The sequence below is a fragment of the Stegostoma tigrinum genome, chromosome 16, assembly GCF_030684315.1.
Source record: "Stegostoma tigrinum isolate sSteTig4 chromosome 16, sSteTig4.hap1, whole genome shotgun sequence".
Classification (NCBI taxonomy): domain Eukaryota; kingdom Metazoa; phylum Chordata; class Chondrichthyes; order Orectolobiformes; family Stegostomatidae; genus Stegostoma; species Stegostoma tigrinum.
In genome coordinates, this window is record NC_081369.1 from 35,516,075 (window position 1) to 35,654,757 (window position 138,683).

The following is a 138,683-nucleotide window of genomic DNA, read 5'->3' on the forward strand; positions in this document are numbered from 1 at the left end:
GGTAGAGGTGTGGAATGCATTGCTGGAGAGGGTAGTGGAGTCTGCCTCATTAGGGGCATTTAAGCAGCTATTAGATAGGCATATGGATGATAGTATAAGGTAGGGGTGGGGGTTAGATAGACCTTAGGTTTAGGGTAAAAGTTTGGTACAACATCATGGACTGAAGGGCCTGTACTGTTCTATAATTAGCAAAAGTGTGTGTGATTTGATCAGCTTATGATAACAGTTGAGGGAGTAATCTTAGCCTATGACCTGCTATTCAGAACATTTGACATCCTCCAGTACAAAATAAAAGGTTTTACACTATTGCATGAGGTTTGAGAAAACACATAAATTTTTATTTGAGCTGGTAAATTGTATGCTTTGAGAACTTGACTATAATTTATTTTCAAACCAATAGTAAAGTTGTATCTTGTTCAAATGTGCAGTACCCACTTACAGCAGACAGATCATTGAGACTCTGCTTTACTAAGTGTTGTATTTTATGTATTTGGGATCTTGTGTTGTAAAGTCTACAAAGAAAATGAAGCCTAAAGATATCATGGAGCCTGAGGACCAAACGTCAAACTTTTTCTTGGTGCCAACAATCAAGATGATAAACAGTGTTACTGCAGGTGGCAGTAGAGTATAGCTGTAAGCCAACTTCCAAATTCCAGTATGTGCGAATTCAAATCCAGGTGAATTTTTGACTTAATCTGGAAATATTTAATGTAGTTAATCACTAACATTAAAATATCCTTAAATTTAGATAATTATTGTTGAAATAAGTGAGTGTACAAAATGTGGAATTTAAAAATACAATTATACAAACTTAACATACAATAGAATATACACCTTTGAAAATCTGAATATGGGTTATTTTAGAAGCTTGTACAGAAAGCCAGTTAATGAGTCCTATCACCTGAAAATAGAGACTCCCCATGAGTATTAAACATTCTTGCTTCTTGACACTTGCACAAGATGTTTTATTCAAATTTGCACCATGAGCATTGCCTGATTCCTATTAAGATGTTTACTTGTTGAAGCTTCACAAAAATCAAAGTAATGAATACTGCCTCTTAACTTTCACAATTTATTTTTCTTTTAAAACTCTTCGTCTTTGCAGTCATTCACCTTTTTTTCTAACTGCCAGTTGAATCCCACATTTCCATTATCAAAGTTCCTTTAAAAAAAACTTAATTTTTCCTCTTTTTGTGGTAAATGAATGCTGGGGTGGATGTGGGAATCTTTTCACTTTGCTCTAAAGTGTAAGATGCTCTGATTCTTACCTCCAAAACCTGTCTCTTGCAAACTTTATGAATACAAATGCCAATAATTTTTCATCTTTTAAATATGTAATTGGTATTATGACTTACCACAACTTTGAATTTGAGACATGGTGACCCTCAGGTTAAACTCAGCGCAGGCAACCTATGGTCTTCTCTTTTTATTGCACACATTTCCCCCTGGATTTGTGTTGAAAATGTAATGGACTTGTCAAGTCACTAATTCATTTAAATATGTAGTTAAGGGACTGCTAATCTTGGTCTCCTTTGTATATTAAATCCTGGATAACCAGATTTATATTTTAGATTTTAACAGCCATTTAATGATGTGAATTTTTAAATTATTTACCAGGTGAAAATACTACTTACTTACTTACTTACTCACTCATCTCCCACCTCCCACAAACTGTTAGTTGCGCTAGAGATGAAGGGTGATTTACTACTTCTCAGGAAATGCTTGATCTTGATTTGGTGCATTGCTTTTCCACTGTAGCGCAGATCAGAATCATAGATCTGACTGTATCAATTCATACTGGCACACTAAAGAATGACGATCCTTCAATATAAATTTCAATTAATAAGTACACTAAACATGCATCAGTGAGTTTTTTTAACAGCACATTCAAAGTGTCATAATATTAACACAATGGTAAATATTTCTGATAATTGCAAGCAGTAGCTTTTACTTTGAAATATTATAAAAAGTGCAGAAATTTTTTTCAATATGACAGGAAATAATACAGCCATTAGTGCCTGATATCCATCTTCAGTTGTTAAATATTAAAAGTGAAGTAGTAGATGATTTTTACATTTCGGTCTCTGCTGGTGCCACTTCCATCAACAGCTGCAGATATTTGGTAATCGGCCCTGGGGACACAATTAAGACTATTTTGATGACAGGTCACTGGCAATCATGAACAAAAGATAGAAACTATAATGGGACCGTTCCTGGTCTGAAAATGATAGCAATAACCTGCTGATTCCAGCTCATCACTTGGTCTCCTCGCCTTCCATCTTAGATGTCAGCCACCAGTATTTCAGGACACATTCCATAAGTTATGACTGCATGTGCGCCACCCATCCTCCAGGTCCCATCAGTAAAGTGGAGTTCCAGTTGCTTCTGTGTTCTATGTCTGGGGCCATTGGCAAGAATTGTGCAATGCAACTATGGACTGACGGTACTTGTCTGAGTGCATGAATGGACTTGAAAGACAGCATTGGTACCAGGGTTCCCAAGATAATCCAACGGTGACTTAGTTCTTACATTTGTGGTGATTGGGAAAATACAAAGCGTGGTGGACCATAGGGGCATGAAGCTTGTTACTACAACAACAAATTTCAATAACTTTGTCAAGCATAATTTCTCCTTCATGAAACCATGTTGACTGCTTGATTTTATTATGTGTAATTTCTAAGTCCCCTACATGTACATCCTTTTATAATAGATTCAGTAACATTTTACTAATGACAGATGTTAGCCAGCCAATAATTACTTGCATGTTTCCTGTCTCCCTTTTTGAATAAGGATATTATACTGGCAATTGAGTTTTCTGGAACTTTTCCAGCATCTTAGCACTCTATCTCAAGCTACTTCTAGTAACCTAGGATGTAACCCATCAAGTGACATATTGGTTTCAGACCTATTAGTTTCCCTTGTGCCGTTTTCTAGTAATAGTTATTGTATTTAGTTCCTCCTCCTGTGTTGTCCTTTAATGGCATTCCAAAGAATCCAAAATCTGTCCTCTCCAGTGAAGACTGATGTAGAGTATTTCAGCTCTTCTACAAAGCATTTAAATGAGCACTTGAAATGCCACAGCATTTGAGGCAATGGGCCAAGAATGGAAAGTTGGATTCGTGTGGTTAGATTGGTAGACTTGAACGGCTGCTTCTGTGCTGTATAATGCTGACATAATGTAATCTTTTCCTGATATAATTCCACAGCCTGATTGTCTAAAAGGCTGTGTTGATTTTGGCCTCTCTCTCTATTTAATGTTACTTGCTCGTTTGCCCTCCTGGTTTATTTTCTACCCCATTACTTATTGGCTTGTACAGCAAAGAGTTTCTTAATCATTATTATTCAGTTAACTGCTTGGAGATTTTTCATTCACGTAATTATGGGCATTACTGGCTTAATAAACCAAAGAGGTTTTACAACAATCAATCAGTGATAGTTTTATGGTCACTATTAGACTGACTCTTAATTCTAGATTTTACCATGCTCATATTCAACCCCATGTTTCCTCAGTTATCAGTCCAATGCCATTGCCACTGCATAACCGTCTCCCGTTGTGGGATTTGAATTCATGACTCCAGGTCTTTAGTCTGGGCATTTGGATTACTAATGCAGTATTGTTACTACTATGCTCTGATATGAATCCAAAAGTACAGTGACCATAGCACAGATCTTTGGGGAACATTATTTTCTGCTATGGTCCTGCCAGGAAAGACCATTATCCCTGACACTTTTATTATTGGGCAGAGTATTTTCTGCAAGCCCACTCTAACCCCTATTTCGTGAACTTTGTTAACCAGAACTTTAATTTTTGCCAAAATCTATTGAGCTTTACATACAAGATCCATTGCTTTACCTTCAACGTATATTAGCTTTGGCTCTTCTTGCTTCAATCAATTCTGTCTAAGTGGGAAGTGCTGGTACAGATGGGATCCCCAATATCATAACTGATTGCAGAAGCAGCAATGCAAAGGTTAGAATGGACATCTCTCTCACTATCTCACCTCCCCAATACAACCCAAACTTTGGGTCTGATAATGTAGATACACCTTTGAAATTGTGATTTTGAAATGCACTAAACTGGAAGAAACCCATTGACACAAACAATGTGCTGACCAATATAAAATTCATGAAGGAAGAAGAGAACAATAATCAACTACCCTTCCTGGACGTAATAGTAGAACTTAAAAACAACTGGGAACACCAGGCTACCGTATACACACGTATAGACCAAATACTCAATTACATGAGCAACCACCCCACTGCCCACAAACAGAGCTGCGTCTGGACACTATCTAAACAAGTCACAACACATTGCAGCAACCTGGAACTACACAAAGCAGAACAAGACAGAGCCTTCAAAACAGTTGGATACCCAAAAAGCACAATCTGCTGTTGTGGTCTGGCTCGGACATAACACGACCATACATCAAGGACATTTCAGAGATGACCACAAGAATACTCAGACTCCAAGGTATCAGAGTAGCCCACAAACCAACAACCGCTCTATGATGACTACTGACGAACCTAAAGGATCCTGTACCCAAAACCAGCAAAACTGGGGTAACATACAAAATATCATGCAAGGACCGTGAGGAAACACTACATTGGCCAAACTGGAAGGAAATTGACTGTACAGATGCACAAACACCAACTAGCCACCAAGAGACATGACCAATTCTCACATATCTAACTACACATGTAATAACAAGGAACATGAATTTGACTGGGACAACACATCGATAATCATGCAAGCCAAACAGAGACAATGCCAGGGAATTCCTGGTGGCCTGGTATTCCAACCACAACTTCAAGAAACACATTGAATTAGACCCTGTGTACGAACAACTGAGAAACAAAACCTGAAATAATATGAATCTCCCCAGCAAACTAAGACACACAAATAACAAGCAGGACAGAACACCAATGCTTCACCAGAGGTGCACTGACAATGTTATCAAGCAGGGTGATGAAACATTTGCAACCAAACCCAGCAGCTCGGTGAGCATGACTACAACTTCAGTGTTTATATCTGTGACCCATTTGATATTCCTTGTGTAATAGCTGCTACTTCCACCTGCCTGCTGGGATAAATAGCGTAAGGATAAGCATTCTTGTCTTGTGTTTGATAGTAATGTTCTTACAAACTCCAGAGTTTAAAAACATCAAATTTACTAGTTATATTTTGTAAATTGAGATGATGGTATTTTAACTAGACCAGTGATCCAAAGGTCTAGTCTAAATTAATTTTTTTACAGGTTTAAAATACATTAGTTAATATCTTGTCCTCTCAGTCCCATCATAAGCTAGATTCTTAGGGTTTCAATTTGAGATATATTTAAGGACTGTTACCACTCAAACAAATCCTCACTGACTATTCTGGTTCTTCCCTCAAGTTGCACTTTTTCTTGATTCTAATCTCTGCTTGAGGAATTGATTGGACCTTGATCAAAGGAATATAGCTCAGATATGGAATTCAACATTGAAATTTAACCACTTCCCACACTGTGCTGTGTTGCTCCATCACTCAAAAAAATGACTGGGCTCATTCGGTTTAATCATCAAAGGTTACATTCTGCACTGTTTTTAGGATAAACATACTTGAATTAGTTTATAAGTTGAATCACTTCATTATCTGTTTGGTTTGGTATTGCTTGTTGTCAAATGAACTGATAATTATATTAAACAAAAATAGTGACTACTTACTAATCACTTTTCGTGTCCAGTTGAAGTGCAAGTAAATGAACAGGACATAAAATATCAATCCTCCAACAATAAATAGTGAACAATATAGATATGCCAACTCTGGAGAGTCAATGATTGGAGCAAGAACCAAGTAGATAGAGACGATAGTCACTACAATTGGCAAAACCATTGGGATCTGAAACAAAAAACGGGTTAACAATATGAATATAGGAATGGTTTGAGTTTTTTTTAAAAATGCAAGTCAGTTTTCTGACATCCAGAAGCACCTCAACAAGTACAAGAACTCTAATTCAATGTAAGAATGAAGATCAGGAGTAGGCAGTTCAGTCCCTCAAGTCTGCTGTGTCAAGTGATGCAAACGTGGCTGACCTCATCTCAGCCTCGACTCTACTCTCCTGCTCACTCTCTATGACCCTTCAATCCATTAATAATTAAAAATCTGCCTATCTCTTCATTAAATTTACTCATTGTCCCAGCATGCACTGTAATCTGGGATAGTGAATTGTGCAGATTCTTTTAGAGAAGTAAATCCTCATCTGTTTTAAATCTGCCATTGTTTATCCTAAAACTATAACTTCTTGTTCAAGATTGCCTACAAAAGGAAACATCCTCTCTATCTACTTTTTCATTCCCCTTTAGCACCTTCTATGCTTCAAGTAGATAGCCTCTTACTGTTATCAATCCCAAGGGCTAAGATGTTCAATCTTTTCAAAAGACAAACCTCTTACCTCTGGAATTAATCTAGTGAATTTCCTGTGAATTGCCTCCATTACAACTGCATCACCTCCTCAAAGAAATAGATCAAAACTGTACTCTAGGTACAGAGATAAAGGGAACTGCAGATGCTGGAGAATCCGAGATAACAAAGCGTGGAGCTGGATGAACACAGCAGGCCAAGCAGCAGCGTAGGAGCACAAAAGCTGACGTTTCAGGCCTAGACCCTTCTTCAGAAAAGGGGGATGGGGAGAGGGTTCTGAAATAAATAGGGAGAGAGGGGGAGGCGGATCAAAGGTGGAAAGAGGAGATGATAGGCGGCGAGGAGACAGACAAGTTAAAGGCGGTGAGGATGGAGCCTGTAGAGGTGAGTATAGGTAGGGAGGGGATAGATCAAAGGAGCAGGATGAGGTTAGGAGGTAGGGAATGGAGGTGCGGCTTGAGGTGGGAGGAGGGGATAGGTGAGAGGAAGAACAGGTTAGGCAGGCGGGGACGAGCTGGGCTGGTTTTGAGATGCAGTGGGGGTGGTGGGGGCGAGGGAAGATTTTGAAGCTTGTGAAATCCACATTGATCCCATTGAGCTGCAGGGTGCCTGAGTGGAATATGAGTTGCTGGTCCTGCAACCTTCGGTGGCATCATTGTGGCACTATAGGAGGCCCAGGATGGACATGTCATCTAAGGAATGCGAGGGGGAGTTGAAATGGTTCACGACTGGGAGGTGCAGTTGTTTGTTGCGAACCGAGCGTAGGTGTTCTGCAAAGCGGTCTGGCCTACGCTCTGCGCACCTATGCTAACCTCATCCCGCACTGACCTATCCCCTCCCCACGTATACTCACCTCTACAGGCTCCATCCCCGCCCCTTTAAGTTGTCTCCTCTCCACCTATCTTCTCTATCCATCTTCGATCCGCCTCCCTCTCTCCCTATTTATTTCAGAACTGTCTCCCCATCCCCCTTTTCTGATGAAGATCTAGGCCTGAAACATCAGCTTTTGTGCTCCTAAGATCCTGATTGGCCTGCTGTGTTCATCCAGCTCCACACTTTGTTATCCCTGTACTCTAGGTACAGTCTTACTAATACTAAAACCTCTGATCTGTTTTTTCATCTCGAAGTGCTCATGCACACAACTAAATTTCTTCCCCCCAGTCACTAAATCACCATCACTTTTTTTAAACTTATTAACCACCACCAATAAATTACTCATGTTTTCCAATTGACTAATATATTTACAAAGCCAATTAAGGGCAATGCAACCTACCAATAATGCTCAAGAGAGGGAGAAGATCTGATCTGTTTTCTCTATCTACATGTTTAACTTTGTAAACACTAACTCAACAACCAATCTGCTGGGTACTTAAGACACATGCTTTCTTGGAAGTTTATAGTGCACTGTTCCAAATGATTTTCTGACTTCTTTAAATAAAACCTCAGAAGTGAAACCACACATCTATTTATTATCCAGACTATATTATAGAAATGTTGTTTATATTCTTATCATCTTTAATATCTGATACGTCATTTACTTAAAGACCATATATTAATCTGATTTTTGGAGCAGGGCTTGCTCCATTCACTCTGCGCATCAACCTGGTATTGCAGTGTTTCCAGGAATGGAGGGGAGTGGGGCGGCACGGCGATTCCATCCTCGGGCAACTGTCTGTGTGGAATTTGCACATTCTCCCCATGTCTGCATGGGTTTCTTCCAGGTGCTCCGGTTTCCTCCCGCAGTCCAAAGATGTGCAGGCTAGGTGGATTCGCCATGCTAAATTGTCAGTTCAGGGATGTGTAGATTAGGTGGGTTTGTAGAGGGTCTCAGTCTGGGTGGGATGTTCTGAGGTTCAGTGTGGACTTGTTGGGCCGAAGGACCTGTTTCCACACGTTAGGGATTCTATGATATACTAATATATTCATATGGGAAAGAAAGACCACATAACTCTAACCTTTACTGGTCTATTCAGACTTTTTCTTGTAAATCTCATAACAATCAGAGAGAATGTAGTCAGTCCATAAAAAATCCAGGAAGCAAAGCTGAAGTAATTTATAAGGGTGTTAATATCCGCTGGAATTATGTAGAGAATAGCCAGAAAGCCCTGAAAAATAGAGTGCAGTATAACAGTTAGGTAACTGAAGAGTAGTTACAATTGAAATTACATTTAATACCAGAACATTTATCAGCTGATTTCAATTCCAAAAAAGAACACAAAAAAATCATCAGCAAATCAGAAATCATCTTAAAATATCTATTCCAAATGTCTCTTCCATTGAATAAAAGTACTGTTTAGTTTTTTTTGTTCTGTATATGCTAAAAAGACCTCTTTTCAATTGGATCAGAATTTTCCAGCAAACCTGTTTCAAAACACAAATTAGAACTGTTGAAGAATGTACTACCTTATTGTACTAACTCAACCATCAAGAAAGAAAGTGCCCATTCTACCCCCTTATCATGCAACAATACATTCAGGGAGCAATTTCTTTGGTTTCACAAGCGTTGTTGTTTTATTTAGCAGCATTAAGGCAAGCACTTTTATTATTCAATCCTGGATACGGAAGCCCGACTAATCTTCTCTTAAGAAGAATTTTGATATAATAAAGAGGTCTACAGAATGAGTCTAACCTGTTAAAGTATCTACTAAAGTTTTAAATTTCTACATTTGTTAATTTTCAATGGCAAAACTTGTCTTCAGCTATCTTTCTGATCTGTTGTAACATAGAGGTTTGTGAAAGGTTATATTGTTGACTTTTGTTTTGTGATAGGGTGGTATAGAGTCATAGACTCAGCACAGAAATAAAAAAGTTCTTCAGCTTTTTGAGTGTGCTCCAGTCAAAATGAAGCATTCAACAATGCTAATCTCATTTTCCAGCACTTGGTCCATAACCTTGTATGCATTGGAATCATAAGTGCACATATAAATACTTCTTAAATGTTATGAATGTTTCCAACTCAAACACTGAGTTCCAGATTCCCACCACCCTTTGAGGGAAAACAATTTTCCCTCACATCTCCCATAAATCTCTGCCCCAAACCATAAATCTATGTCTCTTAGTGATTGAGCTGTTTACCAAAGGGAAAAGTTCTTTCCTGTCAATGCTCCTCATAATTTTATACATCTCAGTCATGTTCCCCCCTCAAACCTCTTTGCTGCAAGGAGAATAACCACAGTCTATCCAATCTCTCTTCATTCCTGAAACTCTCCAGTCAGGCAACATCCTAGTAAATCTCAGATTGTGTAATGATGGTGGTGTAAAATACTTGGCTGATTTTCACTCTTTATTCATTCTTACATAAATTTTGAACTGAATTCAGGATTTAGACTTATGTTTGCACTCGGTGATATCATATCTACAAGTTACTGGTTTCTTGACCATAAATAACTAACTCTAATCACAGCTATTGCTAATGAAATGGCACCAGATAATCTCATAATACAAGAAAGGGAATTCTGTTTAAGTTGCTTTTTAAATGGCTTGCATTCCAAAGCACTATCCTAAAATACAGACCCATCGTAGTTATTGTTAGTTATCTATGGCAAAGCTTCAATTAAGTTAGGTGTGTTGGACTAGAATAGTAAGTAAGTCTCACACAATCACAACATTTTCAACATTTTCTTATACTTATTTGGACAATGTATAAAATTTTTATTGATGTTGACTTTCCATTATTTCTACTGCTGTGCGAACACCAACACAATCTTACTACCATTTTATTATCATTTTACAGCATAGCACCAGGCTTTTTGAATTTTTTATAGTTGTAATTGAAAACACAGATCACTTACATTAAACAGGAGAGCTGGTGAAGGTGTTAAATATCTGACATTGATGTACGACAAAATCTTAACCATGTGACCCTCACGGGCTGTGACAAATGTAAGTCTGTTGAGAAAAGATGAAATCAGAATAACTGCTCAGATGCACAAAAACATTTTGACTATTAGTTAATTTTCACAAACCATAGAGAGCTTGAAAAAGACTATTGTGTACAGACTGATAGGAGCATACTACATTTTTGTGATCAGTGTTTAGGAGTCCCGAAAGAACGTAAATCAGGAACAAAAACAGAAGTTGCTGGAAAAGTTCAGCAGGTCTGACAGCATCTGTGAAGAGAAATCAGAGTTAATGTTTCAGGTCCACTGATCCTTCCTCAGACCCCAGAACGGTCAGCAGACCTGAAATGTTAACTCTGATTTCTCTTCACAGATGCTACCAAACCTGGTGAGCTTCTCCAGCAACTTCACTGTTTAGGAGAAAGTGAGTTTGTGCCCATTTCCCTCTTCAATATTAGCAGAGAAAAAATGTTTCTTTTTTTTTAAATGTGCATGTCAATCTATTTCATTTATTTGCCATTTAATAATGTTCCCTGAGCCAGAAGCAGATTATATGACTGAGCCAGGCACTAAAAAGGAAGTAGAAATAAGTTGAAAGGAGCTTGCACCTGTTAACATATGTGATCTTTGCTCACGGGGTAGAACTGCTGTGCAGTCTGTCCCATTGTTATTCGGATTAGTGTAAACAGAAAGGCACCTATCTCAGTGATCCTCATCTCGTCACTGCCTCCATCCAGAGTTTGAAGCTGATTTCTATCAGCTACATCTGTGGAACATTTGCCCATTGCTTTGAGTCAGTTGGGCTCACTTAATGTAGAACAGGGTGATTTCCTGCTCTCTGACCAATATGATGGAAATCAGAATTATACACAAGATGGCACAACGTAGAAGGAGCCCATTTTTCAACCGGCTGACTGCAAGAGCAAATCTGTAGCTCTAATGCTTCTGCAATTTTTTTTCTCTCTCTGCATAAAAATGATCTAATTCTCTCTGAAGCCAGAATTGAGTCTGCCTCCACTAAACACTCAGGCAGTGTATGTGGGATGTTAGCCATTTATTACATTAAAAAGCTTTCCTCTTCTTGCCATTGGTTCCTATGCCATTCAACCTAATGACAGTGTCCTTTTGATTTTGAATTTTTACCAATGGGAAAAATTTCTTCTTACCTATTCTGTCAAGACCTCTCACGGTTTTGAAAACCTTTATTAAGATTTCTCCCAAACATCTCTCCAAGGAGAAGGGCTCAACTTCTCTAGTACAACTCCAGTATTTTGGGACTACGTGTTATTTTCCACATTGGCATTACAGACTTACCTCTCAACAGTGAATTACTTGAACTCTGCCAAAAATGAAAGCAGTTTCATTCTTTGAATGAGAGATAATGGGAACTGCAGATGCTGGAGAATCCAAGATAACAAAGTGTGAAGCTGGATGCACACAGCAGGCCAAGCAGCATCTCAGGAGCACAAAAGCTGACGTTCCGGGCCGAACCCAGAGCTCTGATGAAGGGTCTAGGCCAGAAACGTCAGCTTTTGTGCTCCTGAGATGCTACTTGGCCTGCTGTGTTCATCCAGCTTCACACTTTATTATCAATCTTTGAATGAGTTGGTTTCCACAATTGTGTTCATTAAAGCTCCCCTCTTGTGCATCATGATGATGTGAAAATTTCACAGCTTTCACCCCCTCGACTATATTCAAAAGTATACTTTTGAAAACAACAGTGTATTTTAGATTATTGTCTTGCCATATTGAGAGATGAGCTTACGAATAACATTTGCAGTGGTTTGTAAGTAGATTCCTGTTCATACACTTAGCCAAAGAAAATGTGATACATTGGAAACAAATTAGGAAAATGCGTATTTGTTTACGGTTTTGATGAAAAGCTTTTTTTTTACCTGCCAGCTGTGAAACAAGAACCATTTGCAGCTCCAAAGGTAGAAAATACGACAAAAAGTGGAACTAGCCAAGAAGCTGGTGTGAGGACCCGATCACCAAAAGTCTGTTGCAATAAATGAATGATGGACAAGGTCACAAATTTTCCTATTACAATGGCAAAGAATTTCAAAAGAAATTTAATTTCATACATAACTCTAGTTGGTGGAATGCACAGTAAAGTTAGAAGACTGTAAGAAATAGGAACAGAAGTAGGGCCGTTTGATCCCTTAGCTTGTTTTACCATTCAGTAGGATCATAGCTGATCCAACGTTTCTCACATCTGGATTAAAGTACAATACTAAAGTTTTGGCACTTAAAAATCATGCAGTTAATTTATATTTATTGTAATATTTGAATTATTTCTCTTTAAGTCATTGACTATTCTTGTGCACGATGAGTTAAAACTTAATCAAACATAATTATGTATCAATTATCAAACTGAAAATCTTTGTAATGAAAAGGTGGTAATCTATGTTTTCCTGGGGTAGAGGTAGGTGCTACGAGGGGGCATAGTTTTAAAGTGAGTGAAGGTAGATATAGCAGAGATGTCAGAGGTCAGTTCTTTACTCAGAGAGTGGTAAGGGTGTGGGGCATTTAAGCAGCTATTAGATAGGCATATGGATGATAGTATAAGGTAGGGGTGGAGGTTAGATAGACCTTAGGTTTAGGGTAAAGGTTTGGCACAACATTGTGGGCGGAAGGGCCTGTACTGTTATATGTTCTATGTTCTATGTTCCATGTACAGTGAGGCTTTTATGCTGCCTACTTGCAAATGACTAAGATAGAGTCAATTGACACCTGACTGAAACTTTCCATATGTTGGAGGTTTCAGCCCAGGTAGCACATGATAATGGTGGAGATACACGAAGAGAAACTGACTCTCTTTCAACATATTTTGGGCACATTCTCAAATCACTTTTAATCGGAAGACTTATAAATAGATCAAGGTCACTACCGGATAATATATATTTAGATTCTAATTACCATCTGCACAGATTCTCTGGAGAAGCTATTTGACCTGCTTAAGAGAGTGTATTTTATTGGTCTTCCTTATGTTCAAAGGTCTTGATATGCAGAATCTTTACTGTGTAAGTGGATACATGTTTCCTGATCCTGATCCTGATCCTGATATGAACCACGAGTTCCTATGCTCAATTCAGTTGAAAACTTCTATGACATTTAGTAGTGAAAAAATGATTTCAAAACAAAAATCAGGAAAACTGGACTATAGTTTGAAGTGGAGTATTATAAACCCAGTTGTGGCAAACTGGTTATGATCTGTGCACCTCTACATGTCTACTATGAGAGAAAGCTTTGAAATTTTAAGGTTGCACTTCATAAATTGAACATTTTATTTTACAAGGCTAACATTTTCTTCGTTAGAAAATGTCCAAATATATGTCTTGTTCAGCTCTTCCAATGTATATTTTAATTCTTATCCAAATTTGTATCAAATTCTAGCATTTTTCTGAATTGGTACATCTAATTGTACAATTTTACTTCTAGCTGTGAACTTATATACTCTATATATAATTAAGCCAATTTCAGCTCAAAATATTTCAATAAACTTTGACAATGATATGAAGCGTTACTCCATATTATCAGTAACTTACGAAATCTTGATGTAGAAACATGTGCAAAATGATACATCATTATTTCCTATTTAATTTAATTCTGTTCTATCAAACTTGTATTAAATATGTACACGACCTTTTTAGCATAAATTGTTATTAGGCTGAATAGGGGACTACAGATTTGTATACAAGTAGAAGAGAATATATACAAGAATAAATGTAATATTCTACCTATCAGCTTTAAGTAAATAAAGATGTTTTAAAAGCAAATATTTCCTGAATCTACAATCGTTTACAATTTACTTCCTAGACCATAAATGACAATGGGTTGAATAACACTAATCAATTATGATTAATCAGATATCTTGAATCACTTTTCTCATTGAGTTTCTGTGAAAGTAGCTGCCTTTCAGTTTCTTTCTGACTTGCGTTTTGGACAGGAGGAAGAATTTGAGCAGTAGGTGGGTTCTCAAACTCTCAATTCAGATTTCCTCTTTCAAACAAATAACACATACAGAATTTGTCTTCAATCATCACTAGATATGCAATTGTGTCTGGTTTATTTCCAACTTTGTACCAGCTCAATTTGATATCTCTATTTACTTTTGGATACCAAATGATACTGCTTCCATACAAACTATTCCCGTGTGCTACCAATGAAATTCCTTGAATAATCACTGTCTAAACTTTTTTCTATTCATTATGGGACATTGGATTCAGTGACGGGCCAGCATTTATTGGCTGCCCTTGAATGGAGTGCCTTGCTAGGTTCTTTCAGAGGGCTATTTCAGACAATCACATTGCTGTGGTTCTGAAATCACATGTAGACCAGGCCAGGTGAGGATGGCAGATTTCATCCTCAAGTGTGGGAATGGTGACTGACGACTAGAAAATTGCAAACGTTGCGCTCTTTTCAGAATAAGGAGGAGGGATAAGCTCAGCAACTAGAGGGCAGTCAATTTAATATTGGTGTGAAACTATTAGAAATAATACTGGAGAAGAAAATTAATTGGCATTTCAAAGTAATACAGGAGAATAATGAAAGTCAGCATGAATTTGTTCAAGGCCAATTGTATTTGATTAACTTGATCATACTGTTGAGGTAGTTTAGAGGATTGATGAGAGTTGATGTAGACTTTATAATGAAACTGTTCAAATATGTTACGACAGATATCTGGAGCAGATGGGACTTCAACCCAGACTTTCTGGACCAGAGGAAGGAACACTACCACTGCAACTTGTTAGCAAAATTAAAGCTCTTTGGATTAAAGGGACAAAGGCAGCATGGATACAAAATTGGATAAGGGAAAGAAAGCAGTGAAAATACTGAATCTTATTTACAGGCTGGGGAAAGTGGTGTTTTGTGAAGATTTGAATTAGGACCACTGCTCTTATTATTTACATTATATATGTGTGCACACAAGGCATAATTTCAATGTTTGCAGATAAACTCAATTGTAGTAAACAAAGATAATGGGAACTGCAGATGCTGGAGAATCCAAGATAATAAAATGTGAGGCTGGATGAACACAGCAGGCCAAGCAGCATCTCAGGAGCACAAAAGCCGTAAACAAAGACTTTGGGAGGATTTGTATTGGTGAAACGGGCAAATACATGGCAGGTGCAATTTAATAGAAGTCAGGAATCCTTCATTCAAAAACCTCAGAACCAACTGGTTTTCAGATGATAGGCATTTTTGTTTCTTGGATCTAGTTACTTGGCCTTTTCAGGTTTATTTTCCCAAATGGCCTGAACAGACCCATAGACGTGCTGAGTTTGGCACTTTGAAGAAAAACTTCATCTTTAAGTTTGTTCAGGTTCGTTCGATTCAAAGGAAGTACTTTTTCCCCCCAAAAAGGGGAGAAAACAGATTCAGTGTGTCAACAGGTTCGTTAGGGTCCACTTTCAAAAGGACTTCTGTTATTTTTAGGTCTTTTCAGATTTCAGATGTTCGGATGATGGATACCTGACCTGTAAAGTGAAATGACACATTTCAGAAGGAAGAAAGCAGTGAGGCAATAGAAACCAAGTGTAGGAACACTGAGGGCTTAATTCTTTAAAGTTGGCAATGGAAAAAGCTATATTTTAGAAAAGCTTATGGAATCCTGCATAATAATAATGATATTTAATAATAGAGCAATAACAGTAATCAAGCAACAGAGTGCAAACACAAGGTTATTTTTATATGTCACTGATTAGGCCTCAGTTGGTATAATGTGTACAAATCTAGATACTACACTTTGGAAGGATGTCAAAGCCTTTAAGAGAATGTAGAAGAGATTTACTGAGAGTTATCAGGGATAAAGAACTTCAATTACATGTAGAGAATGAAATGTCTGGAGTTGGTCTCCTTAAAGTATAAAAGGTTAAGAGATGTTTAAAATCATTAATTGCTTTGATACAGAAATAAAGAGAAATTATTTCAGAGTCAGTATGCAGAAGGCATGGATTAAAGCTGATTGGCAAATGAGCTGAAGATAATATGAGCAAAATATTTATTTTCTGCAATCCATTATGTCCTAGAATGCATTGTCAGAAATGGTGATGCAAGCAGATTCATTAATAATATTCAAAAGATAGTTTAAAAAGTGGCTTAAATGAGAGACTTTAGATGGCTGTAGGGAAATTGAAGGCATTTGGAATTATTTAGATAGCAAAGAAACAACACAATTCTTGCTTCTAATGAATTGCTGTTTCATTTTTCAATATTGTTTCACCAAATATCGCTAATCCCAGGACCTTTTACTTAATCCAAGTTATTGCATCTGTGTATATAGGCATATTGGTAAATTATTTCAAGTAACTTTCCAATAGGTGGTTTACTTTTTGCACATTTGCACCATTGCCTTATTCAATGATGCAGCAATACCATATGTAAACAAATATCCTCCGCCTTATTTGCTGAAGTCTAGATCTTTTTGTTTTATACCCTAGAAGAGTGTAAGATCTAGGGACTGATAATTATTCTATTTGTAGTACTGCTATTGGATTCAACACTGCCTCATCTGGGCTATCATGTTCACATCTGCCAGCAATTACTGCATAGACCAGTGACTTAGCTGGACAAAACAGCCAGCCAATATTGAATTACCAAGTCAGATAAGGTTATTAGGAAAAAAAGAATCATTATATAGCGAAATTTTATAAAAAAATAGACAGACATGCAACTCAACAGCCGTTAAAGTCCGAATAATAAATATTGATAATATTCAGAATGTATGCTTTGATAACAGCATATTAATTCTAGATATATTTCAGCAATGTTATGCAAAATATTTAAACCAAAGTCTAACAGTATTTTGATTAGGTCAGTTTCCAAAACGATGAAACTACATTCAAGAACAAAATGAAACTGGAACAGGCCCAGTTTTATTTAATTAATTCCGGCTTGAAGTAGGAAAACAGATAGCTTCAAAACATTATCAAAGGTAGAATAGGATCACATTTTATAAATTTAGAGCAATTGATGGCTTTTTTTTCCTCCTAGACAACCAATTATTTTGCAATAACCAGTAGATTATGATGTCAAGGCAAAGTTTGCATGCACTAATTCCCAAACAAACCTATTCATCACTCGAACATGACACCATATCATGCTTTTCATTGTAATGGAGAAACAACAACGATGGTAAATAGAATGAGAAACCTAGATTTGTTGAAGTAAACTGTACAATCAAATTACTGCAACAAACAAAACAAGCACAGTGTATGTTTCTCAATTAGCCCTTGGTGGGTCACTATGCTCTTTCCTCCTTATAAATGTGATGTTGCAGGAATTATGATTTGATTCTCCCATACAAGATTTGGAAGTGAACTATTAATCTATTGTAACTACTCTGGTTTATAAGCAGAGAACTGGACAGAGTCAGCCGTGGCTCAGCATGCAGCATTTTTGTCTCTGAGTTAAATAAATGTTTCCCCACATTTACATCTTTTGCATTTACCTTTATTCTGTCTCTTCTGGATACTTATTCAACTGCTATTAGAATTTTTTTTCTTACTTCTCTATCACCTTCTCAGTTTAAGGCCTAATTCATGACTTGAACTTAAAAATCAATGTTGACATTGCAGTGCAGTACTGGTACGCCACCATCTTCCAGATAAGCAGTTAAACCAAGGCCCAGTCTTGTCCTGTCATTTCAATGTCAAAGATACCACATCAATATTTTGAAGATGACTGGGGGGTGGGGTTTAAAACTCAGCTAATGTTTATCCTGCAAACAGTTTCACAGAAACAGATTATCTGGGTACTATCTTGTTGCTGTTTTTGAATGTTTATTCTGTGCAAACTGGATGGCAATTTTCCACAATTAAATAGTGGCAAGTATGACATTAGCTGTGGAGAATTCAAGATATCCAGTGATTCCGAAAGACACTATATAATTGTGAGTTTGCTTTTAACTGAATTTAGTGAAATCAAGGTGAGATTTTTTTATAACTGTTACTCTGTACGTAAAGTCAATAAATGTATAAAAGCAGACACAGATTTTGTAACAGTGGACAGGAGCAAAGTCACAATCGGACAGCAAATTAAATCCTACTGCCATAGAAAATACGTTGCTTACCTTTTTGATTGAGCACCTCACAAACCTTCTGGACTTAAAACTGAGTTCAATAGTTTCAGACCAAAATCCCTGCCCTCTGTTTTGTTTCCTTTTCTGTACAAATATCGTCTTAGAGTAGTTAAGAACACAAATTGCCCATTTGACCTTTCAAGCTACCTCTGCCATTTTATAACAGCTGACCTGATTGTGGACTCATCCCCAGCACCCACTCCCCTTCTCTTACCTACTTGCCTTGATTCTTTCAATCTGTCTATTCCAGGCTTGATAAATTCAGTAACCGTCTCCACTGCTTTTTGGGTGAGAAAACTAACAAATGTCAGAGAGAAAAATAAAATTTCTCAGTTCCGTCTCCAAAATAAGGTCTTGTTCCTAAGATATGCCCCCCAGTTACAGTGTCCCCCACTAAAGCAAATTCCTCGCTGTATTTGTCCTGTCAAGACCCCTCAGAATCTTATAGGCTTTAATAAGGTTGTTTCTTATTCTTCTAAGCTCCAGTGAGTATAAGTTTAAAAGCTCTTCAATCTTGCTTCATAAGACAAACCCTTATCCCAGGGATGAGTTAGGTGAACCATCCCTGATCTACTTCTCAGGATCACAGAATTGTTACAGTTGCAAAGTAGGCCATTCCACCATATATGTTTGCACCAGCTTTCTGAATGAACAATTCCTCCAGAGTCATTCTCTCACTGTGTCTTTGTAACCCTGCACACTGTCTGTTGTTGATACAGAACAAATTCCCTTTTGGATGGGTCAGTTGAACCTGCCTCCTCCATACTCAGACAGTACTTTAATTACCTGCTTTTTGGTAAAGTTTCTGTTCATATTGCTTCTGATTTGGTAATTACTTTATTTTGTGCCCTCTTGTTCTCAATCCTTAAACAACTGGGAACAGCTTTTTCCTATCTACCCAGTCCAGACCTCTCATGTTTCCATCAAATCTTCAGCCATATCATTAGTGAAAGCTTGTAAATAGTCTTTTTTTAATTTCATTTACAGGCTGAGGGTGTCAGTGGATTAACAGTCCAGCAATAATACCACTATGCCATCGCCTCCCTGTTGAGACCCCAGTTCTGATTTCTGCGATGGGGGTTAGTTTACTTGGTTGGCTAGACAGCAGAGAGATGCCAACAGTATAGGATTAATTCCTGTCCTGGCTGAGGGTACCATAAAGGACTTTCCTTCTTAATCTCTCTCATCTCGCTTGAGGCATGGTGACCCTCCAGTTAAACCATCACCAGTTGTCTGTCTCTCTCTAATGAGCTACCAGCCATCTGGGCTGGTAAAACTAGGGTGATTTTACTTTTACTGATTCCTGTAGCACTCCACTGGTAAAAATTTGTCAATTGAAAGAAAAAACCATTGTCCATTCCCTCTGCTTTTAATCAGTTAACCAATCATTTATCCATACTAATCGAATAGCCTACACCACATGCTGTTATCAGTAACTTTGAAGTGACATTTATCAAATGCCTTTGAATTGCAAATATATCACATCTACAGGTTCTCTTTCATCCACTTTTCTTGTTGCATCTTCAAAACATTGCGAATGAATTAATTAAACATGATTTTCCTTTCACAAACTCAGATTTACTCTGCTTGAGCCCATCATAAATATTTTTTTAAGTGAAATTCACCACAATCCCAGAGGACCACAGGCTGCTTTCTCATTAGAGAAAAGTAACTGGTGGTGAGTTTAACTCGAGGATCAGCACTCCTCATGAGACAAGATGAGGTCAATAAGGCAGAGCCCTATATGGTGACCTGAGCAGGTAATAAATGTGCACTATTGGCATCGCACTGCCGTCCAACTAATGAGCTTCCTTAGTGTCCTGTTGTAACTTTCTTAATAATGGATTCTGCTAGTTTCCCTGTGACAGATGTTAGGTTAGCTATGTACAGTTTCTATTTTATGTTTCCCTCCTTCCTTGAATAAAGAATTACATTTATTATTTTCCAAACTTCCAGAATCCTACCAGAATGTGAAGAATTTCAGAAAGTTATAACCAATTCTCTTCCAAAGGCACAATCACTTCTTTTAAGACCCAAGAATGCTGGTTCTGGGGGCTTTCAATCCTGAGGCTTTATATTTTTTATTTAATTTCTTTGCCAGTGATGGAAGTTGTTTTAAATTCCTCTCTGATTTTAACCTCTTGATTTTCAACTATCTTCAGGAAGTTTTCTAAGTCTTCTACAGGGAAAACAGACCAAAATCTCTCTCCAATGCCTCTTTCATGATTTTGTTTCCACCTATCAATTCCCTAAATTCTCTCTCTAGAGGACTTACACCAGCTTTAGTTACACCTTTCCTATTTAACTACTTCTAAAATGGTCCAAGGGGCAGTGTGGACTTGTTGGGCCGAAGACCCTGTTTCCACACTGTAGGGAATCTAATCTAATCTAAAAAAAAGCTGCTGTATCAGCTTCTATATTATTGTGCTAGCGAGCTTTCTCTTTCTCTGCTTTCAACATTTTTAGAGGTTTTTTTGCCAATATTTGAAATGGGTTCAATGTTCTGACCTGTCAGTAGTCTTTGCAAATGAGTATAATATTTCTTTCAGTTTAATAGTGTCTTTAATTTCCATATTTAAGCATGAATGGTGCATCATTTTCAGAGTCTTTAGTTCTCATTGGGATAAATCTTTGTTGAGAGTTATTAAATATCACCTTACAAGTTTATCACTGTCCAACCATCTAACCCAGTTCCCAGTACATTCTACCCAACTTTATTTTCATGCCTTTTTAATTTTCTTTATTTAACTTGTGGAACATCAGTGCTAAGCTCACATTTCTCCTCTTTATCCTGAACATCTATGATCACAATCACCTAGAAACTCTCTTACCAGGAGGTTATTTAATCCCGCTTCCTTGCTCATTATTGGGTCTAAAATAATCAGCTTCTTCATTGGACCTAGAATAAATTGCCCCAAGAAGACATCCTGAACATACGCAATCAGCCTATTTTCGAGGCTACCTTTGTGATTTTGATCTATGTAATCTACATGTAGAATTAAGTCAACTATGATTATTACTAACAAATGGGTGGAATGCTGATGAGACTCCAATGCCTCACACCATCTAGGGAGAGAGAGAGAGAGTTAATATTTACAAACTACACATGCACAATTGAAAGCATACTGTCTGGGTGCATAATGGTTTGGTAATAGCACCTGTTCTGCCCAGGACTGTAAGAAACTACAGAAGGTGGTGTGTGAAGCCCAGACCATCATGGAAGCCAACCTTCCATTCAAGAACTCTAATTACCACAGAAAGGTGGCCAATATCACCGAAGACCCATTGCATCCTGGTAATGATCTCCTACAATATCTTCCATCAGGCAGAAGCTTGAACACGCACACAAGCAGGTACAGGAGAAAGATAGTAAGAACTGTCAATGTTGGAGTCTGAGATAACACAGTGCGGAGCTAGAAGAACACAGCAGAACAGGCAGCATTAGAGGAGCAGGAAAGCTGATGTTTTGGATTGGGACCCAAAGAAGGGTCCTGACCCGAAATGTCAGCTTTCCTGCTCCTCTGATGCTAAGATTATTCTTCTTTAGAACTGAATGATGTTGAAAAATGACTCTGGATTACTTAACCAGTGACATTATCACTAATGCACCACTTTTTGATTTAACTTATCCAATTTTTCATCCTCCATTTTACTCTCTCATTTGCCTTTAAAACCTATTGCCCTGTCTGTTACTCATTAACCTTAAACATTCATCCTATTTTTCTTTCCAGGGGTGATACTCGGCTAGCTGTGTATTTACAGCATTTGCAAACGTTTATATGGGGTTTGAACTTTTGACTAAGTTTTAGCTAAGAATATATGAACATACAAATCAGGAGCAGGAGCAAGTCCTTCAGGCTAATCCACTATTCAATAAGATGACTGATCTGATTGTAAACTCAAATCCACATTCCTACCTACACCCGATAACCTTTCACCCTCTTGGCTAAAATAATCTGTTTACCCATGCCTTAAAAAAAACTATTCAAGGACTATGTCTCCACCATTTTTTTCAGAAAGAGAGCCCCAAAGTACCATAACTTTTGGAGGGGGAGAAAGGATCTTCTTATCTCTGCTCTAAATGGAAGACCGCTGACTTTTAAACAGAGAGCTTTATGTTTCAAAGGACCTATCAGCTCACCTGCCATTCATTCCCATCAGCCCCTCACAAACTCCATGACAAGCTAGGCACCCAACCCATTCCACACGCACTACTCATCTATCCCCATTGTTCCTTACAGCCTGAATCCCAAATTAATACTAATTCACGCTAGCCCATGCCCCCATCCCACCTTCTTTACCCTTACACACGCCATGCAAACTTACATAACAGGCAGATCATATTCTGATATGAAATAAATATCTGTTACACAGATCACTGTATTTAAAAAAAAGCCCCACTCATGAACGAGATAACCAAGTTTGGAGCTGAAGGAACACAGCGGGCCAGGCAGCATCAGAGGAGCAGGAAATCTGATGTTTCAGGTCAGGACCCTTCAGTCCTGACTTGAAACATCAGCTTCCCTGCTCTTCTGATGCTGCCTGGCTCGCTGTGTTCCTCCAGCCCCACACTTCATTATCTCTGACACCAGTATCTGCAGTTCTTGCTATTTTGCCCATTCATGAAAATCTATTTAATACATTTAAATCCCTTCAAACACTTAACCCCTTAAAAAAAACAAAAAATTGTATGCATAATCCCGCATCACAAAGATAGTCTCTCTTAATAATTTCTTAAATAATTGCTGTAAACAACTGTGAATTTACAAACCACACCCCACTCACCAACCCTGCTCCATTGTGACAAAGATAGTTTGTGGAAAGCAACCAATGTTTAATATTGTAATAACTACATCACTTGGGCTCATGTCAACAAACAGCTATTGACATTGCTGGAATTTTTATTTTAAGTTTCACATAGACTGGCTCTCTTTCTTTTACTATTTTAAGTAGCTGATAATTTAAATAACTTGACAGCTTGATAGTTCTACAGTCATTATGCACCCTATAAGATTATTCACAACATTCTAAAGATTTGTAAATTGCATTCTGCAAAGCACATGGTCCAGTGAAAATAGGGTCTGTGTGAACTCAGCATTGCGTTTGAACAAGCCTGTTGTGTTTGGGTTACTACGTGGTTGTAATGGCCCACCCTACTTCCCTGATCAGCGTTAATGAGATCTAAGAAACAGTAGGGTACTGGAGTGAGACTTCTACATGCAGGCCCTGCCCATCGGCTTCAAACATCTGCAGCTTCATGAAAAGCCAGCCCAATATGTTTAAATATCCTTGAACAGCTACTGTTTTCTTTTGATGCTATATTAGAAAATTATTAAAGTAATGTGTCTGGAAAGAATTTACCAATAACATTCTGCAATTTGTTTATTTCTTTAACTTGAAGACTGACTAACAGCTGGAGAAATACTTACCACAGCAACAGCAGAAGACTGTAGAAGTTCTGCGGGAGTCATCACAGTAAAGTATGCAATATTAACCAGGATGTAACAAACTGTGACTAAAGGAATACCAATGATGATGGATAGTGGTAAATTTCTGTCAAATAAAGATTGCCAGCTCCAATTAGAGTGTTTAAAACTTGTAATCACAGCTTAATACAATACTACTAAAAGATAATCGTTCGTATATAAATCAACACTAAAATACTTTCATTGTTCTGGATGTGAGTTTGCTCACTGAGCTGGAAGGTTAGTTTTCAGACGTTTCTTCACCATTCTAGGTAACATCATCAGTGAGCCTCTGATGAAGCGCTGGTGTTATGTCCCACTTTCTATTTATCTGGTTAGGTTTCCTTGGGTTGGTGATGTCATTTCCTGTTCTTTTTCTCAGGGGATGGTAGATTGGCTCCAAGTCAATGTGTTTGTTGATGGAGTTCTGGTTGGAATGCCATGCTTCTAGGAATTCTCGTGCGTGTCTCTGTTTGGCTTGTCCTAGGATGGATGTGTTGTCCCAATCAAAGTGGTGTCCTTCCTTATCTGTATGTAATGATACGAGTGATAGTGGGTCATGTCGTTTTTGTGGCTAGTTGATGTTCATGTATCCTGGTGGCTAGCTTCCTGCCAGTTTGCTCCAATGTAGTGTTTGTCACAGTTCTTGCAAGGTATTTTGTAGATGACGTTTGTTTTGTTTGTTGTCTGTATAGGGTCTTTTAAGTTCATTAGCTGCTGTTTTAGTGTGTTGGTGGGTTTGTGGGCTACCCTGATGCCAAGGGGTCCGAGTAGTCTGGCAGTCATTTCAGAAATGTCTTCGATGTAGGGGAGAGTGGTTATGGTTTCTGAGCCTGTTTTGTCTGTTTGTTTGGGTTTATTGCTGAGGAATTGGTGGACTGTGTTCATAGGGTACCCATTCTTTTTGAATACGCTCTATAGGTGATTTTCCTCTGCTCTGCGTAGTTCCTTTGTGCTGCAGTGTGTGGTGGCTCGTTGGAATAATGTTCTAATGCAGCTTCGTTTGTGGACGTTGGGATGGTTGCTCCTGTAGTTCAGTATTTGGTCCGTATGTGTTGTTTTCCTGTAGACTACTCGGACCTCTTGGCATCAGGGTAGCCCACAAACCCACCAACACACTAAAACAGCAGCTAATGAACTTAAAAGACCCTATACAGACAACAAATAAAACGAACGTCATCTACAAAATACCTTGCAAGAACTGTGACAAACACTACATTGGAGCAAACTGGCAGGAAGCTAGCCACCAGGATACATGAACATCAACTAGCCACAAAACGACATGACCCACTATCACTTGTATCCTTACATACAGATGAGGAAGGACACCACTTTGATTGGGACAACACATCCATCCTAGGACAAGCCAAACAGAGACATGCACGAGAATTCCTAGAAGCATGGCATTCCAACCGGAACTCCATCAATAAACACATTGACTTGGAGCCAATCTACCATCCTCTGAGAAAAAGAACAGGAAATGACATCACCAACCCAAGGAAACCTAACCAGATAAATAGAAAGCGGGACATAACACCAGCGCTTTGTCGGAGGCTCACTGATGATGTTACCTAGCATGGTGAAGAAACGTCTGAAAACTAACCTTCCAGCTCAGCGAGCAAACTCACATCCAGAACCTCAACCTGAGCTACAAATCTTCTCAAAACTCGCTAATACTTTCATTGTTTTTAATGGTATTATATTTGCAAATTTTCAGTCTTTCTTAGACTCCCAGGCAAATTTACATCCTTGTACAAAACTCTGTAAGGATTAGCCAAGCCAGGACAGACCAGTCTGTTTAACTTCACTGGTTGGAAACTTCTAGGAAAAATGGCCCTGATATTATGATGATCACAGGGATGTGGGAACAGTATTGACATCAGTATTGACTGTGTGGAATCCGTGACATCACTGAGTCTATGGGAATTGACGAGAAGTTGTATTTTCCAATGGGCAATTCCCCTGCATCTAGAACCTGCTGGAAAATGTTCTTCAAGTTCAGAAAATCCGTAGGTTTCCCACTCAGTCAAGCTTATCCAGGAAGAATTAGAACATTTAAAACCTACTGTAACTTTTAGGTAACTATTAAGCTGAGCCCCAATTCCAAAATTACAACTGAATCTGCCAGTTGCAACTTACCCAATCTCTGTGAACCAGCCCCAAATAGACCCAGTTGCACATATTCTGCCACCTAATGCTGACCATCAATGCTTGACCTGAGACGACTCCAGACAGCCTGACCTCCCCACACCAAAGCCAACACGCCCCCAATCTCCAACTAGATTCTGGATTGACACTGTTTCCATAACCCCTTCCCAGTCCCCACAATCCCTTTGCGGTCCACTCCATGGCCAAACCTGACCTGAACTGATATTTCGCCATACTGTCCTGATACCACCCAGAAGCAAACATCCCACACTAATGGGTTTATGGACCTCAGACCTGAGAACCTCTAGCCTGCTGTGCTGACAACCCTGGACCTGACCGCTCTCCCAAATGTCAGACCTTATAACCCATCTGCAACACCTCACACCACTGGACCCAATATTCTGTTACCCTTAGCATTCATTCACATATCTGGCATGCTAACCCCACACTTAATGTCAAAGTGTCTGGCCTAGTCCTGGACACAGAACATGCAGACTTGCTGCTATGAAAGGAGTTGTAGTTTCTGCAGTTACTGTCTCACTGCTAGGTACATTAACTCCTGGAGAGGTTTGTAATGTGAGGTCCCTATCTAGGAATCTCCAGTGCAAAATATATGCAAAGGTCAATGGTTAATTTTTAACCCCAGTTGAGGTCAGAAATAGGATTTTCAACTCTGATTGCAACATGTGGGGCAATAATTTGAGAGAAAATTAAAAGTCATATGGACGAACAAGGACTTTGATCTTTTAAGGGACAATCATATTTAACTAACTAGTTTGGGTTTTTTTTAACTGAGGTAACAAACGTGGTGGCCAGGGCAGTACTAGTGATATACTATGTACATGTGTTTCTACGAAGTACTTGATAAAGTGCCACACAACAGCCTTACATGCAAAGCTAGAGCTAATGGAATAAAAGAGACAGTCACAACATAGTTACAAAATTGGCTGAATGGCAGAAAACAGAGTGTAATTCTTAATGGATGATTGTCAGGCTGGCGTAGGTTTGTCCTGAAGCTCCATCAAAGTGATTGCCTCTCTGCAGATATTATTCCGCAAAATCATGCTCACAGTGACAAACAGATGAGCCAGTAAGGAACTGATATATTCGGGCATTGGCTAAACCTGAAGCACTACATGTATGGTGTCTCCTACCCATCCTCCTCCTCCAACCAAAAAGAAAGACTGTGTGGAGGGCCAGTAAGGTAAGGCATTTTTTTATTCTTCTGGAAACCTAGAGTAGAGGGAATGGAAGCTAGGGCAGTTGCATGCTCCTCTTGCAGGATATGGGAGGTAAGGGTCACTGCTGGTGTCTTCTCTGACTTTACCTGCGAGAAGTGCGCCCAACTCCAGCTCCTCAAAAACCGTGTTAGGGAACTGGAGCTGGAGCTGGAGCCGGATGAAGTCAGGATCATTCGGGAGGCTGAGGGGGTGATAGAGAGAAGTGATAGGGAGGTGGTCACAGCCAAGGTACAGGAAAAAGGCAGCTGGGTGACTGTCAGGGTGGGGAAAGGGAATAGGCATACAGTGCAGGGATCCCCTGTGGCTGTTCCCCTCAATAATAAGTATACCATTTTGTATGTTGTTGGGGGTAATGATCTACCAGGGGAAGGCCTTAGGAGACAGGTCTCTGGTACTGAGCCTAGCCCTCTGGCACAAAAGGGAAGCGGGGAGAATAGGAGAGCAAATGCAGTGGGGGATTCAGTAGTAAGAAGCACAGACAGACAGTTCTGTGGATGCAAACAAGATGAACGGATGGTATGTTGCCTCCCGGGTGCCAGGGTCTGTGATGTCTCAGATCGTGTCTTCAAGATGCTTAATGGGGAGGGTGAGCAGCTAGCAGTCATGGTACACATCAGTACATATAACAAAAGTAAAAAAAAGGACTGAGAATGTATAAAACAAGTACAGGGAGTTAGGTTGGAAGCTGAAGTCCAGTACAAACAGGGTAGTTATCTCTGGATTACGACCACTGCCACGTGATAACAAGTTAAGAACTAGGAAGAGAGTGCAGCTAAACACACGCCTACAAGGCTGGTGTAGGAGGGACGGCTTCCATTATGTAGATAATTGGAGCACATCCTGGGGGAAGGTGGGACCTTTACATTAGGACAGGTTGCACCTGAACGAGAAGGGCACAAGTATCCTGGGAGGGATAATAAAATGTGAGGCTGGATGAACACAGCAGGCCCAGCAGCATCTCAGGAGCACAAAAGCTGAAGTTTCGGGCCTAGACCCTTCATCAGAGAGGGGGATGGGGTGAGGGTTCTGGAATAAATAGGGAGAGAGGGGAAAGCGGACCGAAGATGGAGAGAAAAGAGGATAGGTGGGGAGGTAGGGAGGGGATAGGTCAGTCCAGGGAAGATGGACAGGTCAAGGAGGCGGGATGAGGTTAGTAGGTAGGAGATGGAGGTGCGGCTTGGGGAGGGAGGAAGGGATGGGTGAGAGGAAGAACAGGTTAGGGAGGCAGAGTCAGGTTGGATTGGTTTTGGGATGCAGTGGGTGGAGGGGAAGAGCTGGGCTGGTTGTGTGGTGCAGTGGGGGGAGGGGATGAACTGGGCTGGTTTTGGGATGCGGTGGGGGAACGGGAGATTTTGAAGCTGGTGAAATCTACATTGATACCATTGGGCTGCAGGGTTCCCAAGCGGAATATGAGTTGCTGTTCCTGCAACCTTCAGGTGGCATCCTTGTGGCACTGCAGGAGGCCCATGATGGACATGTCGTCTGAAGAATGGGAGGGGGAGTGGAAATGGTTTGCGACTGGGAGGTGCAGTTGTTTATTGCGAACTGAGCGGAGGTGTTCTCTCTGGAAAGCAGACAAGGGTGGGGATGGAAAAATGTCTTGGGGGGTGGGGTCGGATTGTAGATGATCGAAGTGTCGGAGACCACTCTCTCCGTGACTCCCTTGTTCGTTCCACACTGCTCTCCAACCCCACCACACCCGGCACCTTCCCCTGCAACCGCAGGAAATGCTACACTTGCCTCCACACCTCCTCCCTCACCCCTATCCCAGGCCCAAAGATGACTTTCCATATTAAGCAGAGGTTCACCTGCACATATGCCAATGTGGTATATTGTATCCATTGTATCCGGTGTGGCCTCCTCTACATTGAGGAAACCAAGCGGAGGCTTGGGGACCGCTTTGCAGAACACCTCCGCTCGGTTCGCAATAAACAACTGCACCTCCCAGTCGCAAACCATTTCCACTCCCCCTCCCATTCTTTAGATGACATGTCCATCATGGGCCTCCTGCAGTGCCACATTGATGCCACCCGAAGGCTGCAGGAACAGCAACTTATATTCCGCTTGGGAACCCTGCAGCCCAATGGTATCAATGTGGACTTCGCCAGCTTCAAAATCTCCCCTTCCCCCACCGCATCCCAAAACCAGCCCAGTTCGCCCCCTCCCCCCACTGCACCACACAACCAGCCCAGCTCTTCCCCTCCACCCACTGCATCCCAAAACCAGTCCAACCTGTCTCTGCCTCCCTAACCTGTTCTTCCTCTCACCCATCCCTTCCTCCCTCCCCAAGCCACACCTCCGTCTCCTACCTACTAACCTCATCCCACCACCTTAACCTGTCCGTCTTCCCTGGACTGACCTATCCCCTCCCTACTTCTCCACCTATACTCCCCTCTCCACCTATCCTCTTTTCTCTCCATCTTCGGTCCGCTTTCCCCTCTCTCCCTATTTATTCCAGAACCCTCACCCCATCCCCCTCTCTGATGAAGGGTCTAGGCCCGAAACGTCAGCTTTTGTGCTCCTGAGATGCTGCTGGGCCTGCTGTATTCATCCAGCCTCACATTTTATTATCTTGGATTCTCCAGCATCTGCAGTTCCCATTATCCTGGGAGGGAGTTTTGCTCGAGCTGTACGGGATGGTTTAAACTAGTTTGGCAGGGGGTGCGGAACCAGGTTTGTAATTCAGAGGATGAGGTATTCAGCCTTCCAATGGACACAACAGGGAGTGAGGTTGTTAATAAAGAAATGCGGTCGATGAAGTGTGATTGAGGACACAGATGGTTTGAGGTATGTATACTTCAGTGCTAGAAGTATCAGAAATAAGACGGATGAACTCAGAGCATGGGTCGGTATTTGGAACTATGATGTTGTGGCCATTACAGAAGTTTGCGTGACTCAGGGAGAGGAATGGTTTTTGGAAGTTCTGGGACTTAGATGCTTTAAAAGAAAAAGGGAGAGTGGAAAAAGAGGTGGGGGAGTGGCATTGCTAGTCAGGGATGGTATAGCAGCTACTGAAAGGCAGTTTGAGAATGATACGTCTAGAGAGTCAGTTTGGGTTGAGGTCCAGAGCAAGAAAGGAGTGATCACTTTGTTGGAGGTTTTTTTTTTAAAACAGACCCCCTAATAGTTCCAGAGAAGTAGAGGAGCAGATTGGGAGGCAGATACTGGAAGGGTACAGAAGTCACAGGGTTGTAGTCATGGGTGACTTCAACTTTCCAAATATTGATTGGAAACATTTTAGTTGTAACAGGTTAGATGGAGCGAATTTTGTCCAGTACATTCAGGAAGGATTCCTGACACAGTATATAGATAGACTAACACGAGGAGAGGCCACTTTGGATTTGGTGCTTGGCCAATAAGAGCATTTTGGTGGTAGTGATCATAACTCTGTTACTTCTGCAATAGTCATGGAAAAGGATAGGTACATACAGCAGAGTAAGGTTTATAATTGGGGGAAGGGTAATTACAATTCAGTTAGGCAAGAGTGGGTAACATAAATTGGGAACAGATGCTGTCAGGGAAGAGCACTATAGAAATGTGGAGATTGTTTAATGAATCCATACTGCGTGTGCTCGATATGTTTGTCCCTAGCAGGCAGGGAAAATGCCATGGTTCTCAAGAGAGGTCGAACATAAGAGGAAGAAGGAGGCTTATATAAGGTTTAGGAAACAAGGAACGGAAAAGGCTCTAGGGGGATACAAGTTATCCAGGAAGGAGCTGAAGGAAAAGCTTAGGAGGGCTATAATGGGGCATGAGAAAACCTCGGCAGATAGGATCAAGAAAATCTCCAAGGCTTTTTACACGTACGTGTGGAATAAGAGAATGACCAGAGAAAGGGTACGTCCAATCCTTGTAAAGGGAATTTGTGCACGGAACCTAAAGAGATAGGACAGGTCCTTAATGAATACTTTTCTTCGGTATTCACAACTGAGAGGGGCCTAGTTGTAGAGGAGGACAGTGTGAAACAGGCAGGTAGGCTAGAGGAGCTCGGCGTTAGTAAGGTAGATGTGTTAGGAAGTCTGAAGAAGTTGAAAATAGATAAACCCCCTGGGGCCTGACGGGATTTACCCAAGGATTCTATGGCAAGCTAGGGAAAAGATGGCAGGGCCTTTGGCAATGATCTTTTCATCCTCGCTGTCCACAGGTATAGTGCTGGAAGTTTGGGGAGAGGTAAACATCATTCCCTTGTTCAAAAAAGGGAATAGGGATAACCCCCAAAATTACAGACCAGTTAGTCTTACTTCAATGGTGGGCAAATTATTGGAAAGGTCTCTGAGAGACAGGATTAATGATCACTTGGATAGGCACAGTTTGATTCATGATAGTCAGCATGGATTTGTGAGGGGTAGATCATGCCTCACAAACCTTACTGAATTCTTTGAAGAAGTGGCCAAACCCATGGATGAAGGTAGAGCAGTGGATGTGGTATACATGGATTTAAGTAAGGCGTTTGATTAGGTTCCCCATGGTAGGCTCATGCAGAAGGTAAGGAGGCATGGGATAGGGAGAAATATGCCAGATTGGATTTAGAATTGGCTGACCCTTTGAAGACAAAGGGTGGCAGTAGACAGAAAATATTCAACATGGTGCTCAGTTACGAGTGATGTACCATAAGGATCAGTTCTGGGTCCTCTTCTATTTGTGATTTTTGTAAATGATTTGGATGAAGGCGTGGAAGGATGGATTAACAAGTTTGTGGATAATACGAAGGTGGGTTGCATTGTGGACAGTGTGAAGGGCTGTTTTAGGTTACAGAGGGACATTGATAGAATGCAGAGCTGGGCTGAGAAGTGGCAGATGGAGATTAACCCTGAAAAGTGTGAGATGATTCATTTTGGGAGGACAAACTTGAAAGCAGTTTACAGGGTTAACAGAAAGATTTTTGGCAGTGTAGAGGAGCAGAGGGATCTTGGGATTCATGTTCACAGTTCTCTGAAAGCTGCCACCCAGGTGGATAGAGTTCTTAAGAAGGCCTATGGTGTGTTAGCTTTCATTATTGGAGGGATAGAGTTCAAGATCTGTGAAGTTATGCTCCAGACATACAAAAGCCTGGTTTGGCCACATCTGGAGAATTGTGTCCAGTTCTGGTCGCCTCATTACAGGAAAGATGTGGAAGCATTGGAAAAGGTGCAGAGGAGATTCACCAGGATGTTACTTGGAATTGAGGGAAGGTCTTATGAGGAAAGGTTGAGAGCGTTAGGGCTTTTCTCTTTAGAACGATGAAGGATGAGAGGTGACTTGATAGAGGTACACAAAATGATCAGAGGTATAAATAGAGTGGACAGCCAGGGTGGAGGTAGCCATTACGAGGGGGCATAGTTTTAAAGTGAGTAGAGGTAGATACAGGGGAGACGTCAGAGGTAGATTCTTTACTCAGAGCATGGTAGGAGCGTGGAATGTATTGCTGGAGAGGGTAGTAGAGTCAGCCTCATTAGGGGCACTTAAGGGGCTATTAGATAGGCATATGGATGATAGTATATTGTAGGGGTGGAGGTTAGATAGACCTTAGGTTTAGGGTAAAAGTTTGGCACAACATCATGGGTTGAAGGGCTTGTACCATGCTGTGCTGTTCTATGTTCTATGTTCTATTCCTCTCATTTCTAACTCCTATGTAATAACTTATTTTTTCCAAGTTGGAAGCTGATTAAATTGTACTTGTGTGGCATATCTGTGCATAAAGCCAGTGTAAAAAAAGTCTCTCCTTTAACTTCTGCATTATAACTTATGTATTTTGTGTAAGTCTGAAGTGTTCTCTTTGACAGAGTGATGCTGTCATTTTGTTACTTTTAATATTGTACCCCAGAAAGTGATTGTAATTAAATTTACCAAATGACCCTCAACTGAAGAAATTATAAACACGTTACCATTATTTGTGATTTTTACTTTAACGTTAATCAAAACCAAAGCAAATTAAAAATGAATTGACAGGCAAATGATACTTCAGAGATAAAGATAAAAATAACTTTAAATGTACATAAAACAAAGATACATCTTGCAGTACCGGGGTGCGATTCTCTCTCTGCTCATACACATGTCCCTAAAGAATCCTAGGGCAGGGTACCTCATTGTCAGGTACTCAGCCTGGTTGAGGAAGTGTGGGAGCCTCCAAAATCCATTCTTCCTGCCACAATCCCTCCTCCTCTTCAATGACCATGACTTTGTACCGCCCATCCCACCCTCACCCCCACTCAGATATGGCATGTCCCTCACTGCTCCAGATGGTTAAGAAGGTGAATTCCCAACATCTGCCTGCTGTGCATTAATGGAGTCACGTGAGAGAATGCACCTTAGAATGAACATCTTTAAGAAAGTGGTTTCCAACAGCCCGCTTGTGTCAAACATTATGGTCCCCTGACAATGAAGATCCAAGGTATGCCACTAAATATGAATCATCAATTCTCATACTTTGGGAGTCTCTTTTTATCAAGGCATACATAAGGAATTCAACATCCTTACCACTGTGCCAGTGCATGAAACTCAGCACCAAGCCGATGGTCCACTCACCAGTAATGTCGCTTTCCAAATATGTTGGACACATGGTCAATATATAGCAGACATCTCAAATCTATACAGAAGTTATCACCCATGATGCCTCTACAAAATCCAATGACAGAGTAGCTGCTTTAATATCATGTTCTTTCTCTGGTCAAACGTTGAGGCACTGGTTACTGTTAGTCAGCTGCGTTGGGCTGGCTACAAACATTTAATTAATTGTTTAACATTTTGCTGAATCTATAAACACTCCTTTAGTACTGCCAAGATAATAAAATGTGAGGCTGGATGAACACAGCAGGCCCAGCAGCATCTCAGGAGCACAAAAGCTGACGTTTCGGGCCTAGACCCTTCATCAGAGAGGGGGATGGGGAGAGGGAACTGGAATAAATAGGGAGAGAGGGGGAGGCGGACCGAAGATGGAGAGTAAAGAAGATAGGTGGAGAGAGTGTAGGTGGGGAGGTAGGGAGGGGATAGGTCAGTCCAGGGAAGACGGACAGGTCAAGGAGGTGGGATGAGGTTAGTAGGTAGCTGGGGGTGCGGCTTGGGGTGGGAGGAAGGGATGGGTGAGAGGAAGAACCGGTTAGGGAGGCAGAGACAGGTTGGACTGGTTTTGGGATGCAGTGGGTGGGGGGGAAGAGCTGGGCTGGTTGTGTGGTGCAGTGGGGGGAGGGGACGAACTGGGCTGGTTTAGGGATGCAGTAGGGGAAGGGGAGATTTTGAAACTGGTGAAGTCCACATTGATACCATTAGGCTGCAGGGTTCCCAGATGGAATATGAGTTGCTGTTCCTACCTACCTACCTCCCCACCTACACTCTCTCCACCTATCTTCTTTTCTCTCCATCTTCAGTCCGCCTCCCCCTCTCTCCCTATTTATTCCAGTTCCCACTCCCCATCCCCCTCTCTGATGAAGGGTCTAGGCCCGAAACGTCAGCTTTTGTGCTCCTGAGATGCTGCTTGGCCTGCTGTGTTCATCCAGCTTCACATTTTAATATCTTGGATTCTCCAGCATCTGCAGTTCCATTATCTCTTTAGTACTGCCAACCCTGATTATATGCTGAAAATGCAAAACATTTCATGTTATTAATATTGATTGGTGGTGACGGACCCAAATATATTTGTGTTTTGAATGCAAAACCATAGGATTTTCCTACCTGTAGGGATTCTTCAATTCCTCTGTGATAAAGTTGAGCTGATTCCTAGAAAGGCCAGATGTAAGCACAGTGTACATATTAGTACCAACATCAAATGAAATTGATTTACTGTGCCAGATTCCTTTAAGTATTTTGTGTGCTTCCAAAAATAATTACAAACTTTCGAGCATCTACATTTGATAGCAAGGATTCCATATATTTTAGTTAAACTTTTAATATATAGGCATTATCCATTGAATCATATAACAAGATAGAAAACCAAAAGCAATTAGACAGTCTCTTACCATCCATCATAAGACCAAAGTCCATTATAAAATGCCAAACTAATAGAACCAAAGGAGGTTTGAGCTCCATCAAAGGAATTTTTAAAGTTCTCTGTATTTCCTGCAGAGGAGAATGTGCATTACATAATTGTTACTTTATATGTTTGACTGATGAGGTCATGGTATTTCTTAGTCAGTCACAAATAACGTCACTTTAAGGTATTTGAAAAGTGATCATAACTACAAGGCCCAGCACCACCACCTTCACAGGGGAACAGAGGATGGGCAATCAAGCAACTTTGCCTGTATTACCTACAACCAGAGAATACATTTTAAAATGCCTCTGTTTGTTTAAGAAGTAAGTTTTTAAAACAGCATACCAGTCACTACTTGAAGCAGAGTAAGAACGATATCCTGGCCAACATATTTCATTTATCCAATACTGCATTAAAAACCTGGTCTCTCTTGTTGCAGAATGATTACGACTTTGGCCTTTATGACCATGGTCACTGCATTCCAAAAGGTATCTGTTTTAAGATTTTAATGTTATGGTACTATGTACATTCAAGTATTTATTTAATTGTCCAATAATAGCCTACATCTGTTAATCACAGCCTGAATACTATCCATATTTAAAGGACTAATTGGCAAATTATTTACAGGCACCCTTTGATATTACTTTATTACATTATACATTATTTTAGGAAGCTTTCTTCTCAGTCACCCAATTATCCAGCCAAATTATGTTTGTTAAAAATGGAATGCAATGCACTTGCAATTGGTGTTGCTGTAATAATGACATGCAGATACAACTTTAACTTTGAAAAATTAGCCAAATAATAACCAAAATGAGGAATAAATAATCAGATGTTTCATTATTTAAAGTGACCATTGTTAAAGTACTGATTGGCAAATTATTTACTGGCAACCTTTGATATTGAAAAATTTTATTCTGAGTAGAACCTAAACCTTTCATAGTTTGAGACTTTAATCCATATATGTAGCCAATACTCCGTCCTTGAGTTAAACACTGAAATATTTTATATCAAGTTATTCCAATAAAATTTTCATAAATGATGTGAAAAGTTAGATATTTCTCTAAAGTCCAGAGAAAGCTCTAATTGAGTAATTTTAAATGCAAACCTCTCTGTTATAATGATCACAAGTAACATTGAATAAACCAGGACAGCAAAATTAAAGTCTTGAAACTTAAGACCCAGAGATGAAGAGACATTTTAAAAAAAAAGTTACAGGTAAATCTGATAAGAACAATATTAAATTTAATCTAAGATTGGGCATTTAATGCAACTTCCTATTGATATTCATTGTCAGACATCAGTAACATCCCACCTTGTGCGAGTAGAACAATCCCAGCCACAATGATGACAGCAATAATGATCAATTTGGCAGCAGTTAAAAAGTTCTGAACGTAGCTAGCCAGTTTGACACTAATCGAGTTCAACAATGTGATTAACACTGAAAAAGATCATTGAAAAAATCAATAATCACCAAAAAAGACTGACAATTCCGCATTTAGCAATCTCAAAGAATTAACTAAAGTATGAAATGTTTCATCCTAGAATATATCTAAACCCATAGATGGAAGACAGCAAAATTAAAGTCTGTCTTGAATGTTTGCTGACTCAGTGGTTAGCACTGCTGTCTCACAGCACCAGGGGCCTGGGCTCAGTTCCAACTTCGGGCGCCTGTCTGTGTGGAGTTTGCAGATTCTCCCTGTGTCTGCGTGGGTTTCCTCTGTGTGCTCCAGTTTCCTCCCACAGTCCAAGGAAGTGCAGGCTAGGTGGATTGGCCATGCTAAATTGCCGTAGTGTTCAGGGAGGAACATTAAGTCGGTTAACTGGGGGATGAGTCTGTGTGGGATGCTCTGGGGAATCAGGATGGACTTGTTGGGCCAGAGGGCTGGTTTCTACACTGTAGGGTTTGTATGATCCAATCACATAATTCTACTTTACTCAGTGATATAAGTATGGCCAAGCTATCATCCCCAGTCATGACTCACACCAACTGAAAGGAGGGGGAAGAAGATTGAGGTATGCAGTCAGGTCAGATGGAGCAGCTCCATCATGTTCAAGTGGACCCTGGCGATGTTAGCAGCCAGTAGAAACCACCCAACTTGTGCTTAAAAAAGGTGCTCTCAGGCAGTAGTTATGACAAGACAAAGAGTAAGCAATGGCTCAAGCAGGCAGTGAGGAACCTGAAGAGTGCTGCAAAGAGTCCCTAGTGCAGACTTTAATCATCAGTGTCTCAGCCTCTAACTTCACAGGGTTGGCCATGAGGTGAGGCTGCAAGTTGGAAAGTCAAGAATGTGGAGCGGTCAGAAGGCTGAGCACTAGGAGTGGTTATCTGTTGAAAGGCTAGGGCACAGAGAGCCTTCTTCATTCAGAGCACAGGAGAGGCCAAGCCAAAATGGCACCACTGGGTTAGATAAATTACTTTAAAATTAATCTCATGTCATTCAACAAGGTTACCAGCCCAAATAAGTCATTGATATTAAAGCAAAATAATATTAAACTAAGCAGTATTAAATGAAGACATAATTGTTTTTCAGTATCAACTACAGTCATTCCTGACCACAGCTTCACTCTCCTGGGCTGTATATCTTTCCTCTGCCACTTTCAGATTTTACTGTGATCCGTATGTGGCTATCATCTTGCTGCCTCACAGCTAATCATCATTCCCCGATCTACATTCCCAAGAAACACCTCTATCAATATGACCTAAAATATTCTACCAGGACATCATTCGTCTGCCACAGCCAAGTCTTCCTTTAGAATACCCTTTTTAACATACCTCTTTGACCATTTTGATCTTTAATGGTACTTGCTTATTAAGTGTCTTAGTGTTAAATTTTGGCTCAATGTTCCACCAGGATCTTTAGTCATAAAATTAGAAGCAATTATATATGTTTGAGGAATATGAATAATAATAATACTTACTAATTGCAACTGCGGCAAGGCATTTGATGACAATCTGTGGGGGCTTACAGCCAGGATAGAAGGGTGTGGCTGCATAGTCTGCAAAACTCAGACAGATTATAGCAAATGAAGAAGGTTTTACAACAACAATACACATCCATGAATACAGGAATGCAGGAATTGGGCCAAAAGCTTCCAGGAGATATGAATATTCCCCTCCTGATTTTGTGATCATTGTTCCCAAGTCGACATAACACAGTGCACCTAGCAAAACAAGAAAAGTACCATCAGAGCATTTTGCATCACTGTATCTACAAGATGAGTCTCCAAGGATATATTTGAGATTAATTCAAATTCTTCAAGTTGTGAACACAAGAGTGTAAGAAATAGAAACATCCCATTGATCTGTGGCTCAATATGAACATTGCTGACCTTGGTCTTCACTCTCCCACATACTCCGCTTGATTTCTTGAGAGACCAAACATAAAGTCATAGAATCCCCACAGTGCAGATAGATGCTATTCAGCCCATCAAATCTGTTCCGCTCATCTGAAGACCATCCCATCCACACTTTGTAAACCCACATTTAATATGGCCAATCCACCTAACCTGCACATCTTTGGACTGTATGAAGAAACCAGATCACCAGGTAGAAACCCACTCAGACAGGGTGGGAGAATATGCAAACTCTACACATTCACCCAAGGATGGGCTCAAACCCATGTTCCTGGCACTGTGAGGCTGCAGTGCTAACCACTATGCCACTGTGCTGCCTTTCAGTTTTCATTTTTTAATCTTTCCACCTTAGCTCTAAAACAGTCGATGAGGAAGCACTCACAACCCTCTAATGTAGGGAATTCAAAAGTTTAAAAGCCCCCTGAATGAAGAAGCCTTCTCATCTCAGACTTAAATGATTGACTCCTAGTTCCCTTTGTTCTAAATTGCCCAGTCAGTGCAAAGAGCGTTTCTGTACCTACCCTGTCACGCCCCTTCATTACCTGGCATGTTTCAGTGAGACCAGCTCTCATTCTTCCAAACTCTAGGAGAATAGGGCTAATTTACTCAGCCATGACAGGACAATCTTCTCATCCCAGAGACTAATCTATTGGAATTTTGCTTTAGTGTCTCTAATGCAAATACATTGTTTCTCAAATATGAAGACCAGTTATATGCAATATTCTCAGTGTGGTCTCATCAAAACCCTATGTAATTATAGTAAGACTTCTTTACTCCTATACACCAAACATTTTACTTCAACTGGAAATGCATCATTTGCCTTTCCAATTTCTTTACTGAACTTGCACACTATTTTTCTGTGTTCCATGTACAAGTGCACCCAAGTGTCTCCAAACGTCAACACTTATAAGTTTCACTTGCTATTATAAATCATAATCTGCACTTCTATGCTTGCAACCCACCTCCTGGCTCGTTTCCTTCTCACTGAATCTAGCTGTGTCAGGAGCCTTTCTGTGTCTTCTTCCAAGTTTGCATCCACACCTAACTACGTCTTCAGGAAACTTAGATGCATGACTGTATGTCTCTGTTTATGCCATCGACATTGACTGTAAATAGCTATGGTCGCAACACTGATAACATTCAACTATTCACAGTCTGCCAACTTGAAGTTTTCCCATTTATCGTATTCTCCGTTTTTTATCCATTACACAAACCTCTATTCATGCTACTATATGACCCCAACTCCATGAGCCATTGTATTACCTATTTGTGGCATCTCATCTAATGACTTGAAATCCAGATATGTACTGTTATGATCCCAGTTGATGGTAATGCTGGTCAAGTTCGCTGCCAGAGTGAAATGTGGCATGATTGATCATAAGTCTAAGTTTTGCAGTTGGAAGTCACACATTATTCACACAAGTTTTTCAATGTTCTTTAATTTAAAAGAAACGCAGCCTTATTTCACAACAAAAGAACAAGTCACATATACGACAGTTTAAAATTTTTCTTTACATAAACAGCAAAGCAGTTTCACATTTTTTTTTCCCGATTTTTGAACCAATCTGTCAAATGTTAAAGTTGATCTCTCTCTCTCTCTGCACCTTCTCTGTGGCTGTGTGTTCTGCTACCCTGATGCACTTTGTATGGTACCATCTGCCTGTACAGCATGTAAAACAACACTTACTACTGTATCTCAATACATATGATAACAATAAATCAAACATAAGCTCATTACCTTACTTTTGATGACCTAGAAACCCATTTCTAGTTCTTGGAGACAGTAAGAACTGCAGGTGCTGAAGTAAGAGTAATAAAAATGTGGAACGAGAAAAGCATAGCAGGTCAGATAGCATCCGAGGAGCAGGAAAGTAAGCGTTTCAGGTTCGAGGCCCCATTGCAACCCCCTGGTTATCTCCTCTGGCCTGAAAATCTTCAGCCAGCCCGAAAGAAAGGTTCTGATTCAAAACTGACTTTCCTGCTCCTCGGATACTGTCTGACCTGCTGTGCTTTTCTAGTTCCACATTTTTTGACTCTATTTCCAGTTCTGATTGACTGAACCTCGTTTCAGTTCTGACAGCTTCAAAACTTCCACCTTAACTCTCACAGCTTGGAGATTTCACAAACTAAATTGCTTTTCTGCTTGAATCTGTATTTTTATTTCCCCTTTGGATCTCAAACTACTTGTAGCCTCTGATCTGTTTCTCTGGGTCAACTTCTTAAACATTTCAAGCATTTGACTTAAATCACATGTACTCTTGGAGAAGATATAGTTGGTTCTTTGTCAGTTCTAAATATCTTCCTGAACTTATCTAAAAAATTACTTTCACAGAACTGAAGCCACAAATCTACTATATCTCTACAATCCAAATTCCTAACGCTAATGACACAATGTAGATTTTTATCACACTACATCCACCACTTCCCTTTTACCTACCCTATTAATCATATTCTGAAAAAACTAAAATATAAAAGAAATCTGACAAACAGATTTCCCTTAATCAAAACGTTATTGTTCTATTCAGACTATGATTTTCTATGTGTGTTTTTAATATTTATGTATTAATAGACTGTAGCACTTTCTAAATGATTGATATCAGTGCAATTGCCCAATACTACCCTATTTTCTCTCTCCTTCTTTTTCCTTGGCTTGTATTGTTACATTTGCAAACTTGCAACTCTGCTACAACTGTTTCAGAATCTATGGCATTTTTATAAAAATCATTGCCACCACATCTATCTGGTAACTACCTCTTTTTGAACTCTCAGATATGGGCCATAAGATCCTGGTGTTCTATTGGATTTTAGTCATGTGAATGTCTCTAGAACATTCTCTTACTTCCCTCTTATTAGCCCCTTGATTACCTTTCATTTCTGGTATATACCTTGTGTCTTCTGCTGTGAAAATAGACATCCTTGCTGTTATCACATTCTCCATGAAAATTTCCTCTAACTCTTGCTTCCAAGAGACTAATGTATTTAGCTGCACTCTTCCTTTTTCTAGATATTTTTAATCAGCCTGTACAAACATGCAGCGACCACCTCTGTAGCTGATGGGACTTGGATCCAGACCATCTGGCCCAGAGGTAGGGACACTAGCACTGCACCACAAAGTCCTCTTCTTCCTTCATTGTACTTGTAAAAGTTTTTACAATCTGTTCTAAACTTCTTGGCTAGATACATTAAATGCTTTTTAAAAAATGTTTTATCAACTTTGTGATGGTCCATTGCTGGTTGACAAAATGTTCAATATCCTTAAACTTAATACATTCTTTACAACATTTTTAAAAATGTAATACTACCCTTAACCACTTAGGTAAGTCATTGATCTCTCATGCTAAGTTTTTGTTTCTAAGTGAATTATGCTTTGTTAAACATTTTGAATTGCATCTTTAAATGTTGCAACTTTTTATTTCCCGATTAATCATGTCCAGCTCTTCCCTTGTTCTGCTGTATTTGGTTTTGCTTAAGTTTCAAATTCTTGTTTCCGATTAGAATAGTAGAGTAAAGATTTCCCCTCCCTGGAAGTGGTGTGGAAAGTGGCAGGAATGATAAGTATTTCATCCAGGACAAAGACTTATTCCTTTCCACCATGTTATCATGTGAGTTTTGGGTCAGAAGGCCCATGTGCCACCTTCTCATCCTCCACCAGTTAAGACCCTTATGTGATCAATTAATAGCCACTCAAGCCTTAGCCAATGCCCATCCCACCATTCAGCCCCTATTGTCTGCTGTTCTGATAGGCAGGAAAGTTGGCTGCCCTCCTGATAGGAAAACCAAGCATCCTTCATTTGCCTCAATGTAAAGGCAACAGGGCAGAGGGTGTCTGGTAAAAACCCACCCCAATAGCTTTATGTTATTGATATTGACATCCTGACACTCCCTACCCATGGCCTTCATCTACAAGCTAGGTAGCCTGGCATCAATCATTTGGAAAGTGCAACAGTCTATTAATAAACAAGTATTAACAATGCACTTAGAAAGTCATAGTCTTATTAGAATAAACCAATGTGTTTTTAGTGAAAGAAGACTTTTCTGCTCACTAGTGCAACTCTTTTTGTAGAAATTACTGCACAGCCTGGGCCTGTAGTGACATTCTCAGTTCCCTGAGGCTGGCAGCCTCATGTAGGAAGGCGTTTCAGTGGCAAGGCTCCTGGTTGAATGAAAAGTTTGCCAGAAAGGGCTTAAGCCCCTAACTGTTGCTTGATGTGATAAGTTTTCTCACCGTCAGGAGAGGGTTGTATTGCCGCCAAATTTATCTTCCCCAAAGCCTACTGCACAGAGCACAACATCTTGGCCTTAATGTGGAATTTAACTGTATTATAATCATTAGTTCCCAGCTGATCTTTTACTATCAGATTGCTAAATAACTTTTGCTCATTAGATAGTACTAAATGTAATACAGCTTTATCCCAACATAATATATTGCACCAGGAAACTCATTTCTAGAAAAACATTTTACAAACTCAACTTTCAGTCCACTTTTAGCAAATTTGATCGTTCCAGTCAATATGCAAATCAAAGACCTCCACAATCATTACATTGTCTTTGTTACAAGACCCAATACTTCCTTATATAATATTCTGTCCAAAAGTATAAATACTTTTAGAGAGGCTATAAACTACTTCCACTAGTGTGTTCTGACCCTTGCTATTTTTAACCTCGACCTTTACAGATTAAACTTTCCAAATTTCCAAGCTAATACATCCTGATATCATTTTGTCTTACAGGACAGTATTTGCAAAGTATTGTGTGCCTTTGGAATATTTATTTCTCAACCTTAGTCAATCTGCAATCTTGTATCTGTAATGATAATTACATCTAAAACTATCTATCTCTGTTATTGCTCCTTTCACCTTTAGCCATGAGTGAAATTCCGGAAGACTGGAGGGTGGCTAATGTTGTTCCATTGTTTAAGAAAGGGAGCAAAGACAAGCTGGGGAACTATAGGCCAGTGAACCTAACATCAGTGGTAGCAAGTTATTGAAGAGGATACTGAGGGACAGGATCAACCAACATTTCGATAGTCAAGGTCTGATTTTGGATAGTCAGTATAGATGTGTGCGTGGGAAGTCATGTCTGACAAATCCTTTAGAGATTTTCAAAAAGGTAACCAAGAGGATACATGAGGGTAGGGCAGTAGATGTTGTCTATATGGACTTTAGTAAGGCCTTTGACAAAGTCCCTCACAGTAGACTAGTCACGGACATTAAATTGCATGGGATCCAGGGAGAATGGGGCGGCACGGTGGCTCAGTGGTTAGCACTGCAGCCTCACAGCGCCAGGGACCCAGGTTCGATTCCAGCCTCGGGCAACTGTCTGTATGGAGTTTGCACATTCTCCCCGTGTCTGCGTGGATTTCCTCCGGGTGCTCCGGTTTCCTCCCACAGTCCAAAAATGTGCAGGCTAGGTGGATCGGCCATGCTGAATTGCCCGTAGTGTTCAGAGGTGGTGCGGGTTATAGGGGGATGGGTCTGGGTGGGGTGCTCCAAGGGGCAGTGTGGACTTGTTGGGCCGAAGGCAGGAAATCTAATAAATAAAAAAAACTAGCTAATTGGATTCAAAATTGGCTCAATGGTCAGAAGCAGAAGGTGATGGCTGAAGTTGTTCCTCAGATTGATGGCCTGTGACTAGTGGTGTGCCACAGGGTTCAGTGCTGGGACCTTTGTTATTTGTCATTTACATAAATGACCTGGATGTGAATGTACAAGGTGTGACTAGTCAGTTTGTGGATGATACAAAATTAGGAGGTATTGTTAATAGCGAAGATTGTTGTCAAAAATTACAGAGGGCTCTTGATCAGATAGGGAAGTTTGGCTGAGGATTGGCAAATGCAGTTCAATACAGATAAGTGTGAGGTTTTGCATTTTGGAAAGTCAAATCAAAGTGGAACTCATACAGTAAATGGTAAGGTCCTGAGGAGTTTTGTGGAAGAGGGACCTAGGAGTATAAGTACATAGTTTGTTGAAAGTGGCATCACAGGTAGACAGGGTGGTGAAGAAGGCATTTTACATGCTGGCCATCAGTCGAGGCAATGAGCATGGGAGTTAGGACATTATGTTAAGTCATTGGTGAGGCCGCATTTGGAGTATTGTATAATGAGGGGTAATCTTACTGAGGTGTATAAAATCATGATGGGCATAGATAGGATGAATGCATATCATCTTTTTCCCAGAGGTTGGGAATTGAAAACTAAAGGGAGTAGGTTTAAGGTGAAAGGAGATAGATTTAAGGAGGACCTGAGGGGCAACTTCTTCACACAGAGAGTGGTGCGTATATGGAGTGGGTTGCCAGAGAAAGCGGTTGAGACAGGTACAATAGCAAAATTTTTAAAAATTGGATAGGTATATGGATGAGAAGGGTTGAGAGAGATATGGAACAAATGCGGGCTATTGGAACGAGCTGACTGGACACCATGGTCAGCATGGACCAGTTTGGGCCAAAGGACCTGTTTCCATGCTGCATTATCTTATGACTGTATGACTTAATTTATATTTTGCAGATACTCCAAACATTCATATAAAGATACTTCATTTGTTTACTGCTATATCCTCCTTGAACCTTGCTCTCTGGCGCACTAAGACTGTCTTTATTTCTGTTCCTTCCTGTTCCACGAAACCACATTGATATACCTTTCTATTGCCTCAACTTTTATCTTCAGATTTCTAAATCGCCCTTCGCCAGAACCCTCCTCCCTCTCTGGAAGCCTAAAGGTAATTTCCATAATTTGACCATATATGCTAGTGCACTATTCTATTTGTGTGCCCTATTCCTTCCTGTCTCACTCTGGTTACCATTGCATTTATCACCAACCTGTACTATCACCTTGTCTTTTCTCTTTAACTTGCCAAATCTCCCCCCATTTGAACAATTCCTACTCCCCTCCCCATTGCACAACATTATTTAGGTTAAAGTCCTCAGTAGATCCCTAGCTATATGACTCATTGCTCAAGATGGATTACTTTTCATCAGCACTGAAACTTCCACTCCATTCTCACTTTTACAATGCCGTTTGAGGGGCTAAGTATTTCTAGCATTTTCTGGTTTTATTTCAGATTTCCACTTCTGAAGTATTTTGCTTTTGTTTAAGTTTGGAACATCTGGCATTTATCTTCTTACCAAGTCTATATAATAGGCATATTGTTTTAAGGAAATATGTATGTTGTGGTCAACAGTTTGAAAGCGGGATAGATATGTGGGGTGGCACAATGGTTAGCACTGCTGCCTCATAGCACCAGGGACATGGTTTCAATTCCAGCCTTGGGTGACTGCCTGTGTGGAATTTGCACATTCTGTCCATGTCTGCATGGGTTTCCTCTGGGTGCTGTGGCTTCCTCCCACAGTCGGGTGGATTGGCTATGCTAAATTGCCCATAGTGTCTAAAGTAGAAAATGCAGAGATAGGGTAGGGGTGGGTCTGGATGGGATGCTCTTTGGAGGGTCCGTGTAGACTTGATGGGCTGAATGGCCTGCTTCCACACTATAGAGATTCTTTGGTATGTATGGCCAAATCATCCAGTGTTTGGTAGTAGGATGACACATATTGGTATGGACTTGGGTATAGGCAACATAACTTCAAAGGTACAAAAAACAGAAGTTGCTGGAAAAGATCAGCAGGCCTGGCAACATATGTGAAGAGAAATCAAAGTTAATGTTTCAGGTCTGGTGCTTCTTCCACAGAACTGCACTTTTCCAGCAACTTTTGTTTTTCTTTCTGATTTACAGTATCTCTGTGGTTCTTTTGGTTTTTATAACTTTAAAAGGTTGATGATTACACTAAATTTATGAATGTGTAGTCAACAGAGAGGATGAGAATAATGAATCTCAGAAGGGTATGGACAAACAGGTAAAATGGACACGGAACATGCAGATCAAATTAATGCAGACCTGTTGAAAGTGGTATATTTGGAAAGAAATGCCAACAGGAGCAATATAAACAAAATTATCTCAACAATATACAAGAGGAAATAATGCTGTTTGTTGGCTAGTCACCTCTGATTGACTGAAAGGTAGCCATGGAGAAAATAATGCGGAAGTTTATTCTCGCCAAACTTCGAAGTAATTCAGAAAAGGTGCAAGGCTTCACCATATTCCTTTTGTTCACAGAGAACAAATCCCTGACTATGAATCTATGTCATATCTATCAAAAATTAATGACACTATGGCCTAACAGTTTATATTAAATTGGTCTTAATGCAGCTTTAGCATTCTTGGAATTATTTGACAAGTGCTGCACAATCACAGAATTATATCAAGCATTAGACACTTCGGTTTAAAATTTGTAAGCACTGGTTTATTGACTATGGTCTATACTCTGACTATCAGTAAAGACTACGTGCTTAAAATTTGCAGAAAACAAGGTTGAAATTCGGCCAAGCTGATTTCACTTAAGATTTTATTAGCTATCAAACCTTCTCTTCTAAGTGCACACTGAAATCACTGTTATCCTGTGTGCTTCAGTGCTGCATTAAAAAGTTTATTGCTGAAGTAACAATGATTATCTACTTAATAATGTAGGAATTCTCTTAAGCAATAATTAATTTTTGAATGTTACGTGGTGCATGAAACAGTTTCAAGCAGAGTCAGGATATGATGAGTAACTAAATTGTACATCACACATAGTGCAAAGTTACTAAGTAACAACATGTTTAAAAAATAACCTCTTTGTCACTTGGGAAGAATGGTTGTTAAAAGTTGCTTATGTGTCAACTGGAACTATTTTTCCCTTGTAAATTATCTGCCAAAATTCTTCAGTATCAAAATTAAAATAAAATTCAATCTGATGCTAGTTATAGAGTCATACAGCGTGGAAACAGACCCTTCAGTTCCATCAATCCAGGCTGATCATATTCCCAAACTAGACTAGTGTCATCTGCCTGCACTTGGCCCCTATCCCTCCAAACCTTTCTTATTCATGAATGTATCCAAATATCCTTTAAACATTGTAACTGAACCTGCATCCATCACTTCCTTTGTCAGTTCATTCCACACATGAACCACGCTCTGGTATCAGAACCGCTGTCATGTCCTTTTTAAATCTTTCTTCTCTCACCTTAAAAATATCCCCCACCTGAGGTAAAAGACCCTTGTCATCCACCTTATCTATGTCCCTCTTGATTGTATAAGCCTCAATAAGATTGCTCCTCAACCTCCTATGCTCCAGTGAAAAAGACCGAGTCTTTCCGATCTATTTTATATCTCAAAACCTCCATTTCTGGCAAAAACCTGATAAATTTTTTCTGAACCTTCTCCAGTTTGATAATAGCCTTCCTGTAACAAGGTGACCAGTCTACACACTGTACTCCAGAAGAGGCCTCACCAATGTCCTGTACAATCTCAATATAATGTTCAATTCCTATACTCAAAAGATGCTGCCAGACCTGCTGAGCTTTTTCAGCAACGTCTGTTTATGTTCCAACACTCATCAGCCTGAGCAATGAAGTCATGCGTGCTAAATGCTTTTTAGGCACATTGACTACCTGTAATGCAAATTTCAAAGAATTATGTACTGGAACCCCTAGGTCTGTCTGTTTCATAACACTGTCCAGGGCAGTACCATTAACTGCATAAGCCCTGCCCTTGTTTGTTTTTCCAAAATGCAATATCTCACAGTTATCCAAATTACACCCATCTGCCAATTCTTAGCTCATTGACCTAATTGATGAAGATCTCTTTGCAATCCTAGATCCTCACTGTCCAGTATACCACCAATCTTGGTCTCATCTGCAAACTTACTAACCATGCCTCCTATATTCTCAACCACAACATTTACATAAATGACAAATAAAAGCGGACCCAGTACCAAACCCTGTGAAACACCACTGGTCACAGGCCTACAGTCCGAAAAGTATCAGGGAGCAAACATTTATGCTACATACAAATATATAAATTAAGAGTAGGAAAAGGTCATTCAAGCCATTGAGACTTCAATAAAATTCTGGCTGATCTGATTACTCTACATTCCTGCCTACACCCAATAACCTTTCACCCTCACTTATCAAGAATTTGCTTATTAGGAATAGAGCTGATGCTAAGAATTATGTTGCATAGAACAACTAGAGTTGTATTGATTCATTCATTGAGTATTTTGAATTGTTTAACAATAGCCTGGGTACATTTATATTATTTTCTGAATTCTTTCATGATTTTGTGTGCTCATTGTACAACTGCATATTTAATCTTTAGAATGTGAACCTGCTGTGGGGGTTGGTGAAAGATGCTATAACATATGATTTGAGATGTTATTAGGTGATTTGTGATTTTTTTAATTTCAACTGATTTTTTTTCAGACTACATTGTGGATAGTGATGTTTGCTAATAAATGGTGGCTTATTCTAAATGACTGGGACATTTTAATCAAGCATTACATTTCATACTTGTAAGATAATAGACACTTCTTCACTCTTTATGAATCTGAAGCAGATGTAAATCTTTAACTTAACGGATTATTAATTCTTTCCATACCTAATTACGTCTTTTCCTCAGCAGTTGTGAGATAGCGCAATTATTTTTTCATTGTTGCAATAAAGGAAAAGTGTTATAAAATTCCTAAGTACATCTTTACTTTTGCTATGATTTTTCTTTATTCTGTGGCTTTTTAGAAAAGCTGTGCTCTGAAACAAATTGAACAAGATATTATTTATTACTTACCTAATGTTGCTAGGACTCCACAAGCTGTCCAGACAATCAAACAAGGTCCCACTGCTCCAGTATGGAGTAAAACAGCTTTAGGCGAGATGAAGATTCCAGAGCCAATCATTGTCCCCACAATGAGACTGATACCACTAATCAAGCCAACCTTTACAAGGAGTGGAATAAAGAAGAAAACAAAATACTTTAACAAGAAAACAAAGAACAAAAGGCCATTTAGCCCATTTTGTCCATAGTTCAGGCAGAATTTATTCTTTGAGAGAATACTTATGACCTATCCTATTCTTGAGAGAATGTTTGCATAATTGTTCTGAAAGATACCCCATAGACAATCAAGAAACCTTCGAACACATTTATTAATCCAGTGAGAAAACCAAGGATCCCATACATAACTTAAAAAAGGTTCTTATTTTGACCTGCCTTTTTGAAAATTTGTTGATTTGAAGCCAAAGTTTCCTGCTGTTGTATTTCTTTATAAAGTATTATCATTTAACCTATATTTCCTCTCTTTTTGCTTCCTCTAAATATATATCCACTTATACTTTTCTGCATTCAATTTTATTAACATCTGTCTGTCCAATCCACAAAGCTCCTGAACTCATTTACAACTATTTGCAAGTTAACCATACTGTGCATTTTATGCCATCAACAGTTTTGGTCCATAAACAAATCCAATTCATTTATCTGAAGAGAAACAACATAATCTGGGGGACACTAATTGCATTGTTCCAAACTAGAAATACCCGCAAAAATAAGACATTCTATTTACTGTTCCTGGGCCAATTGTCATTCCTAGCTGTGATTTTAGTTTCAATCCAGTCAACACTTATTAGTTACCCTTGCATCAACCCATCTCTCTCAAAAGCAGATGGAGAGGATGAAAATAAAATGTGAGGCTGGATGAACACAGCAGGCCCAGCAGCATCTCAGGAGCACAAAAGCTGACGTTTCAGGCCTAGACCCTTCATCCGAGAGGGGGATGGGGTGAGGGTTCTGGAATAAATAGGGAGAGAGGGGGAGGCGGACCGAAGATGGAGAGAAAAGAAGATAGGTGGAGAGGAGAGTATAGGTGGGGAGGTAGGGAGGGGATAGATCAGTCCAGGGAAGATGGACAGGTCAAGGAGGTGGGATGAGGTTAGTAGGTAGGAAATGGAGGGGCGGCTTGGGGTGGGAGGAAGGGATGGGTGAGAGGAAGAACAGGTTAGGGAGGCAGAGACAGGTTGGACTGGTTTTGGGATGCAGTGGGTGGAGGGGAAGAGCTGGGCTTGTTGTGTGGTGCAGTGGGGGGAGGGGACGAACTGGGCTGGTTTTGGGATGCGGTGGGGGAAGGGGAGATTTTGAAGCTGGTGAGTCCACATTGATACCATTGGGCTGCAGGGTTCCCAAGCGGAATATGAGTTGCTGTTCCTGCAACCTTCGGGTGGCATCATTGTGGCACTACAGGAGGCCCACGATGGACATGTCATCTAAAGAATGGGAGGGGGAGTGGAAATGGTTTGCGACTGGGAGGTGCAGTTGTTTATTGCGAACCGAGCGGAGGTGTTCTGCAAAGCGGTCCCCAAGCCTCCGCTTGGTTTCCCCAATGTAGAGGAAGCCACACCGGGTACAATGGATACAGTATACCACATTGGCAGATGTGCAGGTGAACCTCTGCTTAATATGGAAAGTCATCTTGGCGCCTGTGATAGGGGTGAGGGAGGAGGTGGAGGCAAGTGTAGCATTTCCTGCGGTTGCAGGGGAAGGTGCCGGGTGTGGTGGGGTTGGAGGGCAGTGTGGAGCAAACAAGGGAGTCACAGAGAGAGTGGTCTCTCCGGAAAGCAGACAAGGGTGGGGATGGAAAAATGTCTTGGGTGGTGGGGTCGGATTGTAGATGGCGGAAGTGTCGGAGGATGATGCATTGTATCCGGAGGTTGGTGGGGTGGTGTGTGAGAACGAGGGGGGTCCTCTATGGGCGGTTGTGGCGGGGGCGGGGTGTGAGGGATGTGTTGCGGGAAATGCGGGAGACGCGGTCAAGGGCGTTCTCGACCACTGTGGGGGGAATGTTGCGGTCCTTGAAGAACTTGGACATTTGGGATGTGCGGGAGTGGAATGTCTCATCGTGGGAGCAGATGCGGCGGAGGTGGAAGAATTGGGAATAGGGGATGGAATTTTTGCAGGAGTGTGGGTGGGAGGAGGTGTATTCTAGGTAGCTGTGGGAGTCAGTGGGCTTGAAATGGACATCAGTTACAAACTGGTTGCCTGAGATGGAGACTGAGAGGTCCAGGAAGGTGAGGGATGTGCTGGAGATGGCCCAGGTGAACTGAAGGTTGGGGAGGAAGGTGTTGGTGAAGTGGATGAACTGTTCAAGCTCCTCTGGGGAGCAAGAGGCGGCGCCGATACAGTCGTCAATGTAACGGAGGAAGAGGTGGGGTTTGGGGCCTGTGTAGGTGCGGAAGAGGGACTGTTCCACGTAACCTACAAAGAGGCAGGCATAGCTGGGGCCCATGGCCACCCCTGCACATTCCACTCCCGCACATCCCAGATGTCCAAGTTCTTCAAGGACCGCAACTTTCCCCCCACAGTGGTCGAGAACGCCCTTGACCGCGTCTCCCGCATTTCCTGCAACACATCCCTCACACCCCGTCCCTGCCACAACCGCCCAAAGAGGATCCCCCTCATTCTCACACACCACCCCACCAACCTCCGGATACAACGCATCATCCTCCGACACTTCCGCCATCTACAATCTGACCCCACCACCCAAGACATTTTTCCATCCCCACCCTTGTCTGCTTTCCGGAGAGACCACTCTCTCTGTGACTCCCTTGTTTGCTCCACACTGCCCTCCAACCCCACCACACCCGGCACCTTCCCCTGCACCCGCAGGAAATGCTACACTTGCCCCCACACCTCCTCCCTCACCCCTATCCCAGGCCCAAAGATGACTTTCCATATTAAGCAGAGGTTCACCTGCACATCTGCCAATGTGGTATACTGCATCCATTGTACCCAGTGTGGCTTCCTCTACATTGGGGAAACCAAGCGGAGGCTTGGGGACCGCTTTGCAGAACACCTCCGCTCAGTTCGCAATAAACAACTGCACCTCCCAGTCGCAAACCATTCTAACTCCCCCTCCCATTCTTTAGATAACATGTCCATCATGGGCCTCCTGCAGTGCCACAATGATGCCACCCGAAGGTTGCAGGAACAGCAACTCATATTCCGCTTGGGAACCCTGCAGCCCAATGGTATCAATGTGGACTCACGAGCTTCAAAAATCTCCCCTTCCCCCACCGCATCCCAAAACCAGCCCAGTTCGTCCCCTCCCCCCACTGCACCACACAACCAGCCCAGCTCTTCCCCTCCACCCACTGCATCCCAAAACCAGTCCAACCTGTCTCTGCCTCCCTAACCTGTTCTTCCTCTCACCCATCCCTTCCTCCCTCCCCAAGCCGCACATCCATCTCCTACCTACTAACCTCATCCCACCACCTTGACCTGTCCGTCTTCCCTGGACTGACCTATCCCCTCCCTACCTCCCCACCTATACTGTCCTCTCCACCTATCTTCTTTTCTCTCCATCTTCGGTCCGCCTCCCCCTCTCTCCCTATTTATTCCAGAACCCTCACCCCATCCCCCTCTCGGATGAAGGGTCTAGGCCCGAAACATCAGCTTTTGTGCTCCTGAGATGCTGCTGGGCCTGCTGTGTTCATCCAGCCTCACATTTTATTATCTTGGATTCTCCAGCATCTGCAGTTCCCATTATCACTGAGAGGATGAAAATGTTGTTTTGACGATATTACCTACATTGGATAATTACATTCTGAACTATTATGAACAATTTAAATAGTTGTAGAATAAAATCCTTACCAATTTAGGTAAAGGTATTGGCTCTGAAGGTCTGTAATGAATCATGTCCCCCAAGTACAAAGACAAGCTCATTGAGAACTTTGGTTACACGATCCCGTGGATTTTCCAAAGTCAAATAGAAACTCTGCAGCATTGATGTCATTGGCATTTAGGAGATGCCCAGCCACTGAAGAGACAGAAAGTTCAGCTCAAGTTGGCTGCTCCAAGGAGCAGAGATTCCAGGCACCACACCAACAAATTATAACTTGTTGCTGTCTTAGCCTTTTCAAATCTCACCATTTTTCTTTAGGGGTCCATGCAACAACACCAGCCTAAATTTTCAAGTGGTTCCCTGTTCTACAACAAGTCAAGTTGGAAATCAGGAGATGGGGAGTGCAAGAATCTTTAGCTGTGCTTAAGTCAATATTTTGAGCAGGTAGAAATTCTGCCCACAAAATGTCAACCTAATCTAGAGTATCAGTCCCTTGGCTAGCATAATGTTTAGCCTTCTGGCATGTTTCTGCATAGGCACAAGCACCTGTCATTTTTTGGGGTCAAAGTATGGTTGCACATATTTTAACAAGAAAGATATGGTGGTACAAAGAGTTACAGGAAATCTAGCTTCACATTCAGTTTATTCTTGTTCGGTGGCATATTGCTGGTGTTATGCTCTCATGGGCATTGCACTGACCTGCTGTATAAAATTGGCCACAGCTCAGTGAAATTCCTTCCAAAATCACTGCCTAGAATGAGGGAAAATTCATTCACAATAGCAGTTATAGTGAAGGTAGTGGCAAAGCGGACATAATTGCAAAAAATATACCTGCAGATCCTAACTTGGAGGTATAGTAAAAATTTTCTATGAGACCAGAGTTACCTTAAACACTATTAGAATCAAGTACTGTGTTTTTCACAATATTCTGGTGATTTGGATTTGTTACATTTCTATTCAATCACCATTTTCTTCCATATTTCATATGCTGAGTTAATGCAGAAAACCTTAAAACAAACATTTCTCTAAATTTCTGCGCAATTTTCTTCTTTCTCTATCTTTCCTGAAGATGTTGATACCTTCTCCAAGGTACATATTCATGATTGTTGATTGTTAGCTGCTCCTTGTCCCATTTTCTTGTAATTCCTGTGAAAGCCTCAACAGAAACTATAGGATTTTTTTTTACTGTGGAGTGTGCCACAGACAGGCCCAATGTTGTTTTCAACCACCACATGCACACATAGACACACACATATTGCCATTTCCAGATTGGTGCATGGACAGGAGAAGATGGAAATTTAACAAATTTTCTGCTTTCTAATACTCTGACATTACTACCAATTATAGCATGCCCAGAAACTGCAACTACCAGCACCAATCAAGCTGAGATCAGCTTGCTCAGCAGAGATTGACGATGAATTCTGCTACTGTCAGAGTGTGTGAAGCTCAGGGACCTTACCTCTGAGACATCACATTGCTGATACAAAAGGACAAGCATTTGTATGGCATTTTCACTCAGGGTAGTCCAAACTGCTTCACAGACAGTGAAGTACACTTTAATCACAATTGTATAGACAAATGCAATAATCAACTTGAGGACAGTCCGATCGCACAAACATAATAAGGCCTGGAGTGTACTTAATTAAGCAAAAGATCAGGACGCCAGATGGATTCTCAGTTTCTTCTCAAATACTGGCATTGAATCTTTTAGGTCCACACTACACAGGCGGTCAGGTTCTTAGTTTCTTGCCTTATTCAAAAAATAAAAAGTAACTGACAGCTCAGCATTCTTTTTATATTGCACTAAGTATCAGCCAAGTTCATGGACAGAATTTTCCATTTTGTAGTTTTGTCAAGTGAGATTTATGGTACTGGGTTTTCAAAGGCTCAGCATGACTTTGCTCGCAAAGTCTTTCACCCTTCACTTCATTAATTATGCTCTTGGCCTCTTGGAAACCTTTCTTGAGGAATCCTGTGGCCACAGAACCAAAATTGCTTGCCACTGCTGGGACCTACTAGCTTTCAGGCCTCAAGTGCCATATTTAAAGGCCAACAATGCATCACTTCAGACATCACCAGCCAGGAACTGTCCTTCACATGGTGGTGCTCAAGCTTCATCATTCAACAAATGGTACAGAGGAAAGGATGGCTTGCTCAATGCTTCGTAGACAGGGACCTGGAGGCATCAGTGAATGGGATGGTGGAGTAGAGAGCAATCCTTTTTCCAGTCATCAATCATGGGAGGCCATGGTATCAGACCAAGTCAAAGTGGACACAGATTGGAGCCTAGTTCAGTGCTTTGTCCCTGATAAAAGGAATGCCAGCAGAATGGGGAAAGAAGTGTGATCTTCTACACTTTGGTAGAATACATTTTACCATCTTCTCTCTGCTATCTCATACTCACAGGGCAGACACCATTCTCTAACTCAGTCACTGAAGGCAGATTCCACCAAGCTTCATGGACTACAGCTCTCACTATTGTGTATATTGCAACAGCTCTCACCCACCTCGTCCTCCCAAACTACTGAGACTATTGACCCTCTGTACTTTCTGCTCACTCACAGTCTGATATTTTGCCACCTCCCATGCTTGTGCGTTGCCGCTAACTGCTCTTCCATCCACCTCCATCTCACTCAATTGCTCCTCCCACCATAGTGCAGGAAAAATTTGCCCATTACCAGGCAAAGAGAAATTCATGATTAGGTCAGTGAAGAGTCTGACTGATCACATGGGGATGGAGAAACCCCAGTTGGCAACCAACCCGATGAGCTTCATTGTGCTGTGCCACTCTCCCATCACCGCCAGTACTCACTCATCTTTCATCTGCACAAGCTTTTATCTCTCTTGAACAACTCATTTCCTCTCTTTTGTGATGCAGGCACTGGTGCCATTCAGTTGACACTCAGAAACAGGCCAGCATCAGAGACCTTCAGCTACAGCTCCACTTCTGGGGAAGCCTCCAAGAGTGGACCACTAAGGCTTCCAGTGGCACCCTCCACCATCAGAGACTTTCACCTCAGTGGTAGATGCAACTCAGGAATGTAGTCCAGTGAGCGTAGCACCAACATGTCTCTGCAAATAATCGAGAAAAAAATAGCACAGGTTTCTGACACTTAGAGGATTGCTGGAGACCAGGCATCCACTCAAACCCATGTAGATGATGACCTCCCTGTTCTTTGCCATTAGCAACTTTGTCAAGATGCACAGGCAGGCACAAGAACCTTAAGCAGGTTTGACAGAGATAATCAGTAAACCGGATCAAAAGAATGGAGGAGCCACCAATGTTATTAGTCAAGTTGTGACTCTGGTACGCACATGTCTGGCTGTGTCCATGGACAGCAGGGTGGTCACCATGGAGACCCAGGACCAGTACATTGCATTACTGGTATTTACATGGCCCTCCACTCCAATTGTCTAGCTACAGGTGCTCAGTGTCAGTAGCAAGGTGAAAGGGATGAAGGGCCATTTTAAATAAAGTGAGCTTTAATGAGCTGCAAATGCAGGGAAGTATGGTAGTCAAAATTCAATTCTGAAGTCATCTTTTACAACTTGATGGGGAAAATTGGAAAAGTTTTCACAACATCAAACATCTGAATTTTAAAATTCGCACTATAACTTCTCACCTTTCCCACCATTCATAGGAGCAAGGGGAAATTTCTGCCACATGCCTTTAAGTTTCTGAGGTGGAACGTGATTCCATACCTTTCTGTATCACAGGCAATGGGGTTTTGACTGAGCCCAGGCTAACACTAGTGTGAACTCATCTCCTGTCTTTGTGTGTCCCAAAATATTCCAGTTCCATCAAATTTCTGGCAGAATTGAATTCTGTAATCTAGTAATGATGCTAAGTCTGCCAAGCAGGGATGTGGACTGGTACCAACAATGTATTTACTTATAATTACAAACTTAGTTTCTAATATAAATAAGGCATTCACGAATTCACTAAAACCGCCTCATCAAATTATTTTCTTTATTTAAACGGAACTTTCATTAAATTTGCATAAATCTCTGGGACAGGAAGTTAATATTTAACCAAGTTTAATTTATTACACTATTTATTATGTTAAATTGTTGTTTGTTTTGCTGAGTAGCAACACACAATACTTGCACAGTTAATTCCTGTGTGTGAATTATTGCTACCTGCCCATCTGATTTAATGCCATAAACAAAAGCCAATGTTGCAGTTTACATGGATTTTAGTGAGGCTTTTGATAAGGTCTCTCACTGCAATCTGGTCAAAAAAAGTAAGAGCTTATGGGATCCAATGCAAAGCGGCACTTTGGATCCAAAATTGTCTGAGAGGCATAAAGCAGGGGATGATAGCCGTGAAAGTTTCTTTAGCTGGAAGTCTGTTTCCAGTGGTGTGCCATAGGGCTCAATGCTGAGCCTTCACTGTTTGTGATGTACATTAATGACTGGGATATAAATGCTGGGAGTATGATCAAGATGTTTGTGGATGATAGGAAAAATGACGGGGTAGTAAATAATATGGAGGATAACATTGGACAGGTTAGCTGGGTAGAGTGGTGGAAATGGAACTCAGCTGGGAAAAGTGTAAGGCAACACACTTGGGGTGGCCAGGGATTACACTACGAATGGAATGGGAACCTGGGAAGTACTGAATATCAGAGAGACCTGGTGTACACATCCAAAGATCCCTGAAGGTAGCAGTGCAAGTGGACAAAGTGGTCAAGGTAGCATATGGGATACTTGTCTTTATTAGCCAAGACACAGAATGCAATAGCAGGTTGGTCATACTAGAACTGTATAAAATACAGATTTGTTGACAGCTGGAATACTGTTTGCAATTCTGGTTACATTGAAGAGGGTGCAGAGGAGATTCACCAGGATGCTGCCTGTATTGGAGGGTCTCAGTTAAGGGGAAAAGTTGAACAGACTGGGACTGTTTTCCTTGATGCAGTAATGCTTAAGAGAACACATGATAGAGGTGTATAAGCTTATGAAAAATATAGATTGGTTAGAAGGGGACTTCTGTTTGTAGCTGGGGTCAATAGCCAGGGACCTAGTTTTAAGATAAGAGGTAGAAGGCTAAGGGGAGAATTTAAGAGAAATGTTTTCACTCTGAAAGAGGTGGGTGTCTGGAACTCATTGCGTGAAAGGTGGTTGAATTAGAAATTCTCATAACATTAACAATATTTAGATATTCACTTGCATTGTCATAGCTTCCAGGACTATGGGCCAAGAGCTGGAAAATGGGAGTAGTTAGTCAGATTTTTGTTGACTGGCACAGACACAATGTTCCAAATGTTTTGCTATAAAAGTCTGAGTCTATAAGGACTAATATAGCATAAACAGTAAGTACTTGGAGTAATGAGATTTAGCTCCTTATTTAAAAGTTGATAACACATATAATGTTAAACATAAACCAGTCACAGGTAGAAAAAAACTGACCATCTTCTGTTGCATATAGATCTGCCACCTTCATTTATCTAACCAGAAAATCCCAGCACTCCCTAAATCACATCATCTAATTGTTACCTAAATAATTTCAAGACCTTCTTCCTTTTGCTCAAAAGTCTATTTGAAATATCCACTTTTGTTTGCATGATGAAGTACCATGAGACACCAGCACCTCTTTTGACCTGTGCATTTCCTTCCACACTTTAATGTCCCAGTTTACTTTTTATAAACGGAACTGTTTTGTATACAGGAGGACTGGCAGCATCCGTGGAGAGAGAAACAAAGCTAATCTTTCATCAATTTTGACAAAAAGGTCACAAATCTGAGACTTTGGGCTTGACTTTCAAATTTGGGTTGGGAACTCACCATCAACATAATTTCTAGGTCCTGACCATGTTGCTCACATGCTGCCATTTTGAAAAGTCTTCATTTAAAGTATGCAAGTATAGTGCCCAATTGGTGGCACTGAGCATTTTTACAAAGTGGAATTAAGCAAGTGGCAAATGCAGCTGGCAGCTATAAAGGTGCCTGCCATTGCCTTACCAAAGAGAACAGGCAGCACCTCAGAGAACGAGTTATATAAATGCTCACAAAAGTATCCATAAGGTGTAATACATGTGATCCAGTGTGAGATTCTCCAGGACCTGAAACCTTTCATCCATTAAAAATAAGTTTCCACTTTCCCTGTTTTTGATCTGACAGTTGTGCACTAATGTGAACCCGGCTTTACAGATTCTGACATTCCACCTGAACATTGTGTTCTTACCTCACTGTCCCAAGTTCCTGAAAGAAATCTCCTCTTAACCTTCTGTCATCAAAGGAAAAAAAGACCCTGCTGTTAAATTCTCTCCATTCTCCCGCAACCCTCGACAAGACCTTGAAATTTTTCTTCCTTCTGAACTCATCAGCTAGAAATGTGAGGAGACTGATTACATTTGCATGCAAGTACAGAGAGGTTCTAATATGGTTTCTGAAAAAGGGTCTCAAACTGAAACGTCAGCTTTCCTGCTCCTCAGATGCTGCTTGGCCTGCTGTGTTCATCCAACTCTATACCATTTTATCTCGGAATCAAGCCATTTGGCACGATCAGTTTGTGCTAATGTTTACTCTGATTGTGAGCACATTATTCTATTCTCATTTATCTACTTGTTTTTATATACCTCAACTCTGCTTCCTTTAGCCAGTATTCAATTTGATGTTTAATGTTACAATTTCTATCCAAGTTACACCAGAAATGCACCCCAAAATCTCATAAGCATACATAAAGAATTCTTTCACACTCTCTATTCAGAATCTTTTCCCATCTAATCCTGTTTAAATGTTCCCTCGACTCAGGATCCTTCAAGCACTAGAAATTGCATATTCTTTGACACCAACCTTACTTTTAGAATTTTAAATATGTCTGCCATTTTCAACTCTTTGTTATTCCAATGCACATTAAGCCAATTCTTCCAGGTTTACTTTTGTTTGTATTCAGAATTTTCTAGCAGCACTGAGTGCCCCATTTGTGCAGCCAGAAATGTGGGACTCATAGGTAGGTCAGCTGACCACATGCAAACACGTGGTGGTCAACCAATCAGGTGTTCTTGGTTGATATACTCAACCAATTGTGTGTGGGAGAGAGATAATGGGAACTGCAGATGCTGGAGAATCCAAGATAATAAAATGAGAGGCTGGATGAACACAGCAGGCCAAGCAGCATCTCAGGAGCACATAAGCTAGACCCTTCTCTAGGCCTGAAACATCAGCTTTTGTGCTCCTAAGATGCTGCTTGGCCTGCTGTGTTCATCCAGCTCCACACTTTGTTATCTTCAATTGTGTGTGGGGGTGGGCAAAGGATTGATAATCCCACAGTTACCTTACAGGGTAGAAAGCCACCAGAGCAGCCTTTCATTCCCTGCTATCCAGTAACAGCAGACTTGCTTTGTCACGAGATACCTTGAGGCCAAATCTGCTGGTTGATCCCTCTGATCTTTACTCTCTTCCTCTCTGCATAACCTCATCAACTACCTGCTATTCTGCAGTCATGCCTCAGAGCAGAAAATGTGTGCTCCCACAGGTTGACAGTGCTTCCGTGAGAGTGGTCCTCCAGCCTGTCTGCAAACACTGGAAGGTCACAAACAAAAACAGAAATTATTGGACAAACTCAGTAGTCCATAGCATCCGTGTCAAGAAAGCAGAATTAACGTTTCGGGTCCAGTGACCCTTCTTTAGGACCTGTCAGTTCACATGAAGAAATGACCTGATTAGAGGATGTTACTGTTGCACCGTTCCACTGTACCCTCTATCAGTGCAGAGACATTCAACTCAATGTTTAGGCTTTGTGGTTAGACAGGGATCGTACTTGACCACCTTCTATGCGCCCTTCCTCCTCCTCAAGGCAGGGCTGTACAACAGTTGGGAGGAGCATTAGCAAGCTGCCCTAGAGTATAATCTCAGGATGGCACTTTTTGTTCCCTTTTACAGTTACCCTATTGCGTCCAGAAGTGAGGCTGAAGAGGATGCGAGTGCACTTATGCAGGAAGCCATCAGCTCTATCCCTCTCCTTTGCTGGCTTTTTGTGGCTTTAGGAATCCTGATCAGGTCTGGGGCAATATAAGGAGGCAGATCTCCATGAACCACCACTTTGAAAGTTATTGGTATTGTTTTGTCTTCCAGCCCATGGGAAGTGTAATCATCCAGAAGCAACTAACGAAGCTAAGGGAAAATCCCTTAACATTGGTCAGACATTTGTCTGTGAAGTAATAACTTCACTTACAGTATATATTTGATTTTGCGTCAATGCTCAGTGTTGCCTTGGCCCATGGTTGGCATCATTTGGAAATACCAGATCCTCTGTTGATGTTTCTTGTTGGTCATAGAGCCATAGAGTCAATAGAGTTGTACAGCATGAAAACAGAGTCTTCGGTCCAACTCGTCCACGCCAATCAGATATCCTAAATTAATCTAGTCCCATTGCCAGCACTGTCATGATCAATGTTGTGCATGATCCTGTGTCACCCCATGCTGATTCCTCTCCAGAAATGAGGAACCCTCCTCATTTCCATCCTCAATGTGTATTCCAAAGATCTTTCAGTGATAGAACATAGAAAAGTACAGCACAGTACAGGCCCTTCGGCCCACAATGTTGTGCCGTGGAATATTCCTAATCCAAAAATAAAATAACCTAACCTACATTCCCCTCAATTCACTGCTGCCAATGTGCATGTTCAGCAGTCGCTTAAATGTCACTAATGACTCTGCTTCCACGACTACCACTGGTAAACTATTCCATGCGCTCACAACTCTCTGGGCGAAGAACCTCCCCCTGACGTCTCCTCTATACCTTCCTCCTAACACCTTAAAACTATGACCCCTCGTGGCAGTCAATCCTGCTCTGGGGAAAAGTCTCTGGCTATCGACTCTCTCCATGCCTCTCATTTCCTTGTACACCTCGATCAGGTCACCTCTCTTCCTCCTTCTCTCCAGAGAGAAAAGTCCAAGTTCAGTCAATCTCTCCTCGTAAGACCAAGCCCTCCAGTCCAGGGAGCATCCTGGTAAACCTCCTTTGCACCCTCTCCAAAGCCTCCACATCTTTCCTACAATAAGGTGACCAGAACTGGACACAATATTCCAAGTGTGGTCTCACAAGGGTTTTGTAGAGCTGCAGCACAACCTTGCAGCTCTTAAACTCGATCCCACTGTTAATAAAAGCCAAAACATCATATGCTTTCTTAACAACCTTATCCACCTGGGTGGCAACTTTGAGGGAGCTATGCACTTGAACACCAAAATTTCCAGCACATCAACTTCCTCAGTCTTGATCTATTCAAGCGTATTTTCCTGCTCCTCAAAGTTCTCATTCACAACAAGGTCCCTTTCCTTAGTGAAAACTGAAGCAAAAAACTCATTTAGGGCTTCCCCTACCTGCTCAGACTCCACACACAAGTTCCCTACACTATCCCTGATCGGCCCTACCTTCTCCCTGATCGTTCTCTTATTCCTCACGTACGAGTAAAATGCCTTCGGAATCTCCCTAATCCTTCCTGCCAAGCCTTTTACGTGCCCCCTCCTGGCCCTCCTCAGTCCACTTTTGAGCTCCTTTCGAGCAAGCCTGTAATCCTCTAAAGCTGTGCTAGATCCTTGCTTCCTCCACCTTACGTACGCTGCCTTTTTCTTTTTGATGAGAAGCACCTCTGTTCCTGTCATCCAAGGCTCCTTAATCTTACCCCTTCTTACCTGTCTCAGAGGAACAAATTTATACATCACTTGCAACAACTGCTCCTTAAACAGCCTCCACATGTCTGCTGTGCCCTTTCTGTGGAACAATTGCTCCCAATCTGTACTTCCCAACTCCTGTCTGATAGCGTCATAGTTTCCTTTACCCCAGTTAAATATCTTCCCCTGGCAACTGCTCCTTTCCCTTTCCATGGCTATGGTAAATGTGAGGCTGTTGTGGTCACTGTCGCCAAAGTGTTCTCCCACCATGAGATCTGACACCTGTCCTGGCTCATTGCCAAGCACCAAATCCAAAATGGCCTCTCCCCTCATCGGCCTGTCCACATACTGAGTAAGGAAACCCTCCTGAACACACGTGACAAAAATGGCTCCATCCAAACCATCTGCACTAAGGACGTTCCAATCTATATTGGGAAAGTTGAAGTCACCCATAACAACAACCCTGCGACGTTTGCACTTTTCAACGATCTGCCGGCCAATGAGTTCTTCGATCTCCCGACTGCTATTTGGGGGTCTGTAGAAAACCCCCAGTGAGGTGACTGCTCCCTTGCTGTTCCTAACTTCCACCCATACTGACTCAGTCGATAAACCTTCCTCGGCAACCTCAGCCCTTACCACCTCAGTAGACGAGTCCTCAAAGGTTCTTTCAGCTGCCGTTATACTGTCCTTGACCGACAAAGCCACACCTCCCCCTCTTTTACCACCTTCCCTGACCTTAATGAAAGATCTAAACCCTGGAACCTACAATATCCATTCCTGACCCTGCCCTATCCATGTCTCTGAAATGGCCACAACATCAAAGTCTCAGGTACCTATCCAAGCTGCAAGCTCACCTACCTTATTCCAGAAATGATGTTGCAACAACCTCCCAAAACATTCCCAATTTGAACCTGGAGAAGGAAACATCACCTTTCTCTTTTTCTCAGTCACTTTTGACAGGAGTGCTTATAAAACTGGAGTCTATAGGAATTAGGGGAAAACACTCAGCTGGTTGGAGTCAAAGCTGGCAAATTAGGAAGGTCTTTATGGTCATTGGACATTAATTAAGTCTGGCATCATCTGTGAAGAAAGAAATCAGAGTTAATGTTTCAGGTCCTGTATTCTGAGGAAGGATCACCAAACCCAAAACTTTAACTCTGATTTTTTTTTCTTCACAGATGCTGCCAGAACCTATTCAGCATTTTGTTCCTTATTTACAACATCTGCAGTTCTTTCACTTATTATTAATTAATTAAGTCTGGGACATCCCTGCAGGAGTTCCTCAGGACTGTGTCCTAGGCCGAGGTCAGCCAACTTCAGCTACTTCACCAATGGTTTTCCTCACATGAGAGGGTCAGAAGTGATTTGCTGACGATGCACAGTAGTCAACAACATCCATTACAACTCATTCCATGTCCACATGTAGCAAGATCCGGACAAAACCCAAGCTCAAGCTGGTGAGTGGCAAGTAACATGTGTGCCACACAAATGCGAAACAATGAACATTTCCAATAAAGAGACACTAACCCTCTCGCCTTGACATTCAATAGCATTACCAACACCGAATCCCTTATTATCAACTTCCAAGGATTTTCATTGACCAGACACTAACCTGGAATAGCCATATAAGTACTAGTGCTATAATTGGCTAGGAATCCTACAGAGAGTAACTCACCTCCTAGTTCTTAAAACCTGTCCATCAACCACCAGGCACCAGTCAGGAGTGTGACGGAATATTCTCCACTTGTCTGAAGGTCCAATAACACTCATTTGTTGACTTCATTTCTGATATCTTATATACCAATGTAGCTCTTTTTAAGGTCACGAATAAAATATGAGTATTACTGGTGAGACCGGTATTTAATGTTTATCATTCCATGTGGATTATTTGTGAACCAGTAAGGACTTTAGGACAGATCAGTGGTTTTAGAATAATTATTAATATTGATTCTAACCTGTACTTGCAATGTCCACACTGTAATAGAGTTAATAAGTCATACAGCATAGAAACAGGCCCTTCAGCCCACCATGTCTATGCCGACTAATAAGCACCAAAGTACATTAATCCCATTTATCTGCACCTGGTCCATAGCCTAAAAAGACTCACCCAGATACTTCTTAAAGTAAGACAAAGGCAAGCCTGCATGCTTACTCCACTTTCTCAGGCAGCTCTTTTCATTATTCTACCACCCTCTAGGTGAAAAACAAATTTCTCAAATCTCTTCTAAACCACTTGGTCCTCACCATAGACTTATAACATTAGATCTTAGACACATCCGCCATGGGGAAGTGAATCTCAAGATGTACTCTGTTTAAGCCGCTAATGATTTTGTATACTTCAAGCAGATAGCCCTCAGCCTCTTCCTCTCCAATGAAAACAAACCCAGCATATCCACTCTCTTCTAATAACTAAGACTCTTCATCACAGGCAACATTAGGAAGACAAGGGCCTAGTGGTAATATCGCTGGACTGTTAATCCAGAGACCCAGCTAAAATTCTGGGAATCCAGGTTCGAATCTGCCTTGATGGATGTTGGAAATTGATTTCAATAAATATCTGGAATTAAGAATCTAATGATGACTGTGAATCCATTGTCAATTGTCAAGAAAACTCATCTGGTTCACTAATGCCCTTTAGGGAAGGAAACTGCCGTCCTTACCTGGTCTGGCCTACATGTAACTCCAGACCCACGGCAATGTGTTAGACTCTTAACTGCCCTTTGGGCAATTAGGGATGGGCAATAATGGCTGCCTGGCCTGTGACGCCCTCATCCCATGAATAAATTAAAGAAAACATCCTGGTGAATCTCCTCTGCACGCTCACCAGTGCAGCCATATCCTTCTGATAGTGTGGTAACCAGAACTGCACACAGTGTTCCATCTATGGCCTAACCAATGTTTTATAATGTAGTAACAAGACTTCCCTTCTCCTATATTCTACACCCTGGCTAATGAAGGCAAGCATCCCTTATGTCTTCTTCACCACTCTATCCATCGCCAGGGATCTATGGATTTGTACACCAAGGTCCTTTTGCTCCTCAGTACTCCCTAGGGAGTCACCATTCATTGTGTATATCCTTCCCTTATTAGACCTCCTAAAATGCAATACCTCAAACTTATCTGAACTAAATCTCATCTGCCATTGCTCTGCCCAAATTACCTTTTGGACCAGCTGCTATGTGGGACCTTGCCAAAGGCCTTACTGGAATCTATGTAAACCACATCAATATATTTAGTCACCTTTTCAAAAACATCAACTAAGTTAGGCAGGCAGGTCTCCCTCTAACAATTCAGTGCTGACTATTCTTGATCAATCCTTGCCTTTCCGAGTATTGATTAATCCCCTGCTTCAGAACTTGTGTCCAATAATTTCCCTACCACTGGTGTCTATAATTACCTGGCATATACTTGCTGCTCTACTTGAACAAACAAAATTGAAAAAAAACTATGGACTTTACACTCTGTCTCCCTCCTGGTAGTACTTACTCAGACTCTAAAGCTGGTTCCCAAGCAGTCAATCCTCTTGCCCTCCATCACTATTTAAACCATGAATTCACCTCAGGAACTGGGCCTCCAGGTTTGGTGAAAGTTCCCATTCCCACTTTGACTCATCTTGATCTGCTCTGCTCCCACTGCCATTCCCATTCCTGCTCCAAATGAATTCAATGCACTCCTCTCCCACTGCTACCTTGGGCAACTGTCTGTATGGAGTTTGCACATTCTGCATGGGTTTCCACCAGGAACTCCAGGTTCTTCCCAAAGTCCAAAGATGTGCAGGCTAGGTGGATTGGCCATGCTAAGTTGCCCGTCATGTCCAGGGACATGCAGGTTAGGAGGATTAGCCATGGGGAATGCAGGGTTACATGGAGATGGTAGGGGGTTTGGGTCTAGGTGGGATGCTCTTCAGTGGGTTGGTGTGGACTTGATGGAATGACCAGTTTCCGTATTGTGGGGATTCTTTGATTCTATGTTGCTCTGACTGAGCTCATACTCATACTAGTTTTGTATTCCTGGTTTATTTTTAATTAATTGAAGTTAAATTCCCCAGTTGCTGACATGGGATTTGAACTTGTGTCTCAGGGTCTTTAGTGAGGAACATAATCATTGAGATATTGTGCTTTGACATCCAAAAAGATCCAGACTATATGATTATGAGAGCAGAGAATTTTGCTCCAATGGAGCTGAAACTACATGTAATTAAACTCTTTGCAAGTCAATGGGTGTTGAGTAAATTAGTACTGTACCCGTTCTCATGTTTATGATGCTTCAGTGAATATTTAAAGACACAATGTCCCTTGACATACATTGCAGAGACAATTGGCTGTACTGCTTTTGTTCAGAAACTCAATTCAAACTAACCAACTTAATGAAGGACAATAACGGTGGAGGTTTGGTTGGATGGGGATGGAGTTCAAAATTGGAAGAAGCAACCTCTTACCTGCAAAAATAATTAACTATCTATGATAGTGTGTATGTGTGTGTGTGTGTGTGTGAGAGAGAGAGAGAGAGAGAGATTGAGAGATCTGGTAATGACAGATTTTGTGAATGGAATGCGAAATTGCTTTGCTAAGTATTGGAGATGGATAGAAACCTTTGATTCATTCAGATCTAGTTGGATATGGTATGGGAAACTATGAGATTTGTTTTCTACGCTGAAGAAGTTATTTAGACTCATAGAGATGTACAGCACCGAAACAGACCCTTTGGTCCAACTCGTCCATGCCAACCAAATGTTGTATATAAATCTAGTCCCATTTGCCTGCAATTGGCCCATATCCCTCTGAATCTTTCCTATTCATATATCCATCCAGATGCCTTTTAAATGTTGTAATTTTACCAGCCTCCACCACTTCCTCTGACAGCTCATTCCTTACATGCAACACCCTCTGCATTTGTTTGACATCCCTTGAGATTTAAAGTATTAGATGAAAATTATACTTTGAAGATTACAGTTGTGAAGGCAGCACTGCAATATAGTCTTCAAATTTATGTCCTACAATGAGTGAACATTACCTATAATGTAGATAACTGTAAAGAAGACTTTTGACAGTCTTAAAATAAAAGCTAGTTGCACCGCAATTTATTTGATTGAACTTTCTGAAGGATCTTATAAACATTTATTGTGTAAAGTTGGGAATATTGTACTTGCCTGTTGTTTTAGTGCCACATGTTCTCGTTCATTTTGTTTGGTGCCCTTCAACTCCAGTTTGTCAGCTGCCAGATTGCCATTTTTCATTCCTGTATTATTTTGTCTCTTCCTTAGATTCTCCTCATCCATTTTGTCTAGTTTTTCAGTTCTGGAACAATTATGGAAGTACCAGTAAACATTTTTTAGTTATTAGAAACAAACCATCATAGGTTGAAATATTTACAGCTCTTGAGTAAGTGAACATTGTATAATTGAGGAGGTCCTGCTAAAATCCGTATTTGTGAGGCAACAATTTCTATTTATTTTTCATTCTTGAACCGTAGGACTGGCAATGTATATTTTTTAGAATTTCAGAATTGACTTTTTCTTACATCCGTTTGACAGGGCAGTAGATGTCTAGGTTGAGTATCTTTATGAAAGATTACATTTCCAGTCATGCAACATTTCTTCAGCACTGTTCTGAGGTATCTGTGTAGATTTTATAGTCAGATCTATGGATACCCTTCCAACTCTGAGGAAGAACATTCAAATGAGAGAAAGTTTGAATTAAAGAAAGTGAAACTGCATCACTGCAGGCCAAAACATAGAAAATAGGAGCAGGAGTGGGCCATTCAGCCCTTCGAGCCTAGTCCTCTATTCAATATGATATTTGGAGATTTTAAATTTAAAATTTGAAGGATCAATTTCCAAAATTAGTAAACATAAAAATGTTAGTTCAATTTCTAACACGACTACTTGATGTAACAGTATTACTAGCACACGGTGCAGCACAGTGTTTCAGTGGTTAGCACTGCAGCCTCACAGCACCAGGGACCCAGGTTCGATTCCAGCCTCGGGTAACTGTCTGTGTGGAGTTTGCACATTCTCCCCGTGTCTGCGTGGGTTTCCTCCGGGTGCTCTGGTTTCCTCCCACAGTCCAAAGATGTGCAGGCTAGGTGGATCGGCCATGCTAAATTACCTGCAGTGTTCAGGGGTGTGTGGGTTATAGGGGGATGGGTCTGGGTGGGATGCTTCAAGGGGTGGTGTGGACTTGTTGGACCGAAGGGCCTGTTTCCACACTGTAGGGAATCTAATCTAAATTTGAAAATCTTGCATCCTTAGAAATTTAAAATCTGATTAAACGTTTGTTGATTGCATTATCACTGTTGTTAAATTCATATTTGCATGAACTTATACAACACAAACCTGCTTAGATGAAGAGAATTTTAATTGTTCATTTTGTTTAATGTTACAAAATATGCAACCATGTTGACTACATAGAACATAGAACATTACAGCACAGTACAGACCCTTCGGCCCTTGATGTTGTGCCGACCTGTCATACCGATCTCAAGCCCATCTAACCTACACTATTCCATATATGTCCATATGCTTGTCCAATGACAACTTAAATGTACCTAAAGCTGGCGAATCTACTACCGTTGCAGGCAAAGCGTTCCATTCCCTTACTACTCTCTGAGTAAAGAAACTACCTCTGACATCTGTCCTATATCTTTCACCCCTCAATTTAAAGCTATGCCCCCTCGTGCTCGCTGTCACCATCCTAGGAAAAAGGCTCTCCCTATCCACCCTATGGATGAAATGTAAACTGTGTTCCAGATGCCATGCAATTAACCATCCTGTTGATTGGTGGGAACATTAATTTAGGGCCCAATGGAACAGCAAAGACCATAAGACATAGGAGTGGAAGTAAGGCCATTCGGCCCATCGAGCCCACTCCGCCACTTAAATCATGGCTGATGGGCATTTCAACTCCACTTCCCTACATTGTCCCCGTAGCTCTTGATTCCTTGTGAGATCAAGAATTTATCGATCTCTGCCTTGAAGGCATTTAACGTCCCAGCCTCCACTGCGCTGTGTGGCATGAAAGGCTGATGGAGATCTTCCTGATATCCATGCTAACTGTCTGATCTACCCTTCCATTGAAATAATCTTCCATGTCCTTCTTGCTTAGCTGAAGATGGGGTATAATGCTCAACTATTCTTAGATTCTGCCACCTGCAGATGTACTATAACAAATATGGTACAGGAACAAATGATGATGATAAGGAGAAGATGGAAGAAAAATGAGGAAACCACAAACATGTTCTCCACAGTGATGATGATGAGAGAAATGATGAATAAGAGGGAGTTATGAAATCCCAATCAAATCACCTGTGAGTTCTGCAAAGACCATAAACTATATGAAAAAGTGTTCTTCAAACTTCGACAGTAATAATGTCTCGTAGCAATGTATGCCACCTACAAGTTATAAGAGATAATCATGCCCCATTTATAAAATTTATCATTGCCTGTCCAGACCTGCTACGTTCTGAGCAGGTCCTGGCTTTAACATCATATTTTATCATCATCAGAGTTGGATAACTTTTCAATTATAAAATACACTCTGTGAAGAAAAGTATCAAATTACTTACTGAGTGGCTGTGCTATTAAAATTTTCAGAAAGGCCTTAAATAAACTAACATAGTTTTAATATAACTGTTGTCGTGTCTTTGGGTGTGCATCTCCACCACCATGCCTAATTTACAGAGTAGTTTATTTCAGTTTGCTGGAGCTACTCAGCAACAAGTCACCAGAAAATACAACAGCCATAAAAAAAGCTAGAAAAGCACACTATGTCTATTGGGCTATTGATTTCCTTTACTTTCATTCCGTAAAAGTTTTACTTACACAAGAGCAACTTGAGTTGCTCTTTGATTTTCATGCTTCCTTCCTAAACACTTCAGGAGTAATTTTCTAATGTCCCTTATAGCAACCTGATGTGAATATTGCCCTTAATAAATGGTCAGAAAATGGTCAGGTTGCGTGTATTTGAACTTCTGAGAGTACTATAAGAGAGTAGGCAGCTTGCCAATCAAAAAATTATTCTACAGGTGTTTCAATGGAATATTTTGGGTACATATTGACAAAATGTATAAATAACATACACATACTTAAATACAAATAAAATTGCAATCATGCCTGTAATTATTCATCTCACTGCACCTAGAATTCTCCTGCCAGAGTTCTACCACAAGACAAATGGCAATCCTGCTGAGGAGGTAACAATTATAACTAGAACGTTCCTTCATTTTTCATTGAATTGAAATATTCCTGTCTCAACTCAATTGTTCCTCATTTTAAAATCATTCAATGCTCAAATAAGGTGTTGGAAGTGGAATGATGTTGAACTACTCTTTCAGAAAATTTGTCTCTTCCTTCTTCAATGATACCAAAGCCAGTTTGGCTTATATTACAGCATCATTTCATACAGTTAGTTAATAGTGACTTCCTACACTGTACTACTCAACTCTGTCAAACAATTGTGCTGCAGTACATTATCTACAGTGAATCTGTTACATATTAGGCCATGGTAAGATTAAAAAACAAGTCCTAGTACCTTTACTAGTACCTTTATGCTTATACTCTTGCTTGTGTAAATGTCAAATTGTTTGTGTGATGATAATCTAGTACTTTTTTCAGAAAACAAATTAAATTTCATAGGCACAGATGTTTCCATATCCAAGTTTTAGAACTAATAATGTATGTCAGTTTGAATCAGATACAGTTTATTGCAGTTTACTCTTTATTGCAGTCTGCTTCTATGCACAGTCATTGAATCAATCATCCATAAATATGATACTAAATCTACTTTAAATTAAATTAATTAAAACATGTTGTTTTCAGGCTGGGAAATAGCAGATACTGCGTCAAATTTCTCAAATATATTTCTTTAGCTTTAAAACATATTTTATAACAAAATAATGCTTCAAACCACAAATCATACCTTAATATTAAGCAACCACTTCTGCTTCCTTGGAAATGAGGCAAGAATTGTGCTTAGACATCTGCTTTTTGTATTCAACTGGTTTGTAAAAGCTGTTGCTGTTGTTTACCAACTAATTTGTAAGTGCTGTCAGTGAGAGTTATCTGAAATGATGCAATGGTTTATTGTTGCTGACTCAGTTCTCAGGATGTACTTTGCATATATAGAGATTGCTTAGAAAGTAATGATTAATCAAGGTTGAGATTTCAAATTTTTGTTTTATGGAAGGCTTCTGAGGAAGGGCAAGATTCAAACTTTCATACTTTCTGAGTTCATTTCTCATGTCTGTTTGTAGTTTTAAGATGCTTAAACAGTCCAGGTGTATTAATTTCTATGGTTCCATTTCTAGAGTGCAGCTTCTTGGTTCCCTGATTCATTTACTTCCATTACCACCCTTGTGGCACACTGAAAAACTGAATCTACATCTATTAGCAGCATTATTTATTCACACAAATTTTATTATAGTTTGAAGGTTTTCATGGAATGGATTAAAGCAGACATTTTGTGTAATTTTATGTCAGAGGTTAAAATTGATAAGAGGAGGGTAAGTGTTATGATTGTGCCGTCGTTTGTAGCATGAAATGTCACTTTCTGACTGTTAAGTATAAAATCATAACTAGCTAAGTCCGTGTTTGTTTGCTGTAAACCATTTGCTGGTTTAGTGTTTGATGCAATGATTTTGTAAATTGATGCACATTAAGACCTTTATTAAAGAACATAGATGCATTTGACAAAGTCTAGATATCAACTTACTAGTACCTTTATGCTTATACTCTTGCTTGTGTAAATGTCAAATTGTTTGTGTGATGATAATCTAGTACTTTTTTCAGAAAACAAATTAAATTTCATAGGCACAGATGTTTCCATATCCAAGTTTTAGAACTAATAATGTATGTCAGTTTGAATCAGATACAGTTTATTGCAGTTTACTCTTTATTGCAGTCTGCTTCTATGCACAGTCATTGAATCAATCATCCATAAATATGATACTAAATCTACTTTAAAAATCAGAGCTGGCTTTGGGCACATAATAAACCCACAGCTGTGACAATGAGTAACTGGAAGGTTGCCTTCAAACAGTTGAGTACCTGCTCTATTCAGTCCTTAAAAAGAAAGGACTTCAATAATTTGCATTTTCAGAATTTAAAGGAACATTGCTTAATGGACTTAATCTATCCAACCACAGGTTTTAAGAGAATCTCTTCCTTTTACATGAACCCTAGTTTCACGATAAAAACAAATTTGTGGTCACCCCACAGAATCAATCTGCACCTAAACGTAATTACATCTGAAACGTGTGTCATCTGCTTTTCATGATGACAATAATTCATCTTCCTTCTCGTAATGCTGCTGTCAAAAACACTGCAACATTGTAAGTACAAGCACAGAGCTTTGGTTCGCAGACAGTTCATTCTTAAAGCTATATTCAATTACACTGCTTGCTACAATTAAGAAGATTTGTCAATGTACTATCAGGAAGTGGGAGGACAATTGAAACCTGAGGTGTGTAACCTTACATAAGCCACTCTACCGAGTGGAATGTTCCTATAGTAAACAATTTGGAGATTTTTCTATTCAAGTTCTATGGAATATAATCATAATTCTAATACTTAGTAAAACCATAACAAAACTTCCTCTGGGAACAAAATAAAGCTGTATTTCATGACAAGGCTGTACAGTGATTATGCTGCATTGAAATTCCCAACTAAGTTCACAATGAGATGGACATCAGTCCCTTCTCCGTCACATTTGCCTCAAGATCCTGGGCAATCAAGCTTTTTATTCCCAAAAATATAGTTTGGTTTTTAAAAATTGTAAAAATGTTACAAAAACATTTAAAACTGAATCTTCCAACACTTAGTGGAGGACGACTCTTTGTATTGGAAGACCAGCAAGTTGTGGGCAGACCAGAGAGTGTCCTTTATCAAAATTAGTGGTTCTTCAGTTGTATTTGATTTTGTCTCACTCTATGCCCTGGGAACAGCCTGTAGACTATAGAGTCCCGTGTTACGGAGCTGCTTGGGATGATCTTTGGCAAAAACCACCGCATCTCTGGGGAAGACAATGACCTACTGTACTGTTAATCCAGAGAGTCAGTTAAAGTTCTGGGGACTGAGGTTCAAAAGCCACCACAGCAGGTGGTGAAATTTGAATTCAATAAAATATCTGGAATTAGGAATCTAATGATGACCATGAACCCACTGCTGATTGTTGGGGGAAAATCCAGCTGATTTGCTAATGTTCTTTAGAGATAGAAGTCTGTCATCATTACCTGGTCTGGCTTAAATGTGACTGCAGACTCACAGCAATGTGGTTGACTCTCAACTGCCCTCTCGACAATTATGGATGGGCAATATATGCTGCCTGGTCACTGATGCCCTCATCCCATGAATGAATAAGGATTAAATTCTCTCTTCAGATTTTACTTACAAAGGCACTTTCCCTATCTTGTTTGCATGTATTATGGGATCTTTTGTTGAGTACATCAGAAACGATGGGAACATGAAAGGGGTGACTATGCAAGGTAGTGGAGATACTCAGGCCAAAGCCTCCTTTTATATGGACAATGCCACCATCTTCTGATCAGATCCAGTGTCAGTGCACAGACTAGTTAGCACTCTGCCACTAGTCTGAACTGGCCCTAGGAGCTGAGGTAAATCAATTGTCCTGAAGAAGGGTGATACCCAAAATGCTGATTTCTCCTCCTCCAGAAGTTGCCTGGCTTGGTGTGTTTTTCCAGCCTCCTGTTTGTCCACTTTGGATTCCAGCATCTACAGATTTTTTTGTCTCTAAATCAACACCACCTTCTTCAGTGTATGCACATAACTGTGGTCCTTTGTTCCTTGTGTCATCCTAGTCAATTATTTCTGTATCGTCTCCAATAGTTACATCTCCTTTCAAAAGTCTCAGGCCTGAATTGGACAAAATACTTGTGCTGGGCCAAATCCAATGTTTTATAAAGGTTTAACTGCTTTTACTGCTTTTTGCTCCCTATGCCTGTATTTATAAAGACAAGAATTCATATATTTTGTTAACTGTTTTGCTAACTTGTCCTTGTCCTGTCACCTTCAAAGGTTTGTGCACAAGATTCCCATCACCACTCTCCTCTTTTGTGTCCTTTAAATTTATATTATGTAGCATGTATTGTCTATCCTTATTCTTCCCTCCGAAATGTATCACCTCACTCCACTTCATGGAATCTCTGCCATTTGTCAATGCATTCAACCAGGCTGTCTTGTCCCTTTGAAGTCTAATACTATCTCCCTCAGAGTTTTCCACACTTCATATCAACTGCGAATTTTAAATTGTGCCCTGTACTAGCAAATACGAGTGATTAATGCAGATCTAAAATTAAGGTAGTTCTACAACTAAAGGTTGGGAACTCTGCTGCATATTTCTTTCCAGGCCAAACTGTGACCCTTTGCTGTAAGTCTGCTTTATAACCCTCAGCTAATTCAGAGCAGTAGACTTGTTCAGCTGGCTAGATGGCCAGCATGTGTTTAAAATTATATCAACAGCATAAAATTCAATTCCTGTTCTTTCTGAGTTGAACTTGTGATTTGGCTTCTCCTACTAACCCTAAGAATAAAGCACTGGCAAACCACCACTGATGAAAACTGGCAGGAAACAGTTCAGAATGAAAAATCAGCTGTCAATGAGCCAAAGACCTGCAGTCAGCACTCACAAATAAAGCTAATTTGGTAAAAAAAAATGAAAAAACTGTGGATGCTGTAAATCAGAAACTAAAACAGAAATTGCTGGAAAAGCTCAGCAGGTCTGGCAGCATCTGTAGAGAGAAATCAGAGTTAACATTTCAGGTCCAGTGACCCTTCTTCAGACTACGAAGGAAACACAGAAGTGAGGCAATCCATCACAATGGACCCCAGAGTTTAAAAACCAGGTGGGAAAACACACCGAAGCTTCATCAGAGGCTGCACTGAGGATGTTACCCAGCATGGTATTGAAACATCTGCGGAACAACAAACCAGCTCAGCGAGCCAACCAACGTCAACACATAATTTACCCTTGAGATGTCCCTCAAGAGCTGATGTCGATAATCATATGTCTCTCATGGTAATTTCACATCCATCCCAACAATCCTCTTTACAGAGATAACAAAGCATGGGGCTGGATGAACACAGCAGGCCAAGCAGCATCTTAGGAGCACAAAAGCTGATGTTTCGGTCCTAGACCCTTCATCCAGCAACTTTGCCTCATAATAATTTCCTGTAACAAAATACCAAAGTCTGTTTTTGATATTGTGAAAATACTCAAAAACATTGTAGAAGGTAGTTTTCCTTCAATATTGAGATTGAGAATTAAAATCATGGAAAAGAAAGCTTTGATGAGCTCCACAAACCCATGAGTAATTTAACATTATCACAGGAGATCAATGCTGCTTGGCCTGCTGTGTTCATCCAGCCTCACATTTTATTATCTTGGATTCTCCAGCATCTGCAGTTCCCATTATCACAGATCAAGAAACTGCAGTGTAAAGTACAGAATGAAAAAGTCTAAAGGTTCCTGACTCCACACCTTATTTTATTACCAAAATGGCTTAAAGCTCTGTTGCTGAAATAGATTATACTGTTCAATCAGGCTAATTTGATGAGATAAAAGCAGAATAATTTGCTGATTTGATATAACATCTAGCTTAAATGCTGATAAAGCTTCTGGAAGCTGTGTCAGAAAATGAAGTTTGTAATCACATTTAAGGGAGTACAAATGACTCATTACAAAGTTCCCATAAATTTAAGGAGATTGGTACAGGGATTAGAGGGGACACGAGGAAGCATTTTTGCACCCTGTTAGTGACAGGTGTCTGGAATTCACTGCCCAGTTTGGTGTTTAATGTGGGAACCCTCAATTCATTTTAGGGGAACATGGATTAGCATCTGAAGCTCTGTAATCTGCAAGGCTACAGAGCTGATACTGGAAAATGGAATTAGAATAGGTAGATAGTTTATTTAACCAGCACAGATGCAATTGGTGTATCTGTGCCATAACGTTTTCATGGTCAAGTTCCTTAAACAGGTTTCTTGAAAAACTTTTAAATGCTGAGCCAGTTTTGAAATGGAGAAAGGATAAATGGAATGGCAACATTTTCTGCAATATGTATTTTAACATTTTTGAACCAGTTATTTTATTTGCATTTGCTGCAGTTGTTTCATTACCTGTTCTGGGACAGGATAGTTTTAAGAATACAGAGCCATTTAGTACTTGTTATTTACCCTTGACACTGGTCGACACTAAACACAGCTTGTTCTATGCACCAGATAAATAACATATTGATTCAAATCAGTTAATGTTGTGTATCTTGAGAGATCATTTAACTGCGCAATTCGAAAGTTCAAGCCCTATTCCACTGCAAACAGATTAACCAAATTATTGATCACATTGCTGTTTGTGGGATTGTACTGTGCACAGGGTAGACCATGATGTTTGCCTTGAACAACAGTGGCTATGCTCCAAAAGCAATCAATCTGTTGTGAAGTATTTTGGAATATCCTGAGCTTGTGGCTGCAACATAAATAGAAGATTTTCTTTCCTTTTACCAGAGCAACAGCACTCTGTGCCAGGGTAGCATTACCAGTCCTTTTATGTTATGATTGATGAGCTAACAGACACCCTGAAATGATAGTTGGAAGATCTTCAATAGATAATTAAGGAAATATGTTTCATGTTAATGACCTGTCTGCTGCTCCTTTATTTTGTTGATAGTTTGATAACTTCTAATGTGTATTTATGCTATTTTTTTCACATTTTCTCATTGCATTTCCAACCATTGTTTAAAATTACCAGAAAAATCTATTTATTCTTGCCATCACCAATGTGGGAAATGAAGTACTGGTAGGAACGATCATCTCACAGTCTTTAGGAAGAAAAGACCTACTTTCATACTGAGGACACATTCCCCATCATTTTCTGCAGCACTATTCCTGTGTTAATAAAGTTAGATGGACACAAATATATTCCATCTGCCACTCCTTTGCCCACTCTCCTAGCCTGTCCAAGTCCTTCTACAGCCTTCCAACTTCCTCAACACTACCTATTCCCCCTCCCATCTTTGTATCATTTTAAAACTTAGCAACAATACTTTTAGTTTCTTCATCCAGATCATTAATATATAATGTGAATAGTTGCGGTCCCAACACTGACCCCTGCAAAACTCCACTAGTCACCAGCTGCTATCCTGAAGATAACCCCTTTATCCCTACTCTCTGCCTTCTGCCAGTCCGCTGATCCTCTATCCGTGACAGCACCTTGCCCCTTGGACTCGTCTTATTTGCAGACTCCTGTGTGGCACCTTTTCAAAGGCCATCTGGAAATCCAAATAGATCATCTCCGCTGCCTAACTTGCTTGTTACCTCCTCAAAGAACTCTAAATGACTTGTCAGGCCTGACCACCTTGTGACAAAGTTGTGCTGACTCAGCTCTATTTTGCTTTCCAAAACTCCACAATTTCATCCGAAATAATGGACTCTAAAATCTCACCAATGACTAAGGTCAGGCTAGCCAGCCTCTATCCCTTCTTAAACAGGCATGTTACTTTAGCCATTTTCCAGTCCTTTGACTCCCTCCCTGACTCCAGTGATTCCTGAAAGATCACCACAATTGTCTCTATAATCTCCTCAGATATCTCTTTTAGAACACATGGGTTAGTAAATTTGCAGACGACACTAAGGTCGGTGGAGTTGTGGATAGTGATGAAGGATGCTGCAGGTTGCAGACAGACATAGATAAGCTGCAGAGCTGGGCTGAGAGGTGGCAAATGGAGTTTAATGCAGACAAGTGTGAGGTGATGCACTTTGGTAGGAGTAACCAGAAGGCAAAGTACTGGGCTAATGGTAAGATTCTTAGCAGTGTAGATGAGCAGGGAGATCTCGGTGTCCATGTACACAGGTCCTTGAAAGTTGCCACCCAGGTTGACAGGGCTGTTAAGAAGGCATACAGTGTTTTACCTTTTATTAATAGAGGGATCGAGTTCCGGAACCAAGAGGTTATGGTGAAGCTGTACAAAACTCTGCTGCGGCCGCACAGTATTGTGTACAGTTCTGGTCACTGCATTATAAGAAGGATGTGGAAGCTTTGGAAAGGGTGCAGAGGAGATTTACTAGGATGTTGCCTGGTATGGAGGGAAGGTCTTACGAGAAAAAGCTGAGGGACTTGAGGCTGTTTTCATTAGAGAGAAGAAGGTCGAGAGGTGACTTAATTGAAACACATAAAATAATCAGAGGGTTAGGTAGGGTGGATAGGGAGAGCCTTTTTCCTAGGATGGTGACAGCGAGCATGAGGGGGCATAGTTTTAAATTGAGGGGCGAAAGATATAGGACAGACGTCAGAGGTAGTTTCTTTACTCAGAGAGTAGTAAGGAAATGGAATGCTTTGCCTGCAACGGTGGTAGATTCGCCAACTTTAGGTACACTTAAGTTGTCATTGGACAAGCGTATGGACGTACATGGAATAGTGTAGGTCAGATGGGCTTGAGATTGGTATGACAGGTCGGCACAACATCGAGGGCCAAAGGGCCTGTACTGTGCTGTAATGTTCTATAACAGGTGCATATCTGGGTGCATAATGGCCCAGTATGGCGACTGCTCTGCCCAGCATCATAAGAAACTACAGAAGGTGGTGTGCACAGGCCAGACCATCGCAGAAGCCAACCTCTCAGCCCTGGGCTCCATTAACAATTTTCAATGCCACGGAAAGGCTTCCAACATTCATCAAAGACCCCTCTAACTCCAGTAATATTCTCTTCCAACCTCTTCCATCGGGCAGAAGATGCAGAAACTTGAACACATGCACCAACAGATTCAAGAACAGTTTCTTCCCTGCTGGTATTAGACTCCTAAATGGACATCTCTAACTTCAAGTAATGTTGATCTTGCTGATGTTGATTTTGTTTTGTGCACATTGTATGCCTCACTCTGTCTAAGTACTCTACGATCTGTATGTCCTTTTTTGCTATGATCTGCCTGCACTGCTTGCAAAACAGACATTTTCACTGTACGTAGGTATATGTGATGAAAATGAATCAAATAAATCTTGCAATCTTCTTTTCCTTTTTTTATTGACTTGTGGAAATGGGTGTTGCAGACTGGCCAGCATTTATTGCCCATCTCTAGCTACCTTTGAGAAAGTGGAGCTGAGCCTTCTTCAACCACTATAGTGCGTGTTCTGGAGACTGACCCACAATGCCATTAGTAAGGGATTTTGACCCAGTGACAGTGAAGGAACAGCAATATATTTCCAAGCAGCATGGAGGGGAACTTGGAGGTGGTGGTGCTCCAATATATTGACTGCCCTTGTCCATCTAGATGGAAGTGGTTGTGGGTTTGGAAGGTGCTGTCTGAGGATCTTTGGTGAATTTCTACAGTGAATCTTCTAGGCTGCTTACAGCAACAGCTGAAACTTTGGTGGTGGAGGGAGTGAATGCTTGTGGATATAGTGACAATCAAGTGGGCTGCTTTTTCTTGGATGCTAAGCTTCTTGAGTGTTGTTGGAGCTGCATCCATCCAGGCAAGTGTGAAGTATTTCATCACGCTCCTGATTTGTGCATTGTAGACGGTGATCAGGCTTTGTGGGGTCAGGTGGTGAGTTACTCACCACAGTATTTCTGGCATCTGACCTGGTCTTGCAGCCACTGTGTTTATGTGGCTAGTTGAATTTCTGGTCAATGTTAACGCCCCAGGAAGTTGATTGTTGACGATTCAGTGACAGTACCACCATTTAACGTAAAAGGGCGGTGGTTAGAATGTCTTCTTTTGAGGATGGTCATTACCTGGCATTTGTGTGGCATGAATGTTACTTGGCACTTGTCAGCCCCTTGTCACTAGACAGTTGTTGGCCTAGTGGTCTTGTTGCTGGACTGTTAATCCAGAGACCCTGGACATCCTGGGAACCTGGGTTTGAATCCCACCATGGTAGATGTATCTGGATAAATATCTGGATAAATATCTGGAATTCAGAGTCTAATGATGACTGCGAATCCATTGCAAATTGTTGGAAAAACCCATCTAGTTCACGAATGTACTTTAGGGAAGGAACTGCCATCCTTACCTGGCTTGTGACTCCAGACTAGGTTGACTCCTAGCTGCACTCTGGGGGATTAGGGATGGGCAATAAATGCTGCCTAGCCAGCAATGCCCTCATCCCATGAATGAACAAAGAAAGAAAAAAGCCCAAGCCTGGATATTGTCCAGATCTTTTGGATCTGAAGATGGATTGCTTCAGTATCTGAGAAGTCATGAATGGTACTGAACATTATGCAATTGTCAGCAAACATCCTCATTTCTGATCTTGAGATGAAGGGAAGGCCATTGATCAAACAGCTGAAAACGATTGAGTCTAGGACACGATCTTGAGGAACTCCTGCAGAGATGTCCTGGAGCTGAGGATGGATCTTTAATAACCACAGCTATGTTACTATGGTATAACTCCAACCAATAGAGAGTTTGCTCTTGATACACATTGATTCCAGTTTAGCTAGGCTCCTTGCTGCCACAGTCAATTAGAGCCTTGATGCCACTCTCACCTCACCTCTAACTAACTTACCCTCATATTTCATCTTCTCCCTCTTTTTCCCTTTTCACCTTTTTCAGTTAGTCTGCTGGTTTTTAAAGACTTCCCAATTCTCTGGCTTCCAACCAAACTTTCATCACATTGTATATTTTTTTCTTTTATGCTATCCCTGAATTCCCTTGTCAGCCATTGTTGTCTCATCCTCCCCTTAGTATGTTCTTTCTTCCTTGGGATGTATTTCAATTGTGCTTCCTGAATTACCCCCAGAAATCCCTGCTACTGCTGCTCCACCATCTTCCATTCTTGGTTCTCCTTCCAATCAACTCTGGCCAGTTCTTCCCTGATATCTTTGTAACTACATTTACTCAATTGTACCTACTGCATCTGGGTGGCACAGCACCGGGAACCCAGGTTTGATTCCACCCTCAGGTGAATGTGTGGAGTTTTCACATTCTCCTACTGTCTGTGTGGGTTTCCACTGGATGCTCTGGTTTTCCCCCATAGTTCAGGGAAGCGCAGATTAGGTAGATTGGCCATGGAAAATGCAGGAGTTACAGGGCCTGAATGGGATGTTCATTACAGGCCTGCTGTGGATTTGGAGTGAATGGACTGCTTCCACACTCTAGAGATTCTATATCTGCAGGCCAAGTTCAAGATTCACTGGGCTGATTCCTGGGATAAACAGACTCATCAAGAACAGCCAGAAAGATTAGGCCTCTATTCATGAGAATTTAGAAGAATCAGGGGTGATCTTATTGAAACACAGCTCTGACAGGGCTTGATAGGCTCAATGCCAAGAAGATATATCCAGCAGTGGGGAAATCTTGAACTAACGGACATAGTTACAGAATAAGGGGATACTCATTTAAAACTGAGATGTGAAGGAAGGTCTTCTCCCACAAAATAGTGAATGTCTGGGGTTTTCCACAGGATTGGTGGAGGCTAGGTCACCAAAGTATTTTTAGAGGAATCAGAGTTTTGAAATATTGGAGAGTTGAGGGATATGATGAGCTGCTATGAAAGAGGATTTGATATCTGGGGTAAATCAGCCATGATATAATGGCATAGTAGGTCAGGGCCAAGGGTCCAAATGATCTACTCCTGCTTCTATTTCTCATGCTTTTATGTTCTAACAAATCATGTAAATAATGTCGGTAAAATTTCTACATGTAGAGACTGGAAATAGTATTAAACCTGCAGTCACGAGTGTCTACATCATCACATTTAAGGGGAGACTTGCTGCGAACATGAGGACGACTAGGATGGAGGGAAAGAAAATAACAGTATAGTATGTAGTCTTGTGTGGGGTACAAGCACAAGCAGAGGCCAGTTGAACTGAATGACCTGGCTCTGTATGATTGAACCTATGCCTTCTAAATACTCACTTTTTTAAATGTTAGGATTATTTGCCTATTCCTGCCCATTGATGCTGGCTTATGTGCATTATTAGGAAAACTATACTGAGACAGTACTCAGATCAACTCAGATATAATTTATGAATACTGAGACAACTCTCCAGCAAACTGAACGAAATAAGGAATGTGAAAGATATATCAATGCTGCTGCGGCTGCTGGAAATAGTGATACAGAACCTGAATGCCCTCCTGATGGAGAGTGCTGCACCTGTAAACATTTCCTGCAAGGTAACCCAATGCTGAAAAACATGCTCATGCAGGTGGTCATCCAATGTACCTGAATCATCTAACCTCGTCCCATTGGGGATTCTTATATGCTTGCCTTTCACAAAAGAAAAAGCATTCAGTTGAAAAGTTGCTCAGCAGTGTTGGGAATATGTATTTATATTTAATTTATATTTAAGGTCATTGTATTAAAAAAAACTGAAGATACTGAACTATTTTAACATTGCGTGGAACAAAAATATGTTAACCAAATGATTTCTGCTATGTTCAGAAATTTTCTCACTCAAACATCCTAATTCTATGCTGAAAATTCAGCCCCAAGTCTCCATATCATTAGTTCAGGTTAATCCAATGATCCAACAGAATCTGTTCTCAAGAAGTTAACAGAATCTATCGTTACGGATAGTGTAATTGAACACTGAAAATTCTCAGCTAGTCACAGACCTGACTGAATTTTCTTGAAAAGGTGACAAAGGTCACGGACAGCAGAATGTCTATGGATGGGATTATAAAGGTTTCCAGAAGATAAAATCTTTGGTTCACAAGAATCGAAAAGTTAATAGGATAAAGTTAGGTAAATGGAGTTCAGTCACACATCAGTCATGATCTCTGTGAATTCAAGAACAGGCCTGAAGCACTAAATCGATTAGTACTGTTCTTATAAGCTCGGCCATCCAGAAACACATTCACCTCAATCTGGAAACATTAACCAGTACAAAGATATCTATGGGAATCAACTTACTAAAAAAAATTATCAATGAAGAATATATTCAGTTGGCATCATGAAATTGCACAAATAATCAATGGATTATGATGGAAATGTAAATTATTTCAAAAGCTGAACATCTTGCTTGCAAATTATTTATCAAGCTATAACTAAATAATATAAAGAGTATTGGATTGGAATGACCCTAGGGCAATCAGATGCATTTCACAACTGATTACCTTTTTTTGAAGTCTATTCAAGTGTATAGACAATGTTAATTGAATATCAAGGGTATCATAAATCATTTTTCTGTCATTTGATTCAGAAATGTTGCACTACCATACAAATTTCCAGCAAGTGCTACATTCAGGATTTATGCTCTTAAAAGTACCAGCATGCTCTCTGATGCTCCTGTAGGGTATTTCAGTGATTTTGCCTTTATGGTTTCAGCCTTGAAAGGTCACAATAATCACTTCAATAAGCATGAATGCATTAGTGCCACTATTTGCTCGTGTTAGTTGCGTCAGGTTTTTAACTCTTTGAAATGTCGGAAACTGAAGTCACAAGCTTTACAAGAAACGTTTATTCTATGAAATATTTTCATAATCCTAACGTATATTGGTTTCCTGAATGCTTCTTTCATTAAAGATTCAAATAAAAATCAACACGTGTATTTGCATAACACCATTATATGGAAATGCTGACGGGAATCAGAAACAGATTAAAAAGTACAGAATCAAAAAAGTGAGTCAAGTGTAAGAATTGGACTAATTTTTTGTTGGGGTTTTGAAGATAAGAACAGCAGGGATGAAACACTTATGGGGAGAGAGCAGAGAACATAACATGAATAATTAGATAAAAATCTCATTCACCTCCTTTAACCCTGGTAACTGCATGGTGCAACAATAATAAAACTTTAAATCAATCACAACAGTCAAGTACTCCACAATTTAGCCACACTTAATGCAAGAGAAACCCCAGTAACCTGTAGCTCGCAATGGACCCTGGACTTTGTCAATAAATAGTAAAAGATTGTTTCCATTGGTCAGTGAAAAACAGAGAATTGAACTTGGTATGGGAAATTACACACTGGTTTTATAACCCAAATTCCAAGTGATTGAGGATTGCTAGATGGACCAGGAATAATTTAGAGTAACACCAAACAAATATTCCTCTGGCTCCACAGTAGGAGAATTAGATAAGAAAATTTGCTTTACAATTTCTTTGGTAGAAAGGGATGGCCAGTTCCTTGGGAGAAACTGAAACAGAGGCCTGCTGTAAAATATGGATGGAAGTTGACACACCTCTAATTTCAAACAGCCGCCAACTATCCTTAAAATTAGTGGGGACCAGTATATGCTTGTCTAACCGAGATATAATCTGCCACCATTTGGAACATGAATCAGGAAAGATATTGATCGAAGATGTAGTGGAAATAATACAAAATACAGTTAACATTAACAGAACATTATGCATTGATTTTCAAATGTTATTTGCAAAAGAGTTATTTTACTGTCAAATGTTTGATCCTTTTATTTGCTAAGCATTTAAATACAGCCCAATCTTGATGAGTTGATCGGCATAAAATTGTACTGTGTAAAAGTTATCAATCATTCATATAGCAAATCAGTTAAAACAATGCCCATGATTAAGTGTAATTCTGCAGTGGCTGGCCACTTTAGCCAAACCCATGTTTCAGCATCAGCATGGTAAACATTGCTCAAATCCTTTGCATTAGAAATGCTTACATGCCAAAACAAGCCTAGTACTGCTGTCAGATGTCATATGACCATATCGACCAATTAGAGGTAGTGACTTGGACTGAGTGAACTCACGTATGAAATGCTGGACAGGCCATCATTTTACATTATGAAGATGTCTCTTCGAAGTGACATGCAAAATGAGCAAGTATAGAATAAGTAACATTTTTGTACTTTTTTCATCACACACCACCAGATTAGGGAGGTATTTAATGCATTGTAGCAGGGGTTCAATATATAACATTTCAAATAGACATTTGTAGGCATAACGGTTTACACTGATACACAATGTGTGCCTCTGCTGCTATCACAAAGCTCTGCTTAACCCAAATTTCAACCTATTTACCTAGTATTTGATTTATTGATTGTTTACTGCAAATGTTTTTCCTACTGTTATGTTCTTCCATTATTGATATGTCACAAATTTGATGGACCACCTAAGCAAAATATTCACAATCTGGTTTGGCAAATTTAATTTACCCAAGTCTTCTTAAAAAAAATCAACAAATCCATTATTAAGTACGAACTCAAGGTGCTGCATAAATCAACAGTTTCTCCTTAGTTAGTGTTGAAGGTACTAAACACCTATTAATAAACATTTTCTCATCTAATATATTGTATTCACTTCATTTTGAAGGTACATTCACATTGCACTATAAAGATGTTTATAGATGAATTATGCAATTCACTGACAATTCCCAGTATACTCATCTGTCAGCAATCCTAAAGAAAAATTTTTTTTGATGTAAAATTCCCATCCCTGCACACAAAAACACTAGTATAAAATTCCAACTATTCCTTTCCACTTCACCCCTGTAAAACTCAACAAACCACAAATATTCCAAAACGTGTGTGCTTTTTGCCAATGAAGTAACGTCCCTTGGCATTATGTAATTGTCTCAGCAGGAAACCATTGTATTAAAAGATTAAGGATAACTACTTTCTACTTAAAAATTAAGTAAAGTGACAATTTCATTTAAATAGTTTTCTCCAGGAAATAAGACACCTAATTAAATCAAATTTTAAGGGAAAACCAAATGCCTGAGATTCAAAAATCCAAACAAATTGTGAAAATCTGGATAATTTTAACCAAAGGTGGCAAGATGTATTCAGGAATGCATACCATTATAATGTAAATAAAGTGAACAAAAGTATGCATCTTTAAATTATGTTTTTTTTCAAAATGGTTAATATGAAGTAACTAAAAACAGTTTTTCAGTACATAAACATGTCAATTTCAACAAGCAGACAAGAAAAACATATATTGTTACAATGTATGTATAAGATTATTATATTTTCAAATTCTGCCGTTAAATTTAATTGTAAAATGAAGGAAGCTATGTGACCTGTTCTAATGTCTGTCTGGCAATAAGCTTGAGTGGTTTCAATCCTAAAATATCAAAGGAAGGTTTAGATTGTTTTACTGGGAAGAAGGCACAGAATATTTACGCTTGGAGGCTGGCAACAGCCTGTGTGTTAACAACGACAATTAAGAACCTTGAAAGTTCCAGAAAAAAGTGTTGAGAATGTCTCGTTATGAACAATTGTGATTTAAACTATCAATCTACTTCAAACTGATAGAATGTTAAGGCTCTGAAGGGTAGATATTAAGTATTTCAATGCAGATACAAGGCCCCATATGATTCAAGTCACCAAGGCAAAGGAAGCCATTGAAGGACAGATTACAGATTTCCCCAAAACATTTGGTCTGTCTGGATCCAGGAGAAGGGGGGAGTTAAAACAAGGCTGGCAGATTCACCTAGCGTGGGCTAGAAGACGTATTCCCAGGAAAAAAGAACTTCATTGTAAAAGACATTAAGTATAGATGAGATGAAGATTAAGATTACAAATTACCCGTTTGACAAAAGAACTGAACAGGAATAAACTCTCAGGAGTTAAGCATCACTTTGGATTGATTCTGGGAAAGCTGACTGTCTTGGTAAAGTTCTGTGTAAAGTATCGCTGTGAAGGATGTTACCTGGGTTACGAACAGAGTGGGGGAGTTCTGTTCCATTTGAAGTACTTCAAAGTATAAATTGTTCACCGCAGAACAACAGTGTTAGGGTTTTTTTTAAGTATTCGGCTACAATGTAGTTTTAAAATATGAAATCTTGCTATGTCATTCTTTTAGCTGTTAATTTTAAAAATCAGACTTCCAGTTATCAGTCTCTGTGAATATTGTACCATCTACAGGAATAATATGATCACAATTCACATTTGAAAATTTAAGAGTAGAAATCATGCTCATTTTTGTCACTTTCGTCAGAGGAGACAATCTGCTGCTGATCAGAATCAGACTCAAACATCGGACTCTTGACAGTTTCTTCTCTGCGCTTTTTCTTTTTTTGCTGCGTGATTGCACAATCTCCACTTTCAGCAACACGATGAGGTGAATGTTTATTAATATTTAGCTGCAGGTCATTTTCATGCGTCATTCTATCTTCTATCCTTCTAGCAGAGGACAGTATTACATCACAATAGCTGATTGCTCTGAAATCTGATTGGCTGCCTAAATACCTGCGAGGGTTTCCTTCTATATCTGATCGATCAAAGCTGGCAGCATCTAAGAGATTGTTTTTATGTACAGTGGCACGTAAAAGATCCTTTATCCGGCGATTCTCTCGTGTCGTTGATTCCCAAACTGTTTCAAGTTCAGATTCAACTTGTCTAAAAGAAAAGACAGTTTAAACAATTAGCTTTTACGAACATTTATTTTATCTGCATGAATAGTCATTAAATAATGTAAAGATTCATACAGTATTCAGTCTTCTGCTACCAATTCTTTATATTGATAGGAGAATTCTACAATTAATCTACTTAAGTACGAATGACCTGGGTGCTTGCTCAGAAATAAGAGGAATGTAATACATACAACTGCTGCAAGAGTTCTTTGGTCCTAGAATGTTGTGGTGTTTTGTCAATGGTGTTAATATATGATCAGGCACACTAAGTGAAAAGAGTTCAAATGAGAAGGAAAGCTGTTCCACAGATTTCGTAAGTAATTGTAATTGCTAGAAATCACAAATCTGTACCAGCTTTCAACTAGTCTTTCATTGTGAAAACAAATTATTTACATTTTGTCATATTATACTATTCTAAAGATTTAAGTAAGGCTTTACCAATGAGATTGATTAAAAAGTGGAATTTAGAAACACACCAATTCATTAATGACTACATTGAAAATATGCAAATTCTACAATCCACTGATTTGTTTTGTGAATAATATCAGAGTGTTTTGCAATTAATACTGGAGGACTCAGTACCGAAGAATTGTGGAAAAGAAGTTATTTAAAGCTTTGTGGACATACCTGGAGTGGTTTCTTTAAAACAGTGCAATGAAAGCATATAGGAGACTATCTTCTAAACAAGGCTTCCTTTGAGTTGCATGATTGGAAACTGTTTGTATTTCTGTAGACCCTGTTGAGGTTGTTTGGAATAGCCTTCGGGTAGGCTTTGAGAGATTCTTGTTTTATGCAGTTCAATTGGAGGGAAGTCTGTTCTGAACAAACTAAGTTGGAGGAAAGTCTTCCATAGAAAACCTTTACAGTAATTTAGGTAGTGTAATGTCTAATTTTTCTGTTGAAAGTGTGATTGAAAGATTATGGCATCTTTATATTTCCTGAGCAAGTTGTGCCAGCAAGATTTTAGAGACGACTGTAAATGAATAGTGCCTTGCTGCACACCAAAGCAGCAGACTCCAGAACATCCAATGTTTTATCTTTTGACTGCAAGTTTATCCCATAATCTTTCTTCAGAAAGGCAATCTGTGGTCTTCTTTCACTCGTCAGAGGGATGAGAGAGAGAAGCAGGAGAGAGAGGGAGCCAGGAGTGAGAAAGAGGCAGCAGAGAAAGACAGAGAGAACGAAAGGAGGGGAGCGAGGGCAAGACAGGACAGAGAGGGGAGAAAGAGAGGAGAGACCTGAGAACTGCAGAGGTATTGATGGATATGATCATGGCTAATATATATCTCAAACCAATTCTCTGGCCTTCTCCCCATAACTTAGATCCCCTTACTAAACAAGAACTTAGCTATCTCGGTCTTCAATGCATTCAAATGACTTGACATCCATAACCTTTGGCAGCAATGAATTCCACAGATTTACTCCCCTCTGGCTGGAGAAATTCCTCCTCATCTCATTTCTAAAGGGTCATCCCTTCACTTTGATGCTGTGCCTGTTGGTCCCAGTACCTCCTACAATTGGAAACATCTTCTCCATGTTTGCTCTATCCAAGCCTCTCAGTATTCTGTAAGTTTCAATCAGATTCCCCTTCATCCTTCTAAAATCCATTGAGTACAGATCCAGAGACCTAACCATTCCTCTCATGGCAACCTCTTCATCATTGGGATCATTCTTGTAAACTTCTTCCAGACTCTCTTCAATACTATTACATTCTTATTTAACATGTGGCCCAAAACTGCTCACAATATTCCAAATGCAATCTGACTAGGGCACTTTGAGCAGCTTTAGGCCCCACATCTTAGGCAAACTGTGTTGTTCTTGGAGAGTGTGCAGTGTACATTTAGCAGGATTATAACTGAACTTCAAGAGTTAAATTATGAAGTAAGATTCCAAACCAAGTTCTATTCCTTGGGATTTGCAAAATTAAGAAGTGATTTGATTCGAAATTTAACATATTTAGGGGAATAGATTAAGTAGGTAGTGAATCAATTCCACTGTGAAAGAAAATGGGAGCATAATCTACAAGTTAGAACCAGAATTTTCAAGAGTGACCTGAGGAAACATTTTGATGCACAAAGGATTCTAGAATGTTGGAACCATCTTCTGCAATAATAATTAAGGCTAGATCAACTGTTACTTTGAAATCTGACATTGAAACTTTGATTCACAAGAGTCTATCAATTATTTTGGAGCACAGGTAGGTACACAGAATTGGGTCATAGATTACTAAATGGAAAAACAGCCTTTGGGGGTTAAATGGCTTATTCCTTTTCCACCGTTTCATTACATTCACTTTCAAGGAATTATGTAATGTAGCTACAGCTGCCAATTATATTTTATTATTTCAATATACGAGTATATATCTAGTTTCATAGGAACACATACATATATTTGAAGAGTACTGAATATCTTTTACTCCTTACCAATTAAGTATTTTTGCTTAAGATTGTTTTGCATTTTTAAGCAATAACAGCACTAGTAAGTTTGAACAGGTTAAAATTTCTGAGATACAAAAATATCTTCAGAATTCCCAAAGTGAAAATACGTCAAAATATTTTTGGTTGTTATCAACTGTGCTGTTTTTAAAGTATTCATTTAATTCCCTTACATTGCTTTGCAGGCAGCAGCTGCTGCTTTAACTATTAAATGGTTCAGTAAGTACACAGCAACCTGGCAGCTTGGATTCAGCTCTAGAAATATTTTAACTGTTTATCTCAGAAAAGCATTGAAAAGCTGAGAAATAGATGGTGATTAGATTTCTTTCACTGCTGTCTCGCCGTTCTGCAGATAATGGGCTGCACTGCACAGCTGCCAATAAGATGCAAATTGCTGATGACATGTATTGCTGGAAACAGAATTGCATTCTTTTCACAATCATAACCTCGCTTAAGCAAGAATGACTCTAGCTCTTAGTCTTATCTTTCCCTTCTATGTCCTAAAGGCTGCTAATACGTAATAGACAAATGATGTTTGCTATGTGATGTTCTGTTCATCCTCAAGCTATCCCAATCAGGATTTTGGGATATTTTCATCTCACACTGCTTCAATCAATATTGCAGAGCTGACAACACTGAACAACCAGATAATTTTACTGAAGCAGAATATCATTAAATCAAAGAAAAATCATTGTTGCAAGCAATTATACAAAACTAGCGCCTACAGGTCGGATAATTGTTGTTGCTGCTGCTCATGGATCATAATTATGTAAATTATATTTCCAACAAATTGATCTATTTTGTGCTGGCTGGAAGCAGAAAGAAACAAGTAGCTTGAACAAGTCTTGAAAGAGGCTCTACAGCAGTTTATGGCATCAAGAAGGGAATTTTTTATTAAGACCAAGGTAACTGAATTTTGACTTCTGTCATTTGTTTGTGGTGTTTATGTCAAAATTAATTTGTATAACATAAGCCATCCAAAAAACCTTCAGATGGAAATGATGGAATACAGGAGCCTGCAGCTGTGCATCTTTCTGTCTACCAGTTTGCTCTAATTGGCTTGCTTTGCTTATGACTGCTTTACCTTTGCTGTTCAAGCAGTCCATCAAGGGTTTCCTGCTTGTCCTTCAGTAGCTGCTGAAGACGCCGTATTTCCCGCTGGTACTGAGCAGTCCTTCTGGCAAAATCCTCTTCCTGTTCCTTCATACGGTTGTTCATGTCTCCAAGCTTCATGGCAGCTTTTGTTTTGTACATCTGTGCAAATTATTGGAATGATATTGTTACAGTAATTTCACTGCTATACAATAAGTGCTTACAGCTAACACAATGATAAACTACTGGCATGTGGATCACCTATGGAAAAATCATTTTCCCAATCCAAAATGAAAGATTTTGAAGATGATTAAGACGTGAACAGGTATGCTTTTGTCTATTTTATTAAATAATATATTCAGAAGGGAGTCTGCAACCAAAGGTCTTTGCGTTACTAGATTTAGTATATTTCCCTAAACTTGTTTTCTGTAACATTTTCAGATTTCTTTGCCTGGCTGTATCCATAATGTATGGTTTTTATTTAAGGGAGAAAGATAAAATAGATATATAAAAATAAGATGCTTTAAAAACAATGCAATGAAACAGCTGCTTTTTGGCAGATTAAAGATTACACACGAGAAGGTAACAAAACCATTAGGACTACAGATTAGAAATGAAATTAACTCAGGTTCACAGCAGGCATTCCACAGCATCCATACTTCCTACCAAGGAAAATAACACTATTTAGAATGTTTATCAATTGTAAAACAATATTAAATTGTTCGGTATTCAAAGCCATAATGACAGCATTGGATTGAAACAGCTGTTGCGATATCCCCCTCTAACAAAGCTCCTTTCACATAAATGGAAGCAATCCTACAATTTGCTTTCCGGTGAGGTGTGATCACCAAAGCACAATCAAAAATTGGAATGAATGATTATTCATTGTCATGTACCAAGGCAGCCACATGAAAATAAATAGGAAATATGAAAATTTCTTCTGTTTTTGCCTCGGTACCGTTAGCTAGCCTTGGTGAAGAAACAATTGTAAACAAGCTGGACTGAAATCTATCAACCACAAGGTCAAAAAGCTGTGTGCTAATTTGGCTCTTTTGCCTAAGTTGAGTGAGTTCAGCTGGTTCTTAATTCAGGATCTAGTAGGAGCACTATTTAGAAACAGGAGATCATTCAGAGGAAGGAAAGAAACTGAGATCCATCTTCAGTTCACCCAATTTGAACGCTGCCTCTTGAAAGGCAATAAATAGAACTAAAGTCAAAGATAATTTTGCAGTTCTAACCTAGGATCGAAAGCAATTGTTAAACTCAGCAAAACAGTTAAAAAAAGCTGATAAAAAATACATATTCAATCGTAATTAAGATTTTATCAAGCACCACTTCCAGTCCTTAGAACGAGTTAGTACTTCACAATCAGGGGTGTCTGTGGTGTAGCGGTAATGGCACTAGTGTCGGACCAGAGTTGAAGTCTTTTGGGACAGTGGTTGTCTTCGGAATTTAAATTCAATTAATAATTCTAATTAATAATAAAACTAATCTCAGTAATTGCGATGACAAAATTATAGTCGGCTGTTGTTAAAAATCTTATCTGGCTTTAGGGAGCAAAATCAGCCATGTTTTCTTGTTCTGGGACTCTATACCACAGGTTAACTCTCAACTCCCTCTGAAGTGATCTATCGATCACTCAGTTGATGAGCTAATTAGTATGGGCAACATATGTAGGTCTTTCTGGAGTGGCCCATATCACACAAAAAAAAATCTTTAACAAAGATATTTTTCAATCCTGATCACAATAAACTATTGGGAAATCAGCAACCAATACACATGAAGTAGACTCCCATAAATAGGAATCAATTAAGTAACCAAATAATGTTTCTTGGTGGGTTTAGTTGAAGGTTAATGTTACCAGTTTTACTGGTTTGCCTTGGCTGACAGTTCTGGTAGGGGATGACACATACTTTTCCTCAAATAGTGCTAGATACTTCCTAATCAACCAGTTCAGGAATGCAACTGCACACCTCAGGAACTGGTGGGACTTTAACATGAGCCTTCCAGCTCATTGGGAGGGACTCGACTACCTCACCAAAAGAACTCTTCAAATCGTGCTAGATATTTTTTCGTCAAACTATCCAAAGATATTATCACACATATCAGGAGTAGGTGGAATTTGAACTGAGGTCTTCTGGCTCAGACATAAGAACCCGTCACTGTGCTACAAAAACACTTCAAATAATATTATAAAGATCCAAATGATTAGGGTCAGCTGCAATAGTGCAGTGCTCTCTTAATACTGCACTGAAATGTCATCTTAGATTTCATGTTTAAGTCCTTGGAGTGGGAATTGAACTCCAAAACTTCCATATTGCGCAACATGTGAATCAGAGGAATATAGAAATTTGCTGATGAGTAGAAAATGTTTGCTCATCCTCAAAGTTCAACAATAGACACTGTTATTGATATATCACAAATATTTTTTTTTCTCCAAATCCTTCTCCAACTATTTTCTAAATAACTATGATAGTCTGACTACTCTGAAAAGTTGGGGCAATTTTCAAATTTCCTCAGAGCCCCATGAAAATAAATTTCTTTATCCCACAAGTTCAATCCTCTGTGGCCCTCCCAGTTAACTTACCTGGAGCAGCATGATTCCATGGTAGAGCTACCAAAAATCTACCCTCCAAAGCACTAACAATTCACGAGCAAAATTCAAATGAGAGCTAAATATGAAAATTGAATGGGCCTCCAACCACCTTTATTAGGTGGGCAGATTTGCTCTGCCTAGCTTCTATTCAATGGAAGTATCTGCAAGAAAATTCAATCCCAACGTGTGAGAACTAGCTACACCAGATATTTTGCTCTATCCCAAGACCTCTTGTCGGCAGCAGCGTGAACAATTTTCTAGACTCACCTTGTTGATAAAAACATATGAACAAGGAACACAAGTAGGCTACTCAGTCCTTTCAGACAGCTCTGGCATTCAGTAAGATAATGGTTGATCTGATTTTAACCTCAACTATACAAATTTGAATACTTAACTAAGATACCCTCACAATCCTCTGCTCTAAATGCAAGTAAATTCAACTTCTGCAATGTCTCCATTACAGAAGGTCAAGCTTCTGACACCAGAATATCAAATATGAATAATCCTTTGTTGATTCTTTTCCAATGCCTTCATCAACTTTCTGTTATGGTAACTGGATTTTATAATGGGTTCAATATTAAATTGTCCAAACTTCTATTGTCACCCAGTGCATTATAAAATCCAAATTCCTATTCATCACACTGATTGTTGAACCATTTGTACAGTGCAGCAATTTGTTCTAACACCTCTGCGCCTTTCTTTACACTATGCTTCTATAGAATCATAGAATCATTCAGCACGGAAACAGATTCTTCGATCCAACCAACATTATTTAGTTTACAGTTCCAATGTTTTTTCTACATTGAATTTCATGTTCTTTTTTCAACTCAATTCTGTGACCTTTTTAGGTTCTTGAACACCTCACGGGCTTAACCGATTACAGTTTCACCATCCACATTTTCACACATCTGTCTTCATCCTCATTTTGAATCATAAGGAATGATATTCCCCTTCCTGGAAGTGATGAGAAGGGGAGGCAATTGGGTGAGTTAATCCTGCAGAGAAACTCACTCCATTCTCATCACCTCATTAAGTTCTCGGTGAAAAGATCTTTGCTGGACATGCCTAACATGCCACCAACTAGGGTCCTTCGGTGGGCAATTAATGATAATGAAACATACAAGCTGAAGTAAAACAAAGCTACTGAAGCTCTATCTGCAGCCAACCCAAATGCAGGCAATCATTAAGGCCCCACTTTGTAGAGATCCATAAAATCTTATTTTGGGTCACAGGAAACAGCAGCACCCAGGTATGGAGGTCAGATCTGCAGCAACCCCTGACTCATTACTCCTAAAGATCTAGAAAGTGGAGGATGGCTTCTAGAACAATAACAACTCCATATCATTGGATTTTAAAGTACTCAATATTAGCTCTCAGTTTAATTGGCACCACATAAACATCCATTCCCTCCACCACCAACGGTGGTGCCTACTATAGGCAGCAACCTATAGTATATACATAATACACTTCAGAAATTCATTGAAGATCCTTAGACAGCATCTTCCAAATCCACCACTACTTCCATTGAGAAGGACAAGGGTGGCAAAGACATAGGAACACTACCACCAGCAAGTTCCCCTCCAAGCCGCTCACCATCCTGACTTGGAAATACTTCAGTGTTGTTAGGTCAAAATCCTGGAATTCTCTGCCTAACAGCATTGCCAGTCAACCTGCAGCATGTGGATTGCATCATTCAAGATGGCATCTCAACACCACCTTCTCAAGGACAGCTAAGGGCAGGGAATAAATGCAGGCCAGACAGAAACATCCATGTCTGATGAGTGAATAAAAAGTAAATTAAAAAAAATTAATTCACGTTATGTGAGCATTGCTGGCTGAGTCAGCATTTATTACTCATTCCTAGTCACACTTGAAGAGGTGGTAGTGAGTTGCCTTCTTTAACTACTGCCATCCATTTGGTGTGGGTAGACCCCAAAACCACTGGGGAGGGAGTTCCTGGATTTTGAACCAGCAACATTGAAGGAATGATGATTTGTTTCCAAGTCATGTTGGTGTCTGGATTAGAGGAGAACTTGCAGGCATTGGTGCTCCCATGTATCTCTGGCCCTTTTTCTTTTATGTGGAAGTGGCCGTGGGTTTGAAAGATGCTGTCTAAGGAGCCCTGGAGAATTTCTACAGTGCATCTTGTAGATGGTACACACTGCTGCTACTGAGTGTTGTGGTGAAGGGCATGAATTCTTCTGGATGTGATGCCACTCAAATGAGTTGCTTTGTCCTCGATGGTGTCAAGCTTCTTGAATGTTGTTTTGAGTTGCACTCACCCGAGAAAGTGAGGAGTATTCAAAACATTCCTCAGATGGTGAGCATGCTTTAAGGAAGTCAGAAGGTGAATCACTTGCTGCAAAATTCCTAGCCTGTGACCCGCGCTTGTAACCACAGCACTTATATGGCTAATCCAGTTCCATTTCTGGTTAATGACAATGCCAGGATGCGATGCCATTGCATGTCAATGGGTGATGGCTGGATTCTCTCTCATTGGGAGATGATCACTCCCTGGCAATTGTGTGATGTGAATGTTGTTTGACACTAGTCAGTCTATACCTGGATATTGTTAAAGATCTATTGCGCCAGATCAGAGCAATGATTCTGGTTCAATCTAGCAAGCCACAAAGGGGTCCCAAATGATTACTTGGGCCTGTGCTCAATGCAAACACTGCACCTACTACAATTGAAACTCTTATGACGAAAGATTAATTTCAATTTATATGACCCTTCAAGCATTTAATAAATTTTTCCAACCTGTTTTTCTACTTTACAGGATAGCTCAATGGCAGTGTCAGTACCTTTCATCTATGAATAAAACAAAGCAATTAATTATGAACAAAAAAACCATAAAGGACATCATATTCACATATGTAAAACTCCATGATTCAACAATTTGAGATGCTTTTACTAGCTATGAATTTTGTTTTTTTTATCTAAATCTATTCAGAATGATTAAAACATCAAAGTTGCAGACAGAATAATTTAAAGTAGTTTGATGGATGTATTCCAAATATTAAAAGAAAATATATTGCCAATTTTAAGATCTGAATTGGAGGTAGGCGAGTACTTCAGTGATAGTGACCACAATTCGGTTATGTTACATTAGCGATGGCAAGGGATAGGTATATACCACAGCGCAAGAGTTATAGCTGGGGGAAAGGCAATTATGAGGTGATTAGGCAAACTTTATGATGCACAGGATGGGAAAGGAAACTGCAGGGGCTGGACACAATTGAAATGTGGAGCTTGTTCAAGGAACAGCTACTGCGTGTCCTTGATAAGTATGTACCTGTCAGGCAGGGTGCAAGTGGTCAAGCGAGGGAACCGTGGTTTACTAAAGAAATTGAATGTGCTGTCAAGAGGAAGAAGGAGGCTTATGTAAAGATGAGGTGTGAAAGTTCAGTTATGGCGCTTGAGAGTTACACGTTAGCCAGGAAGAACCTAAATAGAGAGCTAAAAAGAGCCAGGAGGGGACATGAGAAGTCTTTGGGAGGTAGGATCAAGGAAAACCCTAAAGCTTTCTATAGGTATGTCAGGAATAAGAGAATGACTAGAGTAAGATTAGAGCCAGTCAAGAACAGTAGTGGGAAGTTGTGCGTGTCATCATTGTCTACAGGAATAGTGCCAAAAGACTGGAGGATAGCAAATGTCAACTGGTTCAATAAAAGGAGCTGAGACAACCCTGGTAATTATAGACCAGTGAGCAGTTAAGGGTAAAGTGTTGGAAAGGATTATGAGATAGGATTTATAATCAACTAGAAAGGAATAATTTGATTAGGGATAGTCAATACAGTTTTGTGAAGGGTAGGTAGTAGCTCACAAACCTTATTGAGTTCTTTGAGAAGGTGAACCAACAGGGTGGATGAGGGCAAAGTGGTTGATGTGGTGTATATGGATTTCAGTAAAGCATTTGATAAGGTTCCCCACGGTAGGCTACTGCAGAAAATATGGAGCCATGGGTTTGAGGGTGATTTAGTGGTTTGGTTCAGAAATTGGCTAGCTGTAAGAAGACGGAGGGTGGTGCTTGATGGGAAATGTTCATCCTGAAGTTCAGTTACTGTGGTGTACCACAAGGATCTGTTTTGGGGCCACTGCAGTTTGTCATTTTTATAAATGACCTGGATGAGGGCGTTAGAAGGATGGGTTAGTAAATTTGCAGATGACACTAAAGTTACTGGAGTTGTGGATAGTGCGGAAGGATGTTGCAGGTTACACAGGGACATAGGTAAGCTGCAGAGCTGGGCTGAGAGGTGGCAAATGGAGTTTAATGCGGAAAAGTGTGAGGTGATTCACTTTGGAAGGAGTAACAGGAATACAGAGTACTGGGCTAATGGTCATAGGATAAACATATGGATGATAATGGGATAGTGTAGGTTAGATGGGCTTCTGATTGGTTTCACAGGTCAGCGCAACATCGAGGGCCGCAGGGCCTGTACTGCACTGTAATATTCTATATTCTATGTTCTATGATCTATGTTCTAATTTACTAATTTCTGCCAGTGGGGCTCACTTATGTAAAATATGCTGTAGTTTTATTTCCCTACTCTCTGAAAATACTGAAATGGTGCTTGAAAACAGTAAAGCTATTTCCATCGGTGACTGATTAATTTCATGTAACTTAGAAATCCCAAGAAGTTTTGAGTCACAGCTGGTAAAGATAACTCCTATGCATTTCAGGACTCCCAAATTCATTGACCTGACTGGAAAAGAATATCAAGGCAGGAATTAAAAGAGCTGTTGACTTGCCATCATCACTGCCAACAGAAGATAATAAATAAATTCAATACTGCATGAATCTTGACTATTGCATCTGTACGCCAGAGATATGCAGCACGGAAACAGACCCTTTAGTCCAACTCGTCCACATCGACCAGATATCCTAAATAAATCTTGTCCCATTCACCAGAATTTGACTTATATCCCTTTAAATCCTTCCTATTTGTAAACCCATCCAGATGCCTTTTAAATGCTGTAGTTGTACCAGCCTCCACCACTTCATCTGGCAGCTCATTCCATACATGCACCACCCTCTGCGCGAAAAAGTTGCCCCTTAGGTCCCTTTTAAGTTGTTCCTCCTCACCCTTAACTTATGCCTCTAGTTTTGGGATTCCGTCACCCAGGGGAAAAGACCTTGTCTATTTACCCTATCCATGCACCTCATGATTTCATAAACCTCTATAAGGTCAACCCTCAGCCTCTGCTGCTCGAGGGAAAATAGCCTCAGACTATTCAGCCTCTTCCTTGCAGCTCGAATTCTCCAACCATGGCAATATCTTTGTAAATCTTTTCTGAATCCTTTCAAGTTTCACAAAATCTTTCCTCTAGCACAGAGAGCAGAATTGAATACAGAATTCCAAAAGTGGCCCAACCAAAATGTCGTTCCTACGCCTATACTTAATGCACAAACTAATAAAAGCAAGCATGCTAAATGGCTTCTTCACTATCCTATCTACCTGCAACTCCACATTCAAGGAACTATGAACCCGCACTCCAAGGTCACTTTGTTCAGCAGCACTCCCCAGGACCTTACCATTAAGTGTATAAGTCCTGCCCCGATTTGCCTTTCCAAAATGCAGCACTTCACATTTATCCGTTCTGATGATTGAGGCACAATGGATGATCGATGCACAATGGAGAGATTCAAATGTTGAGGCAATGCCAAGAACAGGACTAAACTAATCTCCTGATGCTAAAGATGCAGATTATTAAAAAAACATAGTTCTAGACATGCCTTTGTGATGCATCAATTTTTTTGGGTGCTCAATGGCCTCCTAAACCTCCGAAATAGCAAGAGGGAAGTGCATGTTTATTTCAAGTAGGAAGTGTTTTACCTGCCATATTGATAGATAACACCGAAACCCTTATACGAATTAACATCCTGCACATGTTGGATGGTCCTTTTCTGATTCTGGTGTGCTTTATCTTTTGTCTTGCCATGTGTTAAGATCTCCTGACAACTCATGACACTAACAGGCAGAAAGGGATAGTCCGGTATGTAATTAGCTATAGGTACACTGTGCTGCCACTGATTGATTTCCAGCAGCCCTGGACAGTTAAGGCAGAATGATGACAGCAGCACCACACAATGCTTTACCCACAGTGGGCAGTCAGGAAGCACTACATCTACATTAGATGTACTGAAGGACAATGCGGACGATGCTTTACCTGGAATGTGGTAACTACGCTATGTAACATGCTGTAGCTAGAAACTGAGCCTGAAATCAAAGCATGGACAGCACTGCCTGTGCTTGTCATGGTCACTGCAACCCTTAACTCTAGATTACAGAGGCTCCTTTCAGGCCTCAGAAGTCGATATGTGCAACACTTCCCAGTTTGCAGTATCAGAGAATTCACTGAAACTCTTTGCACTAAGAGGCAGGCCTATAACTCACTACACATCAATACAACATATTAGGATTAAAAAGCACAGGACAATCTATATAACAGGTTTGCCCAAGTCTGCCAGCTGTCACAGGCTGTACCCACATACTGCTTTCTATCTAGAAGCTAAATGGAACAGACTTCGCACAGATATAGCAACTCAAGACTGGGCATCTATGAGGCGCTGTGGGCCATCAACAGCAGCATAATTGTACTCCAACACAATATGTAACCTCACGGCCCAGCATATCCCCTACTCAACTATTACCATCAAGCCAGGGGATCAACTCTGGTTCAATGAAGAGTGCAGGAGAGCAGGCCAGGAGCAGAACCAGACATACCTGCAACTTGGTGAAGCCACCAAACAGGACTACTTGTACGCCAAACAGTGAAAGCAGCTTGTGACAGACAGAGCTAAGTGATTCCACAACGAACGGATCAGATCTAAGCTCTACATCCAGCCGTGAATGGTGGAGGGCAATTAAACAAACTCTTTGGAGGAGGAAGCTCCACAAATATCCTCATCCTCAATGATGGAAGAGCTCAGCACATCAGTGCAAAAATAAGGCTGAAGCATTCACAGCAATCTTCAGCCAGAAGTGCCAAGTGGATGATCTGTCTCGGCCTCCTCCAGTGGTGCCAAGTGTTACAGATACCAGTCTTCAGCCAATTTGATTCACTCTATGTGATATGAAGAAACTATTGGAGGCACTGCATATTGCAAAGGGTACTGGCCCTAATGACATTCTGGCAATAGTACTTAAAACTGTGCTCCAGAATTTGCTGCTCCCCTAGCCAAGCTGTGCCAGTGCAGTTACAACACTGGTATCTACCTGACAGTGTGGAAAATTACCCAAGTAGGTCCTGTACATAAAGAGCGGACAAATCCAATCCGGCCAATTACTGCCCCATCAGTCTGCTCTCGATCATTAGTAAAGTGATGGAAGGTGTCATCAACAGCGCTATCAAGCAGCACCTGCTCAGATTGGGTTCCACCAGGGCCACTCAGCTCCTGACCTCATTACAGCCTTGGTTCAAACATGGAAAAAAGAACTGAATTCCAGAGGTGAGATGAGAGTGACAGCCCTCGCTATCAAGGCTGCATTCGACCCAGTGTGGCATCAAGGGGCCCTAGCAAGACTGGAATCGATGGGCATCAGGGGGCATCGCTCTGGTGGTCCGAGTCAAACCTGACACATAGGAAGATGGTTGTAGTTGTGGGAGGTCAATCATCTCAGTTCCAGTACATCTTTGCAGGCGTGCCTCAGGGTCGTGTCCTCGGCCCAACCATCTTTAGCTGCTTCATCAATGACCTTCCCTCTTCCCTCCAACATAAGGTCAGAAGTGGGATGTTCGCCTACGATTGCATAATGTACAGCACCATTCGTGACTCCTCAGATACTGAAGCAGTCCATGTCCAAATGCAACAAGATCAGGACAATATCCAGGCTTGGGCTGACAACTGGCAAGTGACATATGTGCCATGCGAAAGGCAGGCTATGGCCATCACCAATAAGAGACAATCTAACCACCGTCCCTTGACATTCAATGGTGTCACCATCACTGAATCCCCCACTATCAACATCCTGGGGGTTACCATTGACCAGAAACTCCACTGCACTCACCACATTAACACAGTGGCTATAAGAGCAAGCCAGATGCTGGGAATATTGTGGCAAGTAACTCATCTCCTAACTCCTCAAAAGCCTGTACATTATCTACAAAGCACAAGTCAGGAATAAGATAGATTACTAACTTTCCAGAATGAGTGTGGCCTCAACAACACTCAGGAAGCTTGACACCATCCAGGACAAAGCAGCCCGCTTGACTGGCACTACATTCACAAGCATTCACTCCCTCCACCACTGACGCTCAGTAGCCACAGCGTGTACTCTCTACAAGATGCACTGCAGGAATTCACCAAAGATCCTCAGATAGCACCTTCCAAACCCACGACTACTTCCATCTAGAAGGACTAGGGCAGCATATATATGGGAACACCACCACCTCCAAGTCACTCACCATCCTGACTTGGAAATATAACGCGATTCCTTCACTGCTGCCGACTCAAAATCCTGGAATTCCCTCCTTAATAGCATTGTGGCTCAACCTACAGCAGGAGGAATGCAGGGGTTCAAGAAGGCAGCTCACCATCACCTTCTCAAGGGCAACTAGGGCAAGAAATGCTGGCCAGCCAACAACACCCACATCCCACAAAACGAATAGAAAAAAAAACTGTCCCTAATTCCTGAAAGTTTTGTGAGGAGCTTTTGACAGCAGCAGTGGACCACACCTGGGATTGCGAGTCATCAGCCCCAACACACTGAAATACGACACAGTTATTTGAACTCTTTGAGCATCACGAGTCACAGGATAATTCGGGACGGATGGGCAATAAATATTACCCATCCATCACTTCACATTCCACAAAAAAAAGTGAAATATCAAGTCATATGCGTTAGTTGGGTGGGGAACTGTGAACACACTGCCTGAAAATGTTATTCCAATTCTAAACCAAGGAGTGATGAATGATTGGGGCAGACTTCTGAATAAAGCACAACTATGGATTGGAGTGAGAGCTCTTCAAATTAGTTACAAATCAACTGGGTGCTTCAACAAAAGAATGCATTGTGAATGGGTGAATTAATGTTGAGAAAAGACTTCCTCATCAGAAGTTATTCTCAGTTAAGAAGTTACTAAGTAGATAATGTGCGAAATTAAAAAAGTACACTGAAACCCACACACACAGAGGAAGTTCTGAAGTTTTGTTCAAGACTGACATTCGGGTAGAGGAGGTGATGTTACTGGCATAGTAACACAAACTGCTTGATTTACAGGTGCTGTCTGTAGTTCTTATTAGAATACAGCATTTGTTTTTAAATTCAAAACAGTTTGAAATAATGCTGGTAATTCAAAATCCAGGTATTTTCCTCCCCACAGACTTTTGTCAAAAAGTGAAGGAATTCTCAAATGCTTCCAGGCTAAAGGATGCTAAAGGATTACTCTTTCAAGTCACGTTGATACACAGTCTTCATGCTGGGAGATTCTGCAATTGTACGTGTTCAGAATGTACAGATTTGGTTGAAGGGTCCAATCTACTATTGTAAGGTAAAAATATTTTTGTCTGAACTGCATGTTAGTGCAGATAGTCTGAGAAAACAAAGCATCTTATGAACTTTTCTATAGGTGTGATGCCCAAAATTTGGCAAAATATTGGCAACATATGATCAAATTTAAAATTTTTCAACATAAATTTAGTATCAAAAGTGTTATTTAAAAACTGTAACTTGTAGAGGATTTCTATTGTTTGAAATTTTTAAAAATCTAACAGGTTTTTAAAAAGAATATTCCAAAAGTCCTTTGGAACCAGGAGAAACTTAGAATATCAAACCTGCATTTACCCTTGCAAATTTAATTTGATTTTAGCAAACCAAATAACTTTTACAAATTTTACCAAAGCTGCAGTCATTCTGTAACTTAGAAATGGCGAGCAACAAAACCAAGATTTATCTAGACAAGGGAAAAAGACACTGTCCTAATGTGAATTTTTTACGTTGTCTTCTGGGAGAGACTTCCAGAAGTCATTGAGGTTAAATTTTTTAATCAAAATTTTAAAACAAATTTTAATTCCTTTTATGCAGATTATTTAATCTGTTCTAATTCCAGGAATGAACCTGGATTTGAAACAAGCTCCCATAATTGGAATATTTTTGCCAAAGTCTTTACCTATGATTTCAGGCTCATACAAATAAGCAAATTAAGAGTAGGAATGGGCCACTTGAGGCTCTTCCACCATTCAACAAGATCATGGCTGATCTGATCACCGGTCATTCCCAACTACTCCCAATAACTTTTCATGTCCTGCTAAATCAAGAATCTATCCACCTTTGCCTTAAAAATATTGAAGATCTCTGCTTTTACTGCCTTACAAGTGTCCCAAAGACTCATGACTGTCAGAGAAAAATTCTCCTACTCTCTGTCTTAAATGGGTGATTCCTTATTTTGAAAATGACCCACAATTCTAATTCTTTCACTAGGGGGAACACCCTTTCCACATGCACCCTATCAAGATCCCTCAGACTATTATATGTTTCAATCAAGTCACTTTTTACTTTTCTAATCTCCAGCAGATACAAGTCCAACTTGTCAAACATTTCCCATTAAGCCAACTCACCTACTCCAGGTATTAGTCTAGCAAACCTTCTCTGTACTGATATCCCATCTAATTAAGGGGACCAATACAGAAATAGTCCCCCAAATGTGGACTCACCAAATTCCCTACTTTTGTATTCAATTTCCCTCGCAATAAACAATAACATTCTACTAGCTCTCCCAAATTATACTCCATTTGCCCGATCTTGGCCCACTCACTTAACCTAATTATATTCATTTGTAATCAGAGATAATGGGAACTGCAGATGCTGGAGAATCCAAGACAACAAAGTGTGAAGCTGGATGAACACAGCAGGCCAAGGAGCATCTCAGGACGACAAAAGCTGACATCAGCTTTTGTGCTCCTGAGATGCTGCTTGGTCTGCTGTGTTCATCCAGCTTCACAATTTGTTCTCTTATATTCATTTGTATCCTCATGTCCACTTCACAACTCATTTTCTTACCTATATCTTCAGTCCCTTCATCCAAATCAGTTATATAAATGTAAAATGTACAGGCCCATCACTGATCCTTGTTGCACACCCCTCATTATATCTTGCTAACCAGAAAATCCATTCATACCTACTATTTCCTTTAGCCTCCAAACATCTGTGTCAACATTTTTAAATATTCAAATTCTTACTATTGGTTTTTAAATTGCTAGAAACCTTTTACTCATATTTTGTTTCTCTCTTTTTTTAGGCATTTTCTTTTTTTAAAAATATTTTTTCCAATCCTCCATTGGATCAGGCATAATGGTATCATAACATGTTTTTCTTGAAGTTTGATTCTATCTTTAAATTTTTGTAGTTAACCATTAATAGTGAGATCTGCTTTTGGAACTTTCTCATTGGAACCTATTCTCTGTATTATGAAATATCTCCATAAATATCTGACACTGCAACTCTACTGGCCTTTCCTTTAACTTACACATGTGGATCAGCCTCTATTTTGAATCAATGAGTACTGTATACATGTATGTATTATGTTACTAGAAAATAATTTTTTTGTATTACATGACCTTTCTCTTTCCTCACAGCATTTGATTTAAAGATGAGCTGCTCTCAAACAGAAGGAGACAAAAGCATTTCAAGTTCTGACCTAGAATGCAAAATCTGTTATCACAAGTACAATGGCCACAGCCGAAAGCCTAAAATTCTGGACTGTTTACACAGAGTATGTGCAAAATGTCTAAACAAAATATTACTTAACGGTGACGGTTCCCACTGTATTAGTTGTCCCTTCTGTCGCCATGAGACAGAGGTCCATGAGGATGAAATTGCAAATCTCCCTGATGATACAAATATCATGTGCAAACTTACAGCAAGAGACAAAACAACATGGAATTCTGGCTGCAAAGAGGTAGTTTTAACACCAAAGAACTTAACTTCTTCTAGTTCAACCCTTGGTTCTTCTAACTGTTTAGTTATTACTATAAGGGAGGTACAAAGGAATTCCCCAAGGACACCGAGTAGTCATACCACCTCTGACTATTATGCAGATCGCAGTCTTGACACCATGTCTGTTACATCCCAAAGCAGGATTGATCAAGATGTATTCTCTAAAATTTGTAATCGAGTGCCAAGAATACTTGTGTGGCTGTTAGGTTTCTTCTATTTCAGTTCATTGCCACTTGGAATTTATCTTCTGGTAATCCAAAAAGTGACTCTGGGAATTGTGTGCGTCAGTCTTGTTCCTTCCAGTCTGACTGTTTGCTTAGTCTATGGTTTTTGTCAATGTCTCTGTCAGGGTATATGTGATTGCTCATCCAGAAATTAACAGCTGCCAGATTCTAAGAAATTAAGGATTCAGCCAAGAATTGAAGGTGGTGTCTGGGGCTGTGTTTGTAATCAGCTGACCTGACATTCACAGACTTTGAGGAGATAAATTTCGATCACCCTTTGTGTGGAAAATTGTTTTCTGATTTCATTTCTAAATAACCAATTTTAAAGGCAGAGTAGAGCATTTTTCATGACCTCAGGATGTCCCGAAGAATCTTCTAGACAATTAATTCTTTTCAAGTGCAGGTGTTGTTATAATACAGAAAATGCACCTTAGAAGGCTCCATAAAATTATATCACCTTATTCTGGAATCTTCATTGGAAATATTTCTCTTTATCCATCTGATCATAAAGGTAATAAAAGATGAAAGATAAAATGATCAAATTAAATACTTTGCTTAGGTCATATCTCAATCTATGAAATTCAAGGGAATACAAAGACGCAAATCCAGTTCATGCAACCTAACCTCATTCAATCCTTTCCAGTACCAGTCCAGTAAATCTTCACTGTACCTCAGCTAAAGCCAATATATTCTTCCTGAGAATGTGATGCTCAAAACTGAATGATGTATTCCTAATGACTTCAGTATAAGCATCACTTTCTCACTCTTATATTCCAAGCAACCTTTAAAAGAGTCAATCAGATAGTAAGAACAGCCAATGCTGTTTTCAGAGATAACACAGTGTGGAGGTGGAAGAACACTACAAACCAGGCAGCATCAGAGGAACAGTAAAGCTGACGTTTTGGGTCAGGACCCTTCTTCAGAAAAACCTTCTATCACGACCCGAAACGTCAGCTTTCCTGTTCCTCTGATGCTGCCTGGCCTGCTGTGTTCCTCCAGCTCCGCACTGTGTTATCTTGAAAAAGAGGACCACCATTGTGACATTCAGCCCAACAGCATTTGCTTAAGTCTTACTCCTAACCACTAGAATTCTTCACTCCCATTAATGACTGCATAACTATTTTATACTTGGATTAAATCCATTAAGTTTCTCACTTCAATGTGTTTTTAGGTTTCCATATAACTGTGCCACTTTGTGCTTTTTCTCCTTTGCAAAAGTGAATGCAAAGTATTTATTTAATAAGACTGTTGTTTCCTCAACATAGATGAGTCCTCTGCAGAAGAGATCAGTTTCCTTAAAAAAAAGGTTTATAACAGCCACAGCTGCCTGTCTGTGATCACACAGGGACAAGTGCTTCACAAACAGTCAGCAGCAATGAGGCTTGGCAGCTACAGCAGATGCAGCTGGGGAGGTCCCTCGTAGGATCAACTGTAGTCTTTGCTTTTATTGCTTGGATTTGACTGCATGGCTTTGGTTTGAGAGCATTTGTAGAATGCACATGCCAACTGGAAATCACTGTTGGCACAAGAAAGGCCATTTAATTGCTGACCTGCTATTTGTGGCTTCTTTGAAAATGGCTGTGTGTCAGATCTGTGATGCCAAACTTGCTGGAAGTCAAGCAGCACAAAGTCCAAGTTGCAGGTCCAGCCACCTCTGGTCCTGACTCTACAGAGAACTGAAAATCTTGCCCACTGTCTCACTTGTATTTATTTTTAAATAAGCAAAGTTTCTCTTTACTGACACACTTCATTTAAAAACTTACACTTTAAAAATAAACTTACAAAGGGTTGGGTGTCAAAAGATATGGAACAAGAAGTGTTTAATGGAGTTGAGGGACAAATCTGTTATAATCTAGCATAATTGATGAAAGCTTCCAAAGGTTAAGTAGTAAGTGGCCTGTTCTGTCCTGAGCTCTGGTTTATCACACATGAAGTGAAACGTTTCCATCAGATTAGGGTTTTACATTTTACCCTTCCAATACTTCCACTTCTAATACTTTGATATGTACTTGCCACTGATCCAAAAAGTTGAAAAAAAACTTTTTAATAGGCTATTTTTCTAACTTAAAACAGTTTTCTATATTTTAGATTGGTAAAGGATTATTACAATGTTGAAGAATATTGCATTCCACGTTTGCAAATTCCATAAAGATTAATGAATTAATTCCTGGAACATCCTGTTCGCTTCACAAATGAGCAAGACAGTCTTCTGAATCAAGTATTATGAAGGTATTCCTCAGAAATGGGAACAAATAAAACTGCTGCTGCCTGTTCTGAATTCAGTTTGCACCATAATGATTTGTATCAACATTTGCAAACTTCAAAATTAAGTGATCTCAGTTTGAGTCAAATGGTATACATATTTCTGTTTATAAACTGATCAAACATTAAGATTTGTAAGTCAACCGTATGAGATGAGACAATTTATTCCATGCAACTAATTGATATTTTTTAACAGTTTTTCCCAGGTTTTTTGTATCGTCAATGTTTAGTTAATCAATTTCTTTCATTCATACAAGTATCACCAAAGATGTTTCAAAACTTTTTGATGCTTACTAAATAAATATCAATTATCATAAAGTTAAAAACAAATCTAGATACAAACAGTACAGAGTTGTATATCCAAGATAATAAAATGTGAGGCTGGATGAACACAGCAGGCCAAGCAGCATCTCAGGAGCACAAAAGCTGACGTTTTGGGCCTGGACCCTTCATCAGAGAGGGGGATGGGGGGAGGGAACTGGAATAAATAGGGAGAGAGGGGGAGGCGGACCGAAGATGGAGAGTAAAGAAGATAGGTGGAGAGGGTGTAGGTGGGGAGGTAGGGAGGGGATAGGTCAGTCCAGGGAAGACGGACAGGTCAAGGTGGTGGGATGAGGTTAGTAGGTAGCTGGGGGTGCGGCTTGGGGTGGGAGGAAGGGATGGGTGAGAGGAAGAACCGGTTAGGGAGGCAGAGACAGGTTGGACTGGTTTTGGGATGCAGTGGGTGGGGGGGAAGAGCTGGGCTGGTTGTGTGGTGCAGTGGGGGGAGGGGATGAACTGGGCTGGTTTAGGGATGCAGTGGGGGAAGGGGAGATTTTGAAACTGGTGAAGTCCACATTGATACCATATGGCTGCAGGGTTCCCAGGCGGAATATGAGTTGCTGTTCCTGCAACCTTCGGGTGGCATCATTGTGGCAGTGCAGGAGGCCCATGATGGACATGTCATCAAGAGAATGGGAGGGGGAGTGGAAATGGTTTGCGACTGGGAGGTGCAGTTGTTTGTTGCGAACTGAGCGGAGGTGTTCTGCAAAGCGGTCCCCAAGCCTCCGCTTGGTTTCCCCAATGTAGAGGAAGCCGCACCGGGTACAGTGGATGCAGTATACCACATTGGCAGATGTGCAGGTGAACCTCTGCTTAATGTGGAATGTCATCTTGGGGCCTGGGATGGGGGTGAGGGAGGAGGTGTGGGGACAAGTGTAGCATTTCCTGCGGTTGCAGGGGAAGGTGCCGGGTGTGGTGGGGTTGGAGGGCAGTGTGGAGCGAACAAGGGAGTCACGGAGAGAGTGGTCTCTCCGGAAAGCAGACAGGGGAGGGGATGGAAAAATGTCTTGGGTGGTGGGGTCGGATTGTAAATGGCGGAAGTGTCGGAGGATAATGCGTTGTATCCGGAGGTTGGTAGGGTGGTGTGTGAGAACGAGGGGGATCCTCTTGGGGCGGTTGTGGCGGGGGCGGGGTGTGAGGGATGTGTCGCGGGAGATGCGGGAGACGCGGTCAAGGGCGTTCTCAATCACCGTGGGGGGAAAGTTGCGGTCCTTAAAGAACTTGGACATCTGGGATGTGCGGGAGTGGAATGTCTTATCGTGGGAGCAGATGCGGCGGAGGAATTGGGAATAGGGGATGGAATTTTTGCAGGAGGGTGGGTGGGAGGAGGTGTATTCTAGGTAGCTGTGGGAGTCGGTGGGCTTGAAATGGACATCAGTTACAAGCTGGTTGCCTGAGATGGAGACTGAGAGGTCCAGGAAGGTGAGGGATGTGCTGGAGATGGCCCAGGTGAACTGAAGGTTGGGGTGGAAGGTGTTGGTGAAGTGGATGAACTGTTCGAGCTCCTCTGGGGAGCAAGAGGCGGCGCCGATACAGTCATCAATGTACCGGAGGAAGAGGTGGGGTTTGGGGCCTGTGTAGGTGCGGAAGATGGACTGTTCCTGGCCTGTTTAGGAGCGGAAGATGGACTGTTCCATCTGCTCCCACGATAAGACATTCCACTCCCGCACATCCCAGATGTCCAAGTTCTTTAAGGACCGCAACTTTCCCCCCACGGTGATTGAGAACGCCCTTGACCGCGTCTCCCGCATCTCCCGCGACACATCCCTCACACCCCGCCCCCGCCACAACCGCCCCAAGAGGATCCCCCTCGTTCTCACACACCACCCTACCAACCTCCGGATACAACGCATTATCCTCCGACACTTCCGCCATTTACAATCCGACCCCACCACCCAAGACATTTTTCCATCCCCTCCCCTGTCTGCTTTCCGGAGAGACCACTCTCTCCGTGACTCCCTTGTTCGCTCCACACTGCCCTCCAACCCCACCACACCCGGCACCTTCCCCTGCAACTGCAGGAAATGCTACACTTGTCCCCACACCTCCTCCCTCACCCCCATCCCAGGCCCCAAGATGACATTCCACATTAAGCAGAGGTTCACCTGCACATCTGCCAATGTGGTATACTGCATCCACTGTACCCGGTGCGGCTTCCTCTACATTGGGGAAACCAAGCGGAGGCTTGGGGACCGCTTTGCAGAACACCTCCGCTCAGTTCGCAACAAACAACTGCACCTCCCAGTCGCAAACCATTTCCACTCCCCCTCCCATTCTCTTGATGACATGTCCATCATGGGCCTCCTGCACTGCCACAATGATGCCACCCGAAGGTTGCAGGAACAGCAACTCATATTCCGCCTGGGAACCCTGCAGCCATATGGTATCAATGTGGACTTCACCAGTTTCAAAATCTCCCCTTCCCCCACTGCATCCCTAAACCAGCCCAGTTCATCCCCTCCCCCCACTGCACCACACAACCAGCCCAGCTCTTCCCCCCCACCCACTGCATCCCAAAACCAGTCCAACCTGTCTCTGCCTCCCTAACCGGTTCTTCCTCTCACCCATCCCTTCCTCCCACCCCAAGCCGCACCCCCAGCTACCTACTAACCTCATCCCACCACCTTGACCTGTCCGTCTTCCCTGGACTGACCTATCCCCTCCCTACCTCCCCACCTACACCCTCTCCACCTATCTTCTTTACTCTCCATCTTCGGTCCGCCTCCCCCTCTCTCCCTATTTATTCCAGTTCCCTCCCCCCATCCCCCTCTCTGATGAAGGGTCCAGGCCCGAAACGTCAGCTTTTGTGCTCCTGAGATGCTGCTTGGCCTGCTGTGTTCATCCAGCCTCACATTTTATTATCTTGGAATCTCCAGCATCTGCAGTTCCCATTATCTCAGAGTTGTATATCCCTCAGTTTTTAATGCAGCTTATTTGTCAGTCTATGGGTTTTCATGCAACACCATAATATTGCACAGCATTTTAGATTTTTGTCAATAATTCTGTGAATGAATTATTTAGGATTATTCAGTTTCTGTAGTTTTTTTTTATAAACACTATAACTTGCTTTTATTAGTGCATTTTCTCTAATAAAGAAAAATCTGACACAAGTTTGATTTCAGCCTCGGGCAAACGCCTCAGGTTTGCAGGTTCTCCCAGTATCTGCGTGGGTTTCCTCCAGGTGCTCAGGTTTCATCCCACAGTTGAAAGATGTGCAAGTTAGGTGTACTGGCCAGGCTAAATTGTCCATAGTGTCCTGGGGTGTGCAAGCTAGGTGGATTAGCCATGGGAAATGCAGCTTTACAAGGATACGTTAGGAGTCTGGGTCTGGGTGGGATGCTGGGTGGGAAAACTGTGCTGATTAGATGGTAAGTTGACCCAGTTTGGAAAAGGCATTGCTTTTGGAGAATAAAGCAATTAATGATGCCTGACAATTAATTGCCAAACTTTGTTTAAAATAGGCAAAGTGATTTCAATTGGTCAAGGCATGCCCTGAAGAATGAACCAAAGAATGGTTATCACCATTTCTGAGTTGAAATTGGCACACCCTACATACATATTCTTTCTGTTCACAATGAACAGTGCTTTATGTATTAACATGTACAGCTTCCAATACACATAAGAGCACGCACTACTCTTGATTGTTCGTTATTCTTTCCAATGGTATTCTAAATCTCATCATACAACGATCACAATCAAATCTGGTATCCCGTGTGGTGCTGAGGTGATGTATTATTTAGAGAGTACTGCGCTGTTAAATGTATAATCTTTTGGATGAGACATTAGCCTGAGATGAAATAAAAATCCCCCGGCACAGTTTCATTGAAGAGCAGGGAGTTTCCCTATAGGTAATGTGACTGGTGCCGAAATGATGGGCTGAATGGCTTCCTTCTCTGTCATAACAATTCTATGATTCTGGATTGTTGCCCGTAATCCAGCCAAAATGTTCCCTCAATCAATATCACAAAAACAGAATATCTGATCACTATTATGTTGCTGTTTGTGGAAGCTTATTGTGTGTAAATATCTGAAACCTTTACTAGACCCAAAAGATTTATTTCAAATGTATTTAATTGGCTGCAAAACACATTTGGACATCTTGAGGTTTATAAGCATTCTAAAAATACAAGTTTTTTTAATGTCTATATATAATAGCTCATTGCTTTCTTCTTTCTTGAGCTTGAGAGAATTCTAACTTTAACAATGTTTTGGTCATTAAGTAGCTAGGCAACAAGTCAGTGACTTATTTTCCCTTTATAATGGACCCGACAAACATTGAAACACTATGGAGCCACCTGTTGAAAAATCAGTAGTTTTGGGCATTTCTCAATCTTTCAAAGGAAATGCTAACATTTTAGAAAACCTGAAAACCTCATTAAAAAAGGGAAAAATTCAGAATAATCCAGCTGAAACAAGAAGAAATCTCTGCATAAAACAGAACTGTGCAAACAACATCAAATGCACAGAAGTTTCAATGCCTCCAAAGTCACCATTCAAGAGTTTCAGTTTGAAAATCTATGCAATAGTTTAAAATTTGCCATTTGAACAGCAGTGAGAATTTTGACAAGCTAATGTGGAAATGTGGAGTGGTATCAGGAAACAAGAATACAGCAGCATTCACAATTCAAACTTACACAAATGAGCTCAAGAAAGTGTGAAGGGCTTAGTATTAATGAGTTAATATGATATAGAAAAAAAGCATTCCAAACCATTGGGCAGTACCATGCATTCTGGCACTTACATTTACATCATGCTATGAGAACAGGATTATAGATGAGTAAAGCCTTGCTTGTGAAAGAGGGAACATTTTTATACAAATGGCTGGAAAATGGTAATGCAAATGGCTGGGGAAATTGTGAACATTTTACTGGATGAGATTGAAGTAACATTGGGGTACAATTGGAACTAATTCAGATTAGTATGAATGGCTACTGACGTGTATTGGCTGTACATGTCATAACGAGGACAGTGAAGTGCCCAGAATGACGTTAAGGAAAACTGTGACACAGAACATTACAGCACAGTATTCACTGAATAAACACAAGATGATACATTACTATGTTAGCTTTGTGACCTCCTCAACATGTTATATTTTGTTAACTTGCATTATTCCTGAGTACTGCTACCTTGAAGAAAACTTATATTTTTAAAAAACAAAAGGCCAGATTTTGTTGTCACTGGCAAAGCAACAAAGCTCATCACTGGCTTCAAAGAAAGCTGCCCTCAAAGATTTAGCAAAATTTGTGGCATGGATTTCCTCTCTCTGATATTACTTTGAACCTGGTTTAAGTCAAAGGGGTCCCAAGGCGCCAGCAACAGTGAAGTCATTAACCATAGTCATCAACCAATCACATGGAAATATTCTCAACAACAGAAAGCCAAGCAGCTAAATGCTCTGGCATTTTTACAGTTAGAAATGTACAGAAAATGAAATAACTATTTGGGACTTATAGACATGGAATTAAGGTAGAAGCTGAAATATCAAAGAATGAGCTTTTTTAAAAGAGGTCATTATGACAAATTTGACATTCTATTGTAAAAAAAATAGTTTTTCAGGAACAGAGAGGTTCGTCATCTATCATAATGAACTCCATTTAAAGAATCATTTAAAAACCAGTTGCACATCAATAAGCAAGGTGTACCCTTTTGAGATTTTTTTCAAGAGACCAACAGTGTAAAAGGTCAAGTTTTTATCACTTCAGTGACTTCTATTTAATTGCCTGCTCAACTTTAAGAAGTGGATGGTGGATGACAGAATCACTGGCAGAAACATCTGAATTTTCACATTTAGCTATGCATGTTTACTCCAGAAATTATTGCCAATTTCAGAAGAGTAATGACTCTGAACACTTCTAGCTTACAAAATCCAAGCCAAAGATTTGATAAAATTTGCAAATACTTATCAGTATTGACATACAACTACTGAAAGTTCATTTTAACTTCTAAAACTCTAATTAAAATATTTTAAAAATAATGACTTAAATTTACAGCATGGTCACATTTTCCATCTAATATTAAAAACAAAAATAACTGACAATTTATAGAGGAATTTTGCTAAGCATAAGGGCAGTTGGACTGCTGCAGATGGAAAAGGGTGCATTGTCTCAATAACAATACTGTTCTGATCCCAGCTGAGGTTTTTACTGGACAAGTCAGATCTCAGACTGAAATCTGGTTTGATCGACAGCATTTTGTTTTATTTTTAGCTTTAATGAAGATGTCTCTCACCAAACATAAGCATGCAATGTTGCAGATTTTGTTTTAACAAACAGTTTATCACACAAAGTAAATGACAATGAAATAGAATAAGCCAAACATTAGCACACTTTTAAAGACTTTGAAACACACAGTAAAAATACAACCCCATTAATTCCAATAGCATCTTATTACAATAGTCAAAACGTCAGACAGAATTCTTCTCCATTTCATATAGCATTTTAACTTCACTGTGCTTTAATTCACAGATCTGGAGAATCTGATAGCCTCTTCTTGATTTGTTATAAAACTAAACCAAGACTTTGCCAGCTTCAAATAACTCATTCAGGGTTTTAACATGCACTTCTGGGCTGGAACTTTCATTAAGCTCCTTACATTAAGGTAAACTATTGTCAACATTTCTAAACTATCCTCACCCTTTCTCAGGAGCAACTGCTTTACGCATCCAGCTTCAGCTGATAAACTGCCTAACTGAAATCCAAAAGCATTTTTTAATCAAGCTATGGGTGTTTTCCTCAAGCCTAAAAGAAACAATTCCAGAAATTTCTATCTGAAAGCTTAAATCACCGTACTGTTTATGTTGTTCACTTGTAAATTCTCCCAATTTAAACAAATTTTCATTAGCCTTCAAAGTTATCATTCTTAGCCTCTTTACACCAGACTACGAAAGTACAAGTTAATCATTAAACCCCCTCAGAAACACAGAAAACCCATATGCCACGAGTTTAAATTCAAAAATCCAATCTCAAATATAAACGATATTAAAAGGCATATATGTCACATACCTTACAACACATACAACAGAACGCAATTAATGTGTTATCCAAATGGGACACTACTTACTCCTGTTATCAAACAAATCTGTGTAACCTTAAATTAGCTTATATAGTTGGATTGAAACTAAATCCAAGTCTTACCTTTACTTGTTCCTCCAACTTGCCCAAACGCACATTGCCTGCGACAATCTTGTTTAAAACTCCATGTTTCTCATTTGTCAGGCTTTTGGTCTGTAGCAGAAATAACATAGGAGACAATTAATGTTGAACACTAAAAGCTTTGAATGAAAATGATATGAAGAGGACAAAAAAAGGCAAAGTCAAGGAGACTTTTTTGTAAGAAAGTCCAACCATTTGTGCCAGCTGTTTGAGTCACTTAGGTCTGAAAATCTTGGGTTTGAAAGTTTGCAAATTGGGTAGAGGAACAAGTTAAGTAAGGACAAGAAAGTATACAAATTTTTGCTCATTGCCCAGCAAACCTTTTTTCTGTCTGAGAGAAACGAAGGTGGTGTTTGGTGGTGTTTTGACCAAAGGCTAGTGGTTTCAGTTACAAAACATGTCAATATCCACAGTTAAAGCTTAAACATTAATAATAATTATGTTAAGGATATGCCTGTTAAATAAATCAGCTCCAACTCCTTAGAAGGGAAAGGGCGAAAAGTCACAAAAATATAGTGAAGCTAAGTTTTAATATATGAACACATTTAAATCTAAATGCACTGTTTTAATAAGAATGATGTTTTCTTGAATATCTGATTTGAATTTCTTCCAAACTGCAAATGAATTATATTAAAAGTGCCATTAGAAAACATAGTTCTTGTAAACTGATATTAAAGACAACAGTGCACCAAAATATTAACATTGATCACTGAAAGAAAAAGTAAAAATAACAAAAAGTGAAATTGCAAAATGAAATCGTTTTATAAGAGTAAATCTGCAGTCTAGGGCTAGACGTCTTAAAGAATGCATTAAAATAGCAGAATGTAAGGAACAAGAAAAATGCAGCAAATCAAAGTCAGAAGAGTAAGAAGTTATTAGTGGTTAGATAGGGCACATGAATTACAGAGAAAGGAGGAAACACACCCATGAAGAGATATGAAAATGTAAAATTTGCTCTCCTGAGAGGAGGAGTTAATCAGTAATCAGTTGAGCTGGCAATAGGGATAAGGGGGAGAGAAGGAAAGCTATAGGATTGAAGCCAACATTGGAGCCTGGAGAAATCAAATTAATCCTGCTCTCTCTGGCCTACAAAGGGGTTGTTATGTAGGCAGTCTCCAGCTTCAGATCTTTCGCCAGGCCACCAACTGAAATGCAGTTAATTTTTAAGGTAGTGAAGAAGTCTTGATTTGAAAGAAGTACTAGGAATGGGTCAGGTTGTTTTATCCCAATATCCTAACAACCTGTTGACTCTCTCCCAGCTGATATCATGAAAAACATTTGACAGGAGTATCATCTCTAGAGAAGGAATCTTTAATATTACTCACTACATGTACAAGTTGATCACGTTCATGGGCGGTCTTTTCAGCAAGACCAATCAAGTTTGCCAGATATTGGTGAGCTGCTATTTCTTTCTCCATGGCCTCTTCAGCTTGCTGTTTCAGAAGACCTATCTTCTTCTGTGCTAGCCTGTGAACCAGATCATTTTTGTGGGATCACTCATTGAAAATTCAATTATTGTATCTCTTGCACACAATTCTTTCACCCTTTTATCTACCCACAGGAAGAACTGCACATGACCACATTTGAACTATTGTACATAATCAACAGTTTATTTTTAATTGGAGCTGGGAAGTTGAAATATGACAAAACTTTTTCCTGTCCTAACTTGTCTGTCCACATTAATAATGGCTGGTTTTCAAGCAACTTAAGTCTGCATCTCTTTGCTTGATTATTTCCGGCAATAAATGTAAATATGATTAAAAAGAACATGCAACTAATTATGACTTCAGATCATCCAAAGCTGTCTTCCATTTAAGGTACAAGTATTGACTCCAAATCACCTCCATCACAAAAAAACCATGTCAGTTCACCTCTGTAATATCAGATAACTCCATTTTCATCTGAACCCATATTTTAGCAAAGCACTTCTCGATGAAGTTGTTAGCACCACACTCAACAATTCAAATGTTCTACTGGCTAATCTTACATCGTCCACTCAATACAGATTTCAAGAAGTTACAACATACTGATCTCTTTATCTTACCCCATTCCAAGTTCCCCAATCCTTCAAATTTAAAATTTATTTCCAATATTTAAATCCCATCACAACCTTGTCCTTCAGTCTCTGTAACCTCCTTCAGCTCCAAAAGCTCCCTGAACTCGCCGTTCCTCGAACTCGAGGTTCTTGTACTTAATTTGTCCCTTCATACCATAAATGGCAGCAGTACTTTCAACTGTGTTAAAAATCACTGTCTTGAACTTCCTCCCTTAGGCACTTAATATCTAACTCCATTAATTAGAAGATCATCCTTCCTTTTTAAAACCTACCGATCAAAACAAAGATTTTTTGCCATCAATCATAATTATTCCTTCTTTGTCTTGGCATCTGTTCTTCCCTACTCCTTTGCAATGCTCTACAGAAACCTTTATTGAATTAAAGATAGTGTATAAATGCATTTAATTGTTCTTGTTTCTAATTCTGAACTGCTGCCAATATCTTAAGTCTGATTCTAGCTTACAGTCAGTTTCTCAGTGGAGATAATAGTGGGCATGAAATCAAGAAATTTTAGTGTACTGGCTTTGACACAACTTCAGTATTAATTCCAATATGTGACAATGGATGTGGTGCACCCGACATGACAAAATCACAACTTGATTTTTAAAGCGGCAATTCAAAGATGACATTTAGTGAAGTTAGGAATTCACACTGATATCTCAGATTTAAAACCTAAACTCTGGTTAGTTAACATTGTGCTTTGATTTAATAATACAGGCCTCAAAATAATTGCTGGGTGCAAAGAGGAACTGAAAAAAAGGCAATCATCTGCCCCAGCAACAGAAAGGAGAACCTGCTGCAGTCAGCTAAAAAACGTAGTTGCGAACATCTACCACAAGAATTACTTTAATTACCTAACTGGATCAAGAAAGGTGCATAAATTTGAAAATTCACTGACATTTGAAACCAGATGGCGGCGGAGCAGGACACTCCAGCAGAGGTCGTCTGCTCCGCTCATTCTTCTTCTTTTCCTCTTCCTCTAAGTTCCTTTTTGTCTTCTTCTTCTCTCTGATGACTCCCGGCCTCCAGCAACAATGCCCAGCCTCCAGTGAGCAATGATTCCTGGCACTCTGCTAATGACAACTCCCTGCACTCTGGTGAGTGACAATTCCCAGCAGCCTCTCGGCATGGCATGGAGACCTTATGGCCTCACAACATGGTGTCTCGTCTATGTTGTCTGGAGGCGGTGTGGACCAGAAGCCAAGTGCCATGATGGTCTGCTGTTACTGAACTTTTATTTCTGGACTGCTGGACATTTTATTTCTCTTTTGTCTAAGATCTTTTAACTTAAGAAGCTGTGTCTAGGTACTTTTGTATCGAAGTTTGCAGTGTAATTGGCGACATATAAACTTTTCACTATACTCATTGAGTATATGTGACAAGAAAGGCTCTTCTATTCTGTTCTCTAGTGCTTGTCACCGTCCTTTCAACTCTGTCAAGTGTACTCCACTACATGGCGCCTCAGATCCACTTCACTTACAAGGGCATCTATTGTTCAATTTCTAGACATTTCTTTGCATTCTAATTATCTGTCCACCATTGCTAGTCATCACAATCCTTTTGCTATGTCTGATGCATCTTTCTGTTAATCAGCACCTAATGCAGTGATTCCATCTGGTGAACATATTTCCTTATAGCCACTCACAGGACTATTCTTGCTCCCATTGTCCAAGCACAGGCAAGAATTCAAAGGGAAAGGGAGAGAACTGCATGAGGCTCATCACAGACAGCCTCTTTTGTTGCAGTGATAATGGGAACTGCAGATGCTGGAGAATTCCAAGATAATAAAATGTGAGGCTGGATGAACACAGCAGGCCCAGCAGCATCTCAGGAGCACAAAAGCTGACGTTTCGGGCCTAGACCCTTCATCAGAGCTGATCCTCTGATGAAGGGTCTAGGCCCGAAACGTCAGCTTTTGTGCTCCTGAGATGCTGCTGGGCCTGCTGTGTTCATCCAGCCTCTTTTGTTGCAGTGTTGGCTGCACAATGCAAATCAGCAACATCTCTACATTCCTGACCTTTGCTCATAGACAGACCAAAAACAAAATCTTGTGAAGTTCCTGGGAAAGGGGACCCAAGGCAGCCGTAGATACTTAAGTTAACAGGAGGCCAGTAAGGAGCTTCCCAATGACAGGATGAAACTGCAGCAAATTAAGCTTCTCAACGGCATGTGTTGGGAATATCTTTTTACTACATTAGCATGTCATGCAAATTATTTTATTACCTTTATTAAAAGGTAAGTTTGCCAAAATTAAGTGCACCTTTCCAAACAAGTTACTAGTGAACAAATAAAAAAGTCTCTTATTCACAATGCTTAAACTTGGTATGTACCAGGCCATCTGCTACCTTGTTGACCACTCACTTAATCTGTCTGTATCTCTTTGCAGCTTTGCTTGATATTTTCTCTCATAACTTTACCAACTGCTGAGAATTATATCATCACCCAACTGACATACTTTATTTCCTATCTCTTCATCTAAGCCATTAATACATTTTGTCTACAGCTGAATTATCAGCATTCCACTTCTTATAACTACCACCCTGAAAATATCCCATTTATGCCTGTTCTCCGCTCCCTGCCCATTAACCAATCCTCTATCCATGCTAATTTCCAAGGACTGAAGTTAGGCAAAATGACCTACTTTAGCACTCCCTCCTTTCTTGAAAAGAGGTGTTCCATTTGACAACTCCAATCCGACAGGACTATTCCCAAATCTCAGGAATCTGTGAACATCATAGCCAGTACATCTCCTAATTCGGCAGTCTTGCTTTTCGAAACCTAGGTTGTTGATCTTCAGGTCTTATGGATATACTGAATTTTAGTCCTTCACATTTCTCCAACACTTTTTCTCTGATTTTACTTATTCTTAAATGTTGTTACTCCTCTTAGCCCTTGGGTTACCCTCTATTTCTGATATGCTCCTGGAACATATGTTCTATGAAATTTCAGACTCCCAACGCTTGGCTGTGACTCCAAACACCCATCAGTGAAGTCACAGTCAGGGCTCTTATTTGTTTAAGATTGCTTCAATAAACATATAAATAGAAAAGGCTGAAACTCTCGTGGTGGGGTAAGTATCTCTGCAAATAAAATCCATGAAAGTCACTGAAGTTAAAAGTAGATTGACTCCAGTCCTAAACTTCACTACTGAGGCTTTCAGGACTATAACTACGAGGTGTCAGGCAGAAATATCCATGAGGAGTAACCGGATGCATCAGGAAATAAAGAGAGAGTAAAATAACTAGAATAAAGAACAGTTCAGAAATAAGAAAACCCAGACAGGAAGCAAAAAAAAAGCAGGCTAAGATGGATTTGGAGCACATGCACGCAAATACCTGCAGCATGAGCAACAAAGTTGGTATGATGCAGACATAAGCAAGGACTATGGTTTAGCTTCAAAACAGAGGCATGGCTTAAAGGAGGGGTGATTGGGAACTTCATATTCTTGGTTACTGGTATTTAGCAAAGATAGGGAAGGAATAAAGAAAGCATGAGTTTCAGTATTGATCTAAGAAACTAGCATGCTACCTCAGCACTACAGAAGTTTAATATTTGAGCAGTGAAAGACAGAAAAGAGAATTCAAGAACAAGAAAGTGGCTATTTTGATAGTGCTTACTATTAGCCATCATGTAGTGGGGAGAATACAGAGGATCAAATGTGCAGGCGAATTTCATTATACAAGAAATACAGAGTATTAATAATGACAGACTTCACTAATCCGAACATTGACTGGGATATTGACAATGTAAAAGGAAGGGTGTAGGAACTCCTTAAGTGCATACAAGGGAATTTCCTCAATCAGTGTGTTTCCATCCAATGTGTAAGGAAGCAGTGTCAGAACTAGTTCAGGGAAATTACTTGCATTGTGTTTCTGTGGGAGAGCATTTGAGGAAAGTGATCCTCATCATAGAATTTACAATAATTAAAGTCAGAAACAGATAAAAGCGAGCACAAAAAGCTCTTAACCAGAATTGGCAACTTGGGATCAGGGATCTATTTTTAATATTTTAGCCTACCACCTGTCACTTTGCTAAAATTCCCCATTGGTGAATGTGCTTGTCATGTAGAGGTTCAAATCTTCTCAATGGTTCCTGGCTAAGCACCCAACTGTTCTCCGCAAGCTGCAAGTTGCTCAGAATGCTATAGCAAATATCCTCATGCACACAATGTCTCATAATGTTATCATTCCCACACTTTAACAATGCACTATGAGATCACCATGCTGTAATGAACTGACTTCCAAGTTACTTGTTCTTACTATCTTTCCAACATCTTCACTCGAGTCTAACAATTTCATCCAGCCATGTCTGTGTGTGAATTCTCAGCTCCATAAACTCGAGATTCTTGAATTCATTATTAACAGCTGTTCTTTCTGCGACTGCATTTTGCTCACCGAAACTCCAATACACCATGGTATTGCCCTCACTACTGCAAAAAATTCTTCAGACCTCTTCCTCGTGACTGTACCTTTACCATTTTATCTAATCCGTGCTACCTTGTTATTAGCATGTACCACTTGTCCCCATGCAAAGTAGCTTGAGAGACCCTCCTGCTTGTTGCAGTTTAGCTGGCTATAGTACTAAGCTAGCAACCTAGAGGCCATGACTTCAAACTCCCTCATTGAATTTTATACAAAGGCCGAAATGGTTCAGCAGTACACTCAAGAGAAGGAATCTAACATTTTAGCCCATCTGGTACATGTGACTTGCAATGTTCTGTCACATGGCTTAGCAAAGCACAGAGTTGTACAAAAAACGAAATAGCTGTCATGTGAGGACAGAATCATGTACAACCATCATGGCCAACAATATTACGTAAAGAATAGCAACTTGAGCAAGGCACAATACAATTGTGCACAAACAAACTATGCCACACCGGGAATCAGCACCTCTAATTCAACAGAAAACCAAAAAAGTAATAAAGCAAAATCAGATATATTACGCATATAAAAAGTCAATGATAAAATTTTGTTTCAAAATATATATCACATGTACTCCAGAATTCAGATTTATAAATCTTAATATTTAGTTCAATGCAAATTTATTGATTATCTATTCATTCACTCTACCTGTTTGACTTCTGTGCTACCTGTAGCTCTGCTTCTAAAGTCTTATTGTCAGCTATTAATTCTGTCTTTTCAAGGAGTAAGCTCTTCTTTTCAGCTTGCAAAGATGCAATTCTTCCCATCAATTCCTCCACTTCTACATGGTGTTTCTCTTGTTCCAGCTGTAGTTTCCTATCAAAGAAAAGGAAAAAACAATTACCTCACTGGTAGTCCTCTGGAATAAGGGAACATGATGGATGAGCTGCTTCAGGTCATACAACAAAGCATTAGTTATAGAAAATGTAGCTTGTGGCAGTTAAATGGCTGGATCAAAATAGATTCTTCTTGGACCAAACTTAATGTATTGTGCTCAGTTTTTTTCAAAGTCTTGCAGACAACACAAAGCTAAGTGAGACGGTTAACTGTGAGGAGGATGCAGAGATCTTTCAGAGTGATTTTGACAATTTAAGTGAATGGGTAAATACATGGCAGATGAAGTATGATGTGGATAAATGCAAGGTGAACCACTTCAGAAGCAAAAACAATGAGGAAGATTATCAACAGAACAGCAATAAGATGGGGAAAGGGGGAGGTACAGTGTGACCTGGGAGCCCTTGAACACCACTGACTGAAATCAAGCATGTGCAGCAGAGGGCAACAGTGAGGGTGAGGGACCACTATGGTGCATTTTTTACAGCCTGGAAGTAGTCACCTCTAGTGAAGAGCAGATCATTGTGGGCCTGGTATCAAGGACTACCCCAGTCCCAATCATCAAATCAATGCAGTATTTCCCACCCTCTCTGCTCCTCTATCCAAAAAAAGCAGTAAGAAACACGTCCAGATCCAATGCATCACCCTCTGGTACTTCCGTCATCTGCAATCTGCAATCTGACCCCAATACCAAAGACATTTTTTCCTCCCCATCCTGATCTGCCTTCCAGAGGGTCCACTCTCTGTGTGACTCTCTTGTCTGCTCCACACTCCCCACCAGCCCCACCACATGTGGCACTTTTCCCTGCAACCGCAGGGAGTGCTACACCTGCCCCTACACCTCCCCTCTCAACCGCATCCCAGGCCCTGAGAAAATCTTCCACATCAAACAGATGTTAACCAGCACATCTGCAAATGTGGTATACTGTATCCGCTGTTCCCACCCCCACTTCCTACCTACCAGCCTCATCTCCACCTCCTTGACCGACTCCCACCCTAACTCACCACCTACACTCACCTTTACTGGCTCCATCCCCGCCTCCTTGACCTGTCCGTCTCCTCTCCACCTATCTGCTCTTCTATCCATCTTCCATCCGCCTCCCCCCCCCTCTCTATTTATTTCGGAATCCCTTCTCCTCCCCCACTTCTGAAGAAGGGTCCTACCCAAAACGTCAGTTTTCCTGCTCCTCTGATGCTGCTTGGCCTGCTGTGTTCATCCAGCTCTACACCTTGTTATCTCAGATTCTCCAGTGTTGGCAGCTCCTACTATTTCAGACAGGCATGATAATTTGTTGGTAGCAGAGTGAGAAGTAAGGCATTGGCACGATTGGCTTCGGTGATTAGCAGCTCAGCTAAAAGTACAGGTAAACTCAGGTAAAGTCCTATTAACATTCCTCTTAATCTTAGAGCAGTCAAGATGGCAGTTAGGGCAGTGACATGCTCCTATAGCAGGGTGTGGGAGATGAGGGAGACCTCTATTGTCCCTGATAACTACACCTGTGTGAAATGCATGCAGCTGCAGCTCCTGAGAGACCATGTTAAGGAGCTGGAGTTGGAGCTGGTGCTGGATGCACTCAGGATCATCCAAGATGCTGAGCGCATCATAGATAAGAGTTTTAGTGAGATACAGGCAGAGTGTAGGTGAGTGACCACCAGGAAAGGCAAAAGGAGTAGGTACATTGTGCAGGAAGCCCCCTGTGGCAATTCCCCTCGAAAACAAGTATACTATTTTCAATACTGTTGGGGGGGGGGCGTGACTGACCAATCAGAGGAAAGCACCAATAGCCAGGGTGGCAATACTACAAATGCCTCTGGCATACAGCGGGTAAGAGTAAAAGTAAATAGGGCCTTTATGATAGGAGATTCGACAGTTAGGGGAATAGACAGAATATTCTGTGGTTGCCAACAGCAATCCAGGATGGTGTATTACTTCCCAGGTCCCAGGGTCCAGGAAGTCTTTGGATTGGCTGCAGAATGATCTCAAGGCAGCAGGTGAGCAGACAGAAGTCATTGTGCATGTTGACACAAATGAGATAGAAATAGGAATGAGGTCCTGCAGAGTGATTAAAGAGAGCTAGCAAAAAAGTTAAAAACCAGGACCTTGAATGTAGTAATCTCCGATTACTTCCAGTGACATGTGCGAGTGAGGTTGAGATTAGGAGGATATGGCAGATGAACGTGTGGCAAAGGGATGTGATCCTAAACAGCATGGAGGCGATTGCAAGGTTAGAAGGAAGAAACAGTAATCAGAAACAGCATGTTGAAGAGACAAGTCAGAATGGAACAGGAGAGGGAATGCGGAGTGCCTGTTGGATTAAATTGCATGTATTTCAATGCAAGAGGGCTGACAGGTAAGACCAATGAGCTCAGGCTGTGAATAGGTACGTGGGGCATTTGAGAAACATGGCTAAGGGAGGGACAGGACTGGCAACTTAATGTGGCAGGGTACAGGTGCTTTAGGTGGGACAGGGGTAAAGGAAAGAGGGAAGGGGGAGTTGTATTTTTGCTTAAGGGGAGTATCACAACAGTAATGAGAGATGAAATAACTGAGGGATCATTCAATGAGGCTTTGTGGGTGGAACTAAGAAATAAGAAAGGGGTGGTGACAGAATTAGTTTCGTCCAATAGGCCCCCAAATAGTCAATGGGAGTTAGAAGAACAAATACGAAGGGAGAATGGGGAGGTTTGTAGGAGCGATAGGGTTGTCATAGTGGGGGTTATAATTTTACTAACATAGGCTGAGACTGCCATAGTGTTAATTGCTTAAATGGGGTGGAATTTGTTAACTGTGTTCAGGAAAGTTTCCTTAAACAGTACATAGAGGGTCCCACTCAGGAAGGGTTGATTGAAGTAGTTTGTTTGGAGTCAAAGTAGAAGGCCTTTAAAAGTATGATAGCTAGAGTTCAAGATCTTTATGTTCCTGTGAAGGTGAAGGGCAAGGTTGGCAGTAGTAGCGAACCCTGGGTGACAAGAAATATTGAGGCCTTGACTAGAAAAAAGGAGACATGGCGCAGGAGCAGGCATCTGGGATCTAGGGAGTCCCTGGAGGTATGGAGGGGATCCAGAAGGTTCCTGAAAAAGGAAATCAGGAGGGTGAAAAGGGGGGCATGAGATAGCTTTGGCAGAGAAGATTAGGATGATTCCAAAGAGATGAATGTTAAAGGAAAAAGAACAACTAGAGAGAGAACAGGACCTGTCAAGGACCAAAGTGGACATGAATGGAAGGTCCTCAATGAATACCTCTCCTCTGTGTTTACCATGGAGGAAGACATGAAGACTTGGGAACTTGGAAAGTTAGTGGCGATATCTTGGGGACAGTCTATATCATAGTACAGGTGGTGTTGGAATTACTAGAATGTATGAAGGTGAATAAATCTCCTGGTCCTGACTAGATTAGATTAGATTCCCTATAGTGTGGAAACAGGCCGGGCAGCCCAACAAGTCCACACCACCCCTTGCAGCATCCCACCCCCAGACCCTTCCCCCAAACCCACACACCACTGAATGCTATGGGCAATTTGGCACGGCCAACCCACCTAGCCTGCACATCTTTGGACCTTGGGAGGAAATTAGAGCACCCGGAGGAAACCCATGCAGACGCGGGGAGAATGTGCAAACTCTGCACAGACAGTCGCCAGAGGCTGGAATCGAACCCGGGTCATGGCGCTGTGAGGCTGCAGTGCTAACCACTGAGCCACCGTGCTGCCCTATATCCAAGAACCTTTTGATGTAGAAACCAGGCAGACTGATGAGGGCAGGACAGTTGACGGAGTCTACATGGATTTCAGTAAGGCCTTTGATAAGGTTCCACATGGTAGGCTGCTCTGGAAGGTTGGATCACATAGAATCCAGGGAGAGCTGGCAAATTGGATACACAATTGGCTTGAGGGTAGTAGCAGAGTGTAATACTAGAAAGATGCTTGTCTGACTGGAGGCCTGTGACTAGTGGTGTGCCTCAGGGGTCGGTGTTGGGCCCATAGCTGTTTGTTATCTATATCGATGATTCGGATGACACTGTACAAGGCATGATTAGTAAGTTCGTGGATGACACTAAAATAGGTAGTATCGTGGACAGTGAGGAAGGTTTTCAGATTTTGCAGCACGATCTTGTTCAGCTGGGAAAGTGGGCTGAAAAATGGCAAATGGAGTTTAATATAGATAAGCGTGAGGTGTTGCATTTTGGAAAGTCAAATCCAAGTAGAAGTTTCATTGTGAATGCTAAGGCCTTAAGGAGCAGAGGGACCTTGGAATTCAGGTGCACTGTTCTCTGAAAGTGGAGTCACAGGTAGACAGGGTAGTGAAGAAGGCATTTGGCACACTGGCCTTCATCAGTTAGGGCGTTGAGTATAGAAATTGGGAAGTTATGATGCAGTTGTATGTGATATTAGTGAGGCCACACTTGGAGTATTGTGTTCAGTTCTGGTCACCTTACTATAGGAAGGATGTTATTAAACTGGAAAGAGTGCAGAAGAAATTTACAAGGATGTTACCGGATTCAAGAGACTGAGTTACAGGGAGAGATCAGACAAGCTGGGACTTTTTTCTTTACAGCTTAGGAGACTGAGGGGGTATCTTATTGAAGTGTATAAGACCAGGACAGGCATGGATAGGGTAAATGCACTTAGTCTTTTCTCCAGGGTTGGGGAATCGAGGACTGGGGGGCATCAATTTAAGATAATAGTGGAAAGAAAACATGGGAACCTGAGGGGCAACTTTTTTTTACACGGAGGGTGGCATGCGTATGGAATGAGCGGTCAGCAGAACTAGCTGTGGCAGGTACATTGACAACACTCAAGACATTTGGACAAATACATGGATAGGGTAGGCAATGGCCTCGTGGTAATATCACTGGACTGTTAATCCAGAGACCCAGGTGATGTTCTCGGGATCTGGGTTCGAATTCTCCACAGCAGATGGTGAAATTTGAAGTGAATAAACATCTGGAATTAAGACTCTATTGTTGACCGTGAATCCATTGCCAATTGTTGGAAAAACCCATCTGACTCACTAAAGTCCTTCAGGGAAGGAAACTGCCATCCTTACATCTCTGGCCTACATGTAACTCCAGACCCACAGCAATGTGGTTGACTCATAACTGCCCTCTGGGCAATTAGGGATGGGCAATAAATGCTGGCCTAACCAGCGACGCCCTCATCCCATGAATGAATAAAGGAAAAAAAAGTAGGAAAGGTTTAGAAGGATATGGGCCATGTGCAGGGAAATGGGCTTACATGATTAGACATTTTGGTCAGCACAGGCCAGTTTGGGCCAAAGGGCCTGTCTCCGTGCTGCAGGACGCTATGACTCTTTGTCCAGCAGGCAGTGAAGACGGCAAGTGGTACACGTAGCGAAAGGATTCAAGCACGGGAACAAGGGTGTCTTGCTTCAATTGTATATGTCTGGAATAGTGTATGTAGTTTTAGTCTCCTTATCTGAGGAAAGATGTTTTGGCTTTAAAGGGAGGGCAGTAAGGATTAATCATACTGTCTCCTGGGTTGACAGGACTGACATATGAAGAGAGACTGGATCTGTTACGACTACATTAACTGGAGTTTAGAAGAATGAGCAGCGATCTGATAAAAACCTATAAAATTCTATCAGGACTAGGTAGGATAAAGACAGGAAGGATGTTCCCAATGACCATGGAGCCCAGAACCGGGGATCACAACTTAAAGATACAAGGAAGACCATTTATGACTGAGATAAGGAGGACTATCTTCACTCAGGGAGTGGTGGAATTCTCCGCCACAGAAAGGCATTGAGGCCAAAATACTGAATGTTTTCAAGAAGTTAGAAATAATTCTTAGGGCTAGAGGGATTAAAGGGTTTGGGAAGAAAGTGGGAACAGAGCACTGAGTCAGATGAATGAGCCTGATCGTACTAAACGACAGAGTAGGCTTGGAGGGCTGTTTCTTTCAAAGATGTAAAAAGGTCACTTGCATATTATTTTGGATGGGAAGCACATCATACGAAATCAATGAATCCATGAATTTGGTCAATGTGGAGAAAAGATAGTGGCCTTGAGTTCACTGGATTTAAAGTAAAGAGAGCTATTTTAATTCTGTATTGGTAAAACTATTTTGTACATAAACGTAACTTGTGAAATTTATGACATATTATGACTTTCAAAAGCAAAATACATTTGTCGATATAGGATATGGATGTGGCAAAAGGACATGAACTGTTAACCTAATTTCTAAGTTTACTAGTATATACACCATATGCTTACGTTTCCAACATTTCCTAGTTTTATTCAGGAATTTCAGCAGACCATGTTTGAAATTATACTTGAGTAATCTAAATGCATTCTTGGAGTTATTTTATCACCACTACACTGGGATTAATTCCTTGTATTTTACGTAATTATGACAAATGCTGATCTAAAATGTTTGCAGTACATTTCATCTCTTCTTCACAAATACTTCCGCATATAAACCTGAAGGATTTCTTATTTCTAAATGTTAATTTTAGGCATTTGAGCAAATGAAAAAAAAGTACCCTTTGAGATCGTTCACCATTGCAGTATGCTCATCAATTCTCACTCTGTCATCAAGAGTTGCTTTAAGTTTGTCATACTTTGAGAAAAGTTTGTTCAACTCTTGTTGAGTATCATGTAATTCCTTTTCTTGGCTTTGTTTCTCCGATTCCAGCAGCATCAATTGTTTAGTCAATTTTGACACTAATATAAGAACAAAAATATAGATTGAGACATTTGGTAGTCTGTCCTTGATGCAAATCCAAAAGGAGTGGTCAATAGTTTGAAAAGCTTCAGAAGATGGTGCACCTAGTCTGAAGCTGAAGTAAAATGGTACCATGAGATAATGATGACAAATGTCACAATGCAGATGTATCACATTTCTAAAATTTTAGAACATTCAAGCTTGTGGTATGACAGTCTGTAGCAAAAGCAACTATGTAACTGAGTTGCAAGCCTGCAGGAATTCTTGACGTAAATTTAAAACATTATAAACTAAATAAATGTTCAAGGCAAAAAAACAAACAAAATATGAAGGGAACTTTATGAAAAAGCAACAGTGAAATAAAATAATACTGGCAGAAATAAGTAAAAGATAACCTGAAGTCTACTGATTTACAGATATACACTACAAGGAGGGGAGGTGAAGACACATGATAGCAAGAAAAGTCTTCAAGAAATTCAAGTGGGCTGGGACTAGATGTTAAAATAGTAAGAATTCATTCAAAGATCCAATTGTACTGTGTATAGGCTCACCTTCTTGTATGTGTCTGCTGTGACTGCTTTTTGCTTTAGCTTGCTGTATCTCTAGCTGCTCCATCAAGACTTGGTTTTCCTCCAAAACCAACTTTGCCTGATCCTGCAATTGATTCCTGGAAAAACAAAATTGAAATCCCTCTCATTATCCATTCTGTATCCAACCCTATGAGCCTGAAACAATCAGCAACATCACAGTTACATTACATTTTAAAATTTCAAAACAACCAATTGGACTGCCATTTTTTGTGAATTGATGATAATTTTGTGTAAATAAATGGTTTACAAATACAAAGGGAAGGTGGTGTAGCCAAACATCACTGGATTTATAATCCAGAACCCAAAACTAAAGTTTTGGGGCCATGGGTTCAAATCCCACCATTGTGGACAGTGAAACTGAATTCAATGGAAAGTCATTCTTAGAACCCATCTTGTTCACTAATGTCCTTTAGGGAAGGAAATCTGTCATCCTTACATGGTCTGACCTACATGTGACTCCAGAACCATAGCAATGTAGCTAAACTGCCCTCCCTCTGAGTGATTAGGGTTGGACAATAAATGCTAGTCAGCAACACCCAAACTCAATGAAAGAATAAAAAAGACAATAAATTATGGGTGAGAAACGGTAATTCTATGATATTAGTTTCAGAAGGTAGACAGGGCTCAAGGGAGAAAAGACAGAATCAAAGTATAATCCCACACAACCTACTGAATGTCTCACAACAACAGGCTGCAAGGTCAGGATTGGGAAACTTACCATTCAGAGTCACCACTGTCCCTGTCATATGGGAGGAGACGTGTTTTTAAGAAGTTTCTTCTATGGAGATGCAGTGATATATATCACTGGACTAGTAATCCAGAGCCCCTAGAAATTCTGGGGACATTGATTCAAACACTACCATGGAAGATGGTAACATGTGAATTTATGACCATTGTTAAAAAATAACCAACCTGGTGCACTACTGTCCTGGACAGAAGGAAATCTGGCTTTCTTGGTCTAGCCTACATGTGACTCCAACCCCATAGCTGTATGGTTGATGCTTAGCCACCCTCTGAAATGGCTTAGCCAGCTACACGGTTGTATCAAATTGTATGAACAAACTGAAAGGACCAGCCAGCATCAAACTAAACACTCAAAACAACATTGTAAACACAACCCCATCAACTTAGCAAATTTCCCTTTACCAACATTTACAGGCTTGTGTCAATATAAGAACTATCCTACAACAAGTTAAGCAATTAGCCTGACACAGTCATTATCATACATTAAATGATATCCCAGGCACCACCACAGTGGAGGACATACATATCAACAGCACCATGCCTAGGTTTGGCAAATCAAGTAGGCCCCTGTGCTGGCACCATAGGCACCTGGGAGGAACTGGAAACCAGGGTGAGGATGATCTTTCAATAGGTGGAAGTGGAACCATGTGATCTTTTGCTAATTTCCAGATTAATTTGAAGGCAGCAGTATTAATGCAAATGAGCTTCATGTAGAGCCACAATGAAGGGGAGAGGAGAGGAGACTGCACAATGTGATTTGTCTGAGGGGAGGGGATTCCGCCCTACTGTGATTTACCCGGGCTCCAAACTCACATAAACGACTGGTCTGACAAAGAGATATTGGCATAATGGTATACAGTTGGGAGTCACCACGGCAGTCCTCAACATTAACTCGGGACCACATGAAATCTCATGGCATCAGATTAAAAATGCAGAAGTAAACCTCCTGTTGGTTACCTCCATTTCGCTGATGAATCAGTACTCCCCCATGTTAAATACACAACTTGGAGGAAGTACTGAAGGTGCCACAGAATGTTCTCTGGCTACAGACTTCAATGTTCATTCATAAGAGTAGTTCAATGGCACCACTACAAACAAGGCTGACTGAGGCCTAAAAGACATAGCTTTGAGTCTGGATCTGCAGATGTTGAGGAAACCTAGAAGTGGGAAGCATTCACTTAAGCTCTTCCTCACCAATCGACCTGTTGCAGTCATGTCTGGCCATGATGGCATTAGTAGGAACGAATACCACACATTCATTGTGAAGATGAAGTGCCGTCTTAACACTGAGGATATCCTTGATCATATTGTTGTCCTTGTACTAAATGGGACAGTATTTAAACAGATTTAACAACTCAAAACTGGGTATCCCGGAAGTCCTGTGGGTCACAGGTAGAGTGGAATTAGTATTCAGCTAGAATCTCATGGCCTGGCATACCCCTCACTACAACATAATCATAAAACTGGGGGATGACCTCTGGTTCAACGAAGACTACAGATGGCACAATTAAAATATGGTGTCAACTTGGTGAAGCAACAACACAGGATCACATGCATGCCAAAAAACATAAGCATGTAATTGACAGGACTAGGCAATCTCACAACCAATGGATCAGATCTAAGCTCTGCAGTCCTGCCACACACAGTCAGTCATGACTGGCAGTGAACTCTAAGTGACTCACTGCAGGAGGCAGTTCCACGAATATCCCCACCTTCGATGACAGGAGAGGAGAGTGCAAAGGCAAAACTAGAATATTTGCATCCATTGCAGGAACAGCAACTCATATTCCGCCTGGGAACCCTGCAGCCATATGGTATCAATGTGGACTTCACCAGTTTCAAAATCTCCCCTTCCCCCACTGCATCCCTAAACCAGCCCAGTTCATCCCCTCCCCCCACTGCACCACACAACCAGCCCAGCTCTTCCCCCCCACCCACTGCATCCCAAAACCAGTCCAACCTGTCTCTGCCTCCCTAACCGGTTCTTCCTCTCACCCATCCCTTCCTCCCACCCCAAGCCGCACCCCCAGCTACCTACTAACCTCATCCCACCTCCTTGACCTGTCCGTCTTCCCTGGACTGACCTATCCCCTCCCTACCTCCCCACCCACACCTTCTCCACCTATCTTCTTTACTCTCCATCTTCGGTCCGCCTCCCCCTCTCTCCCTATTTATTCCAGTTCCCTCCCCCCATCCCCCTCTCTGATGAAGGGTCTAGGCCCGAAACGTCAGCTTTTGTGCTCCTGAGATGCTGCTTGGCCTGCTGTGTTCATCCAGCCTCACATTTTATTATCTTGGAATCTCCAGCATCTGCAGTTCCCATTATCTCTGATACTATTTGCATCCATCTTCATTCAGAAATGTCGAGTGGATGATCCAAGTGAGTGTCACTCTTGTCACAGGTATTAGTTTGCAAGCAATTCAATTCAGTTCTCGTGATACTGAGGAATGATTGAACGCTCTGTATACTGTAAAGGATACAGGCTCTTTCTGAGCATAGTACTGATGATTTTTGCTCTAGGACCAACTGCACTCTAACCAAACTGTTCAGAACAATTACGTCTCTGGCATACAATTTGAAAAACTGCACAAATATGTCTCTTGCACAAAAAGCAGGATAAATCCAATCTGACCACATATATCCTTAGCAGTCTATTCTTTGTCAGCAAAATGATGGAAGGGGTCATCAACAGTGCTATCAAGCCGGTATTGCAAAGGAATAACCTTGAGTTTGGGTTCCAGCAAGGTCACTTACCTGCTGACCTTACTACAGTTTTGTACTAAACATGATCAACAAAAAAAAACTGAACTTCAGCAGTGAGTTGAGATTGACTAACTTTGACATCAAAGCAGTATTTGATTAATTATGGCATCAATGAACCCTAGCAAATTAGCGTCAAGGGAAACCAGGGAGAAAATTCTCTGCTGGGGTTGCAGTCAAACGTGGTACAATAGAAGATAGTTGTGACTGTTTGAAGGTCAATCACTCAGCTCCAGTACATCACTCTTTGATCCTTCAGGGTTGTGTCTTAGTTCCAGGCATGTTCTACCACTTCAAGAGTGACGGTTTGGAGACGATCCCAATTGTTTGAACGATGTTCAACACCTTTCTCAATTTTTCAAATAATGAAGCAGTCTACTTCCATATGCAGCATCTGGCCAACATCCAGCCTTGAGATGAAAAGTGGGATGTTAAATTCATGCCACATAAGCACCAGGCAATGATTATCTCCAAGACAAAAGAATCTAACAATCAATGGCAATAGAATCAAATAATCCACCATAATCAATTTTCTGTGGGTACACATTGGCCTGAAAATGAAACGAGTCACCCATTTAAATACTTTGGCTGCAAGAGCAGGTCACAGGCTAGGAATTCTCAGTGAGTAACTCACTTCCAATCTCCCCTTTGCCTGTCTATCATCTACAAGGTACAAGTCAGGAGTGTAATTAAAGACCCTCTATTTGCCTGGAGGATGCAGCTCCAATAAAACTCAAGAGGCTTGATACCATCCAAGGCAAACACGTTAACTTAATGTTACCTTCAATATTTATTTGTTTCATCATCAATGTACAGCGGCAACAGTGTGCAGCTTCTACAAGATATTTTGCAGGAATTTACAAGGATCCTTTGACAGCATTTCCAAAATCCACAATCGCTATCATCAAGGAGGAGAAAAATAGGAGAGATCATCACCACCTGCAAGTACTCCTACAAATCACTCATTATTATGACTTGAAACTATATTGTCCTTCTTATATTGTCACTTGGTCAAAATCCTGAACTTCTTAACAATACCGTGGTTGGGCCCAGGCTCCAAAAAGGCAGCTCACCACCACCATCTCTAGGAAAATTTGAGATGGGCAATAGATGCTGGTCTAGCCAGCAAAGCACACATCCCATGAATGAATAATAATAAAAATAGGAGTTTGCAAAAACCTATTGAGGAGGATTCTTAGGTCTGTCCCGCTGAAACTGTGGCTTCTTTTCTTCTACGTTGCAGTGTCTTTCTTTAGCTAACCCTATTAAACATTCTGGTAGAATAGAAGACTTCAATAAAAGCGCACAAAATCCAGTGCCGTTCTGAGACCAACCAACGTGATCACTCAAGGATTCTAGTAATTAGATCCTACTGCCTGAGCTCACTTCTGCATTTTTCGGCTGTGCTTGTCATCTGGAAGATTTAATTTCAATTTAAGGATATGTCCGTTATAGTATCCCAACTATTATACAGGATTCTTGCTACAATTTTACTAATGTACGCACAGAAGAGTTAAACCAACAGGCTTTGATGGTCGGCACTTCAAAGTACAGCAGGTCTAAATGCTGATTGGGGTGCAAAGTCAACACAATGAAGTTCTTGAAATTTCAGCACTTAACGTTTCCGCTAATCTTCAAGGCACTAGTAAATGACTAACAGGCTATATTGACTATAATTCAAAGCTTCTGACATTTTTACTTAGTATTTCATACCACGCTTTGCTGCTAACAGCACCATTTCTTTCATGTTGTTGATGAAGCTGTTCATTCTCCCTCACCACCTCTTCGACTCGAGCTCTGAAATTCTTCATTTCCTCCTGTGAATAAGTAAGAATATTAGAGAAGTGAGGAAGGATCAGGAGAAAAGAGTAGCACCAACAACATGGGAAACCCCAAAATTTTCTATGGGCAGATAAACAGTAAAAGGGTGGTAAAATACAAACAGTTGGGTCAATTACAGATCAAAGATGGGGTTTCACAGGTGGAGGCAAGGGGCATTGTTGAGGGTTAAAGAATATTTTGCATCACTCTTCACCAAGAAAGGAGATGTCATCCAGTCCGTGGTGCCAGAATAAGAAGCTCTGTCAGTAGAAGAGTTCAAAACTGATGAGGAAAACCATGTTGGATACGCGATCGATACTTTATGTTCATAAGGCACCAGCACAAGATGAGATGTATCTTAGGATCTTGAATGAAGTCAGTAAAAATTGCAGGGATACCGGCAATACTCGTCCAGTCTTTCCTAAACTGACGATCACTGAAGGACTGCAGAAATTACATACTTATTCAAAACAGGTTGGAAGGATAAGCCTAGCAGTTAGAGATTAGTCACATTAAATTCAGTGGTAAGGAAGCTTTTAGAAGCAATTATTCAGGATACAATTAATAGCCACATGGGAGAAGATGGATTGATTAGGAACAGCCAGCATGGATTTCTAAAGGATATTTGATTAATTGGCTAGAGTTTTTTGAAGAGGTAACAGAATGAGTTGATAAAGGTAATGCTATTGACATGATGTACATGGACTTTCAAAAGGCATTCAATATGTCATAACATAACAAATGTCTAAAACAGGCTAGAGTTCACGGAATAAAAGGAAAAGGAACAATATGGATACAAATTTGGCTGAGTAATAGGAAATAGAGTGTAGTGGTCAATTGATATCTTTCAGGTAAAAACTTTGTAGCAGAGTTTCCCAGGGACCCTTACTTTTCCTAATATAGTAATGATCTATATTCTGGCACACTGGGACAATTCCAAACCTGAAGATGATACTAAACTTGGAAGTGCCATAAACTGTGAGGACAGCGCAAAACTCCAAAAGGACATAAACAAGTTGATCAGGTAGGTAGATAGGTAGCAAATGAAGTCGATGCAGAGACTGGTAAGGCAGAACATGGAAGTTTAGTCGGAAGAACATGGGCAGTCAATAGAAAATGAAAACTACAATATCTAAGCAGGTGCAGTACCTGGATATATAGATTGCTGAAGGTGGCAGAATGGGTGCAGAAGATAGTTAATAAAGCATACAATACAACTGGCTTTATTAATAGGGGATCAGATTGCAAGAGCAAGGAGGTTCTACTAAGCTCATACAAGACGCCTGTTAGACCTCAGTTGAAGTATTGTTTACAGTTCTGAGTGCCACACTGTAGGAAGGACATGAACGTACTGGGAAGAGTGCACATCAGCTTTAAAAATATAGTCCCGGGAATGACAAAATTCAGTTATAAGGTTAGGAGTGTTTTCCTTGGAAAGTAGGGCGATAAGAGAAAATCTGATACAAGTTTTCAAGATCATGACAGGTTTAGATAGAGTAGATACAAGAAACTGCTCTTGCTCATAAAAGTATTAAGAGTGAGTGAGTACAGGTCTCAAAGGATTTGCAAACATAACAAATATGATGTGAGAAAAGTATTTTTTCACACAACAAATGGTTCACATCCATAAGGGAATTCGCCGCCTAGGTGTGGTGGAGGCAGAGTTAATTGAGGCATTCAAGAGAGCATTAGATGATTATTTGAATAGAAGCTACTTGTAAGTGTATGAGGAAAAGACAGGCAAATCCCAGTCTAACTCATAATGCTCACTGGCGAACTAGTGAACACATCAGGTGCCGAATGGCCTCCTTCAGCATCATAACAATTTTGTGATTCTGAATGTTCAAAGCTCAGATGCGGGAATTAAGAATAACCAAAGACAAATCAGCATTGGCGTTGCTTCCAAAATCAATGTGTTTTTCTGAATTGTAATTATCAAGTAGGAAAAGAATATGACCATTGTTAAATATTTGGCAATGTTAATACTTGATACACAAGAATGCATATATTTATACAGAGTCCTGAACATATTAGGTTTTGCAAATGTGGAAAAAAATCAAGTAGTTCTGAACAAAATCCGGGAGAATGACTGAAGAAGTAGGCAGATTTTTATTTTTGGATTAGATGGAGATAGCAAAAGAGATTTCATTTCTAGAATAGAAAATTTAAACATATTCATGGTAGAACACAGAAGGGATCTAGAAAATAGGTCAGAGTCACAAAGTGGAGGACTTATGCTGGCAGAACAGTACGTAGTTAAAGTGGAAGATGACAATGGAAATAATTGTACGCCAAGTCAATAATCAATGCTGATACTTAACATTCAATTCAATAGAACACTAAAACAACCTTCTAAGTTACAGAGGACTGAAGTGTAAGTAAAAAGAACTTTCTGTGAGACATGATGAGTTGTCAGCGCCCTAAAGGTAACTGAAAAATGTTTCATTAGTGAGTCAAATCATGAGCAGCAGTAGGAGGATTAGGAAAAAGCACTACTCAGATGACCATGTGAAGCGACAAATAAGCCTTTGCAGAAGGTGCACTGGCTACTCTGGACAGATGGAGGTAATTGAGAGTAATATCACAGACATAAATCACAGCAGAGAGCTGGAAAAAGGTGGAGTGATCACCTGTCTCAAAATCCAGTGGAGGAGATAATAGGGTCAATTTTCTTCTTCCATTAAGCTGGGTAATGAAGTGAGATGAGAACAAAGTTGTAAAATAGGTCACAGGACCTGGATGCAACACATTATCATTTCAGAACGAGCTATCTGGAAGCGAAGTGCCCAGCATCAATGAGTAGCAAACAAAGCATACAAATAAGTAAGGAATGCGTGAGAGAGACACGCAGAGTGAGAGAGAGAGAGAGAGAGAGAGAGAGACAGTGAGAGTATGAGTGAGAGACTGCGAGCGAGAGAGAGTATGAGC

General features: G+C 40.5%; 3 protein-coding genes across 6 annotated transcripts in view; 1 reads left to right on the forward strand and 2 right to left on the reverse strand.

Annotated features, from left to right (window-relative positions):
* Window positions 1-311: 311 nt before the first annotated feature.
* slc7a9 (solute carrier family 7 member 9) lies at window positions 312-71,618 on the reverse strand. Of its 2 annotated transcripts, XM_048547216.1 has the most exons (13): window positions 71,481-71,618; window positions 67,715-67,862; window positions 49,128-49,275; window positions 38,044-38,286; window positions 36,437-36,562; window positions 35,108-35,207; window positions 34,824-34,868; window positions 23,752-23,875; window positions 12,135-12,238; window positions 10,192-10,288; window positions 8,356-8,505; window positions 5,704-5,878; window positions 312-2,132 (listed from the first exon to the last, which is right to left on the reverse strand). In XM_048547216.1, the coding sequence occupies exons 2-13, from the start codon at window positions 67,841-67,843 to the stop codon at window positions 2,071-2,073; spliced, it is 1,503 nt and encodes a 500-aa protein (XP_048403173.1). In that variant the 5' UTR covers window positions 67,844-67,862; window positions 71,481-71,618; the 3' UTR covers window positions 312-2,070. The 2 variants fall into 2 exon arrangements, with proteins under 2 accessions (XP_048403173.1, XP_048403174.1); XM_048547217.1 differs by lacking the exon at window positions 36,437-36,562.
* Window positions 71,619-84,019: 12,401 nt separating this feature from the next.
* Window positions 84,020-138,683, reverse strand: part of cep89 (centrosomal protein 89) — a 115,396-nt gene continuing 60,732 nt past the window's right edge. For both annotated transcript variants that reach the window (XM_048546660.2, XM_048546659.2), the window contains exons 13-20: window positions 135,648-135,751; window positions 130,391-130,506; window positions 129,658-129,838; window positions 122,974-123,141; window positions 117,174-117,315; window positions 115,831-115,920; window positions 91,348-91,517; window positions 84,020-87,814 (exon numbers count right to left, since the gene is read on the reverse strand). In XM_048546660.2, the coding sequence (XP_048402617.1) occupies window positions 87,373-87,814; window positions 91,348-91,517; window positions 115,831-115,920; window positions 117,174-117,315; window positions 122,974-123,141; window positions 129,658-129,838; window positions 130,391-130,506; window positions 135,648-135,751 (1,413 nt within the window). In that variant the 3' untranslated portion in view covers window positions 84,020-87,372. The remainder of the gene's footprint in view (window positions 87,815-91,347; window positions 91,518-115,830; window positions 115,921-117,173; window positions 117,316-122,973; window positions 123,142-129,657; window positions 129,839-130,390; window positions 130,507-135,647; window positions 135,752-138,683) is intronic.
* On the forward strand, window positions 91,023-106,922 carry zgc:165481 (uncharacterized protein LOC100073327 homolog). 2 transcript variants are annotated; one of them, XM_048546667.1, is made up of 3 exons: window positions 91,023-91,168; window positions 103,279-103,446; window positions 105,530-106,922. In XM_048546667.1, exon 3 carries the CDS (start codon window positions 105,544-105,546, stop codon window positions 106,267-106,269), a length of 726 nt encoding a protein of 241 aa, XP_048402624.1. In that variant the 5' UTR covers window positions 91,023-91,168; window positions 103,279-103,446; window positions 105,530-105,543; the 3' UTR covers window positions 106,270-106,922. The 2 variants fall into 2 exon arrangements, with proteins under 2 accessions (XP_048402624.1, XP_048402623.1); XM_048546666.1 differs by lacking the exon at window positions 91,023-91,168 and adding an exon at window positions 91,376-91,680.

Coding starts and splice junctions, on each gene's coding strand:
- slc7a9 (XM_048547216.1), bottom strand. CDS start 67,843: ATGGATGAGGAGAATCTAAGGAAGAGACAAAATAATACAGGAATGAAA. Junction 49,276..67,714: donor ATGTGGCACTAAAACAACAG/GCAAGTACAATA, acceptor CTCCTTGTAAAG/GTTGGCTTGATTAGTGGTAT. Junction 2,133..5,703: donor CTGGACACGAAAAGTGATTA/GTAAGTAGTCAC, acceptor TTGTGTCCCCAG/GGCCGATTACCAAATATCTG.
- zgc:165481 (XM_048546667.1), top strand. CDS start 105,544: ATGAGCTGCTCTCAAACAGAAGGAGACAAAAGCATTTCAAGTTCTGAC.